Source organism: Halichoerus grypus, chromosome 7, assembly GCF_964656455.1.
Source record: "Halichoerus grypus chromosome 7, mHalGry1.hap1.1, whole genome shotgun sequence".
Classification (NCBI taxonomy): Eukaryota; Metazoa; Chordata; class Mammalia; order Carnivora; family Phocidae; genus Halichoerus; species Halichoerus grypus.
Window position 1 is genome coordinate 130215949 of NC_135718.1, and position 142471 is coordinate 130358419.

At 51.1% G+C, this 142471-nt stretch overlaps 1 protein-coding gene and 1 pseudogene across 2 annotated transcripts; both read right to left on the reverse strand.

Moving 5' to 3' along the window:
- Positions 1 to 15678: 15678 nt before the first annotated feature.
- Positions 15679 to 77589, reverse strand: LRRN2 (leucine rich repeat neuronal 2). Of its 2 annotated transcripts, none has more exons than XM_036075899.2 (2): positions 77241 to 77589; positions 15679 to 18747 (listed from the first exon to the last, which is right to left on the reverse strand). In XM_036075899.2, exon 2 carries the CDS (start codon positions 18508 to 18510, stop codon positions 16348 to 16350), a length of 2163 nt encoding a protein of 720 aa, XP_035931792.2. In that variant the 5' UTR covers positions 18511 to 18747; positions 77241 to 77589; the 3' UTR covers positions 15679 to 16347. The 2 variants fall into 2 exon arrangements, with proteins under 2 accessions (XP_035931792.2, XP_077934420.1); XM_078078294.1 differs by lacking the exon at positions 77241 to 77589 and adding an exon at positions 27923 to 27939.
- A 5472-nt stretch (positions 77590 to 83061) lies between these two features.
- Positions 83062 to 84503, reverse strand: LOC118525258 (protein S100-A10 pseudogene; annotated as a pseudogene).
- Positions 84504 to 142471: the final 57968 nt, after the last annotated feature.

Consider the following 142471-nt stretch of genomic DNA (forward strand, 5'->3'; position numbering starts at 1 on the left):
CCGACCTCCCCCAGCTGGCAGCCCCCTGGTGTCTGCTGGTTGATTGTTCTAGCTACAACTGATCTAGTGCTTTCTTACCCTTGGGAGGGACTCGCATAGACATTAACCTCATAGAAGCCTCATAACCTGAGGAGGTAATTATGCTTACGTACCAGCGAAGAAACCGTTTCAAGTAGCTTCATCAGAGTCACCCAATTAGTCAGTGAGCGAGTCAGGAATTGAAGCCAGACGGATCTGACTTGGTGGCTTGCGGTCGTAAACCCTCTGCCGTCCCGTTGGAATATGCACAGTGACAGAGGTCTCACCACCTCCCACGGTAACTCCTGCTCTGGCTACAGCTGCGGATACGAGCGATCTCTTACGTGCGGCATATATACATCACTTAGCCAGCTTTGGCTGTTGGAAAACTTCCTCACGTGGGGCTGAAGCCTCCCTCCCTGTGACTCGCGTGACCTGTTCTGAGTGTCCTCTGTGGACTCCTGAGAACGGCGCTCCTCCCGCCTGCACCTGACCGTCCTACTGCGGTCTGAAGCTGCCTCTCGCAGGCTGCAGCGTGCGAGGGTCGCAGCTGACCCCACTTCCGGTGCGCTCGCTGACCGGGGAGGGCGGGGGGGCCCAGGTCGTGGATGCTATTAGCATGGGGCGCTCAGGAAAGTGAGGTGAGGTCTGCCCGGTGTGGAGACTTTCCAGACCATTGCCTCCTGTCTAGACACTGTGCTGTTATTAATGCCATTCCACCTTGCGTTAGCTTTTTTGGCAAGAGAAATTCTTCCCCTGCTCTGGCCTGCCTGGCTGAATGACTATGGAACTTAGCTCAAAGCAGGAAATAATATGAGAGGGCAGGAACGACAAGCTCCCCTGGTCCTGGTCTGAGTCACCTGTGATTCTGGCCTCTGGGTCTAAGTGCTGGGCAGGGAGAGGGGGAGGGGAGCTTGCACGTGAGTTTGTGGGGGTGATGCTTGGCAGCAGTCTCTTCAGGAGCAGAGCTGCACTCTGTGTGTGTGCATGTGTGTACACACGCATGTGTGTGCATGTGATGTAGTGGAGTAATCTAGAAAACGGCTGTTGAGCATTTGTCTCAGCCTTGTCGACCTGGGCCTTTCCATTCTTACCTTGGATGTGACTGAATCTCATTTCACTGGAAAAAGCATCTTCCAGACTGAGCTGAGCTCTGCACATGAGATAACCTTGGACCTTCCCCCTCCCCGTGCCTCCAGCCCTCAGTGCAAAGAGATAAGTTAGGAGGCTACACTGGGGTGGGAGCCAGGAGGTCCAGAAGCCCAGTTCTGGCCACCCGTCTAAGGCTGCAAGGAGTGAGCACGCTGCCCTTCCACCTGAGCCCAGGCAGAGTCCTCTGGGGTCTGTGCATGTGGGTGATGGTTGTTTTCCGTAGATGTGTTCCTTGCATGCAACCCCGTGCTAAATGCCTTGGATTTCCTCCTCATTAAGGTGTAACGTGGCTCCTGATGCACAGAAGGGAATGAGCACAAGAGCTCCTGGACACTATCGGACTCTCCCAATTCCTGAGATGGGTAAGAGCCAAATGCACCCAGGGGTGAAGAGGATGGCGCGTGGGGCTCTGCTCTCCCCTGCCCGCCACAGCATGGCTGTTGAGAGAGTTCAGGCGTCTTGGGCTTCCGTCCCAACATCGCCCTTGGCTAGCTGTGTGACAAAGGGCCACGTCTCACCCACCTGCCACATGAGAGGATGGCTTGGGGAGCAGACGGGCTCTGGTTTGAATCCTGGACCTGATCTTGGGTAAGTCACATAAACTTTCTGGACTTTTGTCTATAAAATGAGGTTAATACTCTTCACCTCCTGGGATTTCTGGGAGGATCAGAGAGAATGTGTGCAAAACACCTGTCTCACAAGGACGCTTGATGTGTGCACATTCTCACAGGGACGCTTGATGAAGAATAGTAGCGATCACTGTGAGGAGCCCTTGCTGCCGCTCCCACCCTCTTAGCGATGGCATGGAAGTAACAGGGCTAATGGAAATGAAAGCTCTTTGGGGTCCTGCATGCTGGATTAGTTAGCATGATAACAACAACCGTATTTACATAAAAGTCCCTAGTCCTCTGTGTTCCCAGAATGTACAGCTCTGGGGGCCCTGGGGAGAGTACCAGCACTTTGGGATGGACCCTCCTCTGCACACCTCTCCCCCAGATCATTGCTCTTCCCTTCCAAATGTTCCCAGTTTGGGGACTTGCCATTTATCAGTTGCTGTAGGGGAGATTTTTGTCGTGCTAAGTCTCTCCACTCTGCAGGGAATGGCCAATTACTGCCGGGCTTGGAGAGATGCATCACCTCACACCTGGTTCCTAGGGCCCCTCGGCCAGGTTGGCTCCCTGGGCAACAGGCCATAGATCACAGCTGTTTTTCCAGCCATGGGCAGGAGGGCCAAAGGGAGAAGGACATGATCACTGGGCAGAAACTGGGAGGCCAGGGAGGCCTTGAAGAAACCATAAACTCTTCATTCCTCAGTGTCACAGGACAGGGGACAGCTAGATAAATTCAAATACATCAGTAATCCAGAGCTTTGGATCAGATTCCAAAGGAACTCCAGTGTTCGTGTTTCATTGCTTGGTCCCCGCCCTTTTTTGCCTACCCTCATTTCCTATAACTTTGGGAAGGCACTGAAGGCCAGAAGACAAGAAAGAAGTCAAAAGAGCTGGCTAATTTTAAACTTGACATTAGTGGTTGCACGTTAGAACACTTTACGTGGGTGGAAGGAGGATGGAAGTTGGCCAGCCCACCCCCCACCCCACTCCTCCCGTGTTTCATCAGCCTCATGATTCAGGACTTCATACATTTACTCATACATTCATTCACTCATCAAAAACTTATAATGAACACCTACACTGAACCGGGCTGTTTTCTAGGTGTCAGGAATAACAAGTGAACAAGACTCTGCTCTGTTCCCAGAACCTAGTGTTTTTGGAATACAAGCAAGTCACCAGGGAATACACCCAGTGTGCAAATCCTCTCACGATCCCCACGGTAATGCCGAGAAGAGGCTCTGACTCAGAATTGTGGAGGCCATGGAAGGCTTCCTGGAGGAAGTGACATCTAAGCTAAGACCCTAAGGATGAATAGAACCAGCTAGATGAAGAGAGGAAGGACGGTGTTGTGGGGAGAATGTTCCAAGTCAATAGAACACTGTAAGCCATGTCCCAAGATAGATAGCAATTGCTGGATCTCAGACAAGGAGGGAGTGACATGGCACATGTACTGAGAGGTAGGCAGGGCTGGGTGGTGAAGTGCCGTGGTGATGTGTCCAGGAGTTTCGTCTGAGGGCTGTGGGGAGCCATGATGCATTTTAAGAAGGGAAGTAATAGGATTGGATTTGAATTTTGGAAGGAGCCTCTTGGCTGCTGATTCCCTGCCACACCCCAGAAGGGAGGCGGGGAGGCCAGGTTGGAGACTGTCACAGTGGTGCAGGGGAGAGCTGATGGTGGCCTGGCCTTCCACACCGGTGTCCTTGGCCAGCCTCCCCCGTGGTCAGCCCCTTGCCCTGGGCTCTGACCACCGGCCCCGTCCCCTGTTCCTACCCCAGGCCTTTCTCACTGCGGAGCGCTCCTGCAGCGGAGCGATTATAGGAGCACCATTGCTCTTGGGCGTTTGCTTGACTCACTGCCTTGGACGTTCTTGTTTCCTTTGTTCCTCTCAGGCCTGCCGGAGCACAGGGCTGGGTCATGGCCATGGGACTGCCCCGGATGTGGACGTGGGGGTTTGGAGGAGAAGGCAGGGGAGGACAGGACCCCACTCATTGGAAGTGAGGTTCTTATTTCAAGTCCAGAGGTGCTAGGGACCCCTTGTACTCAGTGACCTCTGAAAAACAAAGCAGGTGGAGACACTGGGGCCCTTGTGCTCTGTGGGTGGGAGTGGAAAATGGTGCGGGAATGGAAAATGCCATGGCGGTTCTTCAAAACATTAAAAATAGATTTACCATATGATCCTGCAATTCCACTTCTGGGTCTATACCCCAAAGAAGAGAAAGCAGGGTCTCAAAGAGATGCTTGCACACCCATGTTCCCAGCAGCATTACGCACAAGAGCTAAAAGCTGGAAGCACGTCAGGTGCCCATCAGTGGAGAAATGTATAAGCAAACTGTGGTCTCTACATCCAAGGAAATATTCAGCATTAAAAAGGAAAGAAATCCTGAGACCTGCTACAGCATGGATGAACCTTGAGGACTTTATGCTCAGTGAAATAAGCCAGTCACAAAAAGACTGTATGATTCCACTTATTTGAAGTCAAAGTCCCAGAAACAGAAAGTAGCAGGGTGGTTACCAGGGGCTGGGGGAGGGGACAGTGGGGACTTGTTAATGGATAACAGTTTCAGGTTTGGGAGATGAGAAAATTCTGGATCCTGATTGCACAACCATGTGAATACCCTTAACACTTCTGAACTGCATGATTAGAAATGGTTATGCTAGTAAATTTTATGTTATGTGTTTTTTAACCACAATTAAAAATTAAAAAGAAGAAATCATATTATTTACGTAAATTTTTTTTTTTTTTAAAGCCAAGCAGGGGCAAGGGTGGGCGGTGGGGGTATTAATAGCTTCCCCTTTCTGAGGTCAGCAGGGAATGAGAGAAGGTCAACCCAGATTCTGACTCCCCGCGCCTGGGCTGCCCCAGGTAAGGACGTTACCTCCCCAGACATCCCCTTGTCCTCACTGGGGTTGGCGAGGACTGAGAGGCACCTGGAGGAGGCGTAGAAGCAGCTGAGCCTTTAGCTGGGACCCACACGGCCAAGGGTCACAGCTGCCAAGTCCTCGACTGCATCCCTTCTACACGTACACTCTCTCTCTCTCCCCTCAAATACATATTTACCGCTTCCTTCCCCCTCTGTATTAATCTCAGCCTGTTTCTTCTCTGCAAAAATAGTGGGCAGGCTGGGAGAAGGGAAACGCCATATTGCTTTTGGTCTCACACTCCCCCAGGGGTGTCTCTCCCTCCCTATTTCTCTCACCTGGTTTCTCTCCAGAAAACTAGCTGAGGCCCAGCTGGAGGCAGGGGATGGCTGGGATGATAGACTGGCAGCCCCTTTGATCCATCTGGGGTAGAGTAAGCACGGAGGGAAGGCTGCTGCGGATTTCCCTTTTGCTCAAGTGCCACATCACCCTTCCTCATGCCGCCTCTGGCTACAGCAGCCGGACCCACTGGGGGTCCCGGCCTGGGCCTGCTGGCAGCACACCCTGATGGGCTGGGCCTCAGGCACCCAGGGGCTTGCGTGGTTTCTCAGATGCACCCTTCTCTGCCACCTCAGGGGTTTCTCCAGCTCCAAGCCCCGCTCTGCCATTTGGCCGGACCCATTGTATGTCTGTCTTGCGGGTCTTGACCATACACACACTGTGGTTGAGTTCCTCTATGTGCCGGGTACTCAGTTTTCCTAAGTTTTGGGGCTTCTCTCCACCAGGATGCGGTGGGTGTCCATCGAGGGGTCGGCAAGGAGGAAGAGTCAGTGCTGAGGGTGTCTTTCTTAAAAACAGGGCAAAGCCCCCCTGGCCTCCCCAGTCTTGGTTGGTTCTCCTCTTCCGAGCTCTTCATCTGTGTTCCCCTCCACCTACCTCTGGATCGTCGCCGTCTTGCATTACCGGCCTAGTATAGAAATGCTTTCACTGGGCAAGACTTGACTCCCTAATCACACAGTAGACTCCCGGGGGGAAAGGCTCTTCACTTCTTCTTGGACTTTGCAGAGGGATCTTAACACAGGTTTTATTTCGTAAAAATATCATAGCGCTTCATCCGTTTCCCATGGGCCTCTCTCAATTTTTTCTATCCAGCTCATTGACTTCTGACGGAGCTGTTGTGTCGTGATCCTTGTTGATTTTCCCGTCTCCAGTTATTTATTGATCCCCCGCCCCGCCATCCCCCAGCCTTATTTTTCTCAGTGGCTCTGAGGGTGATTGAAACACTGCTCTCCCGTTGGGGGTCGAGATGTGCAATTTCACTTTGCAGTGGTCTTGTATTGCCTTCGTTTGTGTGGTGACCACCACCCACCATCAGCAGGGACTGACGAAGACCTCTGACGCCTGGCCTGGGGCTGTGGATAAACGGGAAAGAACAGTGGAGTGGGGGTTAAGGCCAGAGTGTGGTCGGTTCCTCGGTGAGTATTTTGTGTCATGCTGACTCTCGTGTCCCCGCACAACCTGTGAGAGCCAGAGAGTTAGCACTCAGGTCACAAGGACCTCCGTCTCACCCTTCTGACGCTCTGACGACGATGTCAGATGCACCCCCGATTTTTTAAGTTCCTCCCACCACCGAAGGAGCCCCCTGTCTCACGTGGGAGGGGAAGCCTGGGCTGAGCTGATCCCAAAGTTCAGAGCTAATGAGTAGGAATCACAGGGCCGGGCTTTTGGTTCAGTCCAAGGAAGAACTTTTTTTTTTTTTTTAAAGATTTTATTTATTTATTTGACAGAGAGAGACACAGTGAGAGAGGGAACACAAGCAGGGGGAGTGGGAGAGGGAGAAGCAGGCTTCCTGCTGAGCAGGGAGCCTGATGCAGGGCTCGATCCCAGGACCCCGGGATCATGACCTGAGCCGAAGGCAGACGCTTAACGACTGAGCCACCCAGGTGCCCCCCAAGGAAGAACTTTTCAACAAACTAAACCGGATGGGCTGCCCTATGAGGTCATGAGCTCTCTGTCACTTACAGTATTTAAGCTGGGATGAGACGATGTGGTGGCTGTAGAGAGAACTTCTTTGGTGGGTGAGGAGGGGTGGGGCTGGAGGACTCTTCCAGATCCGAGAGTCGACTAGTCTCTATCTTTTGTATCATGGTGCGAACTCCTGAGGACACGGCTGGCTTTATTCATGCCCGCATCCCCCAGACACAGCGTAAATACAGCCCTAGCCCCTTGGCTGATGACTGAGTGAATGCCTGACTAGGTTCACTGGATGCAGGAACCAGGGCCCATCCTCCCAGTGAGCCTTAGCACCTGGCCACTCTAGAAGCCAGAGGCAACGTTGCTTCCCCACAGTCCTTCCCGTGGAAGCCGGAGTGGGCGACTGGGGCCCTGGGGAAAGAGGAGAGGTCCTGAAAAGAGGGGTTGCTGGCTCAGTCATAAACGTGGTTTTGAATGTATCGAGCTCCTACTACAGTGACTTGCAAACTTGACTGTACATTTGAGTCACCTGGGGAGCTTTTAAAAAAAGTATTAATGGCTGTGTCTCACCCCTAGAGACTCTGATTTAATTGGTCCGTGGAGTTGGGTCTCAGTGTTTAAAGCTCCCGGGGTGATTCTAATGCAGCCAAGGCTGAGAACCACTACGTTACCAAGTGCCAGGTGCTTTACCTGTGTTTTCTCATGAATCCTCACAACACCTCATGAGGCAGGGCGCAGCGTCTTAGCCCATGGTTTCCCGAATCCTGGGCCCCACCGTGGGAGCCTGTGTTAGAAATGCAGATTTCCCAGCCGCACTCCAGCCTCGCTCTGGGGTGGAGCCAGGCAATCTGGGTTTTGAGCATCCTCCAGCTGGTTGAGCTGTGTGTTCCAGTTCTCCGTGAGGACCAGAGGGAGGCCCCAGCAGCCCTCCCTCCCTCACAGGTGAGGCAGACAGATACAGCCACGAGGAAGGATCACAGCAGGGATTTGAATCCAGGTGTATGCCTCTGTCCAGACCCGAACGTCCTCCCTTTTACGGATGGTCCTCTATGGTCAAAGTCAAGACACACCACGCTGCTTGTGGGGAAGGGACTGGGGTCTCCTGTGAGCTCCGGGTCGATTCTTTCTCCTCTTCGCTTGGCGCCAAAGTGTAGCTCCATCTGGAGCCCAGTTGCTCTTGCCCCTAGGGAAGCAAAGGGCAGAATACCCCAGGATTCATTCTAAAACAGTTTTATTAGGTCCCTAAAATAGCTTCTAGCAGATGGTGTGTAGAATGGGGGACTGGAGCAGAGCTGCAAATGACATTTGCAAAGTTGTGTGTGTTGGTGCAAGCACACTCATGGGCACGTGTGCACACAGCTGATGCGTGTACGTGCAGGGTTGGGGGGGTTTGTCAGAGATGTTGAAGAACTGTGGAAGGGGACATGAAGGAGAAGTAGAACAGGATGGATGACTCTGATCTACCTAAGATTAAAGAGGAGAAAGTCTTGAGACTGGTTTTCCCAAGGCACTTGTGTGAATCCTGTGCCAGCCCTCTGCACACGGTAGCCAGAAAGATGTCGTTGACTGGCCGAGGGATCTCTACTGTGGCTCTTGGGGTTGGGGAACCCATGGAGTTGACATGGGGGTGCAGCAGAGTCCAGGAGCCTTGTAGATTTTGATGAGTTGAAACCCCGAAGTTGATTGAAGGTTAGGGGGCAGACACAGGAGCCCTTGCTTTGCAAATGAAAACACTGGGAATTCATTTTCCTCATTTTAAAGGAAATGTCTACATGAGTAAATCCGAATCCCACTTAGGGGCAGAGATGGTGGATGTTCCTCACTCGGATCCTCCCTGACAGACTCTCAAACTGTTGGGGCTGTCTCTGTTTCCCTTGGCAACTCCCAACTGTACTCTTAAGGCTTTGTACTTGTGAGTGTGACTCTTGGATCTTCTAATGCGGTAGTTCTTGATTTTTCTGAGTGTTGGACCTATTTCAGAGTCTTATTAAATACAAAGTGCCCTCTCTCAAGAAAATTTCACAATCATATACCCAGAAAAATCTGTCAGCAATTCATAGAGGCCCACGGACTCTCCAAGTCCGTCTTTGAGCCGCTGGCTCTGGTGGAGGGCCCCGAGGAGGCGGGCTCAGTCCAGTCCTGCCCTGAGCCAGGACACTAGAGTGCTCGTTCCCTTGCACCCCTCACTGTGGATAACGACATTGAAGCCATTAGAAGGCAGGGGCCTGAGTTAGAGGACCCTGTGTCTGGTTTCAACTGCGAGAATTGGGACTTCAGCAAGCGGTGGCCGGTGGCCATTGAGCTCTGAAACTAGGACCTGCCACTGAGGCTCCTCAGCTCGGTCAGCTGCACTCCCACGCGTCCTGGGGCTCTTACTCCCGCCCACCACACATCCATCCCTCTAATCCTTGCCTGTACGAGTGATAGCACCTCCTCTTTATCCTCTGGAGTTAGTGCCCGATTATTGCCCTCTCGTGTCCCAGACCCCCGAGAGGAGAGTACTCCACTCGCTCCCTTGTTTTCGATGTAGAAGATAGTGTGGGTAGGTGGGTAGAGCAGGAGAATTTGGAATTAGAAGACCTGCATTCAAATTCCAGCTCTATCCTTGTTGGTTGTGTGACCTTGGGTCAGTTATTTAAATTTCCCAAGCCTCAGTCTCCTTACCTGTAAAATGGGGATAATAATCCTATCTGTTCTGCCTAACTTCTTGAGTTATTACTAGGAGCAGATGAGAAAGTAGACATCCAGGAGCTTAGTAATGGGCTACAATGGGCTGCACGTTATTCTTGTCATGAAGTTGAGCCTGGGTTCCTTCTTCCCTCCTTATAGGCTGACAGCCTGGCCCTTTTTGATTCCTGACGACAGCAATGAGGGGATGAAGTAGAGCTCCTTACCACAACGTCCACCTACTCATGTCCTTTTGTGTCAAAGGGAGCTGCCATTTTTCAATGATGGCTCTTTCAGAGCTCTAAGACATCCACCAGCAAGACCACCTCTGTCTGTAGAGTGGTGCTGAAGGTGGGAGTGGGGGACTGTGGGGATTGGAAATTTCTTTTTTTTTTTTATTATGTTATGTTAATCACCATACATTACATCATTAGTTTTTGATGTAGTGTTCCATGATTCATTGTTTGTGTATAACACCCAGTGCTCCATGCAGAATGTGCCCTCTTTAATACCCATCACCAGGTTAACCCATCCCCCACCTCCCTCCCCTCTAGAACCCTCAGTTTGTTTCTCAGAGTCCATCGTCTCTCATGGTTCATCTCCCCCTCCAATTTCCCCCCCTTCATTCTTTCCTTCCTGCTATGTTCTTCTTCTTCTTTTTTTTTATTATGTTATGTTAATCACCATACATTACATCATTAGTTTTTGATGTAGTTCCATGATTCATTGTTTGCATATAACACCCAGTGCTCCATGCAGAACGTGCCCTCTTTAATACCCATCACCAGGCTAACCCATTCTCCCACGCCCCTCCCCTCTAGAACTATGGACTCTGAAAAACAAACTGAAGGTTCTAGAGGGGATTGGAAATTTCTACAAACAAGGCAAGGGGGAACTCTGGGGTCCTTGGTTGGGGACTACAGGAAAGAGAACCTGGAGGGGCACAAAGACGCTGAGGGTGTGCTCGGGACAGAGTGGGGGTGCTGATTCATGACTGTAGCCGGGCCGTGGAAGGTCACAAGCAGCAGAACCAGCTTTTGGATGAAGATAACAGGAGAATAGCTCAGGCGAGTATTGTGCTAGGGCAGTGATCTGGGCCACTTGGCCGGAAGGAGGCCACGGGGACCGCATTTTCTAATCAATGCTATAACATGGGTGTGAAGTCCAGATGAAGTGGCGGCGGGTCCTCCTGCCATCTAGATACTTGCTTGGTGCATTGCTGGGCTCGGTGTCGAGTCTCTGAGGAGCTCCTGACTTGCCCAGCTGCCGTCTGGCTCAGAAACAATGGAAATTCACTGGCAAAGCTGCTCCGGACGTAATTCTGACCAACAACAAAGAACTGGTTGGTGAGGGGAGAGACCAGACCCCTGGAGGAAGCCACTACGCAGTTCTAGAGTTCACGGTATCTAAGGACGGGAAAGATGAGGGGGCAAAAATCAGACACACACCCCCAGACTTCTACAAAGCATGTTTCAAAGATTCAGAGAAAGGAATCAAAACTGTGATTCTCAAGAGAATCGAGTTCAAGAGGTTTTAAAACTGAAGTCCTGACAATGAAGTCACAAATTATCCTGAGTGTAAAAAAAAAAAAAGAAAGAAAAGAGGGCATCATCTAAAAATAAAGGTGGCTGCACAGGGGAGCTCTCCAGTGCACGAAAATTTTAGAAGTTCTTGTGTTCTCGAAAAACTAATGACATACGTTTAAAGAATTTGAATATAGCTGAGCGGGGTGGTTAAAACTGAGCCCTTGGAATCCCTGTTTGAATCTCAACTCTGCCACCTACTAGCTCTGTGACCTTGGATAAGTCATTTGACTTTTTTGAGCTCTGATATCTAAATCTGTAAAATGGGGTAGTGGTATCCCGTCTATAAGGGAATGAAATGAAATGGGGCATGTGAGGGCCAAACAGAGGGGCTGGCACGTAGGAAATGCTCAGTAGCCACCATTATTAGCATTCTATTAAAAATACAGGAGATGCTCTTAATCAGAGGGCAACTGCAAAAGGATCACGCCAAAGGGTTGGAATTGTATGGGGAAGGTGAAAGACAGGTTGATGTGACACTTGGGGAAACCTCTGCGGAACACACCAGGGCTCTCCTGGGAAAATCAAGAAGGAAGGCGGACGTCGGGCCTGGAATAGCCACTGAGTTGTCAGCGGCCGACAGAGGAAGGACAGGGCAGGGACTCCTGCTGTCCCTGCAGCCTCTCCCTCAGAGGGACGTGCTTGATGACAAACACGGGATGCAACTGAAGGCCAGTCAAGGTCATTCCTCACTCCCTTGAATGAGTCTCACTCGCTGTTGCGGGGCAGGACACTGATAGAACCTGCAAACGTGATGGTAGGAGCTACCTTGAAGAATCACCGGGAAGGCTGAGCGGTCAGGAGTCTGCAACAGAGCCAGCAGGATTTGATTTTAAACACGGGGAGGAGGATAGATTTAGAAGATACAGAGGTGCACTTAGTGCCCATGCCTGGCAGAGTTCTAGAAGTGGTGACTACATGGAGAGAATTATTGGAGAGGCCCACCTGGCCCACCTGCTTCTGCCCTCTGCCACCGCACACCCCATGCTCTTCTCAGTGTGGCAGCCAGAGGGATCCCCTCAAGTCCGAGCATGCCACGTCTGCCCAGGAGACTGCTGTGGCTCCCTTCTACCTGGAGGAAGAGTCCAAGCCCTTCCAGTGGCCCAACCCCCACCTGACATCCCCCCGCCCCGGCCCCCGCCACCTTGTCTGAGCTCAAGTCTCACAGTTGCCCTTCCCTTTCCTCTCTTGCTGTGGCCACACTAACCTTCTTGCTCTTGGCTTTCACCCCTGCTGTTCTCACTGCCTGGATCACTCTTCCCCCAGACAACTACTTGGTTCCCTCCCCCAAGGCTTTGCTCAAATGTCAGCTTCTCCATGAGGCCTTCCCAGAGCACCCCATGCAAGGCCCCACCCTCCCACCCATCCTCTTCCCTGACTTAGGTTTTTCTCCATAGTCCTCATTACCATCCTACATACTACAGATTCTTACTGTGTGTCCTGTCTATCAACTTTCTCTGCGCATGAAAATGCAAGGTCCACGGGCTCAGAGATTTGTACCTGCATCCCCGTTTCCTACCACTGTGCCACCCACACAGTCATGTTCATTAACTATCTGTTGCTTGGGAGGGAGGGACAGAAAAGAAAGGAGGGAGGAAGGGAGAGAAGGAAGGAAGGAAGGAAGGAAGGAAGGAAGGAAGGAAGGAAGGAAGAGGGCACAGTTAGAAAGAGGCTGCTAGACTAGGGTGACCAACCATACCAGTTTGTCCAGGACTGGGAGAGTTCCTGAAACAAAGGATTTTCAGTGCTGAGACCAGTAAAATTCTAACTGGTCACCTACACTCACTTAGCCAACTGTGTTTACTTCTCTGACGCGGGGACTAGGCTGCTAGCTCCCAGAAATGTCTCCAGCTCACTATCTCCACATTTCACAGCCTTCCACAAAGTCTATCTGTGGGAGGATGCAGAAATGTGGGCTGCAAGATAGTGTGTTTGAGCAGCGTGTAGTTGGCTGAGTGGCCGCACTAGACATGTTGATTGATGGAGCCAGTCAGGATGGTGGGAAGGCTGCGCGGTGAGCCACGGAACCGTGTCCCGGGTCCACAGTCTGAGCTGTGGATGAGCACGTGGAAGGCAGGGGAATCTTGAAGTGGCATGTACCAGGGATGGAAAGCTAATATGCTCAACAATTGGGCCCGGTTTTGAAATCGTCTCGATCGATGGAAATGACAGACCCTATGTAACAACTTAAAATGTAAAGGGAAATAAATATTGCTTTCTATTTAGGGTTAAAGAAAAAAAAGCCATCTTAAATGTACTGAAGAGACCAGGCTTAATAGCTGTTTTGTTTTGTGTTAGTTGCCCACACGCTCGGTCCAGTGTGAAAGCAGAGACTCTCCCCCCAGAGACGGTGTCTAAACCGTCTAAATAGACCTCGAGGGGTGTGGGGGTGCTGTCCTCCTGCCGGGCCCCACACACCCGAGCCAAGTACCCGGCTCGGTACCAGGGGAGAGGCTGCTCACTCTCATTTGCTGGCTTTCTAGCTATTCTAGGACACAGCATCCGCAAAGCGCCTCTTACCCCTTCCCCCAGCTGGCTGTGGCCTTGAGGTGGTGTCTCTGCGACAGAGAAGAGACCCCTCCCTCCCTCCTCTTCCACCTAAGTTCTCTGGGATAGCGTTTAGGACTGGGGATTCAGCTGAGAGAGAGGTTCATCTAACCACAACTGTTTCTCCCCCCAAGAAGGAGGGATTCATTGTCAAGGGCGCAAGCAGTGTAAGCCCCACGGCAGCTGGGAGGCGGCAGTGCGGTGAGTCCCAGGAGCCAGGGCCACATCCCCTTTCCCGGGGGGCTCACGGCTCCCACCATTCCCCAAGGGCTTCCTGCCTGCAACTGAGAAGGCTGTGCGAAAGGAGGGTAGCAAAGGGGACTCAGAACAGGTGTTCTGAGCTAGCAGGTCGAAGGCCCTGGGCCCCCGGCTGGGCAGGCGGCCACTCTTTGGGTTGCTAGGACCGGGCCCAGGGCTGGTAGGAAAGCTCTTGGTGGCAGTGGAGGTGGCTGACGGGAGGGGGCTGCAGGGCTCCCCAGGCTTCCCGGGGCTCTGGGGGCTGATTTAGGGGGAACGGCACTTTGATTCTTCATGCCACGTGGGCCGGACAACAGCCAGCGCCCGTTGTCCTAGAGGAAAGGAGAGGCATCGATTTCCGACTCCTGTCTTTCGTGCTCAGCAACAGGCCCTGCCCCACGTCTTCCCCACAGGGCTCTGGATCGGGGTATGGCCCCAACCCTCACCTATGGAGAACAAGCTAGATCCCAGAGGCCAGTTCCAGTCGGTGGGCGGGGCTGCCCGGAGTAACTGACAGGATCCCAAAGCTCATCAGGAAGGAACATGGGGAAGATTAGGAATGTCGGCCCTGGGTGCCCAAAGGCGAGGGGGAGCCCGTCTCTGCTTTCCCAGCCCCCTCCCCTAAAGAGCACATGCCTGGCCCATGGGAAAAAGCTGGCATGAATGGGGCCTGCTGACCTCAGGGCAGAGGGTGGTCATTTCCTAATGGGGCCTGAGCAGCCCACCCGTGGAGGGGGAGGGGCGGATAGACAGTCCTCCAGCCCCTTTCCTGACTCTCCTGGGAACGTACACCGACCGGTACCCCTATACACGCTGGGGCCTGCAGCGGAGGGAGTGAAACATTCTAGCCCCCACAGGCCAGACTCCGGGGTTCTCAGAGTGTGGTCCCACGACCAAGAGCAGCAGCGTCATCTGAACACTTCCTAGAAATCCAAATTCCCAGGTCCTCCCAGATCTAGAGCCCAAACTGGCGGTGGGCCCAGCCCCCCGTGTTCCGCAAGCCCTCGGGTGCTTGTGATGCGGGCGGATGTGGGCGCCCCCTGCCTGACAGAAAGAAGGCCTCTAGACCAGCTGCCACCAAGGGCTGCAGAGGGGAGCCCTGCCGGCGGGCTTGGGGCGAGTGTCCTCTTTCTAGGTTCCGTGGGGCCGACGCTCCGTGTCCACCTGCGCGTGCATTTGCCATCTCCGTGGCCCAGTGGCTTGGGGCTGCCCTCTGTGTCTGGAGCGCAGGGGTGCTCAGCCTCACGAGTTGCTTCTTCGGTCTCAGGAGACCCGTGGCTTTCCTAGCCCCTTCCAGAAACAAGAGCTGTGGCCCAGTGGCCTCTGCTCTGGAGCTGCGGCCCCCTTGACCGGCCACAGCAGCCCCCCTCCTTCCCCCCCCTGCCCCGGGGTCTATGGCCTTTCGGACAGATGCTCCTCTTCACATTTGGTCCTAAGAAGTCAATCTGTCTTAGCAAACCAGGCTCATTGCAAATGATACCGAAATGGACCGGAAAGATCAATGCAGCAATTTCTTTCTCCCACAGTCCTCGCCTCCCCAAATCCTCTATCACCCCACACCCCCTCCTGCCCCAGTGAGCCAAAGTTCTCGCTGTCTTGATGATTTGCAATTCTCTGCATGACTCTGCCTCTTGGGTTTGTTTAATTAGAAATAGGCCGGGAAGTGCTTCCCAGGCGCTGGCATGTTAATTGCTTATCAGGGAAAGAGAAGGGGTGACAATGTTTGGTGATGGAAATTTCCACTCTCTCCATCTCTCTGAGCTTTTCTCCCTTTTCTTCTCGCACCTTCTCCTCCCTTTCCCGTCAGCTTCTCCTGCTCTCTGCCCTTCTGTCCCCAGCTCTCCCGTTCACAGTCACAGGGGCTCTGGGGAGCAGGCCCGGACTCAGCCCTCCAGGGAACACCTGTGCCCTCTGTCACCATCTCCCTCTCCCCTCCTGTCCCAGCCCCTCCCCCCGCCAGCCCCTGGGCTCGCAGAGATTCCAGAGCAGAGGGCTTTACAGGTACGCTTAGTAGTCAAAGATGAGCTTCCTTTTGTTTCCTTTCCCCCCTTATTATTGTTATTCTTATTTATTTTTATTTTTTACAAAACAGGAGAAAAGAGTGAACTGGGTTGGGGGGAGGTGACACATTTCTCCACAAAGGTACAAAATTGCCTATAGAAAGTCAACCTCGCAGTGCCAACCCGGGCTTGCCAAGATGAGGCGTTCCTGGGCATCCCCCTCCCCAAATGTCTTTCAGATCCGGCCGGGGACCCACTGTGGGAGCGGTCCCCCAAGGTGGGGAGGAGAGGCCTCCCTCAGCCCTTGCCCAGGAGGGGAAAGAGCAAGCAACTGAGACTGTACAAAGAAAGAGAAGAGGAGGGGGTGCATCCTGTGGGCCAAGGGCCTGGGGACACAGGCAGGGGACATCCAAGCAGAGGCCCAGGAGCCTCTGGGCACACAGACAACTAGGGAGATGGGAGGCTCTAGCCAGAGTCCTTCCTGTTCCTCGGAGATGCTCCTCAGAATGTCAGCAGACAGGCCCCCAGAAGGTAACGGCGACTTCGTGGAGGCGGCGGGAGCCGCCCCTGGCGCTGCAAAGCCCCGTCTGTCTTGGTCCGGCTGCCAGGCCTCAAGCACACGGGTCCCTGTCACTTTCTGGGCAGGGCATCTGGCCCAGACTGCCTCCCTTTTGGTCAAAAGGAGTCCTAGTTACGTGTCTACTGCGGAGAGCAGGCTGAGCTTCGAGAATTTTGCAGCAATGGTGGGGACAGTGTTTCTGCTTCTGAAGACCTGGACAGCTTCCTTCCTGGATTCCAGGCCAGGATGAGGGGCGCGGACACCACTCGGACCGTGGGGGCACTCCAGCCCCAGAAAGCCCAGGCTGGAAGGAGAGGCCGCCCACCCACGCCCTGCCTGGGCTGAGCAGTGCCAAGGTGGGCGGCTAGCCCGGCTGCCAGCAAGAGGACAGCGAGGGCCAGCATGGCTATGAGCCCGGGCCGGTCCCCTAAGGCTCTGTGGCAAGGAGTGGCCTCCTTAGTCCTGGTCCATACGCATGCCAACTGGGTGTGGGCATCAGCAAAGGCCACTTGCAGGCAGGCCCAGTACTCCGTGGCCTGAAGGAGGCGGGTGATGTTGTAGCTGTGGGTGCCCCTCGGCAGGCGGGCCAGAGCAGGGGCGCCCTGGCCCCGGAGGGAAGAGGCGCTGGACCAGGTGAGGTTGGTAGAGACTGTGTTGGGTGGGGGGACCCAAGACAGTAGGATGTGATAAGGGTGGGTCTCCTGCACCCGGAGCTCCAGCCCCCGTCCCTTGTCCCGGCCCGGCTGCAGGGGAGCCCGGCCAACCACCACGCTGACCGTCTTACTGTCAGCCCCCACCAGGTTCTGGGCCACACAGGTGTACAGCCCCGCCTCTTCCGCCGTCACCCTCCGCAGCTCGAGGGTCCCCTCGGGGTACACCCGGTACTTCCTGCCAGCGCGGGCAGCCGTTAGTCGAACCCCGGCTGGAGTGACCCAGTAGATCTCGGCTTCCGGTTCGGCCAGCGCCCGGCAGTGTAGCACCAGGCTCTCTCCACTGGCCACCTGGAGGCTGGGGGGGAAGCTGCGGGGGGAGATGAGGGGCAGGCAGTGGTCCGTCATCTCCCGGAAGGGCACCTCGCGGACTGGGCGGCGCTGGAGGTCTGGCGGCTCGGCACACAGGGTGGACTGTGGCTCGATGAAGCGGACACGGGTGCCCGTGGCATTGGCCCAGCGGATGACGCAATCACAGCGGATGGGGTTGCCGTGGAGACCCACCTCCTGCAGGTTGGGCAGGGACTCCACCGTCTGCTGGTGCAAGGCACTGAGAGCATTGTTGTTGAGCATGAGGGTCTCCATCTGGGGCAGGTGGTGGAAGGCGTGGGGGTGGATGAAGGACAGCCGGGGGTTGTTGGTGATGTCCAGCTTGGTCAGCTCGGGGAGGTTGACCAGGGCGAACTTGTCGATGGAAACCAGCTCCTCCATGTTGTTTAGCCCCAGCTCCTTGAGGTGCAGCATGTTGGCAAAGTCCCCGGGCCCCACCCGCTGGAGCGGGTTCTTGTTCAGGTCTAGGAACTTGAGCCCGGGCACCTGCTCCAGGGCCCGCCTGGGCACCCGGGCCAGCTGGTTGTCATAGAAGGAGAGGCTCTCCAGGCTTTGCAAGCCCTCCAGGGAGTAGTCGGAGATCTCCCGAAGGTTCATGCCTGCTAGCACCAGGCTGCGCAAATTGGCCAGAGGCCGGAAGTTCATGTCCAGGATGGCATCTACCTTGTTGCCACCGATCATGAGGATCTCTAGGTTGGGCAGCATCTCAAACCAGCGGCTGTCGATGGCCCGCAGCAGGTTGGAGTTGAGGTGCAGCCGCAGCAGGTTGCCGAGGCCAGCGAAGGCCCCAGGGGCGATGCGGTAGAGCCGGTTGTGGTTGAGATAGAGTTCCTGCAGGCTGGTCAGCCCTGCAAAGCTGTGGTCCTCCAGCCGGGTCAGCTGGTTCTCCTCCAGGTGCAGGCTCAGCAGCTGGGGCAGGGCACGGAAGTCACAGTCTCGAGCGTCCGAAAATCTGTTCTGGGACAGGTCCAGCTCTGTGAGATTGGCCAGGTGGTTGAGCTCACTCCGGTCCACACGGACAATGCCGTTGCTCTGAAGGAGCAGGGTCTGTGTGCCCGCGGGCAGCCCGGGGGGCACGGCTGTCAGGAGCAGGTCGTTGCAGTCCACGGTGGTGGCCTCCCGGTAGGACGATCGCGGTGTATACCAGGGCCGGATCTGGCAGGCACACTGAGGGGGGCAGGGCACGCGCCAGGGTACCACGGGCACGGCGGCGGTGGCACCAGCCACCCAGGCCAGTAAGAGGGGGGCCACAAGGAGCCTCATGATGGAGCAGCAGGGTAGGGGACCATCCACAAGAAGAGTCTGGAGTCCTTCCACTCTTAGCAGTTTGCAGGCTGAGGGTCAGCAGCCCTGCCAGGGCCTGGGGATCCACCCTCCCAGGACAGTCATTCTACGTGGGGATGGGTGGGCATCGCTTCTTACCCTTCTGGGTGTGGCTCTCCATCCTTGTCCGCTGGGGCTGGGCCAGCTCATTCATTACCACACCCCATCAGGGCAGCCCTGGAAGAAGAGGATGCAGAGTAAGGAGGTGGCAGAGAAGCAGAATCCATTCCCTCCGCCCGTGTCACCCCTGTTTGCAGAGGGCAGAGGAGCTGAGAGAGATAGACTGGGCCACAGCCAGGGCTCCTGGGTTCTGTCCTACAGCCCTCAGGCTTTATTTTATTTTTTTAAATTTATTTATTTGTCAGAGAGAGAGAGAGAGAAGAGAGAAGAGAGAGAGGACAAGCAGGTGCAGCAGCAGGCAGAGGGAGCCCGATGCGGGGCTCCATCCCAGGACCCTGAGATCATGACCTGAGCCGAAGGCAGACACTTAACGACTGAGCCACCCAGGTGCCCCAAGGCGTCCCACTCTTAAGCTTCAGTGTCCTTTTCTATTACCTGCTGGGGGAGTGAGTCTTCATGGAAGGAGGGAAAGATTGAACCAAGAAGCTTCCAGGATAACTCAGGAAGGGGTGTGTGTGTGTGCGTGTCTGCAGAGGAGAGGGGATGCTGGAGTTCCTGTCATCTCCACAGTCCTTCTGAGCCGAGACATGTGGAATGGATTCTTCTACCTTTCTCACATCTCCCTGCCTCCCTCCTTGGCTCACTGGGTAAATGGAAAATAAAGTGAGAGCTTCCAGGCATCCCCCTGAGCAGTGTGGGTAGGGGGTGGTGGAAACAGTACAGATTTTAAATTCCAGGGTGGGCTCTCAGGACTCTGGAAGTGGAAAGGCAGTGGTCCCTGAGCCCACACCCAGACTGGCTGGGGAAGTGGCTGGTCCTGCCTGGGGTCTGCTTGGGCTCTCCTCATGTATGGCTTTGGTTTTCCCCACTCTCCCTGCCCAACAGCCTGGCTGAGCTCCCTGGAAGGAGGCGGTGGGGTTAAGAAGCCTGGGTCTGGGCTCTCCCGCTTACCCACTGTGCACAACACTCTTGAGCTGAAGTTACCTTGACACGCCCCCCCTTCCCATGTCTCCTCACTGTCTCCTAGACAAGGCCTACTTGTTCTTTGAGCCTCAACTCAAGGTCAGTCACCTCCTACAGAAGCTTCTCCCAAACCTCCCCACCCCGGGCTGGCCTAAGGGGCCCGCCTTATGCTCTTAGAGTGCCCCATGCTCCCCTCTGTCCTAACCTGGACCACATCTCATGGAAATGGCTCCCCAGCTGGGAACCTGTCTTGGTCATCACTGTGTCTGGAGCACACAGCAGGTGCCCAGTGAATGTTTACTGTATGAATCAATCTCTGTGGCTCCAGGGCCCCATCCCCTCAGGAGGGTGTCCCCACCCCCAGTGTAGAATCAAAGCCACTGCTCTTTCCCACCTCCCAGGTATGGCTAATCCAGGCTCTCCCACAGATCCCAAGGCCAGGCTGCGTCATCCTGGAGGCAAGTCCAGCCTTGGCCTACAACCAACATGGGAGAAAAACCAGGGGGCCTTGCTGGGCCCGGTCCCCTCCTGAGCAGAGGTCCCATTCGGGTAGTCTTCCAAATGCGGGTATCAGGGAAGCACCCCAGCACTTACTGGGCACCTGAGATCTGCCTGGACCCTTCCAAGACTCTGAATATCTTATTTCATTTAACTGTTATAACGTCATAACGAGTCGACCAGATAAGCATTAATACCCCTAGTTTGCAGATAAAGAAATTGAGGTTCATTAGAGGTTAAAGAACTTGGCTCAAGACACATAGCCGGTAAGCGGCAGGAGACGGGAATCCACCCAAGTCCAGAGGTTGGGCCACTTACACCATCCTTCTTTGTCCCCAGGCCTGGGTGTGGCTGCAGGAGGCTGAGTGCCCATTCTTGTCCCCTGGGGTGACGTCTACTACCACCCTCTAGGCAGGGTCCTCTCAGCTGCCCAGAGGGGCTCCGTGCCCATCTCACTCCACTTCCCGGATGCTGGGGCTGGGGAGGGGAGCAGTCGGAGGAGGGATACCTTCCCTTGAGCAGGAGAGCGGTACGCCTGTTTACATTTGACTACTTCCCACCTTCCTCTGCAGCTATTTCTGAAGGTGGGAAAACAACCGTGACTTAAAATGCACAGAGGTTTTGCGTGGGGGTGTGTGTGCCCTGACACGTACAGCTCAGAGCAAACAAACACACGTGTACGCACGGACGCATGCCCGCATACGCGTGCGGAGGGGAGCCCAGGGAACTTGGCCACCCAAGCCAGGGAGTGGCGGGCAGGAAGAGGGTGGGGGATTCTGTAGTCTACTGTGTGGATGGAGAGGCAGCAGGAACCAGCTGAGCCCCAGGATGCCCCTGTCATGGGGCTGGACCTAGGCCGGCGCTTACATACCAGAGGCCCCTGCCTCCTGCCTAGACCTGGCATGAGGGAGCAGAACCCACCTGCAAAAAGATCTTACTATTACTTACCCCTTCCTACCAGAGCACACTGGGAAAAGGTACTGACTTCTCAGAGCATCTGCTCCTTATGTCTAAAGTGAGGTTGTCATTAGGATTAAGGGAGCTGAGTGTGGCACACAAAGAAAGAGCTCAATAAATGTGAGTTCTCGTCCAGCTCCGGTCATCCTCAGGGTTGGGAGACTGCAGCTACAGGACTTCTCAGGGGCAACAGATCCTGTTGCTCAATAAGCCCCTACGGAGCTTGCCCACTGTGGCCCAGCATGGCCGCCAGGTGGCATGGGGAAACAATGAGCAGAGATAAATAAAACGTCACACCTTTATGGAGTGACCCTCTGGCTGGGCAGGTGGGTGAGGCAGAGTGCCTGCTCCTCAGCCAGGAGCCCAGGGCTGGGGTTTGGCACCCAGGGAGAGGTAGGGTCTGGATGACACGTTTGGCTGCACCCCTGATCCCAATGCTTGGCAAAGGCCCAGACAAGTCCTCCCCCTCACTGCTGAGCACACAGCCCCCTCCAGGGAGGAGCACTGAGCTGCCCACTCACCTGCCAACACGGGTTCAGGCCGTCTTGCACATGCCCACTCATGCCCACTCATGCAGGCTGATTAGCGATCTCTGCCGGGAGCTGCAGAGAAAGCTGATTGTCTTGTATCTATAATCTCCGGGGTGAGCAGGAGTTCAGATGATTGTGTGGACATTTTCCCCAACTGAATTTCAAGCTCCTTGAGGCAGGGGCCATGTCTTACACGCTTTTTGTGCACCCAAAGCTCGGAGTGCAGGGCTGGGCACGCGGAGGGTACTGGTAAAGGACACCAGCGGTGAAACGGATGACCCTCCCATCAACCCCGTGTGTAGGCAGAGAAGGGATTATTCAGTCTGGTCCTGCAGCGGAAGCACCTGAGGCTTGGAGGGCTTACGTGACTTTTCAGAGGTTACACAGCTTCCATGTGGCGGGGTCAGAATTCGAACCTAGGTCTTGGACTCCAGAACCTGAGCCACCAGTCCAGCCAAGGCTTACTGCCTGGTGGATCCAAGTCTGCCTTAAAGGAGCGCAGCACCAGGCCGACCTGGAGTGCCTGCCGAAGAGCTGGCCTGGGTCCTCAGCTCCTCTTCCCCCACAGCCACCTGATGGGCCCCCACAGACACCCCTCCTTGATTTCGGGCTAGAGTGACACCACACCCCCCCCCCAACTTGGACAGCACAGGGAAGACACTGTCCCTGTGTGAGTGTGGCTGGCCCTGGCACCATAGGGACAAACAGCCAGCAGGATGCACACGGACCTCAGCCTGCCTTCTGATTGGGGGCTGGGGGCTCTTGGCCAGCCTTGGCCTTCAGTGATGGGGACTGAAATGATGGAGCCACAGTCAGGGAAGCAGGGCTGTCCACTCCAGGCGCAAAGTTTCTTTTGCAAGAGCTGGCTCTGCAAGCTACGTGGGACCCACCTCTTCCAGGCAGCTGCTCTGGATTTAGCATTAAGTGTGGAATGGTCCCTTACACTCCCTATTAAATTCAGACCCTTGGCAAAGCTCTGAATGAAGTGTTTGGGAGAAGCTGTTGACAAAGGCGGCTCCTTCTCCCGCCCCGCCCCCCCGGCCCCCTCCCTCGGCCCTCTCCCTCGGCCCCCTCCCCCGGCTGAGTCCCGCCCCGCCCCGCCCCTGGCTGAGTCCCGCCCCGCCCCGCCCCTGGCTGAGTCCCGCCCCGCCCCCGGCTCAGTCCCGGCGCTCCTGCGGGTCGTGACAGTGCGCTCCTCTAGGTGGTTTGGTGGCTGCGGAGTCTCTCCCTCCCCTCCCTTCTCTCCCCTTCCAGGCAGCCTCCACCCAGCCTCCCAGAGCCAGAGCCAAGGGTCCGGAGGGAGGAGCGGTGGTGGTGGTCGATGGCCTGGCCTTCGCCGCTTCAGTGCCAGGTCCCCCTGAGCTGCGGAGACAGATGGGCAGCATGATTGAGTGTAGCGTTGATAAACTCCGGCCTCCTCACCAGCAGATAAGCGGTGGGAGGGGCGCAGGGGGAGGGAGGCCAGCCCTCCATCTGCGCACCTGGCCTCCTGCTCGTCCTGGGAGGTGAGCCGGGCTCCTCACTCCCACCTCTCACCGAATCACAGACAAGCAGGACCTCAGAGCCGAGGAGGACTGAGCGTTTATCTAGCCTTGCAGAGTCTGAGTTCCATACTTATGCAAAGGAGGAGCGGTGGAGCGGAAGGGGCCTGGCTCTGCCGCTTACAGTGTGACCTTGGGCCAAGCAGGCAACCTTCTGAGCCTCAGATGCCTGAGCTGGAAAGGGGGTATTACCCTCCTCCCAGAACCACCGCTGGGGGGCGTGCAGGAGGTCAGGTGTACGAAGTGCTGTTCGTTCCCTTCATTCGCCCCCCTCACAGCTGCCTCTCATTCCATCTTACCACCTACTTCTCAGCTCTCACCTTTTGTGATAAACTTAAAAAAATATTTTGAACTGTAACATATGTACAGGAGAGCGCTTCCATGGCACTTGTCCTAAGTGGGCGGCTCCATGAATTTCCCCATTAGTAGGTACCCGGACAGCCACCAATCAGAACAAGATGTAAAGATTTCCAGCACTCCAGAAGGATCCCAGGGGGCCCTCCCAGTCAATATCCAGCCCCCACCTGCACTTAACCATTGTCCTGACTTCCATCACCATCCATCAGTTTCATCTCTTAAACCCAGAATTCCCCTTCATTTTCCATCACAACCTGGGACCGGGGTCTTTGGAAATGGTAGACTCTGGCTTTAGGGAACTCCAGAACTTCAGACTTGAAATTCCCTTACATCATCTTCCTGCTTCAAAGTGGGCTACACTTCTCAGGGTCTCACACTATTCTTTTTCTTTTTTTAAGAGAGAGAGCACGTAGAGTGTGCATGCGAACGAGCAGGGGAGGGGCAGAGGGAGAGGGAGAGAGAGAATCCCAAGTAGGCTCCATGTCCAGCGCAGAGCCCGATGCGGGGACAGGGTCTTACACTTAATCAGCCATCTCCAGGAGGGCAGGGAGGCTGTTTCCTCTTATTCCCCTTTCCTGTTCTACAATTCCCAAACCTGGAAATTGCTCTACACCTTAGGCCCCTGCTCTGGTTGAGTCCTCATGGCCGGGCCTGTGAGTGCCATGTGCCCGGGGCAGGAAGATGGCAGAATGGCCTCCTGCCCCACGCACCCCTGGCCGCCCTGTGTCTCTCCTCCAGTCTCCCTTCCCCAAATCCCTGCGGGGTCCTGGCCACCTCCTGGGGTGGCACTGATGCTTCCTTTCCACCGCCAACCCCCTAGGTCTTCTCATTACAGAGAATGGGGCACCAGGCACAAGGACAAATGTGGGGGTGGCCAGGGAGGAGCGGCCCAGACTCGCTGCTAACTGTCCCCGGCCCTCTCCACCTGGCTGTGTCAGAGGCTCTTCCACTCGACTTGTCCCACATCCAACATCCCACATCTCCCACCACACCTGCTCTTGCTCCTGCCCTCCCACGTCTGTCCATCAGCAGCACTGCTGTCCAGCAGTCTCCAAGACCCGACATCTCCACCACCTTGACCTGTCCCTCTCCCACCTCCCCACACCCACCACAGTGCTTGCACTTACTTTCCCCTCTCATTTCTTGTCGTGACCCTTACATCAGCCTCTTCGGGGGCCTCCCGCTCACCTCTCTGCGGTCATCCCGTTCCCAGACACCCCATGCTCCCGCGAAACTGGACTTGCTATTTCCTTCCACACCTGGGGCCCCTCACTCCGCGAAGCCCTTCTCCAACTCCAACTGTCAGGTCCTCTTCAGCCATAAAAGCCCATCCCCTATGCCACCTCCTCTCGTGACACTTTCTACAGGTTTGACTCCCTCCGAGAAGGGTGGTCTCTCCCACCGCATCGCAGTCTCCAAGACTCTTGGAACAGACCTCCTCCCGAATAGCACCTTCCTCGTGGTCAGTCCGTGAGTCTGTCTTCCCAACCAGGCTGTGAGCTCGTGGAGGAAAGGGTGCTTTGTTTTTGCTTCATGTGTCCTCAGAGCCCCATGCAGGGCACACTTTCCCTGTAGGGGTTGGAGGCGTTCTACTGTGTGCACTGTTATCTCAACCCACGTAGTGGGTCATGAAAACAATTTAAAGTGAGTCACAATCTGCATTTAAAAAAAAATGAAATACTATAGAAAATATCATTGAATGCAGCTACACTAAAGCACTGTTTTGAGAAGTTTTAGCTCTCTATTTTACATGCACACATACACACTTGTGCACAGTCAGGAACATGATGCAAAACCATGCATTTTTTTTGCCCTTGGGTCACCGTGATAAAAGCTTGAAAACCATTATTCTACCGAGCATCTCTCTTGGGTGAGGTGAGTCCCTTCCGCTCTGGTTGATGCTACTGGAAGGATGACATAAAGCAGAGGCTCAGAAGAAAGCTATGACATTCCTGAGCGCCTGCTCTGTGCCAGGATTTCTAGTTGCTCCCAACCACCTGAGAGGTGGGTCCTTGACAGAGCGGGAAGCTCAAGCTCAGTGGAGCTGTGGGGTCAGACCAAGGCCCACAGCTGGCATGTGGGAAGCCCAGACTGGAATCCAGAGTGTCATTGCCAGCCCTTTCTATTTCCATGGCTCTGGTGCCAGAAGCTGATTTCTGAGAGTGGGTATGGGAGGGTGGCTGGAGGAGAATAGGGAGGGAAGCGGGAGGGCATCCCCTGGGGAAAGGATGCCGGGCTCCCTCCTCCACCCCTGCCCCCTTTCCTCTGCAGTGGGAGGAGTCAGCGTTCCAGGAAAAACCCCTCCCTGGCCCTGGAGGACAGGGCCTTGTCCTGAGCCCAACGAAGTCTCTCCATTCCCTGTCTCCTGGCTGGCCTGGGCAGAGGATGCTAGAATTCTGGTGTCTGGAAGGGAGCCTGACTCTTTCTTTCTTAATGAGCAGTGGAGGGTGCCAGGAGGGAGCGCAGGGCCATTGCCCTCTGGCTGCACTGCTCTGCACAAGGCTGCAGGGGAGCAGGGAGCCGTGCAGGCTGAGTCTGCCGTCGCCCTGTCCTGCCAGGTTCTGCTGATCATCTGCCCACCTGCAGGACGCCTGCCCTGACCCCTTGACCCCTCTCCCGGCTCCCACAACGCCCCAGCATCCCTCCATCATGAACCGCCGGTTCCTTTCAGTCTGTCTCTCCCACTAGACTGTGAGGCCCTGCTCCCAAGTCTGGCACACAGTAGGAGCTCGGGGACCATCTGCAGGACAGCAAGAGGGAGGGCAGCTGAGGCAGAGCAGGGAGAGAGGGGGGCTGCTTGCGCCAGTGCTCCTGGAGACCAGGCCGGTCAGAGTCTGCGCTCAGGCCCTTCTGCGTCCTTTCTTGGCACCTGGAAGGAGACACACACTGCTCCTGGGGTCTGTATCCTTAGGCATGCACCTGGCTCCCCTGGCCCGGGCTTGCGCCTTCCCTCCGGTGGAGAAGGCACTTCTCTCTGACTCAGGCTTCTCTGCCTCTGGATTCGACATGATCCTACGATGATCCTCGCCCTTCTAGAGCTCTCCCAGGCTCCCCCTCCGGAAATCCTGTGGACTCCACCAAGCCCTCTGAGAGCGTAGGTTAGTGGTTCAGGGGTGGGCTCTAGAAGCAGCTCTGCGCCTGAATCCTGGTGTGGCTGTGTGACCTTGAGCATCCTCACTTGGGTTCTTCCTCTGGGCACGGGGAGAGAGCCTACCTCATGGGGGAGCCTGAGAGAGATGATGTCTGTAAAGTGCCTGGTGTTCAGTAGCACCCTCTTCTTGTTTTATCCACCTCAGTTTGTCTGAGGCCCGGCCCCTGCCTTCTAGACCATCTCTGCAGCAAGCCAGCACCAGACTGGCCCGTCCATGGTCGTGTGCCTCTAAGGCAGGCACCCTCTCCTAGGGACTCTTCCACCGCAGGCTGCCACTCCTTCCCTGTGCAGCTGGCTGCCCTCCCTGGGACCTCCAAGTGGGGTCCTGTTTCTAGTCTCCAGGACAGCTCTGGGACCCAGCTCATTTATAGGTCACTGATGTCCGACACAAATCTCACCCAATAAACAACGAGGCTCCTCCTGGCTTAGGTGAGCAGTGGCTCTGTTCCCCCCAGATGCTCTCTGGCAGCTGGGAGAGGGCCCCTCCTAGTAGCCGAGTTCTAGATGTCCCAGCCTGCCAATGGCCCATGGTCATTCCACACTGGCTGTGGATCCTCCCAAGCCCAGCTGCTGACCGTGAGCCTCTCCAGCCTCCCTCCCTGTCACTCTCCGTGGCCCTCCTACAATCAAGTGGGGGTGCTGGGCAGTTCCTGCATCGTCTGGAAAGGCTCCCCTCCCCCGCAGCCAGGGCCCCAGAATATCTCTTCAAACACAGTAGATTCCTGGAAGCTAGGTGCAAGGGCAGGGGGAAGGGGTGTGTTTGGGGGTAGATTTCGGAGAGATGCAAGCCATGCTCTCTCCTGCCCCTGAGCCTTTGCACAAGCAGGGTCCTTGCCCAGAAGGCCCCTTCCTCACCTGTGTATCTCAGGACTTCCTTCCCATCCCTGAAGTCTTCCCTGACCGTGGCCTCTCCTACAAATTCATCAATCCCTTGCTCCTTCCCCCCTCCTCTGAGAGCCCACACCTCCTCTCTCAGACTGTGAGCTGTCCCGGCACAGCTCTGTGGCCCCAGAAAGAACAGAGGGAATCAGCGCTGTCCGAGGTGAATGGGGAGCTAGACGAGGAGGTTTCTCTCTCCACAGTGTTGGGGGTGGAGAGAGGGACGCCGGGGCACACTGGGGGTCAGGGGAGATGCCCGGGGTGGGGGGGCAGGGTTTGGGGCCTGGAGAAAGGGAGGAGAAAGGGAGGCAGAATGAATGGGGAGCAGACCAATTAAACAAGGAGAAAGGCCAAACCTCTTCTAACGGAAAAGGAAGATGAAATCAGAATGAAAATTGATGAGGCGGAGAGACAAAGAGACTCGTCTCATCAGCAGGTTTGCCAAATGAAGCTCGGAGATCAATCATGCGGCGGAAGGAGCCTCGGTCCGGGCGCGGGGCAGCCTGCGGGATAAATGGCTGCGGCTGAGGCCCCGGCAGTGACGATGGCCTGTCTGTCCTCAGCACCTCCTCAGGGTCCCCTTCCCGGTGCTGCTGGCCTCTCCCCATGCAGCCCGGGTCAGGCCTGGGAAGAGCATTTCTCAGAAGCTCTATCCAGCCTTCTCCGCCCCTGGCCCATCTTCCCTGAGGCCCGGAGCAGGAAGCAGAGGTCAGGACATGGGAACCAGTGGTAGAGGACACAGGACAGGACTGGGCTGCGTTCTAGTCTCAGCTTGGGGACAGACCCTGGAACGTGTCCTCTCACTTCTCCGGGCCCTGGGCTCCTCATCTGTGAAACGAGGTGGTTGGGCTGGAGCAGCGGCTCTCAAACTGTGGTCCCCGGACCAGCCATGGCAGCGTCACCTGGGAACCTGCTAGAAAGGCAGGTTATTGAGCCCAGCCCAAGGATGGCTGCAGAATCAGGAGCTCAGAGGGTGGGCCCTGGGCTGAACAAGCCCTCCGCTGGGTGATTCTGGCAGATGCTCCTGCTCGAGAATTGCCGGGCCAGATCATCTCTAAGGCCCCTCCAGCTGAGATCAGAACTCCGTCAATAGGAACGGTGTCAGCTGGGAGCACTCAGTGACAGCCACGTGGATGATGAGCTTCTCATCACCATGCTGACAGTGAAGGCTCGAGTATCCCAGACCCCCTCACCCTTTCTGTCCCGGCTGCAAGGAAACGCTTTACCCAATGAGCATTAATAGAGCCCCGACTGCATCCTGGCCCTGTGAGGGGGTAGGGATGCAAGGTGATGGGAAGGGCAGGCAGAGAGTCACAGATTAAAAAAAAAAAACCTTGATCTACTAACATTTGATAAAAGCGGGCACAGAAGTATATACTGAGGGCAGCAGGGGCACAGCCTAGAGGAGAGAACACGATTCTGCTGCATGTGGGAAGCTGGGCAAATTTACTAAAAGTCAATGAATTGTACAAGAGAAGTGAGTGGAGTTGATGGTATGCAAGTTGTATTTCGATAAAGTTCTTTAAAGCAAATTCACAGAGGAAGTGTTGCCTACATCAGTAGGTCAGTAGATGCACAGATGGTGGGAGGCATTCTACGCATGTCGGGGACACCAGGAGCAAAGGTCCTGGAATGAAAGCAGATGAAGTGAATTCCAAGAACTGCGTGGTCCCCCGTAGGGCCCGAAAATGTGGGTGATGTGGCAAAGAGACTGGAGCAGCCGGTTGGAGCCAGAATGGTCTGGACATGATACTGCATGCAGAGTGTGGCCGAAGGGGCATCCAGGCAGCAGCTACCACTGTCATCAATCATAGTCTATCAGGACAGGATGCACCTTGCAACTTCAGTTCTTCCGTGTTTGTGATCCTATGTGATTCTCACGAAAGCTCTGGGAGGTCATAGGTGTCATTACCCCATTTAAAAAAAATATTTTATTTATTTACTTGAAAGAGAGAGAGTGCACGCGCGCGCGCCAGAACAGCGGAGGGGCCGAAGGAGAGGGAGAGAGAATCCCAAGCAGACTCCCCGCTGAGCGTGGAGCCCAACGCCAGGCTCAATCCCACAACCCCGAGATCATGACCTGAGCCGAAATCAAGAGTCGGCTGCCTAACCGACTGAGGCACCCAGGCGCCCCGAGTCATTACCCTGTTTTACTGGAAAGGATATTAAATGACTTGCCCAAGGTCCTACAGCAAACAAGTCCTGGAGCCAGGGCTAGAAGATACACTGTGCTTCCAAGGCTGGCCCTTATTTTCCCGGTGGGACAGCAATGCTGCTAATGGCAGCTGTTGATTGAAAACTGATTATGAGCCTGGCCTCCGGCCAGAAGCCTGACATGAGCCTGCGCTGAGTGCTCAGAGGCATGCTATGAGAGGGGGTTAGAGCCCTATTTCACAGATGTGAGAGGGTAGGGACCTTGCTCAAGAACATCCAGCTGGTAGAGACAGGACTCAGCCGAGGTTCTGGCTGGTGCCAAAGCCTAAACCCTGCTCTAAAACCTGTGCTCTAGACCCTGACCCCACATCCTCCTCCTCCATCCCCCACTGCCCAGTTCTCCTAGGACTCAGAATGCAATGGGGGAGATTTCCAGTGACTTCTTATTCAACTTCCCTTGGCGTGGGCCAACACAAGAGAAAGAAACTGGCCCCTGGCCTGGGCTGAGTTGGAAAGGGAAGGCCCTTTCCAACCTGGCAGAGGCACCCTCCCCTCCAAGCCTGTCCATGCCTTCTGAGCCCAGTGCACCTGCTGGGGGCTGGAGGGCCCCCGGGGGCCGCAGAGCCCAGTGGATGGAAATGCCTCCGTCTGTGATCAATAACAGGCATAATTCAGTGACTGCGGCAAGTACAAAGGAGTGTAGGTTAAATCAATATTTAGAAGCTTCAAAATTACACTAATTAAGAACAAGTCTTAATGATTTTTACTGTTGGGGAATAAAAAAGATAAAAAGCCCACCTATATTTCACGATTCTACCTTAGTAGCTTGTAATACTTTGGGAAGAGCAGAAGACGAAGCGTGCCCCCAGCCAGCCCCCCTTTCTGCATTGCAGGAGAGGGGAGAACCTTCTCCGTGGTGGCATGGGGAAGAGAGAGGGGGAGTGGGATGGGGCACAGCATGCAAGCAGCATGTTGTAAAAGGCCACTGGCTTGGGGTAGGGACCATTATGGGTTGAACTGTGAGCCCCAAAAGATATATTTAAGTCCTAACTGCCAGTACCCGTGGATGTGGCCTTAATCTGGAAATCGGGCCTTTGCAGGTGTAATCAAGTTAAGATGAGTTCATACTGCATTAGGGTGGGCCTTCCTCCAGGGACTGTTGTCCTTATAAGAAGAGGGAAGTTTGGACGCAAAGAGGCACAGGGAGAATTCCATGTGATGGTGCAGACAGAGATGTAAGTCTGACAGCTGTGAGCCGAGGACCGCCAAGGGCCGACTGCCAGCCCCAGGAGCCAGGAGGAGGTGAGCAAGGAGTCTCCCCTGGGGTTTCAGAGGGGGCGTGACCCTGCCACACCTTGACTCCAGACTTCTGGCCTCCAGAACTGAGATGATAAATGTCTATTATTTTTTTAAAATTTTTTATTGTTATGTTAATCACCGTTACATTACATCATTAGTTTTTGATGATAAATGTCTATTATTTTTAAGCGCCCCCAGTTTGTGGAGCTTTGAGAGGGCAGCCCCAGCACACGGCTACAGGGCACTTGGATTCCAGTTCCGTTTACTAACTGTACAAGCTTGGCAAGATGCTTCCCCTCCAGGAGCCTCGGTTTTCTCCTCTGAAAAACAGGGATAAGACTAGCACCTTCTGTCTTTTGTGCAGAGATATGGTACAGAGGAGATGAATACATGAGTGTGAAAGGTGCACCCTGAGCTGTCAGTGCTACACAAATGTCAGGAGGGCTCATCGCTGGTGGCAAGAATCTGGGAAGGGGCCCAAGAACCGTCTGTCAGATGGTGCCAGCTCGTTGGCCGGGTCTAAAAACCCAGTCAGATCCCACGTGTGAGATGTCTGCATCGTTAGAGATATTATATCCACGAAGGGGATTTTATTGTTGTTTTCAACACTATTTTTTTTTTAAAGATTTTATTTATTTATTTGAGAGAGCGACAGAGAGAGAGAGTGAGAGAAAGTGAGAGAGAGAGAGAGAACACGAGCAGGGTGAGGAGCAGAGGGAGAAGAAGACTCCCCGCTGAACAGGGAGCCAGATGCGGGGCTCGATCCCAGGACCCTGGGATCATGACCTGAGCCGAAGGCAGACAATCAACCGACTGAGCCACCCAGGTGCCTCTCAATACTATTTTATTTGCTGCCCATTTAGCCCTGGTTTTCTCATCTGTAAAATGAAAGGGTTGGACAACATTATTTTATAGGTATTTTCCGGCATCATTCTCTGGGCTTATTTATGTATGTATTTTAAAAGGATAGTATGTCTTAACAGCCCAACCTTGGTAGCCCGGGACAGTTCAGAGGGACGCCAGCTAAGAGCCGTAACAAGAGATCAGGAGTGTTCTGGGGCTTTGCACCCCTCCTGCTGGGTTAACGGAGGGGGACCCAGAGCACTTTTCCTCTGTCTTCCCTCGAACGTACCAGGCATGAAAGGAACAGGAAACCACGTAGGCAGCAAATAAAATCTCTATTGATCATGAGATGGCTGGCATCCCACTCCGGCTGGCTCCCAGGACTGTTCGTCTTAAATACACATTTCTAAAGATCCACTCGTATGTAATACGGGAGCTGTGTCTTGTTAAAGTGCGGTGGGACGGGGCGGCTGAGCGTGGAGTTGCTGCCCCTCTGTTGGGCCCTCTTCCAGGTGTCTGGGGGCAGATAAGGTTCTCAGGTAACTTCTCAGAATCTTGGAAGGAGCTGCACCTTGCTGCAGTGGGGTTCTCAAATAGGGTGGCCAACCTTCCGGCCCTGTGACAACCAACATTCTTCCCAGATGGTATTAGTGTGGAGAAGGAGCATCTGTTTGCACATGGCCCTCACAGGACGGGTGACACCAGCAGCATCACCGTGATAATGATTGCCACATGCCATGCCCTGAGATTCACCGCCATGATGCCGCACCATCATGGTGGCTGCCGCACCTGCCTCCTACCATCTCCACCAGTAGCCCCAGCCCCATCGCGCTGCCCTGGCTGCCATCACCACACCCCATCACCTACTCCATCTATTGCCACGTCATAAGTACCCTATTCACCATATGAAAATGTGTATGGTTTTATCACTGTGACAGGTATGGAATCTGAAACAGATACGGATTTTGCCACTGGAAATACACGTTAGATGGTAAGACCTCTATAATGCTAACACGAGACTGAGTGGATTCACATGGACCCAGAGGCCCCCCACAAACGAAGCATGGGCATGGTTGTATGATGCACACGTGGAGAGCACCAGGGGAAGGGAAGCAGGCAGGGGACCTCCACATTCTGCTTGGGGGAAATAAAAATGACCGTCCTTTGCTTCTTATTATTTCTGTATTTCTGAACTCTGGCTGTACCATCGAATCATAGAGGGATCTTTTATTTTTTATTTTTTGTTTTTTTTAAAGTAACTCCTCACTGGGAAGTTCTCCAAAGTGGGGGACTCACAACCCTGAGATCAAGACCTGAGCTGAGACTAAGAGTCACAGGCTTAACTAACTGAGCCGCCCAGGCGCCCCCATATAGGGATCTTTTAAAATATTCTAATGCCTACATCTCACTCCAGTCCAGTGAAATCAATCTCTGGGGGTATGATGCAGGCATGGTATTAAAAACAAAAAAACCCCACAAAAACAAAACAAAACAACTCTCCAGGATTTCTTTGTATGTAAATCTTACATCAAAAGAGAAAACCCTGTAAACCGAAATTGAACTCCATTGTCGTTCATGCTGGAGTATTTAGGGAAAAGTGTACTGATGTCTGCAATTTCCTTTGAAATGCACCAAAAATAAGATGGATTGATGGATAGATGGGAGAGGGAGGTGAGAACAAGTCTAGGAAAAGGTTAAGGGTAGAATCTAGATGGTGGGTATACGGTTGTTCGCTGCAAAATCCCTTCAACTTTGCCATATATATCAAATGTTTCATAATAAAATATTGGGGGAAAAAAATCCCCAAGAGGTTTAATAGGAAGCCAGGACTGAGAACCACTGCATCTGATGGAAAAATCCATACCCATGTGTGTTTCTCTTTCCTTCACCCTCCCTTTGTGAAAGAACATCATCCCCACCTCCCAACCCCGCCTGCCCCTCCGTTCTCATCATTTGCATCAGAATCTGGCCCAGTACTCCCCAACCCTTCTTTGGTCGGGGCACACACAGGAAAGTGTATTTGTACAGTGCCCCTGGGGAAGCAGAGGTGGCTGCCCGCAGCAGGAGGAAGCGGCCGGGGAGGGGCCAGGCTGCCCCCCGGTCTCATGGGGTGGCCCTGAGCGCCCAGGGCTGTGCCTGGGACCCACTGTGGCCCTGCTGGTCGGCTGGCTCTGCTCTGCTCAAATACCCCCGAGTGTCCCCTTTCTAAAGCTCTGGCTCAGCATTCTTAGCAGGGATTCAATGCTATCCCAGAAAAATCAGAGCAGAGGCTATTGCAGTGCGTGCGTGCGTGCGTGCGTGAGTGTGTGCACACGCGGGTGGTGGGGAGGACACTGCAGGCAGGGCCGACCCCACGCCTCATGCCTCATCTGCATGCTCCTCCACAGCCTGCCTGCCCTGCCGGGGGGAGCGCCATGGCAACACCGTGCCCTTTAAACACGCGAGTCTCTGCTACCCGCGCAAAGCTGCATTAGGCAATTTAATTAAGGAGCTGGCAGCAGACAAACTTTGTGAGTTAAAGGCATTTTATTAAATCCCATTGTATTATGCAGCTCAGATCCCCCAGGAGCTGCAGAGCTGGGGGAGGACAGAGAATTTGCTGGGGTTTTCTTTTCTCTTCTTTGCTTTTCCTGGCCTCCCTTCTGCTTCATGAAAGCATTCACTGAGCGTAGGGGGCCCAGCTGTGACTGCCCCCCCGCCTGCCCCCCCCCCCCCCAGCTTTGGGCCTTGGCCTAGGTCTGCAGGCAGCAGTCTGGGGACCATGATCAGCAGCACGGACCTCGAGTGTCGCCGTTCACAGAGCGTCTTCACACTCGGTACCTCTGGGGCCAGGCCTCCGACCCTGCTGCAGGATCCAGCACACACGCCTCCCAATGCCCGCACCAAGCCCTGTGCTTCCCAGGCATTATCTCACTGAGTCCTCCCACACCCTTGGAGTACGCCCTGCTGGCATTCCCCTTTTATAGCAGGAGAAACTGAGGCTTACAGACGCTAAGTAGCTTGCCCAAGATCTTGTAAGTACAATGCGTGGAGGAGAAGCAAGCCCAGACAGGCCTAGCGCAGAGGCCATGGTTCAAAGCAGGACCCCCTGCTGCCTCCCAAGGTTGGGGGTCTTCTCCTCTTTCACCCTGCAGAATGGGTTCCACTCCAGCCACCCAGCCAGGAAAACAATTCCAGGGTGAAGCTGGGTGGGAGTGGGGGTTCCAGGACCCTGACCTCCTAACCCATCAGGCCTAGAATGTGTGAAGTTGTCTCATGAAAGTTACACCCAGGCCCCGGGAACTTGCCGACAGGCTCAGAGGGTCCAACCCCTCTTCCTGGCCACCCATCTCCATCTAGGACCCAAGGTCAGGAAACCAGATGAAGAACACTAGGATGCAGGTAAGAGAGAAAGTGTGACTTGCCAAGAAACTGCAGCAACACCCAATCTGCCCTCAGTGGAGAGGGCTTTGGGCCTGTCTATGGGGGCCTGCCACCAGGTTCCTGCCCCTGGGCTGGGGAAGGGTCTCTGGGGCTCTGTGAGCCCACCAAAGGACCCCGTCCTGACAACACCTTCCTCTGGTGGGCCTCCTCAGCTCCTCAACTTTGGGAGTCCCTCCTGTGTGGGGAGCCCAAGCATGGGGAGTCCAGCATGACCCCCGGGCAGCTCAGGAGAGGCCCACTGTCCACTTGGGCTCCGGTAGGCCCTTGGGCCTCCAGGGCCTCCAGGGCCTCCAGGGCCTCCTTAGCCTGCCCAGTTGGTCAGCCAGGCCTGAGGGGAGAGCCCAGGCTTAGGAGCTGTGCTGGGGGTGGGAGGGGAAGCCTCTCCCCGTGCAGACATTCCCTGCACCCCGCCCTGGGCACGGCACCGCAGAGATGAGCGAGACACGGTGCCTGCTCTCCAGATCTGTCCTGGGGGACAGTCCTCTTGGGCTCAGTGTCCTCAGTTCTAAAATGGGGACAATGACATATGCCCTGCAGGCTAAAACAGATGCAAAAAACCTAGTTAATTTCATTAAGGCCGCCAGGGACTTGGCCCTTGTCTCTTACTCCTCATAGTAACTCTATCATCCCCATTATGCAGATGGCAAGGATGAGGCTAAAAGAAATGAAGCCTCTTTCCCAAGGTCATACAGCTAGTCAAGGGCAAGAACCAGTGCTCTTAACAATGCATATCTATATAAAACATGCACATGATATGCATATGGGCATCTACATGTATATATTACATGATTATATATTTTAATAACAGCGTTGAGATAATAATTCATGTACCATAAACTCACAATCACATTATATCTGAAAAGGAAATTTAATAGCCGGATTTGCCACCAGGCTTAAAGATATGTTCTTGTCTGATAGGAGGACACAGGTTTTGTGAATGTGGGCTGCACCGTCTTGGAACAGGCCCTTGGGAGCTGTAGCGAACCCCACTGCTCCCGGAGGCCTGTGTCCTTTGCCCCTCCCCCACCCTTGCTCTTTATCCATCACCACCCTCTCCCTGCCCCTGCCAGACCCTCAGGTTTCCACCTGGCTCCGGGGTCTCCCGTATCTGTCCCCACTGTCTCACTCCACTTAGCAGAAACTGAGACACAGCTATGGGTGCTAGCCCCAGTGACCCCCCCCGGGAAGTCCCTGGAGGGGTGGCTGTGTGTGCGGTGGGGGGGGTGCGCATCAGGGAAGGCAGGGCTGGCTGCTGGGGGGGCCAAAGGGCCCATTCAAGGGACCTCAGTTCCACACTACCACCAAGTCTCCCAGGGAAAAATCCGCCTCTGAAGGGTTTGGCAGTAAGAGATCTTGTCTGGGTGGAAATTCAGAGGTTTTGATCCCAGCTCCACCACTTACCAACTTTGGGACAATCTCACTGAGCCCTGTTTCTTCTCATCTGTCAAATGGTGACAAGAATGTCTGTCTTGAATTTCAATAGGTACCATTTATTGAATGCTTACCATGTGCTGGGCCTTTTACAAAGCTTATTTCTTACTTAGTCCGCACAACCTGCCCCCCACCCCCTGCTGCCATGAGAGTGACAGGGAAGTGACAGCACAGAGAAGTTAAGCAACTTGCCCAAGATCACACAGCTAGGACACAGAGAAGCCGTGACTCAAGTCAGGCACTGTGTGATGCTGAAGTCCTCAACTGCCAGGCTGGGAGGGAGCCTACGGAATGACGTGTGCGAAAGTGCTTGTGAACAGAAATCTCCAGAACAACGAAAGCAGGGGGTCTTCCCGCGGACCCTCACATGGCTCTGCTATATAGAGCTTCACCAGCTTTCTTCCAGTAAGAATGCATGTTCCAGGGGCGAGTCACCCTTCGCTCTGCTGGAGCAGCATGGGCAGTAGACATGTGTATGTGTGCATGTGTGAGCGCGTGCGTGTCAGGGGAGGCAGCGGGCAGAGAGGTGTGTGCCCAGCTCGGTGCACCAGCTTGGAGCGGAGTGGATCTTGGAGGGGAGTGGATCTGGAGGCTGTACTTTGCCAGTGCTTGCTCTCCTGGGCACAAGGCCTGGGTGGTGCCAACTTGTTTTCATAGCCATTTTCCCAGGGAATTAACAGGGGAACATTCTCCTCTGTAATAAGGATAAAAATAATAATAATTAACACAGCTCTAGCTTATATTTCTCCAGCGCCTCTCTCCCCAGACCTCAAAACTCTGGGCCTACAGCAAATCTGCTGGCGTTATAGCCCCGCCCTGGGACCCGGGAAGCCTCAGCATCACCACGCTTTCCGACTCCTCCAGCTCGGAGGCCAGCGCAGGTGCACACGAGACTGACCTGTCCCTCTAGCTGCCACGGCAGGGCTGGGAAATGACCCCGGGCCTCCCCGCTCCATCCCCCTCGCGTTCTGGGATGGCCTCGCGCCCAGGAGTAGGAGAGAGGGTCAGGGAGGGAGCGAGGTGTCAGCTGTCTTTGCCCAACCTCCAAAAGTGCCCTCATCACCACCCCTGGACTCCCGCACACAGCCAGTTCCGCCTCGGGGAGGACTGCCGCCCTGCTCCTACAGCCCGCGGGGACCCAGCCGGCGGGTCTGGTCCCTGCAGAGGATGGCTGATGGCTTTCTCTGGTCCCAGACAGGAGTTGTTACGCACCAAATGTCTACTGTAAACAGGTGATAAGGCAGCTTTACTCAGGGCGCACATGCTTCCAGCCAGGGAGGGACAGGAGCTTCCAGGGGTGGCCGGGGGGGGGGGGGGGGCCTTGCCGCAATGGGCTCTTCTCCTCCAAAGCAATTTCCAGGGAATTCAGTGCAAGGTGGCGCTCCCAGGGTCCCGAGTGGTGGGGAGCCAGACAGAGTTTCAGACAGAGAGCCCAGGACAGATTGCCCAGGCAGCCTACCCACTCCCTGACGGACACCAAGAACAGCAAGCAATTTAAATACGCAGAGAAGACAAGGCACTCATGCGGCCGGCGGCTTCAACCTCGCCATACACACTCTTGAAAGAAATTGCTAGACCTCAGTCCCATTTCCTTTGCTTTCTCCAAACACTGCAGGGCAAAGAAGGGGCCAGTAGGGCAGACACGGTCAGGAACTATGTTTATCGTGAATGTATTTCCCCAGCATCTCCAGAGAGAAAGCCTACTGAATCTCGAGTCCACAGATGGACTGAAGAGTGTGGAAGTATGTACAACCGTGTGCAAACATGTGTGTGTGTGTGTGTGTGTGTGTGTGCGTGTTTCTTCCTGGAGGGAAGGGCCAACACTTGCCTCAGATTCTCAGGGGGGTCTATGACCCCAAAATGTTAAGAAGTGCGGCTCTCTTCCTTGGTCAGTTCTGACGGTGATGGGCGCCTAACTTTTCCATAAAGGTCCCTTCGTCTTTCGGAATGCAGAGGTGGATTCCACCTGCTTGAAGAGGGGGGCTGGGACGAGTGTGGGGATGCAGCGAATGCAGACCGATGACAGAGTCCTTTGCCAGGCAGAGTCGTGGCTGCCTCTAAGCCAGAGGCAATGATGAAGTGATTTCCCCCTCACCTCATTTTTCTCATTGTGACAGCTCCGTATCTACCATTCCCTGTCACTCTCATGACAGCCTTCTGATGATGAAGGCAGCATCAATGTCATATAAATTCCTCCAGAGCCCCACGGCTAAGAGGAGATCAGGTTCAGGAAGCTGGGAACCAAACGCTCTGCACAGCAGTGTGGAAAGAACAAAGCCTGTAGCGTAGGAAAGACCTGAGTTCATATCCTACTTCTGTGTCTTACTAGCTGTGTGACCTTGAACAAGTTACTTGGCCTCTCTGTCAGTTTCCATATCTGTAGAATGGGAATAGTACCTCACGGGGTTATCTTGAGGATTCACTGAGGTCCTGCTGACAATCTGGCATAGTGTGGGCACACGGAAGGAGCTCAGCGAGAGTCCTCTTCCCCGGCAGGCATGGGTAGGGACCTGCGTGCCTCCATCCGTCTGCTGCGTCACTATAATATCCGAGGAAAGGGCACCCCAGGCGCGTGGCTGCTGGTCACATGTGAATGGCAATCAGAGGCCACTTTCCCCACGTTGACCAGAATCTTCCGATCCTTCGTGGCTTGCCTGGGGCCCTTCCTCTTCCATGAAGTGTCCCTTACAGTGCTCTGTCCTGACATTCCACAATTGCCACGTGCACATCCCGTCTCTCCATTCCATCTCTTTCGCTCTGATGAGAGGTCGCTTCTCCCCTCGCCTGAAGGGCAGACCCCTTGGCTCCTCCAGCCGTAGCTGCTCCCCCCCTAGTCCCATCCCTGCCCACCTCTCCAGACCCTCCCCTCCTCTTCTCTTTCCCCAAATGCTACAGGGACTGGCTGCTCTCTTTTGGGCTTTCAGGTCTTTGAACTTGTTCTGGAATATCCTTCCATTCTCTGCTTGGAGAGCTCTTAATTATCCTCCAAGTACCAGCTCAATTGTCATCTCCTCTGTGACACATTCTCTCCCTCCTCTTGCTCCCACAGCACCTTCCCTGGCTTAGCAGGTGCCATGGAGTGGCCACCTGCCTCCCTAGGCTGAGCTTCTGCAGAGCACAGGCTGGGCCTGCTCCATCCTGGCCTCCCCTTCCTCTTGCACAGAGTCTGGCAAGCGGTCCGCGGTCAATAAATGTGGGCTGGGGTAAAATAACAAATGGTGTGCTGGTCCACGGCTGGCAGTGGGGTCCGCCTTAACAGAAGGCTTCCTGTGAAGGAGGCAGTCCCCCCTCAAGGGTGGCTAGCTTGGGTCCTGCTGACGTAGGGCCCAACCCTGTGTCCCGGCTAGACACGTAGGCAGGTGACAGAGGGTGACGTGTGCATCCCATTTGGATTCCGCAGTTGGCTACTCCAAGCCACGAGGCAAGGGCAGAGGACGGCTGGAACCTTCTCCACTTCACACCTGCATGGGAGAGGGAGAGGCTGGGGAGGGGATGAGGAAGGGGGCTGACAATCGTGAGCACTGGCAGTGTTAGGTCTAGCTCTACCAGACTGGCATCCTTGACCCATCTCACAGATGAGGACACTGAGGCTGAGAGGCTGGCTTCCTTGCAGAGAGCCATGCACGAAGGGGCAAAATCAAAGCCAGGTTTGTTCAGCTCTAGAGTGAGCATTCTTTTCTTTACAAGATGCTGTCTTCTGCAGAAACCATCACAAAGCACCCAGAAGAAACAGGGATGGGGGAAAGGCTCACACTGAAACACTGTGTCTGTGTGCATGTGCACGTGTGTGTGTGTGTGCACAGACACGCATGTGGTGTTTCTTCTTCACCGATGACGAAGACAAAGAGAATAGTTGGAGGATGGTTTCAATCAGTTGCCGATATGGTTTTGGACAGACATCCAACATGTCTGTTTGTGGGTCAGAGGATTTCACACCAGGGTTTATGTCTACAAGGTAAAGCTCTAAACAAGTATTGCCATCTCCATGAGGTATGGCTATTTTAGCATAGTGATTTCTTTTCTTTTCTTTTAAAGATATATTTATTTATTTTGGAGAGAGAGAGAGCACAAGCAGGGGTAGGGGCAGAGGAAGAGGGAGAGAGAGAATCTCTAGCAGACTCCCCACTGAGTGCGGAGCCCCACACAGGGTTCGATCTCATGACCTGAGATCATGACCCCAGCTGAAACCAAGAGTCCAGCCCTTAACCGACTGAGCCACCCAGGTGCCCAGCACAGCGATCTCGTCCTCTAACTCAGTGACAACTCGGGAGCCTTGGTCCTGCCTGTTTCTAACCCACCATGTTTGGTTACTTGCACTATTTGGCCAAAGCCTTAACCCCCAAAGGGTGGGGAGAAAGTGCGGAGAGGGTGGGGGAGAAAGCCCTTCAGAGTGAGAAAACGGAGGGGAACTCCAGACACAAGGGTGAAACGGGGGAAAGAGCCAGGAGCAGCCTCCTTGGACTGAACTAGCCCATCCCACCAGGGACTTGAGCTGCCTTTACTTTTGATTGGAAATATGTGATCTGAAAAAACTTGGGACTGATTTCTATGCTTTTTGAGTTTTTTTCCCCAAGTGTGTTATTGTTTTTCTTTAGTTTTTAGTGAACGTTCCTTTCCAAAAACCTACACCTGTTCCCGTTGAAATGCGAGAAAGTAGGGACCCTAGGTGCTTGGGTTAGCGCACAGCTGGGGAGCAGTAGAGCCCCTGGGGAGAGCAGGGCTGCAGGAGCCAGGGCAGGGTGGGAAGGAGAGGGGGAAGGGAAAAGGGACCAGCAATTGCATCCAGGAAGATGGTGGGTGCCTGAGAAGGGGGCCCCATCTCCTCCCTGCTTCAGGACCCAGGTGAGATTCACGGACAACTCCAAGCACCTGGATTCCTAGCCAGGGCCCTGCAGAGGGCCAGCAGCTCTGACAGCTTCCTGGAGGGGTGGCACGAGGGTGGCTGGCTTGAGTCCTGCGGGAGTGGGAGAGGAGGTGCCCAAGAGCGTGGCCTACAGTAACTGGAAGATTCTACCTCCAGGTGGGAAAGGAGGCCGGAAAGCAAAGGCAAAAGAAGCCCTTGAGGAGCCTGGCGTGGCAAGGTTAACAGTTTCTTTCCTTCAAGAGAGATTTCGTGCCACGCCGAATAAATAAAATACGACGCAACTGCACAAGACGCATTCGACAGTGTATTAGATGCCACCACACCGTTACCCGTCTGTCAGCCGCCATCAGGGTGACTGATGACTTATCAAAGGCCACTCCAACGCTTCCAAATGAGACGTTTTGATAGAGGTGCCATTCAACAGGGCCAAAAATGCCAGAGAGAACCTCAATGTAAATGAGGGACATTTGTCACCTTTGTCTCACCTATTTAAAGGTTTCTTGTCTGACAACAAGACCTTCTCCAGGAGAGAGCTAAGGAGGGAGAGGGGATGAGAGGGACAGAAGGCGTACTGGAAGACGGGTGGAAGAGAGGGGAGAGAAGAAGAACACAATCTGGAGAGAACCCAGGGGAAGGGGGGGCTGCTCCCCCAGGACAGCAGGAAGTCAGGGGCAGCAGACGCCTGGGAAGATGGCTCCGAATTTTATGCCGAGTCACCCTGTTCAATATGGTAGCCCCCATATGTGGTCATCCGGCTTTGGGAATGTGGCCAAAGTGACATGTGCTCTACACGCAAATGCACACCAGCTTGAGAAGATTTAATGTGGACAAAGAATGCAAAACAGCTCATTAATAAGTTATGGCGATAAAATTTTGAAATGAGCATTTTGGGGATATAGTGGGTTAAATAACGGTATTAATTTCACCTGTTATTACTTTTTTTAAAAGATTTTATTTATTTATTTGAGAGAGAAAGAATGAGACAGAGAGAGCATGAGAGGGGGGAGAGTCAGAGGGAGAAGCAGACTCCCCACCAAGTGGGGAGTCCGATGCGGGACTCGATCCCAGGACTCCAGGATCATGACCTGAGCTGAAGGCAGTCGCTTAACCAACTGAGTCACCCAGGCGCCCTACTTATTACTTTTTAATGTGGCTACGGGAATATTAAAATCACACATGTGGTTTGCATTATAGTTCACTCAACAGCGCTAGCACGGACTGGGTCAGAAAGACTTCGGTTCAAATCCCACCTCCACCCCTTACTCAAGGATCCTTGGTTGAGTCGTTTGACCTCTCCAAGTCCCAACTTCCTCATCTCGTCAAACGTGAAACTGTGGTAGAGTGTTCTTGGGAGCTTGGTGTGGGGACTGAATCATGTGATGTGTGGAAAACTTGTGACCTGACACCAGCTACACGGGTGCCCCGCTTCCCCATCCCCGTTCCTGGGGGCCAGGACTGAATGCTCTTCTGGCCTCATCACTGATTAGCTGCACGCTTAGCTCTTCTACCGCTCTCTGTGAGAATCTGGGAAACCACTACCCCTTTGTAGACCTCGATTTTCTCAACTGTAGAACGAAAGGATTGGGGCATGTGCCTTGAGTCCTCCCAAAAGTTAGACCCTTAATATGAATTACCTAACCTCCGGGAGCCTGTTTCCTCACCTGCATCATTTTGAAGGGCAAGCAGCCGTGGTGGCCCGGGGACGGGGGAGGGAGTGCAGCACTGGTGTTCCTGTGTGTCCTAGGGTGACATGATGTGCTGGTGCCTTCTGGCAAAAACACCACTACCCCCTGGGTTGGGGTCTGAAACCAGCCAGGGGCTGTAGCTAAAGCTTCCATAGCATCTGTATTTGACGCCTGGGGCTGTGACCAGCCGACTGAGCCCACGTGAAGAATTCAAAGTGCTTTGGTCACAAGGTATGTCTACAGAAGGTGAGAGGGGCCTTCAAACCTTTAGCCAGGGACACGACAGCATTGCCTTATCCCTGGGGAAAGAAATATCCTTCCCACAGAGATTATCCCTGCTCCCAGCTGCCGCCCCCAACCAGCCCCTCTCCTCCCCTGTTGCTCCCACTCCTCAGCCAGTGCATTGGGGATGCAGGTCAGGATTACCAGGGCCGAGCAAGGCAGGATGAGGAAAACCTAGGGTCAGCCAGTCCTCAAGGCCTCTGACAAGGCCAGAGCGGGGAGCTGATGGTTTCTCTCTCTGATCCTAAGTTCCAAGGTCTTACAGAGTAAGAGACAAGAGCTCTTCTCGATGGATCCAGACAAATGTTTCACAGAAGGTGGTCCATGGTCCCCCTGAGCCATAAACACCCAGCCAGAGTGCCCGTTAATCATGAAGATTCCTGGAATCCACCCCAGACTCCCAGCATTGGATCCTCTGAGGTCAGACCCAGGAACCTCCGTGCTTAACGTACTCTGGAGGTGTTCTTGGATAGCCACAGCTGGAGATCCCAGGTCTAGTGATTCTGAGGACAGAACCCTCACCTCCCGTGCCCCGCGCGTCACCCACTTCTCCAGGGAGCAGGCTTCCTTTCCGTCAGCCCCCTCAGCAGCTGGGCGTGAGATGTTTGAGCAGAAGCGGAAGACCAGATATGCATTATGAGGGCAGGGAAAGCTGGGGGGGGGGTGACCACACACCTGGACACTTGGGGGTCACAGCTCATGCTGCAGCAACAGGGGTCACTGTAAGAACGCCCGCCATGAGGAGGCAGCCGCACTGGAGTGGCTGGTTCTTCTTTAGTGACAAGAGACAGGTGTATGATGATGGGTGCTAAGCTCCCTCTGAGCGGACTGGGTATCGAGGCTGTAGAGCTGACCTCCCAACACCCTGCCCTCGGGCCAGGCCAAGGAGGGGCAGGAGGGAGGTGCGCTCCTGCAGCAGAGGTGGGGCAGTGTGGGGAGGAGGAGTTCGAGGCGCTGAAGTCACCGAAGGCCCGACAAGCCTGGGGGAGACAAAGGGGCTAGAACTGAAGGGCTCGAGGCCTGGGAGTAGAGGGGGAAGACAATGGAGAAAATGCGAAGAGGAGGAGAATGTTGGAGAAGCGCAGCTTTCCCCCAGGGGAGAGCAAGAGGGGCCCAGAGGAAGCTGCAAGCTCTCACAGGCTGCCCCCCACCCCGTCAGAGGAGTCTGCACTGCGGGATTGGGGGCGTCAGGGTCAGCAGCCTGAGACATGACCCAGTCCAGTGGCCCCAGGAAGCTGAGGCTCAGAGACAGGAAAGCCCTTCCTCTCCCAGTTCCCAATTCCGTGTGCCTCCCACCTCTCCACCTGCCTCCACTGGGCTGAAGGGTGGCGCCCGAGGGGCAGTAGGGACCACCAGGGCACGCCAACACCACCCTCCTATGTGTGACGGCAGGGTTTCCTCACCGGCTCATGTGGGTAATTGGGGCTCGTTCTCGACTTTGTATAAACACTTTCACTTGCACGGGGTTGTCACCACGCAACACACTTTTGTCACCACCTTCCCCACTTAGCAGATGAGGAACAGGGATTTCAGGCTACATGGTGGTGGCTGCAGGCCTGGACTGGACCTCCACTAGCAGGTGAGGCTGGGGAGAAGCTTCTGCCAGAGTCACAGGATCCAGAGGGGAAAGCTGCAGAGCCCAGGGCCCTGGCTTCGGGATGGGGGAGCCCAGGGAAGGGGCATGTGTGAGGCCACAGAGCAAAATTGAGAAAGCTGATACAAGACCTCAGGATTCCCGATTCCAAACTTATAAGCAGCAGCTCCTTGAAGATGTGGGCGAGCTGAGGGTTGCCCCCCAGCCAGCGGCCGAAGCCAGGAGCTAGGGTTGATTCCCTGACCAGCTGCTGCTCAGGACCTGGGGTCAGTTCTCCCTGAAGAGCGATCTGCTGAGGGTTTGGGGGCCCAGGGCTGAACCGCTAGACTGTGAGGTCCTTGAGGGCAGGCTGGGTCTTACTGGTCTCTGGATCCCAGCACCTGGTATGGCCCCCAGCACACTGCTACCGCAGGGAGCAAAGAATGAATGATGTGTGAATGAGTGAATCGAATCAGCCTAACCAGAGTGGAGGCAAAGTGCGGGGACAGGTGTAGTAGGAGGACACGGACTAGGACTCGGGACTTTGCATTCTTCCTCCTTTCCTGCACCTGCAGCACGCCAGGCATTGTGCTGGGTGTCAAGCCCGGGACATGAGAGGAAAGAAGAGTCTGGGGAGGGAGGACGGAATTCAGCAATAATAACAAAGCATGACAGACCTCTGCGTGACCTAGAGCAAGTCCCTTCCCTCTCGAGGCCTGCGAGGCCTGCGTCTGCTCAGTGGGAGTCGGCATTAGACCACCCACCCGACCCCCAGGACTAGCGGATGGCGGGCCTGCGAGCCCTCTCCGGCTGCAGAGAATCACAGCCTCGCTGCGCCAGAGCTGTGGGCAGGGTGGGGAAGAGCAAGGCCAGGCAGAGGCGCCCCGGCCCAAGGGAGGCAGCCGGACGCTCCTGGAAGCGGGTCCCTGGAGACTGCGCAGTCAGAGTTAACTGGCTGTGACAGAGGACGAGCCAGTAGTCAATTCTGTTCAATAAAACTTTGATTGCCTAGAAGCCTTGTAAACAGGCAGCTCCCCTGTGGGCCGGAGGCACTCTCTTCTTCCCCTCCTCCTGCCAGGACCTGCTTTCTCGTGCTCAGCCCAGCCCCAGCCCCGTGCCAGCCCCAGAATGTCCCTCAGCCACTGGTGCAAGGCGGGCAGCTAAGGGTTAAGTGCCCCTCCTCCTCCTCGCAGGTGAGGACCCAGGGCCACAGGACAGTGTGTGGGGGGGGAGGGGGGAGGAAGCCAGAATCACTTAGCCCTCATTAGTCCAAATTAAAATCAGGAGTGAGATGACAATTACAATTTGCAGTGGGCTAATTGTTTTCCCTCTGAAGCTGATCGTTTTGCAGATTGGGGAAATTAATTGTCTGAAGTCCCAGGTGGATTGGCTTTGAACCCAGCTGAGGCATGGCAATCTCTGCCGCCTCCTGGACTGGTCCTCCACCTCGTCACCATCCTCAGGGTAGCCACCCAGCCTCGGGTTTCTGCCCTCTGGGATCCTCACGCAGGGAGAGACTGAGGGTCTGGGGGTCCCGGGTGGGAGGAGGGGAGAACATGTCAGAAAGGCGGGGCTGGGGAAGCAGTTGGTCAGAAGATTCAGGGGCTCAGAAGCCCCAGAGCTCAGGGCTTCCAGCTACCAGGAGGGGGCGCTCTAGCCTTTGGGTGTCTCCCTACCTAAGGTGTGCAATCTGACCAGCTGAGCGGTGGGCTCTGGGAAGTCTCCTTCCATTTCCCAGAAGTTCTCATTTCTACTGGGCATTCAACAGCCCTTGCAACATTTCATTCAACAAACACCAATGGCCTCCCGTGTGCCAGGTACTGTTTAAGGAGGGTTAGGGACACAGCAGTGAACAACAGAGACACAATCCCTTCTCTCATGGAGCTTATGATAGTGAAGAAGGATGGACAATGAATGGTGACTCAACATGTAAGTAAATATGACATCAGATAGTGCCAAGGGCTCTGAAGGAACACGGGAAGCAGGATGGCCCTCCAAAGATGTCCACTCCCTCATCCCTGGAACCTGTCGGATTTGTTAGCCTTAACCCAGAAAATGGAATAGTGCAGATGCAATTAAGGTCAAGGACCTCGAGATTAGGGAGAGTGTCCTGAATTATCTGGATGGGAGAAACCCAATCACACGAGCCCTGAAAAGTAGAGACCTTTCTCCAGGGGGAAGCAGAAGAGGGGTTCCGAGCATTCAAGCATTTCATGTCCTATTGCTTGTTCTGAGACACACAGGGACCAAAGAGAGGCCTCTAGGAGCTGACAGCCAGCAAGGAAACAGGGACCTCAGTCTTATAACCTCAGGGAACACGATTCCACCAGCCACCTGAGTCAACTCGGAAGCAGATTCTCTCCAGAGTGGACACTGGATTTTGGCCTTCTGAAACCTGGAGCAGAGAAACGAGCCGAGCGAATCCGGACGGACTTCCGCCCTACACCACTGTGAGACACCACGTTGGTGCTGTTTCGAAGCTGCTAATTTTTTTTTTTTTTAATTCGACAGAGAGAGACACAGCAAGAGAGGGAACACAAGCAGGGGGAGTGGGAGAGGGAGAAGCAGGCTTCCCACTGAACAGGGAGCCTGATGCAGGACCCCGGGATCATCACCTGAGCCAAAGGCAGACGCTTAACGGCTGAGCCACCCAGGCGCCCCTAAGCTGCTAAATTTATGGTAAATATATGGCAACAATAGAAAACGAGTTCAGGAAGTAAACACGGAGTTAGGGTAGAGTGACTTGGTGCCATTTTCCTCTGAGGGGCCAGGGAAGCCCTCTTTGAAGAGGGGACGTGTGGATAGAGACCTGAATGAGGAGGCAGGGTCAGCTGACTCATTCATCCCCATTTCCTGGTGTTAGCACTTAAATCCTGAAAACGCCCCAAACCCCCTCCGTCCTGGGCAAGCCAAAGGGTTGGTCACGGTGAGGCAGAGAGAACAACCAGCAGAGGCTGAGGGGGGCGCCTCTCAGGGGAGCCGCCACAGAGTGGAATACGGGAGCAGGTGACAGGGCTGATGGGGAATCTCACTCAGAAAACTCTTTAGAAGGGGGACTGGGCAGTTCTGGCTAAGGTGTGGGGGGCGGGTGAGAACTCCTGGCACCCCCCTCGTCCCCAATGCGGGGCTCCCCTGCTCCGCCCACCTTCGGCGGCTGGCCTCTGCCGGCGCCCAGGTGTCTCCCGGAGTTAGGGTACCAGGTGCCGCCTTCCCCAGCGGGCTGCGCGCGCACTGCCAGCCCCACACAGCAGGGGAAGGAATCTGCGCGTCTTTAATTAGGGAGACAATAGGAGGCTGGGAAGGAGGGAAGCCGGAGGTTGTGGACGCCTCACGCCCTGTCAGAACAGCACCTAGGAGCCTGAGGAATGCCCAAGAGGTAGAGGGACAGGGAAAAGCAGAGATGGGCAGTGGGCCTCCTGGACACTCCGCTCCTCCTCAGCTCGGCGGCTCCGCCTTCGCGTGAACCCCACCTCCTCCCCCAGTTCAGCGGGGCACCTCCAAACACTGGAGGCAGGCAAGAAGCAGCTGGTTAAGCGTGAAGCAAGGAGCCAGGGTTGCGTTGAGGAACAAAGAAGGACCGGAGTTAAAATTTTTGACTCTTTGGTTAGCTGCGTGATGTCTGGCAAGTTAATTGCTCTGGGTCTCAGTTTTCTCTTCTGTACAATTACAGTAATAATACCTACTTTACAGGGTGGTTGTTGTAAAGATTAGAGATGTCAAAAAGTGCCCCATATGGAGCAGGTACTGGATAAATGGTAGTTATTTCGATTATGAGCACTGAACCTCCTCTCCCAAATCCCAGCCCCCTTAATCCAACATTTCTCAAATCAACATGCCCCAGGATCACCTGGAGCGCTTGTGAACATGCAAATACCCATCCCACCCCTCTGGTCCCTGAGCCCAGAAAGCTGCAGGTTGAACTCGTTCCCAAGCAGGTGAACGTGACACAGGCACCTGGGTACACACTCGCCGTTCCAGGCCGGTGTCTGCCTCCTGGGGGGAAACGGCCTCAGGCTGTCCTGCTCCTATATCCATTTCAGAAGCTGCTGGAAAGAGCTGGCTGGGAGGCGGAGCCTTCCCCCCACCTTCTACCCTCATCCGGGGGTCTGTGCCTTGAGCGGCTTCCCCACCTAAGCCGGGTGAGGTGGTCCTCCATTTCCTGGGATGTTGTAGAGCCTGGGAAGGTCAGAGCTGGAGAGCACCCGCACATCCACCTTGTTCTACAAGGGAAGAAACTGAGGCCCAGAGCAGGGAAGTGACTTGTACAAGGTCACACACTGGAACTCTGGGCTTCTGGTTTTGATACGCAAGGTGAAAGGACTCGGCCACGTGAAAACTAGCCCCTCTCAACTCTCAAGTTCTATGTTGGGGGGATGATCGACTGCAGGAGTTGGCTCCTCTGGCCCCAGGCTGGGGAGCCCTGAGGGAAGCCCAAGGCTGGTCACTTTCCTTGATCACTAGCCACCCTGACTTCCCAGCCAGGGGGTCTATAAAAACTTTACGGCATCCCGACCCTGGGGGTGTCATTCAGTTTATGGTCTACTTTTGGTGGCGGTTTTCTCTTTCCTATTTTTTTTTTCCTCCTTCTTCCCTCCCTCTCTCCATTCATTGAAGCACAGATTCTGTACCTGCTCTCTGCCACGCGCCGGGGATAAATGAGACGAACAAGACCCAGCTCTGTCCTGGGGCCGCTCTCAGCGCAGCAGAGCTGATAGACACTCAGATCTGACTCGGCCCGGGAGCTGGGAGGGGCGCCAACAGGGCAGGGTAGCGGTAGTGAGAGCTGGCCCTCAGAGCAGCACGTCTTTCCCCTGCACCGCTCCCGGCTCGGGCTCTCTGTATCCTTATCTGCCAACAAATAGACAGTAATTTGGGTACCATACAGCACTATTATTGAAAAATTAGGAAATATGGAAAAACATGTGGAGAAGTAAACCATATCTTTTTTTTTTTTTGAGAGACAGAGACAGAGTACGGGGGTGGGTGGAGGGGATGGGATGGGGCAGAGGGAGAGGGAGAGAATATCAAGCAGACTCCCTGCTCAGTGCGGAGCCCGATGCAGGACTGGATATCACGACCCTGAGATCACAACCTGAGCCGAAATCAAGAGTGGGGACGTTCAACCTATTGAGCCACCCAGGCTCCCCTCCAACAACCTACTTTTCCACCTCCTCATGCTAAACACTGCTATATTGGTGCATATCCTTTCATGCTTTTTCCTATGGTGGTAAATATTGTTTGTCTCTCTCCCTGGGTTTCAGGTCATCTTTCTTATTTTGGTGCAGCACACCCTTTAGTTACTTTTGAAAAAGAAGTAAGTTTCTTGAAAATCTGCATGTTTGAAAATGTCTTTAATTGTTCTCCATAATTAATTGACAGGTTGACTAGAAATATAATTTTAGACTAAAAATAACTTCCCCTGGCAGGTTGGAAGGCATTTTTCCACTATCTACTTGCTTCCAGGGTACTGGGGAGAAGTCTGCCGCTACCCTAAGGCCTGTCTCTTTCTTCCTAGATAGCTGTAGAATCTTTATCCCCGATGTTCTGAAATTTCAAAATGTGTCCTCGTGAGGGTCTGTTTTCACTAATTGTCCTGGGCACCTAGTGGATCCTTGCAATTTGGAAATAATCATTTTCATTTAAGGAAGCAGAATATATATGTTCAATTTATAAGAGCTCATTCTTGTTCTCTGCATTTTCCTTAAAAAACAAAAATCACCCAAATGTCCATCAAGTGATAAATGGATGAATAACATGTGAAATAGTCCTACAGTGCAGTGTCATTCAGCCATAAAGGGAATGAAGTGCTGATCCATGCCATACCACAAATGCCACTTGAAAACATGGTGCCGAGTGAAAGAAGCTAGTCACAAAGGCCACGTGTTGTATGCTTCCACTTATGAAATGTCTAGAATAGGCAAATGTCCAGAGATAGAGGGTAGATTAGGGGTTGCCACGGCCTGGGGGAGGAAAGAACGGGGAGTGACTGTTTATGGGTATGAGGTTTCTTTTGGGGATGATGAAAATGTTCTGGAATTTGGTAGTGGTGATGGGTGCACAGCCTTGTAAAGAGAGGGAAAACCACTAAACCGTATATTTTAAAAGGGTGAATTTTATGGTTTGTAAGTTATTTCTCAAATTTTTAAAAAGGCCCCTGGGATGTTCTGTGGGCATTAAATCCTCTCCTCTTCCTGAGGATGTCCAGGGTGCTGGTCGTGGTGGTGGTGGTGGTGTTTATGTTTTCTTTGGCTCCTTGCATAGGACTTGCTTCTTCAAGTTGTTTTCTGTTTACTTTGGCTTTATGCTTTTTTTTTTTTTTTTAATATTTGATGCTTTCCTCAAAAATCTAGTAATCCTTAGCCGCCAGTTCATATTCATGAGTGAGGCATTTCGAAGGTGCCCGGAACTCTGAGTGCATGGACAGAGCCTATTAACTGCTGGTTTCACCAAGTGTGGGGGGGGGTTCGGGGGAGCCCCCAGATGTGGCCATTTGTCTGGCCGCCAGCATTCCCTAAGCCAGCAGGAGGAAATGGGCAAGGGGCTCCCAATTGTCTTGCAAACTTGAGCAAATGCCCAGTTTTCAATATATTGTCTCATCTCCACCCATGCTTGTCCCCATGTCCCCAAGCCAGCACTTGTTGGGGTCAGTGTCCCTGATGTTCTTCCCAGGAGGCTGTTAGGTTAAAGCAGGGATAGTTCTGCGGTGAAATGGGGTGAGGAATCACTCTGGGGGATCACTCTCCTGTTTTGGGCCCTACTCTATACCCTGTTTTCAGAGGTCACCAATTTCTGAGCCTTTCTGTGGTTCGAGGGCAAGAATCTGCCCATTTCTCACTGGTTCCTCCATCGGGGTCTCCAGGTGTTTCTCTATCAACCCAAGTCAGTTAGTTTCCCAACTCCCAAAATGGTATAGGCGTTGCTGAGTGGCTGTGTTCTCCTCTCCCGTGCCCTTGCAGGCTTGCATCTTTTTTACTCCTTTGCTCTTATGTGGGTGTGGTAGCAGACGGAAACATGGACGCGTTCTGTCTACCGTGTTTAATCGAAGTCCCTCTTTGCTTTGTCATTTGAAAAGCAGCAGACGGTTGGCATGGTCAGGTTTCTCATAGAGTGACTTCTCCTGTAACAGGCAAACCCTACCTGACATGAAGGAGTGCGCAGTGCCGAGCTGCACGGGCCGGGAGCCTCATCCCGAGGAATGTCCCGGCGAGCTGAGTTCGATGACTTTGCCCTCACTAACCATCCTCACTGCAGCGCTCAGTCCTACTTGGCTGCATTTTATGGGGAAAATTACATGACAGTGTCTACTCCATGGATCCATGAAGGGCTGTGATGGATCCCTCAAGATGTCAAGGGTCTAGTGTACCTCTGTTGCTATGGAAACTAGGTCCCTGGTGACAGTGGGGCTTAGTGATATCCACAATGGTGTGATGCATTGGATTCTGGCTCTGGTAATGGGCAGAGAGCAGTCCTTAGAGAGAGGGCCATGCTCACCGTCATGACCAGCCATCGCCTTCAGGACGTCTCCTGGTCCCTCTCTCCCTGAGCACCTAGCGTGGGGCCTCGCTTGGAGCACCTCAGCTCAGGGGATGAGGATGAGGACAGGGAGGGAGAAGGTGACCCTCTGGCCCAAGATCTGGAATCATTCGAGTGCTCCTGGAGCTACTTCCAAATCTAGCCCCCCCAGGACTTCTGCTTCATGGTCACCCAAGCGAGGGAGAGTGGGCTTAAAGCTCTTTCAGTGGTCAGCTTTCATCTGTGCTGACTTCGTGGGGTGGGGAGGAAATAGATAGTTCAAAAGTCACCGTGTTTGGCTTTGAAATGTATTCTTATTCCTCCTCCCCCCACATATTTACGATGCAAATGAATTAATACAAGTTAAGGAATTAGAACAGCCTGGATCATGGTAAGTGCTTTATAAGTGTTTTCTATTATTATTATTATTACAAAAATTGTATTTAGCTTGGATCCCCATGAAAACAAATTTGCATGCCCTGCCTCTCTGCAACTCCCTGGACTCAGAAAATGCATGAGACCCAGGGATTGAGAATTCCTGGGTTTTTGACTCCTCTTTACATAATACGGAATACATCCCCGTCCAAATATTTTGCTTATTGGTTCGTCCCCTTCACTAGATCAGTGAGCTCACTCCTTGCCACTTTACCAAGAACCAATGAGCTGTTTGTGAGGTCTCTCTCTCCAGGCTGCCCTCAAGGTTGTCCCTCCCTGGTGCAGGGGTGAGAGGCAGGCCCAGCTGCTCCTCCTTCCAGTTCCTTCCTCCCTGCTTTGTACCTACTGCTCCAGAATATCCCTGGTCCTGAAATGGCCTTGGCTTGCCTGGGGGGTGGGGGGCATGCTCTGCTCCTCCTTTCCAGCTGTGTGCGCCCACTGCCCTCCATCTCTCCTGCCTTCTCTGTCCTCCTCACGCCTTCTTTTCTCTCTCTCTCCTTCCCCTGGGCTGGGAGCCCCTTAGGGGCGAGCTTTGTCAGTCTTTGTAGTCTGAACACCCAGCTCAGGGCCTGGCACATGGTAGATGCTCAAAATATTTATTTCCCTTCTTTTTGGGATGACAGAACCCTCTTTCTGTATTGTTCTGTTTTTGCTTTGTGTCCTCTGCCCCCCCACTTGCCCCCCACTCCCCCCACCAGCTGCCCCCCAAAGCCTCTTGGGTTGCTGCTCTGCCTGGCCGGGTGCCAAGGGGATGGGGCTCCCACGGCCGGGAAGCCTGTCTGACCTCGGCTGCAGGAAAGGCCCGAAGAGGGGGCTCCACTCAGCATGTCAGGACTGATACCTCCTGATGAGGAGTAGGCTTGTTCTGTGCAATTTCCATCTCATTTGTCTTTTCATTTGTACCTTAAATTGGCCAATTTCATCTGGAATGTGCTTGGACTCTCTGGCAGTCCGCACACAACAAATGAGGGACCCCAGCAGCCAACAGAGAGCCTGGCAGGGGAACGGGCCCCGGTCTTCCATGGCCACAGGGCGATGGGTGCTCAGCCTCCCAGAGCACTAATGCTTGAGGGCCGGTGACCAAACGTGATCTCCACAAGGCTGGAGGAGGGGAAGGGGGAAGCTGCAACAAGAGGGGTTTAAGGTGAGGACCTGGAAAGAGCGGGTTTCTTTCTTTTTTCATTTGTTCCTATCTATCTGCTGGCCTACCTACCTACCGACCTATCGGGGGAAGGGTAAGTGCAGGGAATGGAGGAAAAGTTGTTTGGGCTTTTAGGAGTAGGTAGTATGAAATAACACTGAGTGAAAGAAGCCAAGGACTCCAGTCATATGAAATTCAGAAACAGCAAAGATAACCTATGTCACTGGAACTGTGAATAGTGGCCACCTCTGCAGGTGTTAACTGAGTGTAAGGGTGCGTGCGGGAGCCCCTGGGGGGGTTCTGCATCCTCCTCTGGGCTGGGGTCACATGGGGGGTTATTACAAACCCCGTGTACGAACGCATCAAGCTGCACACTTAAGGATCTGTGGGCTTCGCTGTATGAGTCCCACCTCAATAAAAATGAGGGGAAAAAAAGACACCAGTAGTTTTCAAATTTTACTGTGCATAAGAATCACACGGGTACTTATTTAAAATGCAGAGTGCTAGATGCCCTGGAATCTATTATTTGGTCTGGAGTGCTGCCTGGGAATGTGCATTGTTAACATCCCCATCGTCCCCAAGGGTGATTTTTGAGACAGCTGGTCCACAGATGAGACAACACAGGGGCTTGGGCATCTGCCCAAATGGCCTAAGTGCCATCCTGCTGGGAGCCATGAGGGGTGGCTGGTGTTAAGGACTCCCAGATGCCCTTGGCAGGGAGGGTAAGGGAGGGTTGGCCACACTGCCGCATAGAGGAAGCAGGTCATGGAAAGGTGGGGCAGCTCTCCGGGCTAAGAAGCATCAGGACAGGGGCGCCTGGGTGGCTCAGTCGGTGAAGCGTCTGCCTTCGGCTCAGGTCATGATTCCAGGGTCCTGGGATCGAGCCCTGCATCGGGCTCCCTGCTCAGTGGGGAGCCTGCTTCTCCCTCTCCCCTTGCTCGTTCTCTCTCTCTCTCTCTCTCGCTTGCTCACTCTCTCTCAAATAAATAAAATCTTTAAAAAAAGGATTAGATCAGGGAGTGCACCCCCTCATCAGGGAAAAGCATTATTCTGAGCAAGGAGCCCTCTCGAGCACTCCTGCGCCCTGGGCACCGTCGGAGCTGCAGTGGCTGGGGAAGCAGAGGTCAAGGACATTGGAATGGCCCACTGACTACAGGGACTGGGCACTGGGTATGGTCCATCGTGCATTCCTCAGCAAGCACCTGCTGCTGGACAGGAGGAAGGAACCCAAGCCTGAAGGCACGTGGCTAAAGAGAAGACCCTGGGGAGGGTGCAGACGGGCTGGGAGGCCTGAGGTACAGGGAGGGAGCCATGTTTGGGGAGCATTTACCATGTACCTGATCCTTTATAAACACCATGTCACTTGACCCTCACAATAATTCCCTGACCTGGCTTACTTATGTCCACCTTACAGAAGATGAAACCAAGATGAAGACACATTCACCAACTCATCCAAGCCACAGATTCCCAAACAGCTGCACTGTGAACTCTGGTCTGTAGGACTCGAGCCCCTCGATCTTTCCCTGTCCCCTGCTATCCCTCCCTTTCAACCTCTAAGAGTGACAGCACATGTAAGAATTTGCAAAAATGCTTTCTCACACATTATCTTATTAGATTTTCACAAACATCTTATGTTAGACGGGTATGAGTCTTATGGATGAAAAATTGACCTTCAGGTAAAGGTTAACCTGCTCAAGGTCAAACAACTGATCAATAGTGGGAACAAGGCCTTCAACACAGGTCAGATGGCTCCAAATGTGCCACCGTCCCTCGTCTGGACGCTGAGAAACACAGCCCAGCGCTGTCAGAAGTCATCTGGGGGGATCTGGGGACGCCGCTGCCTAGGGCACAGCTTGGTTTCATGATGACTGGAAACTGGTTTTCTTAACCTCCCCCATCCAGGGACCGAGACGGAAAGCTGGCCTTAGCAGGGACATGGAGACCCTGGAAGCTTCGGTGAGCTGCTCAAGATTATACAGGACGCCGAGGCCAGACTGGTAACCAGAACCCATGTTGCTCAACCAGTTCATTTCCAGAAGCCTTTTGGGATATCCCTTCGATCTCATGTGCTTTGCTTCAGAGGCCCTCCCCTTCCTCCTTCATTTGGACCATGAACTAGCTGATGCCAAAAGTGCAAAGGAAGCATCAGCCGATGTTGGGGGTAGAGGGGAGGGCAGGGCAGTAGCCCCTGGGAGTCTTCACAGTCCCTCCGGCAAAGAGCACCCAGAGGCAGGAGCCCGTGGACCTGGGGCATCTGAGCAAGGTACAGGTAGGGACCGGGATGTCACACTGGTTCGCTGCCCTGACCCCACCCCTAAGGGATTTCTCCAGGCACTCTCCCCCGTTAACGTGGCCACGAAGGGGTCGACACACAACATGCGAGGAACACGCTGCTTAGGGCGCTGTGTTCTGGGGTGACCTGCCAGCATCTGGACTGCTCCAGGGTGTCAAGTCTTACAGTGGTGGCCGTCACGGACCCTCCATTCTGCTCATGTGTGCACTAGAGGAGTATTCGCTTGGTGGCTTCTGTCCAGCAAACGTTCTTTGCCCATCCTGGTTTCTTCTCACGGCCTACTCTGCCCTGGGAAATGAAACCAGCGTTCTCGAAGTCAGACCTAGTTAGACCAGCAAATCGGTGGCCTGGAGCTCACCACAGCACACACCAAGCACGCGTGGCAACACTGTTTGGATTATCCTGCAAGCTGCTCCTTGTGCCTATTTGTCTCCTTGGATTATCCATTCTCTGTTTCCCGCCTTCCATCACCTCCCTAATGGAGACGCAGGATGCAGTCCCCCACAGGATGGCATTCATCTTCCCAGTCTGACCCTCTTGCAGCCTATTAAGCTGCGGCTGCAAGATCGAGGAGGGGAGAAAAATGAGAACAGCGCAGAGAGAGCCGTGGAGGGCAAATGGGACTCTTTTAAAACCGGGCCCATTGATAAGTCAGGCCAAGAAGAAATGGCTTCAAGCTCTGAGAAGTGGAGAGCTCCCCAGACGGCAAGGGCAAGGCCAGGCAAATAGACCGTGTTGCTGGGTTGTGCACAGCAGGAGGCCAGGCTGGGTCTCTCTGCAGAAGGCTGGGCAGCGTGGGAAACAGTCCACAGCTGCCCTGCCTCAGTGAGGAACCTAGCAATTCTCCCCACTCGCCTCTGGTCCTCTCCTCCCCAAGCACTGCAGGAGTATGTACGGAAGCCGACAGCCCAGCCCTATTATAGATTCAGGATTCTCGCTTCACCCGCACTCTGCTGCAATCTGTTCATTCCTCTCCCGCTGCTGCCCTGGCACTCTGCAGAGCCCTCTTCTACATCTGCTGCTCACCGTGCTCCATCCACACCCTGTCCTCTGCAAACATCACCTGGCCCGCCTCATGGGGCCGGTGCGCCGGGCAGGTGTGACCTCCTTTGCCCACCTCCTCGCTGCCCACTCCCTCTTGCTTCCCTCTGACTTGGGAGAGAGGTTTCCTCCCTGGAAACACTTCCCTTCCCCCGTCCTTGGGAAACCTACTCTTTCTCTTACTGGCTCCCCACCTTTGAAAACCACCATCAAATTGCCCCTTCTGTCTGTTACTCCCTCTAAACACAGAGCCTCTTGCAGATACTCCCGCGAGCTGCTTCTCAATCTCCCAGCTATGCTCCATCCAGCAGCATTTCTCAGCGGTGGGCTCTGGAGCTCTGGCGAGAATCACCCCACGTGGCTAAATCCCTTCCTTCTGGGGCGCCTCTAGGACCAGCCTCTCCCCACTCTTCCGTGGCACCTCTCCTTATGGCCTCATGTAGCCTCCTGGACCCCTGGCATGTCAGGGGTAACGTCGCCCCCTTCAGCTCCCTGCAGTAGCAAACCTCCGCCTGCGTCCTTAGAACACGGGTCCTGAATCACACGCACCTTGGCCCCACTTCTCCACTTGCCCTTTACCCAGCAGACCCTCTACCGCCCCAACTACCCCCAACCATGGGTCCACTCTTCTTTGGCTCTTCCTCCGAAGTGCCTCTGACAACAGTGAGTGGTCATGCATTCCCAGGGGTCTGAGGACACAATCCCAGGTGGCCTGCCGAGAGGTCAAAATTACTCTGAAGTCTGGTTTTATGCCTCTTTGTGAACGTCCTCCTAGTTCCGTATTTGCAGTTCCTCCCTGAATCTGAGTCACGGGGGTGGCACGGCTGAGAAGCTGTTCCCTGGCTTATTCTGCACTCAGGCCTGTGTCTCACGTCCTCCAGGACACCTTCTCCAATTAACCTGGTCTGTCCTTTCCACCAACTACCACTGGCTTTAGGGCCGGTACCATTTAGTTTGGTGTTTAATGATTTCTTAATTGCTTTGAGGGTAGGTCAACCCATTAGCAGTTCCTTGAGGGCAGGACCTACCCTTCTTTATGTGTCCCTCTAACGCATGGCCCTTGGTAAGGCCCTGATTGGAATAAAACCGAGGGTTCCCTTGGAGGCCCTGCGACATGTTTCCCCAACACCCTCTGTGAGAGTCCCAGCCCGGATGCTCCACTTATGTACAATGTGTCGCTGGAGGCTGGGGCGGGCTCCCTGTGACCTCACCTCTCCCAAAGGGGGGACGGCTGGGGTGCTTAAGCAAGCCCATCTCCTGGGCGCTGTGCCCACGAGCGAGACTAGTCCGACTTGTGGTTCCTTTCCAATCACTTAATCGCATTTGGCTCTCCACACCTGAGCTTGAGGACTTCCAACAGCTCCACAAATCCTCCTTAATTAAGCCTCCGGAGGCCCCTGCCGAGTGGCAATAACGCAGCTCCTCTTCCATAGGTGAAAACAGCCTGGCGGGCTTTCCAGCTTCAGGTGGGCACGTTCAGGACCCGACCCGCTGTGTCTGCGGGCTGTCCCACCACAGCCTGCCCCAGGAGCAGCACGCCTGACCCGGAGACGGCTGAGAGGCCAGCGGCGACAAGAAGCATGAGCCCAGAGGGGTTCTCGGCGTTGTGCTAAAATGAGCAACCTGCAAATCAGATGCAAAATACCACGCAAGTATGGCATATATTAATTTGGAACCAACAGCTTTGGGCATTTTAGGCAATTAAGTGCCAGCCCTGTATATGATCATGTTTACTTCCCCAGTTTTCCTTTTCTGATATTCCAAGAAACCGTGGAAGGGCGCTTCTGTAAGACCTTGGGAGGGTCCTACACCCTCTCTCTCGAATGCCTAGGCACAGGGATACGTTAGACGTGGCTGATACCTGTGCAAATGTAAGACGCCATCTCCTCCCCATGCTCACTGGCAACCCTCTGTGGAGCACCTCCTCGGTGCAAACCACCAGAGAAGAGCAGGAAGTGTCCTCAATGAGTTGAGCTTGGTACAATAAACAACTACTGGGTGCCTGTTACTAAATGTATATTAAGTGCCACTTACTAGCTGTGCGACCTGGGGCAAGTCGGTTTCCTCCCTTGAAATGGGGTAACGCCAACGTGCTGCGGTGCATGAGTAGTTAAACTGCAGGAGCTCCCTATCGCAGGATACTGCTCAGCAACAGAGAGGAGCAAACTACTAAAACAGGCAACAACCTGGATGAACCTCCAGGAAATTATGCTGATGGAAAAAAAAAAAGAAGCCAATAATAAAAGATTATAGACTGTGTGATTCCATTTATGTAACATTTGTGAATTAACGTAATTGTAGACACGGAGGGCGGATGAGGGGCTGCCGGGGGTTAGGGATGAGGGTGTTTTGCTCTAAACGTTGGCACAGGGAGCCTGGTGATGGTCCAGGTAAGTAACCTTGATTGTGGTGGTGGGTACACAAAGCTACACACACACACACACACACGAATGCATGTATGACCGGGGAAATCTGGATGAGCTCTATGATCTACATCAATGTCAGTGTCCTGGTTTTGATATTGCACTGTAGTTATGTACGGTGCGGTGTTAATACCAGAAGGGCTGGATGAAAGGTACTCAGCACTTCCTTGGACATTTCTTTGCAGTTCCAGTGAACCTATGCATATTTTAAAATAAAAAGTTTTTTAAAAAATAGGATATAGTACCTAGAACATAAGGCTTTTTTGAGGTCCGACGAGTTAATATCAAGCACGTCACACAGCGTCTAGCACATCATAAGCCTTCGTTATCTATCGTTGTTGTGACCACAACATGCCAGGCACTGGAGTGCTGAAAGTCACAGTCTGTGTCCTTGAGGAGTTTCCTATCCAGCAGAAGAGGAAGACACAGCAAAGAGAGATTTTTTAATAGGATATGTTGAGTGTGCCCAGTACCTGGGAGGAGTTCTGTGGGTCTGGGGGAAGGTTTCCTGGAAAAGATGTCATTAGTGCCAAGTATTGAAGCATGGCAAGAGTCAGCCAGGAGAATACGAAGGGCACCCAGACAGAAGGAATGGTCCGAGCCAAACTGAGAGGTATGAGCAGCATGGGATGGTGGAGAAACCAGGGGCAGCTGGTTTTACTTGGGCCTTTGGGGGCAAAGAGTGGCAGGGAAATAGGCTGGCAAGGTAGGCATAAGTCAAGCCAGGGAGGCCGTGTATGTCTCAAGAGCTCAGACTTTGTCCTTCAGGAGGCAGGGGGTGAGGAGTCACTGTCCTCCATCAGCCTCAGCCACCCTTGCTCTTGACTCTGTGGATTCCCAGGGCGCTCCTGCTGCTGGGACCCCAGAGAGGGCTGGATCAGTGACTCTGTCCCAGCCTTGAATGAGGGGTTGTAAGTAGCTGAGAAAGTGAGAGGCCTGGCAGGTTCTGCAAAGCCAACTTGGACTGGCCTTAATTACATAGGACATAAGCCTGCTGCAAACCGAACTGCACGTCACCTTCCAGACGCACTCTCTCCTCCCCACCCCACGTGGATTTTTGTCTTTTGTGGACTTTTTTGGGACCACTCCTCCTTCCACTACTGTGGAATCCAGCCGCTCTTTTCTACAAGCCTGTGTATGGAGCGGTGCCCCACGGAAGTGGGGCCACAAACACCAGGTTCAAGTGACGGACTCCGAATGACTGACCCCGACTGTGGGAAAGCCACCAAACCGTCCCGAGCTGTAGGTTCCCCCACCGTGAAACAAGGGTTCCTAAGGCACCAGAAGCTGGGGTGTGGCTCCAGGGACACAGATAAATCAAACACCATAATGTATGTGAAAGAGCTTTGCAGGTTGTAAGGAACTGTTCAGATATGAATGATTATTGTTATTGCTCCTGAAATTGGTTCTTTCAACCTGCACCTCTGGTTGGAAAATCAGAGTAAGTCCCCTTTGAATCTGGGCAGAGTCTTTAGTGAGGGAAGGACAGAGAAAGGAAAGGAAAAGAGAGAGGAGCAGGGGCCAGGCAGCGGCTATCTGGTCTACCAATGCCACACTCAGAGGGTAGCTTTTCTCTCCAGCTTTTCCCATGAGATCCTTTTTGTATCTAAAGGTCTTTCACTAATGAAGTCACTCCCCAAATATTTTTTGAACACCTAATAGGTGCCAGGCACCAGTGCCACAATGGTGAACTCAATAGCTAGGGCCTTTCCTCTCATGGAGTCACAGTCTACTGGCAAAGACAGACATTTATCTAATAAACACCCAATTATCTAATTAGATATCATGATGCACGTTATGGGAAGGAAGCATCCAGGACATTGTGAGAGTGTCTACGGGGCCTGAAAAGATTCTGGAGGTAGCCTAGCGAAGCTTGTCGAAGCAGGGCTATTTGGGTGGAGATCTAAAAGATCACAAGAGTTTAGGGAGGACCAGTATGGGTGGAAAGAGGGACTAAGGGCCAGGGAACAGCATGAGTAAAGGCCATGAGGGCAAAAAGAGCCTAGCAGTCAAAGAACTGAAGAAGCCAGTGTGCAGAGTGCAGAGCAAGGGAGGGTACTGGGAACCACTGAAGTGTTTTGAGAGTATGAGAGATGGTGACCAGATCTAGAGACTCGTGTCTCTAGAAGGTCATTCTGGCGGCTATTTGGAGACAGGACTTGAAGTGCAAGGGGAGATGCTCGCATGCCAGTCACAAGGTGACCCCAGTGGTGCAGGCTGGGCTAAAGTGGAGACAGGGAGGAGTGGCCGGTCTCCATGCTGTCCGGGGATCAGACAGGCACTGGTGAGGGACTGGACGCAGAGGGGTGAGGGGAAAGCCTGGACACTGACTCCCAGGGTACCCAACTGGCTGGAGGAGGGGCCATTCACAAACACAGGTTAGGCTGGAGGGGGACCCAGCAGGGGGCGGAGAAGGCAGTGAAGGGTTTAGGAGGAGAATCATGACTCTGTCTTTAGATATGCTAAGTCTGAGGTTTTTGGAGACGTCCAACTGAGTCAACTAGGTGGGTGGATGTAAGGATATGAACTGAGATGAAAAGATGCAGGGTAGAGCCGTACTTCTCGGTGTCACTTGCATGGGGCTGATCACAGAAGCCTTTCATGAGATGGCCTAGGGACAAGTGTCTAGTCGGAAGAGAATGCCTTGAACCAGACCAGACAGAACGCCAACGTTTAGAGTTGGAGAAGGGAAGGATGAGTCAGCAAGATGACTTGGGAGTGAGCAGGGAAGCCAGGAATATGGGACCAGAGAAGCCAAGGGAAAGGAAAGTGTCAGAAAAGGAGTGAAAAATGCTTCTGAGAACTAAAATATGCTCCCTGGTGTAGCAATACGGAGAGCTGTTTCGGAAGAGCAATGGGGGAGGAAGCCAGGCTGAAGTGGGGCAGAGGAAGAAGCCGGAGGTGCGGATGTGAGGAGCGCTAGGGTAGTCAACTCTTCCAAGAGACCTGGCTCAGAAGGAGAAAGGACCCAAGGTGTGAGCAGGGAGTGGAGCTGGGCTTGAGGAAGGCTTTTGCTTTTGTTTTTGAAGATGGGAGAAGCTTGAGCACGGTGGGAAGGATGTTCCCGAGGAGACCAGATGGCGGGACCAAGACCAGAGGTTGAGGGAGAAGTGGACTGGGACCGGGAACCTGGCCTCCTCTGCTGGAACAGGAAGGGGTGCGGAGCGAGGACTGGCGCAGAGGCAGGTGTGTGTTGGGTGGGGGAGTTGGTGCGATGAGTTGAGGGGTCCTGCCCAATGACTTGTATTTCTCTGGCAAGTGGGAGGTGAGGTCCTCCACAGAGAGTGAGGGCGTAGGTTGAGGTCTGGGGAAGAAGGTAGGAAACAGGCATTGTGGAGAGTCATGAGAGAGACAGCTAGGGGAATGTGGTGGGAACACCAGGCACTCCTGAAGAATAAGGTGGGTTAGTGATGGTGAATTTCTGGAGGTACCTATCTGCCTTCTTTTGTGCCTTTTTCTAAGCGGGTTGAGTTATCTGGATGCAGGTGGAAGGCAGCAGATAGTGATTCATCCAGAACTGGGGCTTTGCCAGACGGGGGCAGTAACAAGACAGGGGGTCCAGAGAGTCTGGGACACTGGAGGGGGCGGTTCTTAAAATGATGGGACATGGAACGTATCTGGACTTGGAGAAGAAAAGGCAGAGGAAGGTGATAGGTGGCAAGAGAGGAGAGGGGCTGAGGGGGCCAGTGGATGGAAGATCCCCATGAGGCCACAGAATGGTTGTTCGGGAGTCACTGGACAAGCAAGCTTGGTGACCAACAGGGGGTGACCAGAAAGCAGGGTGCTCCACCAGGTGATCTTCAGGTGATGGCAGATTTTCAGGTGACTGGCTGAGGCGGGAAGGGCTGATGGTCTAGGGTAGTAAGAGCAGCCCATGGAGTCGCTGGTCTCAACCAGGACAATGGATGGACTGGGAAAGGAGAGGGTGCCTATGGGCAGATGCCGAAGGCTTCACTGCATGAGGAGAGTGGCTGGTGATGATGGGGGGAGGGGTGTAGCCTGAATTTATGAGATTTGGGAATAATAGTCTCTTAGAGAAATTATATTCTCTTTCACTCTGAAGTACATTCTCCAGAGTGAAAGTTCAGGAAAGAAAATGGGAGGAGTCGTAAGAAGAGGTAATAGATACAGCACAGGGTCAGAAGTTAGGAGATTCACAGGTAGTCCTGACGAGACCAACATGCTGTGTGACCTTGGGCAAGTCTTTTCCCCTCCTGGAGTCTCAGATTTCTCATCAATAAAAACAGGTTGGGGGGGACTGGCTAAACTAGACCTTCCCAAATGATGTCAGGGAGCCACAAATGGGTTCAGGCGTGCTGAGATATTGATCCCCACCCCCCACCCCAGCCCTTGGGTCAGAGTCCCTGAGCCATCATCACTGTGTATGTGTGCTCTAACGTGAATGAGAAGGTGGGGAAGCATGGGCCAGACACTCCTCAGGGCCGCCGCCGTGTCTGACGTTCTGTTGTGCGCATCTCTGCTGCTCGGTCTTGGAGGGGGCTGTGGGGAGGCTGATGGAAGAACAGACAGACTCCTGCTGCAGGCAGAAGTCCATCTGCTGGCAGAGATGGAAGCCAAGTCTCCCAGCTCCCCCCTGCTCCTCTCGCCTCCCACCCAGCACCAGCCGAGGGAGCTGTGATCTGCTCAGGTGCCCAGGTGAGGGTAGGTGCGTCTGCCCCTCTTCTGTCTGGTGGCTGGGTGGTCCCTGGCGGCCCCCTCAAGCCTCAGCAGTGGCTTATGAAAGTGGAGGAACAGCCACCCACTGGCTCCTTCACCCACTTTCCAGTTCCAAAAACAGACTCACTGTTTCTGAGGAGTCAGGCAGCAGGTCTGTCTGCACAGGACCCGGACAGAGCCTTCACAATGCACACCTTTCTCTTGGGGCTAGCCACTTCTCAGAAATCCACGGATGATCCACTTCTGTGTTTGACCTTGGACCACCCTCCCGAGACTACTGGCCCTCCTTGGCCTCCCTCTCCCTCCGTCTCCCATCGGATGTGATATGCTTAGAGAATGTACACGCAGCCTAATTCCACCCTAATCACAAAATATCAGGAAAGACCCAGCACTTGACCCAGTATTTTGTACACAGTAGATACTCAATAAATATTTACTGAATAAATGAAGACTACTTTCAAATACTTAAAAAAGAAAACCCTACCAAGCCCACTGGAATTTTTAAAATTACTGATCACATTGCTCCTATGTATTTGTGTAGATAAAAGATGACTTTTAATATTCTTTAGTATTTATTGGTGCTTACTAGGTGCAAGCATTTTACGAGTATGAGCTGGTTTCCTTTCCACAACATGTGAGATGGGTACGTCAACCCCATTTTACAGATCAGCACATCAAGGCTCAAAGACAGGTAGAGAAACATGTCCAAGGTCATAGAGCTGGTAAGCAGTGGCCACAGGATCCTAACCCAGAGGTATCCAACTTTAAAGACAGTGATCTTTGTGGCACATGGGGCCACCTCTTATGGTGCACAAACAGAACAGAATGGAGAGAGTCGGACGCAAAGTGGAGGCAGAGAAGTGCGCAGGAAGGCTCTAGCAACCCAGTCAGAGACTCCCTACTGCCTTAACCTGGGGAGCTGCTTTTGAGGTTGGGTAAGTTTTGCTGAAGAAAAGTGCAGAGGGTCAGGCGCTCGCTCGTCTTGCCCCCTTTGATTGTTTGGCTGCTTCACCCACTACCTATGCAGTCTGGCATTTCATTCAGTGCTGCCGGGCTTGGTTCTCTGAGCCTGCGAAGGCCAGGGAGCTGCAAGGACTCGTCCTGGCGACAGACCTTCCCTGCTTCCCTCCGCATGAGGCAGAGCGACTAGTGAGCCCAGGGAGCAGGCAGGAGAACGTCAGGAAACACAAGCGCTCTGACCTGCCGGGGATGAACACGGCTGTTGGCCGCCCCCCCCACGCTTGCCCGCCTCTGCTTGACAGGTGAGCAGCTGTACTCTACATCTGTCTGTCCATCTGTCTCCCTCTCGGGGCCGGGAGAAAGCTGATGCTCCTGAGAGAGGAGGCCCTGGACCGGAAGCAGCTCCCTTACTCCAGAGATTAATCAGCAGGGACTAGAAAGGGTGGGGCGGGATGAAGAGCATGCCTCTCTCATCCCAAACCCCAACCCCCTCCCCACCGTGGCCCTCTCGCTGCCCCCCCCACCTCCTCACTAGCTCCCCCAGCTCTGCCTGCCAAGCTCTGCAAATTACCACACATGCCAATAAGTCATTAGAAACCAGAACGGCAAATGCGGGGTTGCCATGGAGACCAATACCAGGACCAATACCGGAAGCCCTGGGGCCGGCCCCGTGGCTCAGGTGTGCTGTGGGGAGAGCTGGGAGGGTCCACATGCCTGGCAGAGGGGAGAGAAGGTGCTCTACTCTCAGGGTGCTGATTCCGGGCCTTGGCCCCCCTCCCTAGGCCCGTCCGGCACCCCTGCGGCCCTGCAGTCAGGTGCTGCGGGAGGGCAGGTGCGAGGCGGCCAGGGGGCCGAGCCCCGCCCTTCATGGAGCTGTGCCTGCACCCTGAGCAGGTGGCTGTGATAAGGCCCAGCTGGGGGTTGGCCCTGGGGCCCTAAGCAGCCTGTGCTGACTGTCCGGGTTTGGAGGAAACTGAGTCAGGGAGGGGCTGCAGGCAGGACCAGCATTCAGGCAACGCTCTCCCATCTTCCCCTGGAAACTCACTTTTGCTTCTGCCCCGTGCTTATTGCAAGAACACACATGTAACACTTGTTGAAAACGGATGAGTGGACGAGCGAATGCGTGTAAGCCCCCGAGATTTCTGACAAGACAGGAGCAGCCCCCGCCCTTCTGCTAGCCCAGTGTGGCCTCTGACACAGGCCCTTCTCTCTGCGGCCTCAGTTTCATTATCTGGAAAACAACTGGATCGTGCTTCACACACACACAGTGTATCTCCAACCGAGCTCCCCAGAGCTTCCGTTTGGAGGGGTTCGTCTGCGATTATGGGCCAGGAGGAGGCCGAGGCCGTGGGGTTCCGGTCCCCCAGCTTTCCTCCACTGGCAGCAGCCTTATATTAACCTCCTGCTGCTGCCACGTAGAGCCACAGAATTAGCGGCTTAAAACAACCCATTTGTTGACTTATAGTTCAGACGGCCAGAAGTCCCAAATGGGTCTCACTGGGCTAAAGCCAGAGCGTCAGGCAGGTCTGTGCTCCTCCTGGGGGCTCGGAGGGGAGAATCTGCTTCCTTGCCTTTTCCAGCTTCTAGAGCTGCCCACATTCCTTGGCTCATGGCCCCTTCCGTCTTCTCAAGATGGAAGTCTTTTGGCAAGTCTTTTCTCACCTCTCATTGCTCTAACGACTTCTGCCTCCCTTTTCCACATTTAAAGGACGCCTGCGATTGATTACATTGGCCCTACCTAGATAATAATTCAGGATAATCTCTTTGTTTGAAGGGCAGCTAATTAGCAACCTTAATTCCACCTGCAACCTTAATACCCTCTTGCCGTATAACGTAACATATTCACAGGTTCTGGGGATTCGTAGGCGAACGTCTTTGGGAGGCCAGGAATCTGCCTGTTACTGACCTTCCAGAAGCCCTTCTGCTAACATAAACCACTGACCAACACATATTTTGCATGTTATATGTATTATACACTGTATTACAATAAAGTAAACTAGAGAAAAGATGTTGTTAAGAATGTCAAAAGACTAAGCTTGGGCGGCTCAGTCAGTTAAGGGTCCAACTCTTGATCTCAGCTCAGGTCTTGATCTCACAGTCGTGAGTTCAAGCCCTGTGTTGGGCTCCATGCTGGGTGTGGAGTCTACTTAAAAAAAAAAAAAAATCAAATAAAATTCAAAAGGAAGAGAGAATATATTTACAGCGCTGGGCTGTATTTATTGATACCGTAAGTTTATGTCATTTGTTTATAAGATGAATCATCTGTCAGTACCTATTTCGATACTGTCTTACAGGATACAAAGCACCGGAGGTCTTAAACGTGTTACTAACGCTGGACATCAAAAATGAGAACGATATGACAAAGAAATTCATATTTATTTACAAAACAGTTTTTCCGATATATTTTTGAAAAACCTCCACGTGTAAGCGGACCTGCACGGTTCAAATCTGTGCTGTTCGAGGGTCAGCTGTATACTTTGTTTTGAAAACAAAAACAAAAACGGATCCATTTCTAGAAATGTCTGAAAGCCACATGACCAGAGGACTCTCGGTTGCCACAGGTTTTAAGGTACCATGACCTGGACGCCTTCTTTCCTCCCTGGGGGATCCTTGCGAGGAAATCCGGAGGAACCCTGCGGACTGCCCCTGGAGTGTGAATGTCGGCAGGCTTGGGCTGTCCCAATGGGGTGTGCAGAGAGATGGGTCTCTATGTCCACCAGGAAAGGGGGACCCAGGGAGGAGAGCAGGAGGGATGTTTTGGGGAACCCACCTGTCTCGGCTCTCTCCTCAGCATTCCGTAAGCACCCCTATATTCAGACTCCTCTGCCATCATCTGTTCTTATTTTTATTTCCAGGGAAGGTCAGATGGAACTGTGTATGCAGTGTACAATCTCTCCCATCAGACTGAAAGTTCCCTGAGGCCATGACCTTGTTCTTTGTTGCCCATTACTCACCCACATCGCTCGGCACTGCACCTGGTGCAGAAGGGATGCTGATTTCATAGTCATAAAGTGGAGAGAGCATCCTTCCTTCCCATACTCTGACCTCTAATACTGTCTGTCCTCTTCCTGGATTTATCCAGAGGAGTCCTCAGATTATTTATAACAAACTCGGGAAACCAGTACCCAAGTTCAGAAAGCACAGGTCTTAGAATCTTCCTGCTAGCACCTTTTGAGGCCTGTAATGATCAACTCTAGCATTGCAGGCGGGGCAGGCCCTGACTTGCCCCTGGGGGGCACGGTGGGCTCTGTTCCTCCTCCCATTCGGCATGGCCTCTGTTCTTACCTCTGCAAGACACCCCCTGCTGACCTCCGAGGGCCCAGTACAGCGAAACAAAACTCTTACAAGAAAGGTGCCCCGGGTATTAATCACAGCCCTGGTGTTTTAAGATTTTATGCAAATTCCTCGCCCTCTCTCAGCCTTATTTTTACCCTTGGTATAAGCCGACAGCTCATTCTCATCGCTCCCTCTGTCAAATGTCTCAGGGGATGCTGGAAAAGAAATGTGATGTGGTGGGGAAAGCTGTTCTTTGGAGGAGCGGCCCTGGGGACATGGAGGAGAAAAGGAACTCACATTTATTGAGCTTCTACTTTGTAGCAGGCACTTTACACAGATTAGCTCCTTTAATGTGGTGCCTGAGAACCAGGGTTCTGGCGTCGGAAAGGTTTGGGGCTGAATCCCGGCTCTGCCACTAGCTGGCTGTGTGGCCTCTGGCAAGTTACTTAATGCTTCCCAGCGTGGTTTCCTCAACTGAAAAATGGGGGGAAATCGTATCTACTTCACAGTGTTCTGTGGATTAAATGAGATAAATGAGGTAAAGCTTTCAGTACATCCCGAGCACTCACCGATGTTAGCTCTTGGTATTAACCACCCCATGAAGTGGGCACTATTAACCCAGATGTATAGATGAGGAAACGGAGGCTCAGAGAGGTTAGGTCAAATGCCCAAGGGCCTGTGGTTAGGGAAGCGGCTCTAACCCAGCTCTGATTCTGGTCCCTCTGTCTGTGAGCCATGAGGACAGCTTCGGGCTTAGGCCTGTGTCTTCCAAAGATTGCGCCAGGAGCCTCTGGGGTAGAGCTGCTGGGCTCTCCTTTCTCAGGCTGCCCACGGCCCAGAGGAGGGGGAGAAGGCTGTTGAGCAGACGGCTTGGTCCCGCGGCCGGGGCAGGGAGGGTCCGCCTGTGGCCCTGGTGGGCCAGGGCACTATCAAGGGGTCCCACTCCATTCCAGAGCGATCTCTCTCCACGTAACTGGAGTGAGCCCAAACCGCCAAGCCCCAGGCAGCCTCTCTCCAGGGTGAGGACAGACTCACACCGCGCCCCGCCACCCCCATAGGGGAATGTTTGCTCCTTTCGGCACAATTTTATTTCCAGTTCACTCTAAGTGAAACTAACTGGAATGGCCTAGGAGTAACCTACCCAACAGGAGCTTAGGCGGTGAGGGGAAGGGCGACAAGAAGCTGGCTGCAGACAGGGTGGAAAAATGGAGCTCATGGGAATTAGAGAGAACCAGCTGGGGGGGATTCGCCAGGGGGGGAGGGGGAAGGGGGGAGGCTGGTGGACGGCAGCAGACCAGGAGAGTGCAGATATAGGAAAACAACTGGAGAGCTGGAAACAGGGCCTTCTCAAAGCAAGAGGGCTTCACAGGACAGAGATGGCTGGCTCTCCAGAGGAGAGGGCAAGAGCACAGGAGCGTGGTTTTCATTCTCTGAAGGGCTGCTCTCCCGTCCCAGGATGCTGGGGTAAGGACTGTACCAGCGACTGAGGGCCTGCCCTTGGGCCTTCCTCCCATGCATGCCCCCGCCTCGGTCACCCTTCTCCCCCTCCCACTCCCCAAGCTGGAAGTTGCCCACGGGAGAGCCCTCCCCTCTGCAGAGCCACACTGCACCCCCTTTCCCAGGCCCAAGTCAGACGCACCTCCTCGAGGAAGCGTTCCTATATACTCCCACACAGAGCTCGCAGTTCTGATAACATTTATAGTCTAAATCACACAGTTTAGCACTTGGTTTTAAATAACTGTCTGGTATTATTCCCTCGTTATTGCTTGTGAGTGTAAGTTTTGCCTCCCCAACTGACTGGTGGGTTTCCTTACCAGTAAAGATCGTGTCTTATGCTTCTTTACATTCTCCCCCATCCCAGAGCCCACCCTGCCTGGGAGACAGTCCCCGTGGAAAGGGGACTGAGTGGGTAAGGACTGATGGACCCCATTGGCTTCGATGGCTAGAGAAGGTCCTGACTAGCCACCCAGGGAAATACTGAAATGGACAGAGGAAACCTCAAGTTTTAAAGGGTCGGGTCCTGTCACCCTTGCCCTAATCCCTGCAATGCCTCCCCATCTGGCTCTGAGGAAAACTCTTCACTCCAACTCCAGGGCTCTCCAAGCTCTGGCCTCCTCATGTCCCTCAAACCCACCAGGCACAGCCCCGCCTCTGAGCCCCTGCACCTGCTGCTCCCTCCGCCTGGCGCACCCTTCCCATCTCTCTGCCACTTCATCTTTACTCACGAGTCACCTTCTCAGCAAGGTCTCCCCAGGCCATCCTGTGCAGAATTACAAACTCTCCTCTTCCTAACACAGACTGTCCCACTGCCCCCGCCTTGCTTTATTTTTTTTCCAGCACTTGCCATTCTCAAACGTACTATTCATTTCACTGTATTCCCCAGACCATAAAGTCTAAACTCCTCAAGAGCGGAGATCTCTGGGTGCTCACTGTTTTCTGTGCCCCCAGTGCCTGGCACAGATGCTTAATAAATACTTGCTGAATGAAGAGATCCCAGGCCCACGCTTTGTCTGAGATGGCTCAGAGATGGGTCATGGACAGGAACATTCTGGAAGTCCCTTCTAGAAGTGGGATTCCAGGATTCCACTCCTGGACCAACTCCGGGGAAGCACCTTCTGAAGTTCAGAGGCCTGGAGCTGTGTGAGCCCCAGCTACCTTCATCCCACTGGGAGGTCTGTCCAAAAGTAGAAGGGGGGGCACTTTCAGGCAAGGGCAAGTGTCAAGTCCCCCCCCCCATACACAGCTTTTTAATTTCTAGCTTGCACAGCAGCTGCCCCTCTGTGCTCGCTCCCTCCCCTGGATGTCGCACCTTTGCCCTCCCAGGCCAAAGACAGACACTTCATCCCCTGCCTTTGAATGTTCATTTTGAGAACACTTTATAGAGGAACATAACCTTTTCTGCCTTTCTTCTCTCCTCCTCCTTTGTCTCTAAAAAGACAGGGTCAGGTAAGACAGACCCACTTTTCCTGGGGACCCATGCTGGCTGTCTAACTCTGCTGCCTCTTCTTGCATATGTTTTTTTCCTGGATGATCCACCTTGTGACATGTTTGTAAATGTGAAGGATTGTACTTGTTCCTCCCAAGACACACAAGCCTTCCCACTGACGGCACTAATTCCAAACCATCCCCACCTAATCTGCCTAATCTGGGCTCCGTGCCCCATCCTCATGTCTCCTAGCAGTCACCTTCATATTGGTTCCCACTACTGTGGCTGTGGGGACTGGCTCTCAGGTCCCCCTTCTCCAAGGCCCCTGGCTCCCTGCGGCCCCAGAGGCACCGAGCTGAAACAGAAGGAAGCAATGTTGGCTCTCGAAGAACTGTGACCTACAGGGGCAAGAAGAGGGGAAACCCTCTCTGAAGGTCCCCCAAAGGGGACAGGCAGTTCCCAGCTTGGACGGGACTTGGGAACTTTTCAGCCTACGGAGGGAGGGGAATGGGCAGGATGCTCCCAGAGAATGTTCCAGGAGGTCCAAGGGGCACTGGATTCTGGGAGTGGTGCAGGAGCCTTCGGGTCAGAGAGAATATTAACTCCTCTGTTTTTTTTTTTTCTAGCTGCACTCCTTGAGCAAGTTACTGAACGTGAGTCTTGGTTTCCTTGTGTTTAAATTCGAGATAATAAAAGTACCTACCCAATAGGGGTGTTTTGGAGGATTTAATGGGCTAACGTACGTAAAGCACTTGGCATAGCGCCTGGCACGTAGTAAGTGCTCAGTAGACGCCCGCGGCTATCGTGAGTGCCATTTCAGTGTGAGAGGTGGAGGCTGAGACACAGCTGTTGCCCCAGGAACCCCCTGCCTCCTCTTCAACGCGGGACCCACTTCAAGTCCATCAAATGCTGATCAGCAGGGAAGGAGTGGGGGGAAGAAATGTACAAAGAGAAACTGAGTTCTAAACCAAACCTGGTTCTGCTCACCTCCTAAAAGGCAGCTCCCTCAGCCCATGTGAACATCTGAGAGGCCATGGTCATGAGACCAGGCCCAGCAGGGATGCACCAGATCCCTTGCCCAAAGGCCAACAGTGTTAGGCTGAAAAGTGTGGGGATGTTCTGGGCAACCTGCCAGCCCCACTGGAAGCTCAGCTCTGAGCGCTGGAGACAAAGAGGCCAAGGTGGGACATGTCCCAGGTGTTCCTGAGATCCACAGATGGCGACACGCATACAGCGCAGCATCCACGACTCTGGGGCCCCAGACCCCCCTCGGCACCACGGTCCCCAGACCCACCATCTGTGCCCGGCTGACTCCTTTTCAAGCCTTGCCCCAAATGTCACGTCCTTTGAGAACCATTTCCTAACCTGCAGACGGAGCCAGTCACCTCTCTATCAGCGCATCCCTGTACCCTGTATTATGGTACTTGCTTCACTGTTGTAAGACTGACCCCCCACTTAATGATAATGGTAGTCACACGGCATTTACTATGCCAGCCACTGTTCCGAGCTCGCTACATGTATTCACTCATTTAATCATCATAACGACTCTCTGAAGTAGGTACTACGATTATCCCGTTTAGATACAAGGAAACCGAGGCACAGAGAGGTTAGGTGACATATCCAATGTCACTCAGCTAGAAGTGGAGCTCCACGCAGGTGGAGCCTGGATTTGAACCCTCGCGGTGTGGCTCCAGACTCTACGCTCTTACCGTGAACTCCTGGAAGGCAGGGGCAACATCTGATGAGTCTCTGTCCCTAGCACCTAGCACGGGGCTGGGCGCACAGTACATGCTTAGAAAAGATGGGCTGACTGCAGAAGCCAGTGCCCGTTTAAGGCTAACTTGGTGACTATTCCAGCGTCTGAGCAGCAGGACGGAGAAACCAAGCTTCTCAGGGAAGTAGAAGATAAAAGCGCCCTTCTAACTCGCTCTCTTAGCGATCCCACCGCACACCTTGTCTGCCCTGTCTGCTTGTCTTGTCCCTTGCCTTCTGTTTTTGTTGTTTCCCAGTTTATCTTCTGCCTTTGTGCTCCTCCCCTTTTGTTCCTTGATCACTCTCCCCCTTTCCTGCTCCATCCAGCCCCCGCCCATTGTCCTTCCCGGTAGCTCTTGCGTGCTTCAAAGCCTCCCTCCTACCCCCACTCTTGGCCTTGGAGCTTTTATAGCGTCCAGGCTTGCCCAAGGAGGCTGAGAACACCAATATTTACTGGCCATGGACCAAGCTCCTACAGCCTGACCCTGAATGAAAACAGCAATTTCCCATCAATTCTACCTGGATGCAGAGTGGGGGTGTTGGTGGGGGGTGGTTGCCTGCCTACGGCTTGTCACCCATCTGTGTGGGATGAGGAAGATCCGCTGCCCTTCCCGCCTCCCCTCTCAGGGTCCCAACTCCTCCAAGAAGCCCTCCCCGAGCACTTGAGAAAACTTACTCATGCCATGAATCTGAATGCAGCAGATCCTTATATATTCTAATACTCTGAGGAGAAGAGGCACGCTTCTGAAAAAGGCGGTTACAGTGTAACTTGGGACAGCTGTGCGAGAAAGGAACTGCAGACAATTAGTGATTTCAAAACAGAGACCTATGTGACCTAGGACAAGTAGTTTATGCTCTGTGGTCCTCAGTATCCTAGCTATGAAGAAGGGGATGATAATCTGGACCTTAGATTGTCAGGAGCATCGAATAGGATAATTTTTGTAAAGCTCCTGACAGACTGGTGCTTAGTAGGTGCTAAATAACACATTTGTTTCTTTCTCCGTTCTCTGTCTAAAACACTGGCTGTCTGCTCCACCTCTCAGATAAGTGGAGAGATATGAACAGTCCAGCCTTTCAGATCAGAAATGTCTTAAGGACAGGATGACCCTGGGTCTGTAAGCTCTGTGGTAAGTGGTATGCTGTAAGGAGCTAAGCCTGTCCTGCTAGAGGTCACTCGCTGTGATGATGATGACGACAATTCACTAGGATTGTTCACACTACCCTCCCCCGCCCCCAAGCAGCGGGTCTTTGAAAGAGCCTGGTGGGCGCAGAAATAATCAGCTGGGAAGTCCAGATACAAGTTCAGTTCTGCCCTGAGACATGGAGGTTTGTTTAATTGCTATATCCTCAGCTCTTAAAATAGTACCAGGCACATAGTAGGTGCTCAATAAATTGCGAATGGTTTTTTTTATTTTTAAAGCAATGGACTTTCTTTCAAATAAAAAGATGGATAGGGGTGGGCTAGGAGGGGTAAATGGCAGGGGACAGGGGCATGCCAGGGAAATGTCGCTGCCAGGCCCACCCGCCCAGGCTCCTCCTCTGCAAAGGGGATACAGCAAAGCCAACAGTGTGTGTGTCCCCACCTTCAGGATGTTCGGGAACCGATCGCACCTGCCTGGCTTGTGGTTTATGCTGCAGTTTTCAGAAGAGAAGGGGGGCAAAGATGGAGACAGAGATCAGGAAGGGAGGGAGGGAGAGGTCTTGGAGAGCAGTGTGAGGGAAAGGGAAACAAGGAGATGCCTGTGGAAGAAAGAGAGTGAGGGGAGGAGAGAAAGAGGAAGAAGGAGGGAGGCATAGGGAGAAAAGAACGGAAGTGGGGAGCAATCGTGGACAGTTACAGAGGAAAGCTGCTGTCTCAGCTTGCTGGGGGAATTCATCTCAGTAGACCCCTGAGTTCCCACTGCCTCTGCTGCCTCCTTGGGGTTAGTCAGGCTGTGCCAGGGGGACGGTGTGCATCTGGGGGTGCTCCTGGATACCAGGTGTCCACCAGGCCCCGGGCAGGTCTCAATCCCTGAAGTACTGTGCCCTTAATTCCATCCCTGCCAGAGAATGAGGCCCCATCCAGGTCCAGAGGGACCCCCTAGGCAGGAAGGAGGACACTCAGGGTGAACCAGCCCAGGGGGAGAGAGAAGGGCCTGGAAGGCTCAGACCCCCAGCTGTGCCCTTCTCTTTCCTCCCTCTCCACACAAGGGCACCTGGCCAGCCGGGAAAGTGGGTCAGGCCACCTACATCTGACTTTTTTTCTGATAACAACAGGCAAGGGGGGGTTGTCTCAATGCCCTAATCACAGCCCTTGCCCATCCCATGCCCAGTGATCTGTGTTGGTGGGACCTTTAAGAAGCAGTGGGCAGTGGGAACCAATCCTGGCCTTCTCACTCAGGAAGAAGACACCCGGCCAGAGCCCATCCCAGGCTGGCGGGGAGGAGGGAGTCTGCTGTTGGCCTGGGTGCGTGGAAAGACACAAATCTCAATGATGGTGACCAAGCTGGGGGGGAGCTGTCTCTACTACCCTGACCCCGGGAGGCTGTTTTCTCTACCACCCCACCACCTGGGGTGTTCAAACTGCGCACTGACCCGTCCATCTCTGGCAACTGAATGCTGTGCCCAGCCCACCCCTTCCCGACCCTGCCTTCGCCCAATTAGAAGCTGCGTTGGCTCCAACAGATGGGAGCTGCGGCAGCCTGAGGAACAGAGCACAAAGCCCAGCTGACATTTTCCTTCCTGTTCTTTCCGCGGGGGAGGAAGAACAGGGACGGGGGGGGGGGGGGGGGGGTGTGTGTGTGCACAGCAACACCCCTAGGGCCCACCCCCAGTGCCCAGGTCTCCTGCACCTCTTTAGCTTCTCAGCTCAGCCCTAAATGGAGGTCAGTTCGCCCTCACACCCGGCGGTTCCTCGCTGGCTGGGCAGTCAGAGCCTGCGCCGCCCTTCGCCTGCAGGACAGACGGACCACCTGTGGCTGGCCAACCCCTCCTGTCTCCTGGGTGCCGCGGTGGGCCCAGACCTGTCCTTCCGAAGCCGCTTGCCACTCCCAGGGCCCCCAGGCTGGGCCCAAGGCCGGCCCATCCCCCACCCCAAATGTCCCATCTCGGGCTGCGGACAGACCCCTGCCGGCCCGGGAGAAGCCTGGTTCCTGGTTCCAGATACTTCGGACAGACACCAAGGCCACCTTGTCCCTCCGCACGGACACCTGAGCTCCAAGCAAGGGGAGGTCCCCGCGGCCCCGGAGAGCTTCCACCCCGCCAGTCCGCCCCTGTCCCGCCTTCCCTATCCCCTCGGCCACCTCTCGGCTCCCCGACATCTCCGGGCGCCGCTCTACCCAGCAACAGTTTGGGGCGGCTCGGGCCTCCCCGGCGGGATTAAGGCCCAGCCGCCCCCTCCCCTGCCGCCTCCGGTGCTGCCCGCGCGGTCGGCCGCCTTCTTTACCTTCTCCCGCCCTGCCTCCGTCAGCGCCGGCGGCCGCCTCCCTCCCGGAGTCCCCGGCTCCCGGGGCCGGCGTCCCCGCGGCCGCCCGCGGCCCGCCCCTCCCCCAGCCCCCGGCCGGCCCGGCGGGGGGGAGGGGAAGGGGGAGGGGGGGAAACCCGGCGGCGGGGACCCCGAGCCCAGCCGCTCCCGCCGCGTCCCCCCGCCGCCACGCCGACGGCCCCCCGCGCCGCCCGGGGCTCAGCCCGGGGCCGCACACTCACCCGCGGGCGCCGTCCGGGCTCCCGGGGCCGCCGTCCGCCGCTCGGCTCCGGCTTCGGCCCGGGGCTGGGCTGGGGGAGGCCGGGGCGCACCCTCCCTCCGCGCCGCCGCCGCCCGCGCAGGCCGGGCAGGGTCGCGGGCGCCTTCCCCGCCGCCGAGTTGTCCGGGGAGCGGTCCTGGGCCCCGGCCGGGCGAGCGCGGCCGCAGAATCGCCGTCCTCGCCGCCCCCGCCCGCGCCGTCCGCGCCCCGGGCTCCGCGCCGCCCTGCGCGTCGTGGCCGGAGGCCGGCGGGCGACAGCCGGGCGCTCCCTCCGCGCGGCGCGGCCGCAAGTGCACCGAGCAGGCCCTCGCGCGCCCCGCGCCCCGCCGCGCGCCCCTCCTCCCGGCTTCGCGCCCAACCTGCCCGCCCGCTTCGCCGCCGCTCTCCCAACCTCCGCGCCCCGCTCCGGTCGCCTCCTCCCCGCCTGCATGCCACGCCACCGCCCCCCCCCTCCGGTCCCGCTGCCAGTTTAACTCCTGAGTGGCCGGAGGCCCCCCTCTCCCTGACGCGCACACGCACCCCGGAGGGAGGAGTTGGGTGCGGCCGATGCTAAGGCTGGAGTCGCTGGGGCCGGGGGTGGTCCTGTGCCTTTGGACGCCAGGCTTGGCTGAGAGAAGGGGGCACGGAGCCCAGATCTGAGGGGAAAGGGGATGGCCCTTCTGATACTGCCTCAGCCTCCTGCAAAGGCCAGGAGGACAGAGGGGGAAATTCAGCAGCTTTTAGAGGACAGGTGCGTCTGGCAGGCATAGCGTGCTCGGAAGACCACATTTTTGCCACCCTCCCAAGTTAACAGCGGACTGAGGAATACAATGAATGGGTTAGAACTTGTTCCCGGGCACAGGCACCTCTCATCCTCAAGAATGAAGTGGAATACCCACCCCGCCCCCCACCAGTTCTCATGCCCTTCCAGCATTGCCCCCTGAGCTGGCAGCTCTGGCATTCTGGAAGATCCCATCATGACCCTAAGTGAAGGATGGCAACCTACACAGGTGTTAGGCAGGAACTGGCAAGTCCGCTCAGGAGCTTGGCTTTGGGGGATGCCTGTTCTGCTGGCTGTGCTATGAACATGGGGAAAGGAGAGCAGGAGCTGATCGGTGCTGGGGCGGGGGGGGGGGGGGGGGGGGGTGCCGGGCTGCTGCCCGGTGCCTTAGCAAAGCTGGGTCACTATTACTGACTGGGGCTTCGTAGAGTGAGTCTTCTGCGGGAAGCAACTGCTTGAGGCCCTTGCCTTGGGGGTGGGGGGCCTTCAGGCTGGATCACTCAGAATGCACACAAGCTCAGCTCCATGATAGGCCACACCCCGCGGCTGGGTTTTGAGCAGCCTGCAGAACCAACCACAGGGGAGTGGGCGAGGGGGAGCCCAAGGTACTGGGAGTCCTGCCGGGAGTGGCATCCATCCAGCCTGTCTTCCTTCTCTCGGGGTTGGAGCTCAATGCCTCCGGTGAGCTGAGCTCGGGACGGAACACCGACGGAGCTTTCTGGTTCTGTCTTTTCCAAGGGCACAGCCAGTGGTAACGCCATGCCTGGAGGCTTTTATAAAGTCAGCTTGAAATTCTGTGTGTTCTGTGTGCACAGAGGGGGTTCTCACTTTCGTCTAGCCAATAAGCAGGTATTAAGTTCCCATTGTACCTCCTAAACCCCCACCCCACCCTCCCACCCTCCACCCCTGCCGTGGGGCATAATGGTCTCAAGGAGCTTAGGAGGATGAGTTGGAGGTATATGAAACAAATTTTAACATTTCGAGGGAATGGAAGTGCCATAGAAATACAGAATGAAAAAGCCATTATTGGCTAGGGTTTATTCATGGAAGGTTTTATGGAGGAGTTGAGATTCAAGCTGAGTCCAGATGGTAGGATAGGATTTGAAGTGACAGAGAAAACAGGGACCAGCAAAGGCAGGAAAGTGGAGACAAGCAGAGTAGAATGGCTTGTGTGGAGGCTAGGGGGCAGGAGGAAATGTATAGAGCTAGTAATAGATGCCAGGCCTTTTCACATATTTCTCTTATTTTCCCTTCTGAGTTGGTTCTCACCCCATTTCACAGACAGGAGCATGGAGGCTCAGAGAGTTTAAGATCTTCAGGCAGAATTTGAACCCTCTTCTAGAAACACACGGTGCCCCTGCTATAACACTATATTGGAGATATGCATGCAGAGTGAGGGCAGCTGGTGAGCCTGAATTGCCAGGCTGAGCAGTTCAGCTATGGCCCAGAGCACAAGAGATTTGGGGTAAAAGAGGCAGGAAGGTGGGAGACCAGAGAAGAGGCTGTGGTAGGAGTGATGGGGAGCGAGCATGGACAGTAAATGCCGTGGGCCTTTGTCAGGAAGACCCGGCAGAGCTCTAACACCGACTAATTGAATGAAAGAGGTCAAAACTTGCCTCCAGGCTTTTGAGCATGAGTGTTTGGGTCCTGTGTCAATTCAGTGGAGCCGCCTCGTCCTCCTAAGGTCAGTGTATTCACAGACTGATCCTGAGAAGGAGGAGAGGTTACCAGTCCTTTATCTCTCAATGACCTGAGCGTTCAATCCAGTGCCCGCCCCCCGCAATATCTCTGCATGCCGCCATGCGTGTCTCAGCTCCTGACCAGACGGTGCGCCTCGGGCGGACTGAGACCGTTCTGCACAGCATCAGGTCAAGACTAGTACCTTACAGCAGATGCTCAATAACCAATTGCTGAAGAATAGATGGGGCAAAAGCACGTGAAGTTTGCCAAGTGGCTGGGTCCTAAGTCACAGATCCTGCAAGACACACAGTGGGTAAGGGATAAGGGAATCATTCCCTGTGGGGAGAGAAGGAGGCAATGTTCTCTTGAGCTGACTCTAAATTTCACATAACCCAATGGGACGGAGCAAAGAGCGTAGGTTTTCGAGCCAGAGGTTTGAAACTATTTATCACTATTTATCAACTTTGTGTGGCTTCAGGAAAAATGCTTAACTTCTCTGAGCTCTAATTCTTTCCTATGTAAAAATATTAATTCAAGGGGTAGCAGTTAATACTTGGTGAGTACCAACATGGAAGGCATGATGCTAAGCACATTTATGCATCAGCTCATTGACAAGTCCACCAACCCTAGGACTCTGGAGGTAGGGGGAGAAACGTTTCACATTTACATAACTTGTAATAATAGAGCTGAGATCTAAACCCAGGGCTATCTGATGGCCGAGTCTAAGCCCTAACTGCCACCTAGCAACACTTCTTCAAGATGAGGGTAGTAACAAGGGTATTCATTCATACTCACAGGACTGTTGCAGGATGTAATGGGTTGTGCACGTCTGGCAGCGAGCATCGTGTCTGGCACATAGCACACCTCAATAAATAAATGGGAGTCTCTCTCTCTCTCTCTCAACCTGGCTCTCATGGTGGCCACTCCGAGCCAGGTACTTTGCTGGGAAAAGATGGGGACTCAGTTCAGTCTTTTGGAAGCTCTTAGATAATTACCAGAGGACTTAATGGCCCTGTTACTGACCTTTTGCACCGTAAGTTTAATCTCTAGGCTTAGCCATGCCTAACTCCCTGCCAGGAAGGCGGGGACGCTGTGACACCCAGAGTGTCTGTGGAGAGAGATGCTGAGTACACGCCCCTACGAGTGATCCCCCTCAGTGCACTTAAAGCAGGGGTCAAACACCAAGCTAGTAGGTATGTAGGCATGCTGTTTGTGCGGTGGGGCAGTGAGGAGAGGGGGGCTCCTCCTGGAACCTGGCAGATGAGCCGAATCAGGGAAGGAAGGCTGGGGGTGTGGTGGCGCCTCCTTCTGTGGGCGTTCCACTGCTGAAGACAGCCTTTGCCCAGCCCCCACCTCCAGAGGCCCTGGATGGGGCCTTTGGAGTCCCCGGGGACTGTTGCACCATCAGCGCTCTAGGTAGGTAGAGAGTGCGGCTCAGAGCGGCGGTCCCTAGGCTTAAGCTTCACCTAGAGCACGTGTACAAATTCCGGCCCCGCTGGTCTTCCTGAGAGCCAGATTCTGCAGTTCTCGGAATCTGCATTTTGGCACACTCTCCAGGTGATTCTGATTCAGGTCAGTAGAGGAACCCTGTTTTGAGACACGCTGACCCAAGGTGCCCATCGCTCTCTGACCGCTCCCTGCTTGGGCTCAGCGAGTACAGAGCCCTGTTCTGACTACTGGGAAACAGTGAAAGGTGAACGCAGGGTCCCTACCGGAAGTGGGTTCGTGGGAAAGTTGATGAAGCTTAAACTTTAGGGTTGCTCACTTGTGGGATGAGGGGAGAAAGCTGGAAAGTTGTAGAGTGTTCTAGGTGGGGAGGAGAGGCCATTTTGCAAATAGGAAGCATTTTTATGTAAGCATTTCTGGTCAGCTGAACGAAGAGACATTAGAAGAAAGGGATCTGAGTTTCTAAACCTTGCGTACATTGCTGTGATCTCTCTAGTTCTAAAGAAATATCACCATTGGATTGAATTTTGTATTGGTTCTTTTTCTTGAGAGACCCCCATGAAACCTGGCTCTTCCCTGGCCCCTGCCTTCAGGGAGCTCCCAGGATCCACAGATACCCTTGGAACACAGAGAACCAGAAGGGCAGGAGGACATTGCAGATGGCAGAGCTGTGTGGAGCTGTGTGGGGTCCTCAGATTCCTGGAAAAGGCACTGCAGGTAAAAATGACGGAGGTTGAATCTGTTTTTGCCCAGAAACAATGTGATAATGGAAATTACACTCCTCACCAAGGTCCTGGTGCCCAACTTTTTATAGGAATAAGTATACATACCATAAACACCATATTTAATCAACTGTAAATGATACACTTGTGCTCTGTTAAATTGAATCTGAGTATACAAAACAGCTAAATCGGGCAATATGGTGACCAAATCCCATTCTGTTTAATTTAATGTATTCAAAAGATTCCCAGGAGAACTGCCATTTTGGGGGGTGCAAGAGGGAGTGGTGGAGAGGATCAGAGAGACTCCCCCTTCCCTCCATATGAAACCTATATAGGCAAGAGGGAGACTCTCAGAGGTCCGAAGCTAGGGGACAAGGTTTCGTACCCCATGGCACATCTGAAAAGAAACCAACCAGGCAGCATCATTTGTGAGTACACCTGGCTGATTCTGATGTGCACGTCTGTAAGTCGAGCGCTGCCTACACACACACCAGGAATGGGGGACATTTAAGAGGGCTTGGGGTGCTTGACATTGGATGAGGCTGATCTGGAATGATCTTCCTGGAGGAATACATTTTTGAGAAGACACTTGAAGGCAGGCGTGCAAAATGGTTAGGTTTCCTGAGAGATTAGCATGAAGGATGTGCAGGACATATTCATTTGATTTTTGACCCACCTCATTGTAACCCACAGTCTGTCAAAAAGACTTTGTCCCTAAGTGTTCATTTCCCACCTCGCATCTACTTCAATATTTTTCAAATTGCAGGTGGAGACCCAGGAGCAGGTTACAATAAGAACTTGTTTTTAAAAATGAAATAGAATAGGAAACAACATACTTCATTAGTACTTTCGTTCAGTGTCATGTAAACATATGTGTGTACTGAGTCACGGTGTTCAGTGTGTTTCTTACCATGGGTCTTTTTTTTTTTTTTGAGGAACTAAAAAAGGAATTTGTTTATTGAGGGCAAGAGGATGCAAGCAATATAAAAATCAAAAGCTTATCTGACTTTTCTTTCTCTGCTTCTCAAATGGGGGTTGGATTTATTTGTACATTTTCTGAGGGTCCCGATCTGCTCATGGAATACTTTATACAGGGGGAAGCTGTGGGACAGATTCCTTAAGAGACCCTTTGGGAGAACTCTCATTGGGCGGGCAGGGGTGTTGCTCAATGTTGCCTATTTCTTTCCCTTCTGCTTCATGTGTATTACAAAACAGTCATTGCATGCGATGGTGAGCCCAGCGATTAGCGAGAAGAAGCTCTGGAAGCCCACTTTGCCATCTCGACACTGGTCTAGGTCCTTCATTATTTTGTCCATGACCCCCAGAGGGTCCTTTTGATTTTCCAAAAATCCAGGGAACCCCTTTTCCATGACTACTCTCAGGTCCTCCTTTGTTAAGTAGCCTTTATCCCCAGCAAACTTGTGAAACGTGAACATCGTGGTTTCCATGGTGTGTTCCATTTGAGATGCATTTTGGTGAGGTCTGTTGAAGCCTTGGCCCAAGGCACGGCGGAGATGATTGGCTGGCTGGGACACACCTTACCATGGGCCTTTATCAAACTTTGGTTATTTATTCCCAAAGCCTGCAAATAAGATACACATGGGGTATCTCACATGTTAAGAATAAAGTATTTACTCAAATCCAGCCTTTTTACTTGGCATTACTTTTGTTGCTTGTCTTCTTTTCCAATCAGACTCTATTCATTTCTGAACATTGCATTTCAGAAGTGGTTCACAGGGCAAAGAAACTGGGACTCCATGTATCCGGATCCTGTCCTTTTCTCTTTGTACTGTCTCTGACCCCTCTATTTTCCTTCTTATTTTCTTTCAGAGAAGGAAGTCTTTATGATCTTACTTCCAATATTTGGATTAATTCCAACATAGCTCTTAGAGCTCACAGGGCTCTCCAAAAAATCATTCCTAAGGTCTGTCCTAGTAGCCACCACCCGGGTCTATTTTTGCTTCCTAAACTCATGCTTCTGAAGCTGGGTGTGCAAAAGAACTAGCTGGGGAACTGATTAAAATGTAGTTTTCTGGATCCCACCTAGTAGCACTAAACTGGGGCTCCTGAACTGCATTTTTGACTAGCTTCCCCAAGTGGTTCTGAGGACCACACTTTAATGACCACTATTAATAAACCATGGAGAAAATTCCACTCTTTCCAGGATTCCCTCATCCCCCCATTCTTCACCCATTCCCTCCTGATTCTGATCACTCTACTCTGTTTCCCTTCTGCAGGAATAGTCTCAGTGTATGCCACTCTATGTTTATTTGCAATCATTTGCACTTTGTCCAAGAAGTTACCTTATCTGGGTATCCCGCCTTCCTACTTAACTTATAAACTCCCCCCAACAAACTGTATCATTCATTACAATTTCCCCAGAGCGCCCGGCAGAAGACCTTGCTCCTGGCAGACTTCCCATAAGCTCTCTGTGCACAGGACAGAATCCTCCCATATAACTCCCTGCCCCTCCGGGCCCCTATCCTCTGGGTGGGGGTTCCCATCCAGGAGTTTTTAGGGCAGGGATAAGTGACTGAGTTGTTCTCCGTATCAAACAGCAATATCGACTGGGTGATTTTGGCTCAGTCTGACTTTGTCCTTTCCATCTCACCTCCATGGGTTTAGGGAAAAGTCAATCGGTAAAAACTAATGAGTCCAGATGACCCCCCTGGGATTGTAGCTTCATCGAGGGCTGTTATATTCTTCAGTTCTAGAAACACATCGAACAGCGAAGGCAGAGGGCTGAACAGCAAGGCTAAAGCAAGAAAGAGGCAAGCTAGTGCCTTTACGGAAGTAGTCGCTCTCAGGAGCTGACCCTGCACTTGCAGGACCCTGAGAGAGAATGCCTTAATACATTTTGGCTCTAGGTGCTTCCCTGCCTCACCTTAGTCCCAGCCCAGTCCCAGCCTAGTTGCAGGCTAAAGCAAGCACCCTGGGCCCTAAGTCCTGACCATCAGGCCTTATAATGGACCAAGGGAGAGAAGGCTGAGGATTGATGGTTCTTCAGGCAGAGGTCAGCCTGGTCCATTTTCCTGCCCTGAGCAGCTGTCCTGCATGATGAGCAGCTTGAGTAAAATTGACACCGAGCCCCTGATTCTGTGCCAGGAGCATTCTGGTCCTTATGAGGCTCACGGAGCCTGGGCTCCCAGCTAGGAGGGCGCCCCAGGTTTTCTGGTGGAAGTCCACTGGATTTGTTTGTTCATTTGTTTGTTTTTTCCTTTCTTCTCCCTCCATAACTCCCCTGCCTCTTGTGGAAAAGAGATCCCACAATCCCGGAGAGCCACTTGTCAAAGGGACTAAACTGTTCACCTTTGGGAATCTCATCTTTAGGTTTTATCCCTATTGCTCCTTCTGCCACAAATCATGTTTCTGCCCATTTTACCCCCAGGGGAGGTGATGAACAGCCTGTCACTGGGTACCAACTTCTCTATGTAGGGACCCTGGGGCCTTTTAGTTCATAAAGTCTTTTTTGTGCTCTTTTTCTTCAGACACTCTAAACTCATCTCCTTTGCTGGGGGTTTTCTTTTCTTTTCTGGAAGAAGAAAAATTATAAGGAGAGGAAAAAGAAAAGCAGGGGGAAGAAGTGAGCTAAGACATAAATTCGTGCCATGTCTCCCTGAGCTGAGGGGGACCAATCTGCCTGAAGGCAGGACATGGGGAGATGGCCCCCCAGATGCTGTGCTCCTTACAGACCAGGACCCTTATCAGAGAATCCAGGAGCTTGGGCCACTTTTGTGTATTTCTGCACAAATAGTTCATGGTCCAATTCCCTTCACGGACCCCAGGCCCCTGCCACTGTTGGGTGGGTCTCGCCCTGGATGCCTGGGTCACAGAGAAGCAGAATTTTCAGCCTCCACATGCGAGGACAGAAAGCTGAGGACCGGGGTCAGGCACTCAGCCCCTCTCCTTCCCTGCCCCCCTGCAATCTCAGGGATGGCTTCCCCACACACTGACTTGGGTGGCTGGAGTGGATGACTAATGCATGTCATTTTCAAGATGCTCTCTCTGCACAGGAAAGTACATTCAGATCCAGGTTTTAATTGTGTGTGATTTTAGCTGAGATGGTGTTAATTTATTTCCTTTGCTACTTCAGCGGTTCTTCATCACGGTGAAATTATCTGGAATGTATCTTTTTTTTTTTTCTTTCTTAAGGACAAAGAGAAGAAGCTGATCTTGCTCTTTTCCCATTGACTGAGGTTTAGAACATTCTAGGGGCTGCCAGATGCTGTTCAGGGAGAGCTTCAGGTTAGAGACCCTATCATCTCCCACTATCTAGTCTCCCTGCCTTCCAACGGCCAGATTTCCCAAAGGGAGTGCTTGATGCGAAGGATCTTTACCACCCAGACAGACTCTTGGGCAAATTGACCAATACAGTGAATTTTTCAGGCAGAGCTGGCCCCAGTTTCCAGAATGAGAGATGCTTTCTTTCTTGGACAACTTGAGAAAAGGGGAACAACCTGACATCTACAAAGGGCTTCTTGGAGGAAAGGGACAGTGTCAATCAAAGAAAGATGGTGCAGGAGGCACCTAAGGCCCCCGACTGGTGCTCTGAAGCTCATGTTACCGGACTTTGGTTGCGAGAGAGGGTCTGTCATGTGGGTAGGGCCAGCATGAATATGATACCCCCTAGAACAACATTGTGTGGTGGTTTTTTCTTCACTCAAACTCTTCCTGTGATGAGCATAAAAATAGCACACATGCCTTCAGAGATTCTGCTGCGTCTTGCCCCAGAATTTTGCCCTCTTCAAGAATGATCCTGCGCTAGCTAAGACCATTTTATCAAGCCTGACTTACTCTAGTTTTTACTATAAAAGTAAAAGAATGTTTATTTTTCAAATGCAGAATTATAGTATCATTTCAAATGTGCTCTTCAATCTCTACTTAAGTTCTAAACTGGAGGTTAAACTTCCCCACCCCTCCCCACTGGAGAATCACTGAATCATTGCTTAGATATCCAGCACAGGAAATCAGAAGAGCATTAACTATGCCAGGCTGGGACTATCCTAGGACACTTTTGTGTCTTGTCATTCTCCCCATCCCGTGAAATCTGCATCTTCTTCGGTCACTCTGGCACATAGTAGGAAATTCAGGAGGTACCTGTTGCATGACTCTTACAGTATTAAATTGTTATCAAGTTCTTGGCACAGGCCTGGTGCTTGACAAGGTGTTCCGTGAGTGTTAGCCATTGTTCCTAAGACCCCCGTCCCCGTGTCCTGGAGTCCACCGTTCTTAAGAAGCTCCAGCTGGTGGAGATGCTTATATTCTTGTTTTTTTTTTTTTAAGAGAAAGATGCTTTATTTATTTTTTAATTTTTTAAAAAAATTTTTTAGGGAAAGAGAGAGAGCATGAGTGGGGGGGGTGGGCAGAAGGAGAGGGAGAGAGAGAATCTTAGGCAGGCTCCACACACAGCGCGGAGCCCAATGTGGGGCTCCGTCCCATGACCCTGAGATCATGACCTGAGCTGAAATCAAGAGTCAGACACCCAGCAGACTGAGCCACCCAGGCACCCCAAAGAGATGCTTATATTCTTTTTTTTTTTTTAAGATTTTATTTATTTATTTGACACAGAGAGAGAGAGAGAGGAATCACAAGCAGGCAGAGTGGCAGGGAGCGGCAGAGGGAGAAGCAGGCTTCCCGCGGAGCAGGGAGCCCGATGTGGGACTCGATCCCAGGACCCTGGGATCGTGACCTGAGCCGAAGGCAGACGCTTAACGACTGAGCCACCCAGGTGCCCCAAAGAGATGCTTATATTCTTAAGGTGCCCTGGGACAGCCCTCAACATCCTCTCATTCTGCAGAACTTAGGTGTGATCTCTAAATGGTTGCCGCTTGTCCAGATACCAGCTTCTTTTGGTGTAGACAGAAGCCCAACACAGTGCTATGCTCAGAGAAGGGCCTCAGCTCATGTCTGTGGAGGGAGAGAGTGAAGGGTCTGGGGCCCTCCCCTGGCAGCCCCTTTGGTCAGGGGAGGCTGGGGCTGGACCACACAGCTCCTTGGTAAATAATTAAGCCTCCCTGGTTGTGTTTTTTGTGTATAGGGCCCTGACTTACCAGCACATGATCATGGCTTGAAAATCATTCTGGTCAGCCCATCTTTCTAGCATGGTTAGGGGTTTATGGGAGGCTAGTATCACTCTGCTGTTCACAATTTGTTTCTGACTTCTCCCTAGATTGCTTTGAATAGCTTTGGAGCTCAGATAGCTCTTCCTTCCAGTTGCCTTTGGTCATTTCCCGGCCATGTCTCCTGCAGCCTCAGTCTTTATAGGGCAATAAGTGTACATTCCTTTCCCAGCCTGCTGTTCCCAGACATGTCTATCTGTCCATTCATCCCCCACCCCCTAACTGCTGTTTCTTAAACACTAAGCATATACTTACTATGTGATCCTGCACTCCCCTTCCTAGGCATGTGTCCCGGCAAAATGAAGACTTGTGTCCACATAAAATCTTGTATGTAAATGCTCGTAGTAGTTTTATGTGTAATAGCCCCAAATGGGAAACAGCCCGAATGTCCTTCAGTGGATGAATGGTTAGAAAAACTGTGGTACATCCATGCCACATGTGGTACATCCATGCCACGAGCCAGCAACAAAAAAAAGGAATGAACTATTGATACATGCAACGGTCTGGTTGGATCTCCAGGGCATTATGCTGAGTGAAAAAAGCCAATTTCAAAAGGTCACATATTTCGTGGTCCCATTTATGTGACATTCTCACAGTGACAAAATTATACAGATGGAGACCAGATTGGTGGTTGCCAGGGTTTGGGGAGGAGGGGTGGTTCAAAATGAGAAGCGGGCTATGGCGTTACTATAAAGGGATAGCACGAGGGATCTTTGTTCTGTTTCTCGATTATAGTGGCGGTTACACGACTTCTACATGTGTGATAGGATTGCATAGAGCCACACGCACGTGCGCACATACAAGTGCACGTGAAACTTGCGTAATCTGCATAAGGTCCGTGGCTTGTCCCAATACCCATCTCCTGGTTTTGGTGTTGGTTTTACAAAAAAAGAACCTTCAGCTTTTGTAAGGGCTAGATTCTCCAATATTAGGAATATAACTAAAATACTTTAGTTCTTCTAACCTACAATGAATCCATTTTCCCAGAATCATTATAATTTCATCGGGGAGCTCTGTGTGTTTCCAGCCTATGCCTCCTCTTGGGGTATTGTATTCTAAGTGGATTATCTACCCTGTGAAGTAAGACTACAAACTTATTTTGTTTATTTGATTAGCCTAAGCCTAATCAGCTTCACCTTCAAGTTTAAGGAAGATTCTGAATTCAATTACCGTAGGACTTGGTTGTGCTGCTGCTTTATTTTGGTGCCAAGTCTCTGAGCCCATGGCGGGCTCCTGGTGATCTGAGGCCCCACCCTGTGGTTGTCGTGGGGTACCTAGTGCTGCCTGCCCTTGGGGGTATCCAGGGGAGGGGGGGGCTGAATGAACCATTCTAAGACTTGATTCATTTAACCTCCCTCACTCCTTCCCCAAGTGAACAATCGCAAGAGCTCTGCTCTCTTACCCCTCCTAAACTTCTGGAGGGGAAAGACAGGGCCTTATTCTGCTCTGGTTACTCTTCATCTCCCTGTGGCTCGTCTAGGCCCATCCCCACCTTTTGCATCCTGATCTGGGGCTCCCAGGATGGTAGACAATCAGCTGGGAGTGAATCTCACCCCCTTTCCTATCTCCTTAGAAACAGACTAGGTTTGCCTGGACAGAGCCCCTCATTTTGTGGGTGAAGACCCTGAGACCCTGCAGTGATTAATGGCAGAGCTGATCTGCAGCCCACCGTAGTCAGCCTCTCTTGGAGAACGAGTTCTGTTCATTTATTTCTGGTTGGCAGCCCTGGTTTGTTAACTGGGGGAGTTTGGGTGACAAGAGATATAGGACTTCATTGGAGCTGACCTGGCAGTAACTTAGAGCCAGCCTTGCTCTGGGCCCCCGCCCACTATTTCCCCTGGGACCAGATCTTCAAAAGGGGCTGATGGGGTGGGGAAAGATCAGGAGGAGGAGAAGCTTCTGGCTCTTCTGGGGGCTCCTTTGCTTTTTGTTGTTCTGGCTTTTTGGAGCACCAGGTTTATACTCTGAAGGATCAGCCCCTTCCACGTCGGGAAGGCTGAGCATTGGACAGTGTGGGCAGGTGGAGTGATGCTGGGGAGTACTGTGGGCAGACTGGACAGCAGTCATCAGTTGGTTAAACAAGCACCCTCCCACCGCCCCAAACCATGCACACATGTACGCATGCACATAGCAGGGGGTTTAAGCATACTTCTTCCTGACTTCCAGGATGGTGAATGATTGAGGACACAAAGGTTAAGACCCATACGACCTGGTGTGAATCTGGACTCTGCCACTTTCTGGCTATGTGACGCAGGTGAGCCTTGTAGATACTCTTAGACTCCATTTCTTCATCTCTAAATAGGGGTAATGAATAGCACCTCTTTCATAGGAATGTCGTAAGTATTAGAAGAGAATATATGTAAAGTACCCAATCTAATCCCTGGTACTTAGTGAGGGTTCAATAAATGTAAGTTATTTTGACAATGCTGATCATGATGATAGTGAATATGAATGTTTTTTCAAAATTCCGTATTTGTGTCCCTCATGTTTCGGCTTAGACACTACTTCCTATAGAAAACCTTGCCTGGCCCCACAAGAATGGATGAAGGGCCCCTCCTCTGGCTCCTCTAGCACCCTAGACTTGTCTACGTTAATATTTTCACCTTGTCTAGTCAGTCTTGCCAGCCAGACTGAGTGTGAGAACAGTGTCCACACCTTGCCCATCTCTCTATCCCCAGGGTTTAGCACAATGCTGGGCAAATAGCAGGTGCTCAAGAAAGATGTGTTGGATGAATGGATGAATGAAAAGATGAATGAGTGAATGCAAAGATGTTACAAGAAGGTGGGACTCAATGTGCCCTCTCCATACTGAGACTAGTCCTACCTCTGGGGCTTTGGGCATTCCATTTCTACCTTCTGGAACGTCTATCCCTACCTTTCCATTTTTCTTGAACGTTCCCATCCTTCAAGGTCCAGTTGGACTTCCTCGCCTCCTCTGTGAAGTCTTCCCTGATTATTCCAACCCGCTGTGACCCCTCCTGGGTTGGAACTCACATGGGATTATTTGGCGTTGATTTGACTGTCGGTTACCTTGTTATATTTATGTCCTCTCTGCCCAAACTCTACGTTCCTAGATGGCAAGGATTTCACCTTCTTCTCTCTATAGCCTCCGTGTAACTTTGTAAGCCTCAGGGGCTCAAGAAATGTGTATGGCTGAGAGTCAGAGGGCTGCGTATGAGGCAGCGGGGCCAGGAGAGCACAGGCAGGACTGGGGGGTGGGCGCCCGCTGGTGCTTCTCCCGCCCCCGTTCTCCAGGCAACCTGGGGCAAGTGACTCATTTTCTTCACCTGTCCTCAAAAGCCAAAGTGCTTACTCAGAGGGTGGATGGGAGGAAGTGCAAGTGGAGTCCTTGCAACGGTCACGTTAAGCCGCCATTACTGCCCTTCCTTCTTCTGGACTCACCCCCCCCCACACACACACACATACTACCATCAACTGAATTCATTCTGTGGGCCTGTGCTTTACATCGTCTTACTCTGACCTTTATGAGAACCCTGTAAGCAACGCATTGGTCCCCTTGTTTGAAACACGAATAAACTAAGATTCAGACATATTAGGTAACTTTTCAAAGGTCACACAGCTAAGAAATGGCAGAACCAGAACTCGAGCCCTGGTCCGATGCCAAATCTGTACATATTACAACATAATTCCAGAAAAAGCATGAAAGTCTAGCCCTGTCCTGCCACTGGCTTGCTCTGTGACCTTTCCCAGCTTCCTTCCCGTGAGGTGCTTGGGCTGGGTGGCCTTTGCCATCACTCCTGACTCTCAAGCTAGAATTTCCTACTCGACTGTGAGCTCCTCGAGGGCAGAGTCAAGAACTCAGTCCAGGCTCCCTCCCCAGCATCTCCCATCCTCCCTGCATTGAGGTGGCCCACATGCTTGTGGAATGACAGACTAGCTGAGTGTGGGGGTGAGTGGGAAGGGGTGCTGGTTGAGAGTGAGGGGGTGTGATGCGTTTGCACCAGTGGAGGGCGGCCTGGCCTGGGCAGGAGAGACAAAGAGCAGGGCTTCTGTGGTCTGTCTCTGTCTGGGTTGAAGAACGTGGACGGGGTGTCGCTTAGGCTGGCAGTTCTACCAGAATCCCAGGTGGGTCTAGGTGAGCTTGTGGTTTGGGTGGCTGTGGAGAGAGGGTGGTCTCGACTCAGAGCTAGAGCTGCCGCTGGTTATCTGCGCTGAACCAGAGCAAACAGGATTCAGCAGTTGAGTTACCGTGACCTATCCTGCTCTCCACAGCTGTCTCTTCTCCAGCCAGGAAGCTCAGCCTCGGGACTCAGCTCTGTGACACGCTCCCGGATGCCCCGGGAGAAGCAATCTCTCTTGCCTGCACTCCTGTGTGTGATTAATGAGAGGCCTTGCCTTGACATTTCTCACCGCAGAAGAGGCCATTTGAGGCCCTCGACATCTAACCAAACACTTGATGTGTTTGAGGCCCACCGGAGAGGAGTGGCTGTCAGAAATAGCCAGCTCCCCTTGCCCCCTTCCCCGGAGCCCAGTGGGAGGGTCCAGAGTGGTTACCAACTGCTCCCTTGGGGTCCCTTACATCTACCACTCAGCCACCTCCTTCATGGGCTTTTGCCCCCTTTCCCTCCCCGAATCATGCTGTTTCGTCCCTCACATACGTATCCATCACCTGCCTGCCATGGGCCCTGCCCAGGAATGACAAGAAGGGGGCCCCAAAGCTCTCTAGGGTATCATTTTATAGAAGACACTATTTCCCACGAGGGAACAGCACAGTCCACTCAAGGGCTAGTCTGGAGGCCATCCGTTATGGACCCTGAGGGCTGTGAGCTGGCAGAGTGATGGCTGGGCTGTCCCTGGGGGGTGAGGGGGGTGGCATGGAGCCCTGGGGTGATGACATTATCACCACCTTCTTCCTGCCAAACATCCTCCTTGGCCCTGGTCCGCTCAGCACCACGGGGAAGCTGGCGAGGGAGCCACACACAGGGCCGAGAGCGGGTCCCAGGTACACTCAGCCAGGAGGCAGCGGGTGGGGGCAGGTCCTCGGTTCCCTCCGGAGGGGGCTGGGGAGCTCTCCACTGAGGTGTTCCAATATGGTTGGTCTCCCCACCAACCTCCTCCAGTGGGCCTCCCGCCCTAACCGGGCCCGGAGGGAGTCACTGTGGAGGGTCTGTAACCGAGGACGTTGGCTCCCCAGCCCCTGAGACAGAGGCCCTGACACAGCAGACAGGCTGGGAGGGCCCAGGCAGAGGGGAGACATTGTTCCTTTGGCTACTTTATTTCTTTGGTTTGTGGCTGTTTGACAACAGCAGTAAAAACAGCTTATAAATTAGGTGCCCGGCTGTAAACTGCAGACACAGCCGTGGTGCAGGGAGCCGAAGGGCCCTCCTCCGCGTCTCCCTGGGCGCTCCGCTAGCCGGCGAGCACCCCATCCACGGCCGGCGGCGTCCCCAGACCGCGGGGCCGGCAGGGCGGGCAGGGTGGCGCCTCTGATCGCCGCCCGGCCGGGGATCCGCTGCTGTCGGCTCCTCAGGGGGCTCTTCAGACAGAGATGTTTATATCTTTCGGTGCCGTCCAAATTGCAAGCAGGAAACTGGAGGCTAGGGAGCATAAGCCAGGGGGCTACGAGGTAGGGATTTCTTTTTTTTTTAAAGCTCGATTTAAACCAACCTCCAGAAGATCTCAGATGAGGCCAGAGGGAGCTGCAAGAAGGCAAGGGGGCCTGGTGGTGGGTCGAGTGTGACCTGATGTGCGTGTCCTCTAGGTCTCCTCCTTTGTGCGGTGGCTTCTCCCTCCCAGCCTGTTCAGAAGGCCGGTTATTGTCAGGGAGGACCCACGGGACGGAGGAGGGGTGCTGGCACAGCTCTGTGGCTGGGCTGGGCCACGCCTGGCTTTCTGGTCGCCTTCTCTGGCCCCAGGAGGTGGCTGGCCAAGCCCTCGATGACAGAAGCACCTCCTGTCTACCCCTCGCCGGGGACAACATCTGGCCTCTTGCCACTTCACCTTCCTGCTCCAGACCCAAAGGGAGCCTCAGGACCTGGGTCAGGGCCTGTGGTGTCTAAGCAACCCCTCCCCCCTACCCCTCCCCCCGCCGGATGTGGGTATGTGGAGGGGACTCTGGACTTACATACCGACCAGATCTTAGCCTGAGAGTGAGTTCCCAAACCCAGAACCCAGGTGTTTGGCCCCAGCACCCCCCAGTGATGTTTCTCTGCTCCTTCATCCACCCCCTGGCGTGGCTGTGCAAAGCTCCTGTGGCTGGCTGGCTGTGGCCTCTGCATTTGTTTGTTTTCTTTGTCTGTGTCAAGTCATTGTGTGTGTGTGTGTCCTGCCCACGTGAGCAGAGCTTGGAGAGCAGGAAGGAGGGCTGCTCCCCCTTCTAGACCGGGGATTCTGCTCTGGGAGCAGGCCTGGCCACAAGGATGCCAAGAGGCAGGGAGAGGACATCCGGGGCACCCAGGGAGAGGACACCCAGGTGATGTGTATGTGTGCAGATAAATTGATATTGAGGTGCAGGTCACGAGTCTTGTGGGGTCTGCCTTTTTTCCAAGAATTTTGGTCTTTTACTTATTGTCTCATCTTTTCGGGCGGCTGCCCACACATCCCACCCTGGCCCAAGCCCAGAAGGTCTTACAGGGGCAAGTTCCTGGGCTGTATTAGACCAGTGTTAGACCTGATATATATTAGGCCAATGAGCCACAAAGCAATGTGCTGTCTCTTTTTGAAAAAGAAGACATTTCTGGCCCACTGGAAACATCAAACGTTAAATCTAATAAGCTGTGTGATCTTAGGCAAGTCACTTAACCTCTCTGAGTTCAGAGCTTTTTATCCTGGCAGTTAGGAAAGTGATCCTTGTGAAATTGCTCTGAGGATCAAGGGAGATATTAGATGAGAAAGCTCTGAAAAGTCAAAGTGTTCTAGAATGTCACAACAACCGCTATGATCAGAAGGTATAAACTGGTGAATACTGGGAGAAGCGGAGTACTCCACAGGCCCTACTGAGTCTGTGTGCTTACCACCTGTGCTTGCTGGCCGGGTCCTGTCTCTTCTCTCTCTGCGCGGTGTGTGTTTCAGTCATTTCACACACACACACACACACACACACACACACACACACACACGTGCAGCTCTATGTGCTGCTGATTGATCATTGACACCCCAACCCCAGGCACTTTGGGGGCCCAGAATCCATGTTTCCCCACAGCATGGGGCCCTGGACCAGGAGTAAAGGCTCTTGGGGTGACAGCCCCGCTCCTCACCACCCACAGCCCAAACTCTAGGGTCCAGGAGACGCTTGGGTGACTCTGGATATAAATCTGGATCCATTTGGGGGATCTCCGGGGCCGACAGTTCCCTTGGGGGGCCCAGGGTGACATCCTGGGACATTCTTTGGCTAGCCTGCACCTAGTATAGCTATTTCCAGGTGGGGAAGGCTCCTCAGTGGGTAGTTGCCACTCCCCCCTCCCCCCCGAAGATAAGAGTCTGTGAGCCTCAGGAAATGTGTTTACGGGCCATTAGTAACAGCTCCTATCTCATTGGGTGGGTTTACAGCTAAAAAGCATTTCTAGTTTAGCAGAATGGGAATCAAAGGACCTTCTTTATTATTGAACTTTAGTTTCAGTCTGGAGAAAGTCTTCCCAACCGATGTGTCCACACCAGACATTCAGGCCAACCTATGTCCCCCCTCCCAGCCCCAGGTCTTGGGCCATCCAGCACACAGCCCTGGCATAGCTGTTCCAGCAACTCTGGGAGCTCCCCAGAGCAGGGACCCAGCCCCCTTTTCCCCCCACCTCCCCGCTTCCTTGGTACATCAGTATATGACTCTGTATGCAGGGGCTTTGGGGTGGCTTCAACAAATGCAGAATACCTAAGATTTCTATGGGGCTGAGCCCAAGATGAACCACACTTAAGTTCCAGTTTCCCCATGAGTCTAGAACCACAGTGAGCTGCAGTGTGGTGTGGCAGTGTGGGGCCCCTCTCTCCTTCCTTGTCTCCTGCCATCAGGGAGGGACAGTGTTGGGCTGGGGTGCAGGCTGTGAGTGCCAGGGTGCGTGGGTGACCTGCATCCCCATGGTAATGCCTCTTGGGATCTCTGCTCTGGTTCTACTGAGGCAGGAAGCAAAAAGCCTACCGTTAAAGCCTTCCTCCCTGCTGTCCCCAGCGCCGTATTTTTCCACCTACTCCTCTGGCTTTGGTATCGATTTAAATAGAGAAGGCAGGTGGGAGGGGTCGAGTGGGGAGAGGACCTGGGGAACAAGAGGCAGCCTGAAGGAGAGAAGAGAAGAGGAAAAGGAGAGAAAAGCAGGGTGGGTGGGCAGAGAGGCAGGGCGGGGAGGAAAGAAGGGAAGAGCTGCAAAGGAAGTTGAGCAGAGGATAGGGGAGCCAGGGACTAAAAAGGGAGGGAGCCAAGGGTGGGGGTGGGTGGGTAACACAGCTTCCCTGGTGGTCTCGGAAACTCCTCCCAGGCCACCCCTCCCCCAGCCAACTGGAGGGATCCGCCTTCCTGGGATTCATCTGGAGCCCAGCACCCCATCCCAGGGAGAATGCGGCAGGGACCTGGTCCTGGGGATGAGCCCCTGTGGCTTTGTGGGATATGTGTGCGCAGAGCTGTGTGGGCAGACCTGGCCCACCTGACGGGAAACCTTTCCCCTTCCCCCTACAGCCCCACCAGTCCTAGTGGGTAAACCCTGTGCGTAATCATCAGGTCCCTTTCTATTAGATGAAGGCCCTTGGCATTCGGGGCTTTCCTCTGTCTGCTCCAAGGGGAGAGGTGACCTCTGAAAGGAGCCCCCCATTCCTGCCCCTGTTGCGGGGGGTCCCTGGGCCTCTGTGCGGGGCCCAACCATGCTAGGTGCAAGCTCTTTGGGGGTGATCCCCATATCCTGGGCTCTGTTGTCCCCCTTCCTTTCTGTCCTGGGGCTTTGGCTTAGAAAAAGACTCACACACAGTGGTGTTTACGGGCACAGTTGGATTTGTCTGTGTTGCCATGACAACAGTGAGGGAGTGAGGGCTGCCCCTGTTCTCTCTCCACCCCGTACTCTGCTCCTTTCACAGGCTAAAAACCTCTCTCTGTCTCTGTCTCTCCATCTTTCTCAATTTCCCTTCCCCCTACCATTATTCCTAATTTCCATGGGACTTAAATCTCCCTCCCCTGTCTCTCCCTCTGGAAAGAGTAAGGATGTGCATATTTCTCCTCAGTCCTAAGACTGTGGGTTCCTAAGAACTGGTCCCAACCACTGATGGGGGTAGTGTCCCCATGTTGTAACTGGGAGCAGAGGGGGAAGGGCCCTGGGCCAGGTTTGTGGGAATGGTAGAGCCTTAGGTCTCTGAGTATCCCTGCAATGCACCCCATCCTGTCCCCGGGGCATCTGAAAGGAGCCCTCAGTCTCCTCTGTGCCCCCAGGACCTGCTGCCCTCTGATTTCCAACTCCTGGTCGAGATTCACCACCCCTATATGTGTTCCCTGTTTCACTCCACCTGACCTCAAGTGCCAGGATCCTCCTAGCATTTAAGTGGTCTCTGGGGTATTGATCTGCACTTGCTTCTGTCCTATGTGCCCACAGCTACGTTCTGGGCCGGATGGATGAGTCCAGCCTCCTCGGCAGCCTGGGGCAGTATCTTCGTGTGTCCAGCACAACATGCCACCCTCCCCCCACCCCCATGCCAGAACTCTTTCCTATGGCAAACCCACTCTGTGCAGACTGGTCCAGCCAACCGGCCCGCCCCTCCTTCGCCCTGCTCCATCGGCCCAAGGTGGGGGGCACCTGGCCAGGCCACATAGTACCTTCTCTGAGATCTGATATTAGGACGTGGACTCTTCCTCTGGACTGTGAACTTGGGGCACTTTAGCTATGGGCTTCCAGGAGCACCTTTGCCACCACACGCAAAGGGACCAGTAAACAGCAGGAAACAGTGTCATGACTAATAGATTTATCCATCATCCTGGGAACTTCTCGAGGGCAAGGGATGTGTCACCTCTACCAGATTAGAGCTCCCCGGGGGCAGGAGCTGGGTTCCCCCGTCGAATTGGGAGCTTCTCAGAGCAGGAGTGTTTCTTAAGCAGATGAGGTACTCAAGTCTTAGTCGTTTAATTGGTAAAATATCAGGCATTTAGGGCTCGTCATCAGGGTTTAATTCCTTTTCTGGATCTTTATAAAAATTGCATCTGAGTATAAACTCCACCTGGGTAGCAGCTGTCTTGTTCACCAAACAAGATGCTGAGTCTAAAGAGAGAGCAAGGCAGGGCGACCTCTGCCTTTGGGGATTTGGCAGAACTTGTGTGGGTTCTGACAGATGCACATAGGGCATCCAGCAGGGGGCATTGCGAGAAATGGTCCTACTGTGTGAGGGCAGGGCTGGCGTGGGTGTTTGGCATCGGGGCTGGTGGAGAAGACATTGCAGACCGAGATAACAGCTTTGGCAGAGCCACGAGGTGGGAACCAGCCTTCGGGCTCGGGGGCTGCAGGTGGATGCAAGGCGTGGCAGAGAGGACGAGGCTGGACTTGCCCTGGTGCTCAGGGGCATCATCCCTATCCCCCCTCTCCTCGACCCTCCCGGGCAGCAGGCCTTCAGGGAAGCCTCTTCAGCTGCTGGCCTGTGCGGGCCTTCAGGACAGGGCAGGGTAGACGTGCTGGGCTCCACGCTGTGCTGCCAGGGATGACCTTCCTTAGCCCTTGCCCTCAGGTTACCATGCATCAGAACTCATCGACATATGTCTCAGCAACCAACTCTATCAGAAGCATAAATAAAATATGAAATTATCAAAAGATAATCGGGGTGATGTGCTTTATCAGCTCAGGGTAACAAATCAGGTAGCAGATGTTTTTGATACTTACATTAATCCTTTAAGCATCCATCGGCAGGATTTAGCGAGAAGCCCAGGATGTCTTTCTCAATGTTCCTGTCTTCCTCCCCATCTCTTGCCCCTCATACTTGTTAGGAAAGTCCTTGGGCTTGGGCAGTGGGAAGGGACCTGTAAGCAGGTCATTGGAGGGCCTGAGCAGCCCATGCTTCTGTCCCTGCTAATGAAACAATGGTCCACATTGGGCTCACACGGTCCCCTGGGCTTTCTGTTGCTGATTGGATTCCTGCACAGCCCCACACAGGAGTGTTCCAGGCTTGGGCCCCTGACATACCACAAATGAGTGTCTACTCACGGGTTCAGCCACTGTCCCCAAAGATGGCCAGCTAAGTAGTTGGGTCGGGGAGAGTTTCCAGCCATAGAACCAGCCAGTCTGCCACCAAGATATTCTAGACTCCAGTAGGAAGGCCAGATAGTCTAGATCAGTGTGTCCCGGATCGTATTGCGTACTACAATCTCCTGTGTAGAGCTTGCTGGAGCACAGATTCGGGGCCACACCTCCAGAGATTCTGGCTGAGCAGGTTTGCGATGGGGGGAGCCTAAAAAGGTGAATTTCTAACAAGCCCCCATACAGTGCTGATGATGCAGTCCAGGGACCACAATGCAGAGCCTTGTCTAAATTCTCCTTGGTGTCCATTCCCGCCAGTGATGTTCAAGGTCACCGTCTCGGTCCGTCAGGACTTAGTGCATCTGAGTAAATAAGAGATCGACGTCTTGGCCCTTCTCCTTTCAAGAGGCTCCTTGGGCCCTGTGCAAATGTGTCTATTCCTCTCTGGCTACTTTGGAGACACCTTTACCAATAGTTCTCAGAGTGGGTTTCCTGGACCGGCAGCGTAAGCATCACCTGGGAACTTGTTAGAAATTCAAATTCTTGGGCCTCACCCCACACCTACTATACTGTGTCCTTCTATGTGATGGTCGGTGAGAGGCAGCCACAAGAAGAGATGCAGGAGAAGCTCAGGAAAACAAAGTTTATTATACTCACAGATTCTGGAAACAGAAGCACACTGCGCAGGGCCATGTGGGGCCACACCAGTGTTGTCAGGAGGCGGAGGACCTGAAGCAAAGGAGGGAGCCTGGCCCACAGCCGTTATTGGGGTTTCTGAGGGAAAGGCAAAGCAGAGCAAAGAGGTTATGATTGGCTAGTTCGAATAATTTCGGTGGGCTCTAAGTGGTAGGGGTGGTCCCAGGTATCTGGCCCTGGGATGGTTAAGGCAGAGGAGTATTGCCTCCCAGAGTGTATGGGGCCAGGCAGAGGACATGTGGCTCGGGGTGAGTTTCCATATCAAAGGCATGCTCCCCTGAACTCTTTGCCATCTCTAAGAACTGGTTAGTCCTAGAAGGGGCAGTCTCTCTCCCCGACTAGAAAGGTTTTTTGTTTGTTTGTTCTTAAAGATTTTATTTATTTATTTGAGAGCGAGAGAGAGAAGAAGAGAGAAAGTGTGTGTCTGCTAGTGAGCAGGGGAAGGAGCAGAGGGAGAAAGACAAGCAGACTCTGTGCTGAGTGCATAGGCCAGACACTGGGCTCCATCCCACAGCCCTGAGATCATGACTTGAGCTGAAATCAAGAGTTGGACGCTTAACCAACTGAGCCACCCGGGGGCCTCCAGAAAGGTTTTAAAGATGTCAAAGCATTATATACAGAAAATAAAAAATATAAACAAAACACCCGCTGATTCAGAAAGTCCAGGGAGGGGCTCAGCACTCTATTTTAACACCTCTCCAGGCGGTTCTGGCGTCTGGGGAAGTGCGAGAACCATTGCTCTATAGAGACCAAGAAGTATTAGAAAGGCAGCCATAGAATAGCTCCCGGAGGTGTTTCCACGAGGGAGCCCCTTCCCCCAGCGTCAGCTAAGCAGGGCCGCTCACCGGACTCTGCTCCGCAGTCTGCCACGCAGCTGGGGCGTGGGGGCAGGGGCTGCCTGGCCGCTGGGAGCTGTCAGCCGCTTCCAGCCTGCCCTGTCACTCCCCGCTGTGTGTCTCTGGGCTTGTCACCCCCTTCTTTGTGTCTCCTCAGCAGAATGTGGAGACCGAACCTGATGCTCTGGAAAGCTGCTTCCAGGCCTGCCTATGCTTGCTTCTCCTTATCACTCCTCTGAGTCCTCATCTCAACCTTGAGATAATGCCCACCCCTGGGATCACAGAGACGGGGAAACGGGGTGATATGGGGGGAAAGTGCCCAACATGTGGTCGGGGCCTGATAAATGTTTGCTGAGTCTTAAACCACTCTCTTGTCCTCCCAGTTTTGCCAAAACCTCTTCTTACTCCTTATTTCTGCCGTAGTCTGTGCTTTGGTCAGGCCTCGGGGGACCTCCCTTCTCTTTATAGAATTAGCCGCTTTATACCCCATCAGTAGTGGGCGGGGAGAGGAGCCCCCTGTGTACTGCCTCAAGAATCGGGTGATGGAGAGAAGAATGGGGTCACTCAGTATCACCAGGCACCCAACAGACAGAGGGCCTCGGGCGCACGATGGAGCCGGCCTGCTCCAGTCCTCTGCTCTGTGGCTTCCTGCTAAACCCAAATTCCCCTTCCTCTTTTGGGCCTCAACTAACACCCCTGAGCAGCAGCTCAGAGTATCTGAGCCCCGAGCCCCGAGCCTGAAGGATACCCCTGAGTTTCTTCCCTGCCCGTCACCACTCCACTCTGTCTCCTCCCCCCACCCCCCGCCCCCGCCCTTCTCTGCCAGGGTGCCTCTGCCAACGGCTGGTTATTTATATCCCTGAGCAGCTGCTGACAGACAGCTGGGAGCTGGGAGGCGGCTGACAGGGATGAGCTAGGCAGAGATGACAGGGTGGTAGGCGGAGCTGTCACTCTTTGCAGGACGGCTGGGCAGAGCCTCCTCCCCTGCACCCAGGAGGTGAGCCTTAGGCAGGCCTGGCGGGGGCATCTGGGGAGGGGCACCTCAAAGGCAGCAAGGACTACGAACCTTGGCGGCGGGGCAACTGGGATTGGGGGATTGAAGATCTTTGTCCCTGTTGACCTTTTTCAGAGGGGAGGGATCAGCTCGGGCTTCGTTATCTGGGCACGTGCCCTGGCACCTGCTGCTCACAAGCTGGATGACCTTGGGCGAGTCACTTCCTTACGCCGGGTAAAGTGAGATGGTTGGAGAAGATGTTCTCTCAGTTCTCTTGAGCCATGTTAGCGTAGGGGTTGCAGACATAGACCCTGGAGCCTGAATCTTGGCTCTGCTACTTGCTTGCCATGTGACCTTGGACAATTTCCTTACCCACTATTTCCCTTTCTGTGAAATGGGGGCTTTTAATCGCATCTACATCAAAGGCTTTCTGTAGGGATGAAATGAGTTAATTAATACCTGTGCTAGCATGAGAGCAGTATCTGGAACACAGTCATCTAGTCTAAACAGAACCTCAAGTCTGATTCTTTGGATCTGTCCCCTTGCTCTAAGGTAACTATATTGGAAAATATTAAGAGAAAAGGGTGAGGCCCTTTATATACTAGGGCAGGGGGGAGGGGCGGTGTGGGTTCTTATGCTTTGTGCCGTCAAGTGGTAACCTGCACGCTGGCGAATGTTTGGGCTAAGGCTACATTGGCTCTGAGCCTGACCTCGTCTTCTGTTACTCCACCTGTGACCTCTGGGGACTGTTGTTTGCTCAAAATAGCGAAAGGTCAAAAGGTCATTGTGCTCTTTTTCCAGCTCTGTCTGTCTGTCATTCTTCCTAGATGTCTTTGCCTCTCCCGAGCTCCTGTCTTCCTTCCAATCCCTTGCCGCCCCTATTTTAAAAACTAATACCTGGTCTTGGAGAGAACAGAATCCCAAGTATGTAATCAAGTCCCTGGGCACAGCTGTGCCCACAGCACCAGCCTGACTGTCAGGGTGGGACGGGGGCTGAACAGGAAAGGGGGCGGGTGACCTTGGAGCAGGGAGCCCTGCAGTCCATGTACCAGCCTGAGCCCGGCGGGCAGGCAGACAGGCACACGGGGTTTACAGCAACACCTCTTCAGCTGGGGTGTCTGGGAGCAGTTGAGGCTGGCGTGGACAATGGCCCCTTCTCTCTCACTAATCTTGGCCCTCCCGGTTAGAAAGGAAGCTTCTCTGTAACTGAGGAGGGGGACAGAGCGAAGCAAAGGAAGCTGATGGGTTACCACGGCAACCAGCTGAACACAAACTCTTAGCCTCAGCTAATACTTGACTTGCAGAACTACTTCCATAACCACAACTTAAAAGAGAACACACACACATATAACCCTTTGAAAGGCGAGCAATTGTTGACGCATTCTTCTGTGATCATAGCAATTAGTTTCTAATGTTGAGGTCCAGATGCATCGTGAGGACGAGATGAATTTGTTCCCTTTTAGAGAAGCCCCGTGCCATGCACTCTCTTCTTGGAAACCCGAGGCATTGGTTCCAACATCCTAACATTGCCCAGGAGTCACGTATGGAGGATTACGTCGCCCAAATCCCTTAATCCTTTGCTGAGTCATGCTGGTTGTAGACCTAAGTTAAGATTTCTGGTTTCAGAGAGTCTCCTGCCTTTGGCCCAATGCCACAGCAGAGGGGAAGAAGGGACAGTCAAAAATGGCTAGTCATTCATTAAGCAGTTCCTGATCGCCCACTGTGTGCCAAATGCCAGGAATTAGAAGTGATAATAAACATAATAAAAATCTGGTCCCTGTCACCAAGGAGCTCAGAACCCAGGCAGTCGGAGGTATATAACACAAATGACCTGTTACTACCGATAAGGGATCCACATTTGCAAATGAGTTTTATATATACACAAATGTGCTTTCAAGGTGACCCCCATGATGCACGCTTTCTTTAAGGGAGAAAGTGGGAACTGGGAGGGAAAGGGTGAGAGCTGGATCTAAGACCATGGTCCCTAACACCCCTAGGCCTTCTACTTCCTCCATCTTTGCTCACACTGCCTCTCAGCTATTTGGGTCAGCTGCGGCTGCCAAGCTCCTTCCCTCTCGGGGGCAAGCCTCCTTCTCAACTACATCAAAGCTACCTCCTCGTGCAGGGAGTCAAGCTTGTGTCCTACCGGTAGCAACCTAGTGGCTGGAAGGGCCACACTGGGAAGACGTCTTTCAAATGAGCATACTGCCCACACATTTAACTTGCACGCGCTCGTGCATGGCGTCTCATGTGATCACCGGCTAGCCCTCCAGATCCCACTTCACGGGTGCGTTGCGGGACCTCGGAGAGGTCTGTTGTGCACAAGGTTTAGGGTAGATCCTGAGACTGCAGTATAAACACTTTCAGCCCTGGGTCCGGACGAGCAGAAGGGCTGGGTGGCTGGTGGAGCCAGGCCTGGGCGGCCAGGTCCCTTTTTGGAGACCTCTGCTCAAATGTCCCTTCTTCCCTGCCTACCTTCTCCAACTGCTTCGTCCGCACCGCTCTCTATCCCCTTCATCCTGGGTTTTCTTCTCGATGCCCCTCGCCACCTGTATCTGATCCGTCTGTGCGCGTCACGTCCTCATTAGATCAGAAGCTCGTGGCTAATTTGCTCACTGCTGTCCTCGCTGTACCTAGAATACTGCCTGGCACAGCAGGCATTCAATCTGTTTGTTGAATGAGTGAATGAATGAAAAGAATGGAAGCTCAAAACAGATCTCCCTGCCTCCTGCTCTGCCCACTTGGGGGAAGATGCCACAGGCGATGGCGTCTGAGGAAGCAGCCTGGGACCATCCCCGGGGCAGTGAGCTTGCCCCCTCCCGGGGACCCGGGAAGCAGACACGGCTAAGGCTGCGCGACAGGGACGGGGGTTTCCCAACAGCCCCTGCTCAGAGACAAGATAACAAATGCAACGGTTTGGGGTTTGGGGTTTGGCACTGCTTCCCACTTCCCCCCCTCTACCCCGTACCCCGCATCACATCGGGCGCAGGCCCTCCGGCTGCACAGGGCCCTGTTCTCCCGCAGTCTCCGCTCCCATTCCCAGAGCCAACTCCCTCCAGCCCCACACTGACACTCCCAGAGCTCATCTGGACCTTCTGATTTGCATCTCCAAAGAAATAAAATAAATTCCACTAAATGCTGTTTATTTTTCCTTCTGTTTGCCCCGAGGCGGGCCTATTGTGGCTCGTGGGATCTGGAGTGGGTAATCAAGGTGATTTCCGTGGTTCGGGGAGCCGGGGACCTCAGGGGCCTTCACGGAAAAAAAGAAAAGATGGGAACTGCAAACTTCAGTTTGAAGTGGTGGGGGGGGCTCGGGCGGAGGAAAGATAAAACGGCAACAAAACCTGCCTGACACAATTACAGCCACATTTGCATAACAGAGACCGAGAGCTCTCTTAGAAGGAGTGGTAATTAGATTCTCCGGTGATTAGGGACACTTTCCAGAAGTGGGGAGAGGAGATGGAAATGCAACCTTGAAAGTGGAAAAAGAATGAACAGAGGAGGATGGCCAGCAAGCAGGTGGCGGCACAGGAGGGACTCCAGACCAGGGACTAACGGGCTCCAGGCCTCCCCCTGCCCGCAGGTAAAGACTTCCCACCCAGATCTTCTGTCTGCCCAGATCCAGGGTGGGGGAGGTGTTCAAGACTCAAAAACCTGTAATCTGGGAAAATTTCCCGAAGGGAAGGATCGAAGCACAGGGTCTGGGGGAACATTTCTGCGTGGTCAGGAATGGCGAGGAGTCCTGTGGCGGGAGCTGGGGGAGCAAGGGGAGGGTGGGAGGAGAGATCAGAGCTCACGGAGGCCTTGAGCATCATCTATGGGTGTTGGATTTTACTCCAAGTGAGAGAGAGGCCACTGGAGGGCTGGAGAAGAGCAGTGACATGGTACGATTTTTCATAAAGACAATTCCCCTGCTGTTTGGCAGACTGGCCGGCGCAAGGCTAGAAGCAGGAAACCCAGCACAGGGGGCAGACAGGCAGACGCGGTAGTCAGAGGGTCTAGGTGGTAGTAGCAACGGACATGGTAGGACGTGTCTTGGAGCCAACAGAATCGGTTGCTGGATTGGATGTGGATATAAGATGAAGGATTCAGGGATTGTGGCCAAGGTTTGAGCCTGAGCAATTGGAGCTACTCTTAACTCAGATGGGAAAGAATGCAGGTAAAAATCAAGATAAAGATAAAAGTTCTGTTTTGGAGATGTTAGGTTTGAGATGCCTATTACGTCTCTAGGTGGAGAAGTCGATAAGAAAGCTGGAAATTGGAGGCTGGAGTTCAGAAGAGGTCTGGCCTGGAGCTACAAATCTGCAGATAGACCGCCCTTAAGAGTCATGAGAACCATGTAGGAGATGCCACGGGAGTGCTTGTCCGTGGTGAGGAAAGGTCTGAGAATGAGCCCCGAGGCAGAGCGGTGTAGAGGGTCTTTCTGGCAGATTGGTGGAATAGGAGAGGTAAACTGGGTAAACTGAGGCCTAGGTTTCAAGCATCCTATCCCCTCCACCCCCACTCCTGAAAAATTCTCAAGGCTACTGGTCCGGGAGATGTGAGCGGAGGCAGCCCAGTTGTCACTGCGGGAAAGAGAGACAGGAAAGAGCTAATCGTGACCTGGACGAGTCCCTTCCCCTCCCCAGGCCTCAGTTTGCTCCCCTGTAAAAGGAGGGGTCAATGCTTGGGCTCTAAGGGCCCTTCCAGCCACCTCCAGAGAGTGTAGGGCACTCAGGGAATAGAACTGACCTCAGGGAACAGTTGGGCTAATAGATACCTCGTTCCCCTCATCTGACTCTTGTTATCTACAGTAGAGTTGATCCTTGTTATCTGTGGATTCTGTATTTGCAAATTCATCTATTCATTAAAATTTGCTTATAATACTAAAATCAACACTCGGGGCGCTTGGGTGGTCATTCACAGAAATGTGAAGAACGGTGAAAAGTTTGAATTGCCCAAGACCCATGTTCCCGAATGAGGTCAAAGGAGGAGCCCTCTGCGTTCTTGTCTCGGCTCTCAGACTGTAAATAAGTGCCCGTTTCATGGTCTATTTAGTGCCACATTTTCTACACCTTTGTGCTTTTTGGTGGTGATTTCACAGTTTAAAATGGCCCCCAAGCATAGTGCTAAAGTGCTGTCTGGTGTTTCTAACCTCAAGAAGGCTGTGATGTGTCTTATGGAGAAAATATGTGTTTAGATAAGCCTCGTTCAGGCATGAGTTATAGGGCTGTTGGCTGTGAGTTCAGTGTTAATGAATCAACAATATGTATTAAATTAGGTGTCTTTACGCAGAAACACATAAAACAAGGTTCTGGATTGATTGATGAAAACACTGTGACAGGGGCTCACAGGAACCTCACCCTGTATTTCCCTTAGGAGCAATGGTTCAGTATTTGCTAATTCAGTGTTTGCAGAGATTTATAGACCATAACTACTGTGACTAAGGAGAGTCGACTGTATTTAGTTGTTTGTTAAACCCTAGTATGCACACACACAACATTGTTTCAGGACTGCTAACCCATACCCCTGTGAGAAGTGAATTTATTAACTAGAGTACAGAACCTGAGGACAGTTCTTTTTGTCTTTAGAGTGTCCAGTCAAAACTGTTCTCCAAAGTTTCCTTGTTCTTTTCTTTCCCATCCTCTTCAGTGTGGGTAATATGATTACTGTATAATGTAGTTTGGTTTACCTCTTAGTTTCTATTCCATGGTGGGTTCCCCTGACATTCTGGTTATTTTTTAAAATTTGCATACAGTGAAATTCACTCTTGGTGGTATACAAGGTAACAGGTCTTGACAAATGCAAAGTCATGTATCCATCACCACAGACATGATACAGAACAATTCCATTACTCCCCAAATTCCCTTGTCCTGCTCCTTTGCAGTTGGCCCCTCTCCCCATCTCTAACCCTGGCAACTATGAGTCTTGTTGTCCTTACAGCTCTGCCTCTTCCAGAAGATCTTGCAAGTGGAATCGTGCAATGATAGCCATCTAGATCTGACTTCCTTCACTTTGTAAGATGCATTTAAGACTCATCCACATTGTGTGTCAATCCATAGTTTGTTCCTGTCTACTGTTGAGGAGTATTCTGCTCTGTGGAGGTTCCACACTGGGTTTTATCCATTTGCTGGTTAAAGAACATGTGGGTTGCTCCAGCTCTTGAAGGTTTTGAATAAAGCTTCTGTAAACACTCATGAACAGGTTTTTGTGTGAGCATGAGTTCTGTTTCTCTTAAGCAAAGAAAAGTGGGACTATAGGGCCGTATAGTAGATGCACGTTTAACTTTATATGGAGCTGCCACACTGTTTCCCAAAGTGGCCGTTCCATCAGTAGTCTCTCTGGCAGGGTGGGAGAGCTTCTATTGTTCTACAAGCTTCCCTGCACTTGGTTTTGTCAGGGTTTTTAAAAATTTTTAGCCATTCTAAGAGGTTCGTAGTGGTATCTCATTGTGGTTTTAAGGTAACAGTTCCCTAATGACTAGTGGTTTGGAACCTTTTCCCACATGCTCTTTGCCACCTCTGTATCTTCTCTCGAGAACTGCCTGTTCTAATTTTTTGTCCCTTTTCTTAGTGGGGGTTTGCTTCCTTATTATTGAATTTTGAGGGTTTTTTATATAGCGTGGATACAAGTCCTTCTTCAAAAATGTGATGCGCAAATACTTTCTCCCCATCTGTGGCTTGTATTTCTATTCTCTTAATGGTGTCATCTGCAGAACAAAAGTTTTGAATTTTGAGAGTATCTAATTTTTCATTTTTTCTTTAAGGAATCATGCTTTTGGCGTTATATTGAAAAACTCCTTACTTAGTCAAGGTCACAAAGATTTTCTCCTACGCTTTCTTCTAGAAGTTTTACAGTTTTATGTTTTATGCACCACCCATATGTAAAATGACCCATATGATCCATTTTAAACTAATTTTGAGTTAATTTTTTTATGAGGTATGAAGTATAGGTTGCAATTCATTTTTTTGGATATGTTTGTCCCATTGTTCTAGCTCTATTGTTGAAAAGACTAACCTTTGAGTAGTCTTTTTTAGTCAGTTGAGGAAAGAACTGACTTTCCCGATGGGTTGAAACTGTCCAATTCTGACACCAGTTCCAATGTTTGTTTGTTTGTTTTTTCCAACACCACCAAGTAATTAACTCAATAATGACACTGCCCCCCTGGACATAGCATCAGATCCCACAGATGAAGGGCTCAGTCTGACAAGACAGCCCTACCCTCGCTCCCTGCAGGTGCCAATCACAAGTACAGATTGTTACCCGTGCCTCTGACTGACTGACTGGTTATGAATCAGAGGTTCCATTCATTTGTTAGGGCAGTTCATACAACTGGAAGTTATAGAACGTCACCCAGGAAATTATGGAAAGGCTTTGGACTTTGCACAAGTCATTGCTGTGGGGAAGGGTTGTTGAGCCAACCTCAGGCAGCCCTTTTGGGGAAGGGTGAGAACCTTGTTGAGTCCAAGTGCCCCCAGCAGAGACATGTATTTCTCTCCCACATTCTGGCTCCCCAGCCCGGCGTGGATGGGTGAGGTAGATGCTGCAGCCTGGGCTGGAAGCCAGGTTGACTCACTGGCCCAGGCTGAGCGTCTAGGGGAAAGCTTGTTTTGTCTGCCCTCGCAGTGAGTCCCGTTGCAATAACAGCACCAAGGTGTCCCTGTGCTTTGACTGCTCCCTCCCTGGACTCCTAATGGAGATTGACAGAATCTAGCATCCCAGGTAGTTCTATTGTCAGTTTCAGCAGCCTCCTATACCTCATTAGACAAAAGCGGAGAGAAATGAGCAAAGAAGGAACAGCCCCAGAGCAGAGGGGGCCTGTTAGAGCAAGCAGCTTTCAAGAGATGACAAGGTAGTGAGGAAATTACCTGGGCCTTCCAACCAGCCCCTCTAGGCTCTGGGTGGGAAACTGGGACATTTGCGACAACGATCTGCAAAGCTGTTCGGTTGCAGCCACAGGCCCTGCTCATTGAGCAACAGTTGAGAGGAGGCTAAGAAAGACTGCCTTCTGGATAGCCCAGCCCTTGGGTCAGTGGCTCCTCTGGGTAGTGGGACCCCTCAGGGAGGTGTCCCTGGGTGGCTTGGGTGTGAGCAGCGAGTGGATGCAGTTGGGGGTCAAAGCCTTATTTGATATATTTAGACCTTTAGGGTTTCACTCAAGCTGGATAAATGGTAACAGGCCATGAGAGAGAGAATCCTAGGCCTATAGGAAAATAGGAATCCCGTGACTGTCCCCAGCCCTGGCCAGAGGCACAGCCAGACTTGCACAGATGCACACATACCAGGCCAGCACTCACACAGAACCTCGTGTACAGACGTGTACGACACTCCCCCGTGTACTCGGACACACTTTGAAGCACACAGACCATTAGACCGGACCAAATGTCGATGGCAAGTCCAGACCACACCCACAGGTTCCTGCTGAAAGCACTCATCTGCGAAGTTGTTGTCTGTGGCTTATGGCATCAGCCTCTCTGCCATCTATTTACGTCTTGGATGTGTACAGCTCACACACACATTCACACCCACCCACCCTTCTCACAACACACAGCACGCACTCCCAGCCAATGCCACAAACACATTCACATGCACACAAACATACGTGCGTCTTCCATTTCCCCCGTGCAGGAGAGCTCCTGCCCAGACCCGGGCGCTCCGATGCCTGCTCACGCCCCACGTGGGTACACCTAGGTACTCTCACTCTCTCTCCTGCAGGCTCTCGCTAGGCCGGGCCAGTGCACACGCGGACCGGCAGAGCAGGGAACATTCTCCACCTCCCTGCTGCCATTGACATGCACCACCTGTCCTGTCTGTACTTCTCGGCTCTCGGCTTCGACTGGGTTGAATGCCAGAGTCTGTTGGCACAGAGCCCAGAGCAGCAACCTGGCAGCAATTGTCCTGAGGGAATGAGCCTCCCTGAGCCCGGGATGGGTGCGGGCCAACTCTGGAAGGGCCATCAAGGGAAGAGGCCCCCGTAGGGGACCCCCACTCCTCACTGGTGCTGCGGCGAGCCACGCGGTGAGTCAGCACATGGCAGCCTCTTCATCCCTCCTTTTTCCTCCTCAGAATCAGGCACATTTCAGGTATTCCGGGCCTTTCCTAGAAGCAGGAGTGAGACCTGGAAGAGATGCCAGCCTAGAGAAACCAGAGTCAGAGTCTGGAGTGATTGCATTTTCCACGAATCTTTGCTTGTGCAACCCAATAGCCCCCTAATCTAGAACGTGCCTGGAACTACAAATCTTAACTGAAAAACTACGACTGTCTGTTAGCCTGTGAAATAGGACCCACAGCGCTTTGTCTCTCAGGCTCTCTGTGTATTACGAGGAGAAAGGCAAAGATGAGGCATTTTTGCGGTTACTGCGACCGACAGCAGAGAGCAAATCATTTTCTTCCCCAGCTCACGTGTTCCTGGCTCTACCCACTGGGGGCACCTTGTGCTCTCTGTAACGCACTAAGTAATAATACTAGTCGCCACTATTTGAACATCTGGTATGCTCCAGGTACTATACTAAGTCCTTTATAAACGTCTCATTTGATCCTCATAACATCCTTGTTAAATGTTATTACAGTCAGGGAATCTGAGGTTTTGAGAGGCTGAGTAGCTCGCCCAAGATCACAGAGCTAATGAACAGCCAAGATAGGATTTCAACTCAGGTAGGTCTGTTTCTCACGCCCATGCCTTCCCTACAGCAAGCTTACACTTATGGTCACCAGTCAGAGAAGGCAAATTCTCTTCATACACCATTGCCTAAGCCCAAATCCCCTTTCTGTGTCCATATCCCAGTCTTTTTTTTTTTTTTTTAAGATTTATTTATTTATTTGAGAGAGAGAGAGTGTGTATGAGCAGAGTGAAGACCAGAGGGAGAGAGAGAATCCCAAGCAGACTCCCCTCTGAGAGTGGAGCCTGATGCAGGGCTTGATCTCATGACCCTGAGATCATGACCTGAGCCGAAACCAAGAGGCAGACGCTTAACCGACTGAGCCACCCAGGCACCACCCCCATCTCTCAGTCTTGAAGTGTAAGCCAGACTACACACTGCAGGAACTGCATTTATTGAATTCATTTCATAGTACCCAACATACTTCCAGGAAAATATAGTAAAGATTACCTTAAAAAAAAAAAAGATTTTATTTATTTATTTGACAGAGAGAGAGAGAGAGCACAAGCAGGCAGAGCGGCAGGTAGAGGGAGAGGGAGAAGCAGGCTTCCCGTTGAGCAGGGAGCCCAACTCAGCATTCGATCCCAGGACCCTGGGATCATGACCTGAGCCTAAGGCAGACGACTGAGCCACCCAGCCGCCCCTTTGTAATTTCCTTTTTAATGATAACTGTGTTTAGATAAGAACAGAGAGGGAAGCAAACCGTAAGAAACTCTTAACTCTAGGGAACAAACTAAGGGTTGCTAGAGGGGAGGTGGATGGGAGGATGGGGTAACTGAGTGATGGGCATTAAAGGCACTTGGTGTAATGAGTACTGGGTGTTATATGCAACTGATGAATCACTAAATTCTACCCCTGGAACTAATAATACACTGTATGTTAACTAAATTGAATTTAAATACAAAATTGAAAAAAAAAATAATGGCTGTGTTTTAACAACTGTCTCACAGAATTCCTGAAAAATGCATGGTCCTCCCCATTCAGTCCTTCTCAGACAGGACTGTACATGCTGGAATTTGCCGAGGTACATAGTTGAGGCCCCTGCTGTGGGAGCCTTGTGGATAAAGTAGGGGCACTGATTTCTGCATGCCTGTTTTGTCTCCCTTTTTGTTTATTTATTATTATTATTATTATTTTAATTTTTTAAAGTAGGCTCCATGCTGGGCGTGGAGCCCAGTGCAGGGCTTGAACTCACAACCCTGAGATCAAGACCTGAACCGAGATCAAGAGTCAGACGCTTAACTGACTGAGCCACCCAGGCACCCCTTGTGTCCCTTTTTAAACCTCAGTTTTGCCCTCTATCATAGAAGACATTCCACCCAGAGTCTCCCTCCATTGCAGAGATGGTATTGAGAGAAATAAGATCAGGGCAGTAGTAACACCTTGCATCTTATGGAACCTTACAGTTTACGAAGCCTAAATTCTCATAGCAGCTCTGTGAAGTGAGGTCGATGGAGCAGTAAAGTTAGTGGATGGGCCATTTCACACCTGGTCAGCACACTTTTTCTGTAAAGAGCTAGAGAGGAAAGAGTTAGGGCTTTGCAGGCCATGTGGTCTCTTCGACAACTACCCAACTCTGTGGTTGCAGGTTGAAAGCAGCCGTAGACAATGCGTAAGAAACCAAAAGCAGCTATGCTCCAATAAACTTGACTCAGGGACAATGAAATTTGAATTTCATATAATTTTCATGTGTCACAAAATATTATTCTTCTTGTGATTTTTTTTAACTGTTTCCAAATGTAAAAATCATTCTCAACTTGCACAACATAAAAACAAGCCACAGACAGAATTTGACTGTAGGCAATAGTTTAGGGACTTTTTTTTTTTAAAGATTTTTATTTATTTATTTGACAGAGAGAGAGACGGAACACAAGCAGGGGGAGTGGGAGAGAGAAGCAGGCTTCCCACGGAGCAGGGAGCCCGATGCGGGGCTCGATCCCAGGACCCTGGGATCATGACCTGAGCCGAAGGCAGACGCTTAACGACTGAGCCACCCAGGCACCCCGGGACTTTTTTTTCTAGAGAGAAAGAGAGCATATGTGCCTGTGCACGGGGTTTGGGGGGGAGGGGCAGAGGGAGAGAGAAAGAATCTTAAGCAGGCTCCACGCCCAGAGTGGAGCCCAATGCGGGGCTTGATCCACAACCCTGAGATCATGACCTGAGCCAAAATCAAGAGTCCAACACTTAACCAAATGAGCACCCAGGTACCTCAATAGTTTAGCGATCTTAACAGAAGACAAGAACGATGACTTGGTCAGGCTGATATAAGTGGGTGGTATTAGGACTGGCTTGATTCCTAGTCCACTGAACCTTCCACTAAATCAATCTGTCACTGAAAGGAGCCCCTCCTGCTCCTGAATACACCTCAAGGGGCTCAAAGGTAAATTCTCCACTGTGGGATCCTCTGTATTCCCCACGGGCTGGTGGGTCCCCTTCCCCTCCTGCCATTTTTTGGTCTTTAACTATAGAGGGCCTTCCTGTGTGGCCAAGTCAAACAGGAGGGGTGTTTTGACAATGTGTAGTTACAAGCAATTTGTAACCCTGCTCCCCTTCTGTTAGGGCAGAAAATAAAGAGCCCCCTGTCTTTACGACTTGATTTTATGACTCTGTCCTATTTTTTCCCAGGTATCCTAAATTTTCACATAGCGGGGACTGCCTCTCTGTTTATTATCCTGTATTCCCAAGTGCTAGTCCAGGACTCTTCCCTAGGAAGAATGCAGTGACTAATGTCTGAGCTCCCTCGAACCATGGTGGTGTGCAATGGGAAGTGGGTGTGACTCACCTGTGTGGTTTATTTTCCCTCCATTATTATGAAAAGTTTAAACATCCAGAAGAGTTTAAAGAATTGCATGGCAAACACCCTATGTTCACCAGCTGGATTTCCATCACTAACATTTTGCTATATTTTTTATCACATATCTGTCCATCTATCCATCCATCAGTCCATTCTCCAGTTTTCCACACATTTCAGCATAAGTTGTGGACAGCAGTATGATTAACCTCTAAACCGTTGTCATTCACTAGAGCCCAGTATTTGTTCATGCCTCTTATTTATTTATTTTTTGACCTGGCATACATTTGAGAATGGAATACATTGAGAATGGAAGCTGCCTCCAGAAAATAGCTCCCCATGATCCTGACCCCTAAAGACTTCGCGTGGGCATTTCTTCCTTTGGTCTTTCCTCAGCTTTGATAATGCAAATTCCTTTGGTGGAGAGAACTCAGCTCCACCGGGTGGTGGCTGACACAGTGGACGCAGCTTCTGGTCAGGCCTGGGTTTAAGTCCCTGCTCCATCACTTCATAGCTGTGTGTCTTTAGACAATTTTTTTTTTTTAAGATTTTATTTTTATTCATTTTGTTGCAGAGAGAGAGAGAGAGAGAGAGAGAAAGACAGAGAGCATGCATGAGCAGAGGGGCAAAGGGAGAGAGAATCTCAAGCAGCCCTACATGGGGCTTGATCTCACAACCCTGAGATCATGACCTGAGCTGAAATCAAGAGTTGGGTGTTAACTGGCTGAGTCACCCAGGCGCCCCGACAAATTTTTGTTTTTAATTTCTTTGAGCCTCCTCACATATCAAATGTGGTTAATAATAACTGTCTTGAGATAATGGTAGTGAGGATCTCAAATTGTGCGGGTGAATTACCTCGTGAATGACAGTGTGGTAGGATAACCAGACTGAGAAATTAACTGTCTGTTGTCCTGACTATAGCAATGTCACAGAAGCCTAGAGCTATTTCCAACTTCACCCCAGCTCTACTCTGGGAAGGCCATCTAAGCACTGAGCACCAAGGTTTAGGCTCTTCTCACTCCTGGAAGGCGTTAACACAGCTTGTGTTTCCACTCTAATTAAAAAATAAATAAATAAATAAATGAAAGGGGGCGCCTGGGTGGCTCAGTCGTTGAGTCTGTCTTCATCACGATCCCCGGGTCTTGGGATCAAGCCCCGCGTTGGGCTCCCTGCTCGGCGGGAAGCCTGTTTCTCCCTCTCCCACTCCCCCTGCTTGTATTCCCTCTCTCGCTGTATCTCTCTGTGTCAAATAAATAAAATCTTAAGAAAGAAAGAAAGAGAGAGAGAAAGAGAGAAAGAAAGAAGAAAGAAAGAAAGAAAGAAAGAAAGAAAGAAAGAAAGAAAGAAAAGAAAGAAAGAAGAAAGAAAGAAAGAAAGAAAGAAAGAAAGAGAAAGAAAGAAAGAAAGAAAGAAAGAAAGAAAGAAAAAACCAACCTTTCCAAAGCCTTTGCTGAGGAAGAGTTGGGTCCATGGGAAGGCTACTGCTTTGGTGGGAACTGGGGGTGGTTTGAGCCCAGGAGAGAATGAGGATTGAGGGAAGGGGCAGGTTTTCCTTGTGGTGGGGACTAGCCCTCCACACCCACACAGCTACCCAGGACAAGAGTGGGTGTCTTACGGGGTCTCAGGGCCTATGGCCAAGTCGGTATGGAAGGACTGGACTCTGTGAGCAGCTTCCAGCTCCCTGAAGGGACCCTACAGGTTCTCACAAAGGGCAGAAGCCTTTCTCCAAGCTTTCTGAATCGACTAACTATCCCGAACACTCAAACAGCCTCAGAGAGGAGAAGGGGTTACTCCCAGCATAGAGTGGCATCCTGCCAGCTAGGTAGGTGGCATCTCAGTCACATTTAATTTAAAAAATTAACAATCCATCCTTGCAGTGTTCCCTCCTTTCCCCCACCCCCACCCCAGAAGTCAGTGTCTTGCGAGATGTGCCAGTGGGAGCCGGCTACACAGCAGACAGCGGGTCAGGGGCTCTGGACCGGTTCTTTCTCTTCTGGCAGGTTTCTCATCAGAGACAGACCTGAGAGCCATTGAGGAGGGAGACGTGGCTCAAGGGTTTCCACCTCCCACTTGTGGGGAGGGAGAGAGCTGGGGAAAGAGCCAAGGGGAGGGGAGGCGGAGCAAGCCCGAAAACCCTTCCATCCCATAATCACAAGCAGGTTCCCCTGCTCCCACTTACCTCCCAGCCTGCCTTTTCCTGTAGTGTGTCTGCTGAAGAGTAAAAAAACAAATGGAGCGTGAAAAAAATTCCGCAAAAATAATTACAGGTTACAACGAATCAATTGGAGCTGTGTAAATAGCCTCAGGCAGGTAGCCGAGTCAGGGTTCCTTAGCTTAACACCTGCCTTCCGGTGGCAGCTCCGGTGTGAGTCTCGGCCCCCGGGACTGGTTGTGAGGGCTGAGGACCGGACGTGAGTCCCAAGCCTGTCCTAGCCGGCTGTGCACACTTGGGTGATGGACACCGCCCTTCCCAACCTCCGTTCCATCCCCTACACTGCCATTTTATCTACTCAGTATCTGTCATGGTTGTTGAGGGAGATAAATCTCAAAGGACGTAGTAGATGCAAATTGCTTTGGAGACAGTATGGTGCTAGACACGCGGGTCATCCTATGACCTGCTGACTGTCTCTTATATTCACCCTCTTTTGTCCATCTCTGTCAGCTGCCACCACCCCTCCTCCTGGCTGCTGCAATAGCCCCTGGACTGCCTCTGCTCTGGCCCCATTTCTCATCTCCTCAGTGGGCTTGCTACCAGCACGATCTTCCAAAATCCAAAGTCTGATCCTATACCCTGGGTTGTCTAATCCCTGAGGACTGGAGGGAAAAGCTAAAAGAAGGGTGGAAACAGGTTTATACAATTCAATAAGCACTCATTGATGTGCTTGCTTGGCATTCGCAGGGGGTGTAAAGGGGTCTATTGTGGTGTCCTGCCCTTGTGTTGCTTAACAACGGGGGAAGACAGTTTGCAAACATGAAACAAACAGTGCAATTACATGCAAAGTTGTGTGCTTCTAGTTGTAAAATAGTTCTGTCTGCTGCAGAAGCCCAGGGAAGCTCATGACAAAGACTAGGTTTAAGACAGGACCATGAAGAGCAGGCTGGATTGCAATGAAGAGAGAAGGGTGGGCTTCTGGACAGGGGATCAGACTGGGCTAAGACTTCGGGGGCAGGGGGCAGTGGCGTGGGGAATACATCGTGGGGGGAGAAGGCGTCCAGCACAGGGATGAGCTGGCTGGACTCTACCGGACACCCGGTGGGGTAGTGGAGTCAGGTAAAGCAAGACTTCAAAGTCCAGCCTGAGGCAATGAGATCTAATTTAGACTAAATGTGGATAATCTGATGAATTATTGATTTGCTCAACGGATAATATCATAGCTCAGAAGTGGAGGAAGCAAGGAAGAAATGCACTGCTCTGGACTTAACTCGCACCAGCCCCAGGGAACACTTGTTGGCAGTGGAGTGACTGGGACCCTTGGAGAAAGTGACCGTGTTGGCCAGGAGTGGCCCCAGCAAGCAAGCCACCAGGCATGGCAGGCATCGGTGCTAAGCTGGAGGAAAGGGCATCTGAAAAGCTCCACTTGGGAGATCCGAGAGGCCAGTCCCCTGGGCGGAGACTCAGGAATGGTGGTGGTGGTGCAGAGAGGTGCTGGCAGGTGGAGGCTTGGAAAGCGGAAACGTGCGATACCGTAGGGATGCTAGGGAGAGAAGGACTGCTGCTTCCCACCATCACACACACACATGCTCACACACGCACACACAGGCTCTCTGCACCCCATGTCTGTCATTAAGCATTCAGGCAGTTAATTCTCCCAGATGCACTGCTGAGAGCACCAGGAGCCTTGTAGAGTTGACAGTGGGATAGGTTGCAAGGCTCATTACAGAATCTGGAGAGACTCCATAGAGACGGGGCTTCCCCTCCCTGGGCCTCTGCAGGGGGTTCCGTGCCTTTCTGCCTCAACTCCTGCCCACCCTGGCAGGCCCAGTCCCTCTGCCGGCCCCTGGCCCTGGGCTCCCAGCCCTCCTCTGACTCTGCCCCAGGTCTCCGGCCAGGCCCACCTCTCTGGGTCCCGAGTCAGGTTGCTGATCTGAGCAAGGTCCCACGCCATGCGCCCTGGGGGAGAAGAGGGCCGGAGGGGGCGGCAGGGAAGTGGAGCCTAGAGAGAAGGCACGCACTTTGTCCCCAGCAGGCTTAAACAGACACAGCCCCCAGGACGTAGGGTGTGTTTCCCGCACCGCACCCCATTATGAAGGGTCTTGTTGCCCATAACGTGCAGCACCCGGCACAGGGTGGGCATTCCAGCGTTGAATGAACGGGGGGATGCTTGAAGGACTTACTGCACCCTTGCCTGGTACCAGCCGGGGTTCCAGGGGCCTGGGGTACGTCAGTGAACCAAAGCCATAGGAGCTCCTGCATTGGAGCAGCTTCCGCTCGAGGGAGGGTAGGAGGGCAATAAGCAACCAACATAACAAACAAGTAAATTATGTCTGCTAGAGGGGCTGAGCGCTGCAGGGAAAACAGAGCAGAGCAAAGCGGGGGGCTAAGCACTGCAGGGAAAACAGAGCAGAGCAAAGGGGAAACAGAGCAGAGCAAAGGGGATGGGGAGGGGAGAGTGCAGCAATTTCAACAGGGAGCTCAGGGCAGGCCTCCCTGGGAAGGCAACATTGAAGCAAAAACTTGAAGAGGTGAAGGAGAGGCATTCACAGGCCATGGAAAGGACTAGAGCAAAGGCCCTGAGGTGGGAGGGTCTGGCCTGTGGGAGAAGCAGCACGCAGCAGAGGGGGGCAGGAGGCGTGGGCAGCTCCTGTTGACTTCCACATGAGTGAATGACTGAATCAGCCTCAGGTCAGATGGTGCCTCCCATGGAGACCTTTCTCAATGATCACTGCACTCAACATGGCGCTCTGGCCCCAACACTCTGTCCCTTACCCCCACCGCCATCCAGCATATTATGTCTTTGAATGGCCTGCCTCCCTAAAAAGGACATAAGCTTCATGAGGCAGGATATTTAACTATGTGTTCACTGCTCTACCTCCAGGGCCTGGTGCCTAGTAGGTGACCCATCGGTATGTGTCAAATGTCAGAACTGTTAGCAAGTGTGAAAAGGATATGTTGCCTTCCACACAAGAGACTCCTGAGGAGCTTTGCAAAGCAGCTCTGAATTCCCTAAATTGATGGGAATCTTTCTGACCCATGTTGATTGTTGTCATCCTGGGGGAAGTCCATAGTGGTATGCCACAGGGCTCTTTCACTGGCTTTGATTGGTTGAAGGCAGGGATGAACAGTGCAAAGTTCCCCTAAAAGGGTGTCCTAAGATCTTCCTCAGAGGCAGGCAGATATTTTACCTTTATTTGTTCAACAAATATTTATTGGGCACCTACTATATGCCAATCACTGAGCTTACTGACTTGGGTTGAGTGGAGAAGAAGGGAGGGGAGGTTGGAATGATGCCACCTAGCCCTATCCAGGACCCTCCAGGGCCAGCCTTCATTGTGCAAATGGGTAGAGTATGCCAGGTGCATGCTGGGCCCTGGGAATGCAAAGATGAATAGCTGCTGACAACTAGTAGATGTGAGATACATGTAAACAAATATCTACAAACACACTGTGATAAGTACAACAGCAATGTATGTGGGGGACTCACACAGGAGTGGTACCTGTGTTGAACTAGGAGTTGAATGATGTGTCACCTTGTGGTCTGGTTTGAAGTGCTCCCAATATCTGGAATAAGGAATTCAGTCATATGGGTTAAGCATTGTCCTCTTCCTATGGCTTGAACATAATTGGTATTCCTGAAAGAGTAACTAACAAATTACACAGTTCATGAGCTGACCTTCCTACACGGAGGAGACCAGGTACCACATGAGGAGAGCTGACAGAATATGTGAGGAAACCTCCTCCCAGTTCTCTGCCCCCTCTCCACTTTCAGTTGTCTCCATTTGCAGGTGCCAAGGCTTTCTGGATGTCTGCGGGGTTCTCTCTAATCTTAGAGGGGAAGATTTGATAAGCACATTAACAAACACACTATACCAATAGGCTCATGATCTGGGCTGTCCTCACAGCTCTGTTTTCTTCCCTTCTTTGGAGCATCTCTTGGGGAAATTGAAAGTTCCATCTCCATATAGCCTGGTGTGGCTTCCTGAACCCCTTGCTTACCTCTGCCTCTGAGGCCAGCCCTTTCCTGCCATGTCCTAGACATAGATAGGACTGGATGAATGTGGGGTTTCTTGGTTTTGGCAGGAACTGGATAAAGCTCCCGTGACTATCTCTGTGAACAAACTAGAGGAATAAGTTGGATGATAATATATTAGAAGGAGGCCTTGTTGGCATAACAGTCAGAAGGAGAGCTGATTCTTGTTATCACAGAGGTATACAACAGGCTTTTTCATTGACCTTGACTTTTCCAATGTTGTAATCAGTGGCATGGATAAAGACTAAAGGACACAAAGCTTAAAGGAAAAAATAATATAAAAATTGACAAATTCAGACATCGAAAGACTAGATGAGGAGAGACAAACTAGATTGTCTGCTGAATGACAGTGGAGGCTCTCCCTGGGGCAGCCCAGCAAAATGCAGGCTCTGGAGGAGGGCTCCAGGAACTCAGGTTGGAACGGATGAAGACATGTGAAGTCCTCACATGACTTGCATTGGGGAACAGGATATTTCTCATGCCAACAAGGTTGTAACCCAAATTTCAAAGCTCAGGATCTATCTCCTCTTTCAGTGTTCAGTGTTTATGATACTATAGTCATGGAAATGTAATTCACTGCTGATCTAGGGGATACAATAAAACGATTTCATTTTTATTTTTTATTTTACTTCCCCATCTTTATTATTAAGATGTAAGGCGATATGGCCCAAGCATGTCTCTTCATAGGATGGCAAGTGTCTGGGAGGACTGTGTCTGTCTTTCCAGCCATGAGCCTGAGAACCTCTGCTTTGAGTCTGCATTGTTTGTCATCTGTAGTGTTTATCTTTGTCCCTGGCTCCATAGATGAGTTAAAACGACAAGATTAAAGAAACAAAACAGGGTAAAGTGTTATACAGGCAAATAGGCTGCATGCAGGTTAAAAAATGAATTATGTAAGTCCACAAATGGGGGCACTTAGCATCACAGCTTGAGAGACAACCCTGAGTTTAGTGGACTCAGAATGAGTGAGAAGAATGACCTAGTGGCTGATAAACTTGTGTGGTCTATGGCTTTCTTAGCAGATGCAGCAACCAGATTTCAGGAGAGCACACTGTGCCAGACCACTCCTGCCCATCTTGCCAGACCACTCCTGCCCAACTGTGCTTAGTGCTGCCTTCTCTAGGTTCAGGGAGAGCACAGGGACCAACAGCTATGCCAAGTACTTAAAGGCCAAAAGAACCAGACTGGAGCAGACTAATTGGCTGAGGCTGACAGAGTCAAGCTGGCCCATACTCATATCCAAGATTCTAAAGCAGAAGGGAGAGTCAACAGAGATAGGGAATGGACCTGAATGTCTGCAAGAGGACCAGGTGGAAAAGTCAAAGCAAACCATACTGAAGCAAACAGGAGCAGGTGGTCAATTACTGAGGAGGGAAGCTGATGAGGGCTGAAGTAAAGGAAGAGCAGGTTGGAGGGCTGCAGCTCAGGAACTCTTCTAGGAAAGTCTGGTTGCTTTGAGGAAAGTACAGTACCACTACCTACCTTATTTTAAAAACTATCTTTTTTAAAAAAATCAGCTAATGCATGGGTATAGGTTTTATACAATTAAATGGTATCACTAAGTCTACATTGAAAAATTGTGGTCTTTTGCCCTACTTTTTTGAATTCTTGCTTCCTAGAACAAATTGCTTTCTACTCTCTTCTCTGTTTCTTCTGTCTCTCTGCCCCCCCCCCCATTTCTAAATAGCAGGATTATACTGCTGTATTTTGGTTTTTCAGTTTTAGATTTTGGTTCCTATATGGAAGATGAGATCTGTGTTCTCTTATACCAATCTTTCCCACACTCCTATCGCCCAATATATTTATTCAATCCTTCCTTTCCATCCTGCTATTATAGTATTGTCACCTTGTAGGTGAAACCAATGTTCAGTGTTTACTATGTTATGGTCATGGAAATGCAATTCACTTCTTTTTTTTTTTAAGATTTTATTTATTTGAGAGAGAGAATGAGAGAGAGAGAGAGACAGCACAAGATGGGGGAGGGTCAGAGGGAGAAGCAGACTCCCTGCTGAGCAGGGAGCCTGATGCAGGCCTCGGTCCTGGGACTCCAGGATCATGACCTGAGCCGAAGGCAGTCACCTAACCAACAGAGCCACCCAGGCACCCTGCAATTCACTTATGATCTAGGGGATACAATAAAACAATTTTATCTTTTGGACAATTTTATGTTTTACCTGGAGTTAATGGTTGCCTCACTGTTTGCTTGCTTAGTTTTCCATGTATCTATCACAAATTCATTTCAAATTCCTGCTAAAACAATAAAAATTGTCTTAATATGTACAAACATATTAGGAAGTCTGTTTCTTATTTTTCTTTTTCTCCCCCTCAAAAATTCCCTTCCTGGTGCCCTTTGTGTCTCTGTCACATCTAACTGGTAGGTCTCTCAGCTTGTTGCACAATTGTCATAGTGAGCTTTCCTTCATCATAATCTGAGAATTCGTTTTGCCTCTCTCTTACGTTAAATTTCTTGTTGTTTTGGATTCCATGTTTTCCTCTTTCTTAGTTTATCCACTCTTTTTGGCAGAATACACCTGCAGGTAGCTTCTTGTGAAAAGATAAGTGGGAGGTTAATTTTTTGAAGCCTTGCATTATCTGTAAATGTCTTTATATATTTTTTACAGCTTTATTGAGATATAGTTCATAAACCATAAAATTCACCCACTTAAGTGTACAGTTCAATAGCTTTTTAGTATTTTCACAGAATTGTACAAACATCACAATTTAATGCTGAAACATTTTCAACATCCCAAAAAAGAAACCCTGCACACATTAGCAGACATTCACTATTTCTGCTCACCTCTCTTTCCCCAAATCCCTAACCCAATCCTAGGCAGCTACTAATTTACCTTCTGTCCTTATGGTTTTGCCCATTTTGGACACTTCACATAAGTGGAATCATATAATATATAGTCTTTTACGACAAACTTCTTCAACTTAGCATAACCTTTTCAAGGTTAATTCATGTTTTGCCATGTATCAGTACCTCATTTTTTTAAACTGCTGAATAACATTCTGGTGTATGAATATACCACATTTTCTTTCTCCATTCTTCAGTTGATGGATATTTAGGTTATTTCCACTTTTGGCTGTTTTGAATAATGCTGCTGTGAACATTCATGTACAAATTTTTGTGTGGGCATATATTTTATTTCTCTTGGCTAAATACCCAGGAGTAGAATCGTTAGGTCATATGATAACTCTATGCTTAGCATTTTGAACCATTGCCAAACTATTTTCCAAAGTGACTGCACCATTTTACATTCCTTCCAGCAATAGATGAGTGTTCCAATTTCTCTACATCCTCACCAACACTTGTTATTGTCTATCTTTTTTATTTTAGCCATCCTAGTGAGTGTGAAGTAGTATCACATTGTGGTTGAGTATACTTTTTCCTCATGACTAATGATGCTGAGCATTTTTTCATGTATTGATTGACACCTTATTTATTTTTTTTGGAGAAATGTCTATTTTAATCATTTGCCGATTTTTATTTTATTTTATTTTATTTATTTATTTTTTAGAGAGAGAGTGGGGTGGGGAGGGGCAGAGGGAGAGGGAGAGAGAGAATCCCAAGCAGGCTCCACACCCAGCATGAAGCCAGATGTGAGGCTCAATCTTATAATCACAACCCTGAGCTGAAATCAAGAGTCAGATGCTCAACTGACTGAGTCACCCATGTGCCCTTCATTTGCCAATTTTTTAATTGACTTATTTGAGTTTTATTTTTGATTTTTAAGAATTTTTTACATATCCTAAATACATATGATTTGCAAATATTTATCATTCTATCAATTACCTTTTCACTTTCTTGCTAGTATCCTTTGGTACACAAAGGTTTTAAAATTTGATAAAGTCTAATCTAGTTTTCCTTTTGTCACTTAGTTTTAGTGTTGTATCTAAGAATCCATTACATACTCAAAGATCACAAAAGTTTACTCCATTTTTTCTTTTAGGAGATTTATAGTTTTAGCTCTTATATTTGAGTCTATAATCCATTTTGAGTTAATTTTGTATATGGTGTGAGGTAAAAGTCTAACTTCATTCTTTTGCATATATCTAGTTTTCTCTATTTGTTGAAAAAATAGACAAAACTCTATCTTTTCCCTCATTGAATTGTCTTGGCACCGTTGTTGAAAATCAATTGACCATAAATAAGAGGGTTTGTTTTCTGGACTCTCAATTCTATTCCATTGATTTATATGTCAGTCATTTCACCAGTGATACATTGTCTTGATTAATGTAGCTTTGTAGTAGGTTTTGAGTTGGGAAGTATAAGTCCTTCAACTTTGCTCTTTTTCAATATTGTTTTGGCTACTCTGGATCTTTTGCATTTCCACATGAAGTTTAGAATCAGCTTGTCAATTTCTGCAAAAGGAATCTGGAATTTTGATAGTAATTGCATTGAATCTGTAGATCAATTTGGGGATTATTGCCATCTTGACAATGTTAAATCTTCCAATCTATGAACATGGGATTCCTTTCTATTTATTTAGATCTCTAATTTCTTTTAAAAATGTTTTGTAGTTTTTGGTGTTCAAGTCTTGCATTTCTTTAGTTATATTTATTCCTAAGCATTTTCTTATTTTTGCTGTGATTATAAATGGGATTGTTTTCATAATGTCTGTTCATTGTTAGTATATAAAGATTTGTTTTTTTAAACATATTAATAAACTCACTTAATAAACACACTTATTAATACTACTAGTTTTTAGTGGATTCCTTAGAATTTTCTATATACCAGATGATGTCATCTGCCAGCATAGTTTTATTTCTTCCTTTCTAACATATATCACTTCAATCCCTTCTGTTGACTAATTGACCTGGCTAGACCTTTCAGTATAATATTGAATAAAAGTGATGAGAGCAAACTTCCTTGTTTTATTTTTGATCTTGGGGGGAAAGCATTCAGTCTTTCTCCATTGAGTAGGATGTCAGCTGTGGGTTTTTCATAAGTGCTTTTTATCAGATTGAGGAAATCCCCTTCTATTCCTAGGTTGTTGAGTGTTTTTATCATGAAAGAGTGTTGAATTTATCAAATGCTTTTTTTTTTTTTGTCATTTCTTTGACATGATCATGTGGTTTTTATCCTTTATTCTATTAATATGTTGTATTACATTGATTGATTTAGTAGGTTAAATCAACCTTGCATTCCTGGAATAAATTTTATTTGCTCACAGTATATAATCCTTCATATATATTGCTGTATTTGGTTTCTAGTATTTGTTGAGCATTTTTGCATTTATATTCATAGCAGATACTGGTCTTTTTTTTTTTTCTTGTGATGTCTTTGGTTTTGATATCAGGGTAATACTGGTTTCATGGAATGAGTTGGGAAGTGTGCTTTATGTCCTCATATGCTTGTTTAATAGTTCGGTTGGTTGAAAAGAGTTTTTCTCTAGAACAGGAGCTAGCTAGCAAACATGTAAAAGAGCAGATAATAAATATTTTGGGTTTTAGGGGCCACACATAGTCTCTGGCACATATTCTTCTTTGCTTTTATTTTATGTTTTTGTTTCTATAACTCTTTAACATTTCAGAAGCCATTCTTAGTGCAGGGATCATAGAAAAACAGGCTGTAACCTGGATTTGGCCCACAGGCCATAGTTAGCCAACCCTTGTTTTAAAATTTCAAAGGCATTGCTCTATCCTCTTTCAGTCTCTTTCCTCAACCTTTTATGTCATCTTTTTTTGTGGGTTGCTTTCTCCCTGAAAGCATTTATATTCTATTTATCTCTGATTTATAGAAGTTTCTCAAGGATGTATTCTGGTATAGGTCTTTTTTCTTTATTATACTAAGAAAACTGTCAATATGAAAACTATCAACATGGAAATATATATTCCTTTAGTTCTGGAAAAAATTTTTAGTATTATTTCTTTGCTAATTTCTTTCCCATTTTGATGTTTTCTCCTTCCTGAACTCCTGTTATTCATGAATTGATCTTCGAGTTTTTTAAATGTTTCTCTATTGTCCCCTCCCCTCCCCTTAATCAATCTTTTTATTCTGACTCATAGGAGATTTCCTCAACTAAATTTTTCAACCTTTTTTTGAATATTGAAATTTTTTACTCTTTTTTATATATGTTTAAATTTCTGCCTCTTTTTTATATATATTATATATATATTTAATTCCAAGAAATTTTTCTTATTCTCTGAATGTTCTCTTTTATAGAATCCTGTTTTTGCTTCACGAATGTAATATATTCTCTTACATCTCTATTTTAAAAAATGTTTTAAGTGTTCTTTTGCTTTTTTCATTGTGTGCTTCCTTATCTTTTTTCCTCCGTGCTTTTTCTTTGAGAAAAGGTTGACTTGTCTAGATGTTTTCCTCCTGTTTGTGAATCCTTTACTAGCCATTTGAATTTAAGAGTGAGAGACTTAAAATCTGATTAGAAACTCAGCTAGGCTTGTTTACTAGTGTGCTTCACTGGTGACTAGACAGGGAACCTGTCTTTTTGTGAGAAAGGAGGAGAAGATCAAATATAAATTTCTCTTTTTTTCTCTTTTCCACCACAAACAATTCTTTAATCTCCTGCCTGGGGGTGGGAGATAGGTGTGGGATTGTCTGCCAATGTTCTAGGAGCCAAGTGGAGAAGAGGAGAACTAGGCAGGCAGGGGACTCATATTTTGGGATATAAACTTTGATTAAATTCCCCTTTACTCACCCTTGGCTCATCTATGTTGGTATTCCTAGTATAGAGCCCCTCTTGTTCAGTCTCGTAGGAGAATAAACCTCCATCATTTGCTAGGGTGGGATTGAGGTAAGTACATAGTTGGATCTGGGGAATCTAAATACTTCTTATAATGACCTTCAACCAATCCACCCATTTCAGCCCCACCCCACAGCTCCCACTTCAGAGACTTCAGGTGCCTCCAATACTAAAACCTTTACAAGGCTCTGGGGTGCTAATTGGCTTCCTCTTAATGGCCTTCCTAAGGTTCAGTTTTTCTGGTCTGCTAAGTCAGTTATCATTTGCACATCAAATTTTCAAGTTCTAAAAAATTTTTAAACATGTCTTTTTTATTTTTAACTCTTATCCTCTTTGAACTTGAGAGTTTATGACTTTAAACTATTTTGCTCTTATCCTCTTTGAACTTGAGGGTTTATGACTTTAAACTATTTTGCTCTAACTTTAGTCAGGTATTGGAAAGAAGCTCAGGTAAGTGTTTATAATCAATCTGTCGTGTTTTAAAGGAAACTATTACTTCCTTTTTAAAGAAGATGATTCCACATCCTTTGGGAGTCTCCTCACTGAGGTGCAGTCACTATCCCCCATGTCAGTTCTCACAGCCTCTGGACTCCCAGTAAAATAATCGAAGTTCTCACCTCAAAAACTGAGAAAAAGAGAAGTGAAATAAACCCAAAACAAGCAGGAGAAAGGAAATAATAAAGATAACAGTATAAATTAATAAAATTGAAAACAGTAAAACAGTAGAGAAAATCAATGAGCTGGTTCTTTGAAAAGAACGGTAAAACTGACAAACCTCTAGCAAGACTGACAAGAAAAGAGAGGACACAAATTATCAACATCAGGAATGAAGCAGAAGATAACCCTGAAAACTCTGCAGACATCAAAAGGATAAGAAGGGAACAGACCACTTTCTGGAAAACACAAACTACCATCATTCACCCAATATGAAATAGATCATTTGAATAGCTCTGTGTTAAAGAAGTTGAATTCATAATTAAAACATTCTTTCAAAAGAAATCTTCAGGCCCTATATCCTTGCTGATTTTTGTGTAATTGTTCTATCAATTGTTGAGAGAGAAATGTTAACATCTTCAACTATAATTATTTTGTCTATTTCTCCTCAGTTCTATCAGGTTTTGCTTTACATATTTTGCAGCTCTGTTGTTTGGTGTGTGCACATTTAGAATCGCTGTGTCTTCTTGATGAACTGACCTTTTTTGCCATTACATAAAGTCCCTCAATTTTATCTGTTATTAATACAGCCACATCTGCTTTCTTATGATTAATGTTTCCATGATATATCTTTTCCCATCCTTTTACCTTCAACCTGACTATACTGTTAAATTTGCAATGAATTTCTTGTAGATAGCATATAGTTGGTCATGGGTTTTTTTGTAATTTTTTTTTAAATTTCCTTAAGTAATCTCTACACTCCACGTGGGGCTTGAACTCACAACCCCAAGATCAAGAGTTGCATGCTCTACCAACTGAGCCAGCCAGGCACCTCTGGTCATGTTTTTTAATCCACTCTGCCAATCTCTGCCTTTTAATTGGTATATTTAGACCATTTACATTAAATGTAATTATTGATATGGTAGGGCTTAAACCTGACATTTTATTTCCATTTTCTGTTTGGTCTCTCTGTTTTTATTTCTTTGTATTCTTTTTCCTGACTTTCTGTGTACTACTCAAACACTTTTCAGAATGCCATTTTGATTTAGTAATGGTGTTCTTGAGAGTATCCCTTTGCATAGTATTTTCAGTGATTGCTATAGGCATTACATTATATACAATAACTTATCACAGTCTATTGGTATCATCATTTTATCAGAGTATTGTAGAGAAACCTTACTATCTTTTATGTCCCTTACCCTCCCTATTTGCAATATAGTTTTCTTATATATTTCCTCTACAAACATTTAGAAACACATCAGACTATGTCATAATTTTCCCTTCAACTGTCAAATATAATTTAGAAAACTCAAGAAGGAAAGCTTATTATATTTACTCATATTTTTACTCTTTCTATTGTTCTTTTTCCTTCCTGATATTCCAAGATTCCTTCTTTTATAATTTCCTTTCTGTTTCAAAAATGTCCTTTAGCCATTCTTTTAGGGTAGACCCACTAGGGACAAATTCTCTAGTTTTTCTTCATCTGAGAATATCTCAACTTCCCTCCATTCTTGGAGAATATTTTCACTGTCTCTATGATCCTAAGGTTGGCAGTTCTTTTCTTTCACTTCTTGAAAAATATTATGTCACTTTACTCTGGCCTATATAGCTTCTGATGAGGAATCCACTGTCATTCAAATTATTTTTCTCCTATAGGTAGTGCCATTTTTCTCTGAACTGTATCTAGATTTTTTGTCTTTAGTTTTCAGAAGCTTAATTATGATGTGTTTTGCTACGGATATATATGTATATTTTTGGTTTGCCTTGTTTGTGGTTTACTCTGATTCTTGAATCTGTAGGTTTATATCTTTTGTCAAATTTGGGGAGTTTTCAGCCATTAATTCTTCCAGTACTTTTTCAGCCCCACCCTCTTTTTCTTCTTCTTCTGGGACTCTGATGACATGGATACTAGAACTTTTGTTACAGTCCCACAGATTCTTGAGACTCTGTTAACTTGTTTACAGTCTGTTTTCCCTCAGTTATTTAAATTTGGTAATTTCTATTGTTGTATCTTCAAGTACACTGATTCTTTTTTCCGTTTCCTGCATTCTGTTGCTGAACCCATCCACTGAGCTTTTTATTTTGAGTATTGTATTGTTAAGTTATAAAATTTCCACTTGGTTCTCCTTTATACCTTCTATTTCTTTGCTGAGACTTCTCCTCACTTGTTTCAACTGGGTCCATAATTGCTTGTTGAAGCATTTTATCGTGGGTGCTTTAAAATCTTTGTCAGATAATTGTAACATCTTTGTCATCTTGGTTTTGGCATCTATTGATTGTCTTTTTTTTTTTTTTTTTCATTTAGTTTGAGATCTTCCTGTTCTTGATGTGACAAATGATTTATTGAAACCTGGATACTTTTTTATTATGTTATGAGACTCCACATCTTATTTAAACCTTCAATTTTATCTGGCTTTCTCAAAGCTCTGGTAGGGGAATGGGGTGGGCATGGGGTAACCACCTTGTTATTGCCAGGTGAAGGTAGAAGTCTGGTTCCCCACTCAGCCACTGTTGACAGCTAAGGGAGGAAGCTTCCTCATCGCTACAAAGACAAAAGAAATGTAGATAAATTTAATTTCTGTACAACTTGCAGCCCATTGACAAGTACTTGAGACAGGCAGTGACCTTCCTCAAGGAACTCACATCTGCTTTATTGTTAATGCTTTGCTAGAGGCAAAAAGAAACCTTAGCTTGACATTAGCCAGACCTCCAGGATCCTGCAAGTCTTCTTTAATATATAAAATTCCCTTTGGAAACTTCTTGTATCTCTACCCCTGCCAAGATATATGTTAGCAATCATCCTTCAAACATATGGCCCACTGATATACATCTGAAGGGTCTCATGACTAATGTTTTACTAGACAGTAGTAAATAACCTTATCTTAACAGCAACCAGCCCCTCAAGGTCCTGGAAGCCTTGCTTCCAAATGCCTTAGAGACTTACGCTATCCCTAACCCCCACCAACTTAGAAGTATATAATCAATCGCTCCTCACAATCCCAGTGCAGCTCTTTCTGCCCATAGGTCCTGTCCCCATGCTTTAATAAAACCACCTTTTTGCACCAAAAACATCTGAAGAATTCTTTCTTGACCATTTGCTCCTGGACCCCACATTATATCAGTCTCCTCTGGCACAGTGGTGAGATTCTGTTACCACTCATTGATGGCGAAAGTCCTGACTTTCCACTAGGTCTCCAACACCATTCCAGTGTAGAAGGGAAAGGGAGCGTCATTACAACTGGGTGGAGATGAAGTCCAGGCTTCCCATGTGATCTCCACTAACACTATGGGGGTGGTATCTTGTTACCAGCCATTAGGGATGAAAGTCCCATCTCCCTATTTGGCCTTCTCTGACAACATCCTGAACCTCATTATATATAGAAACCTCATTATAGTTTTGTGAGGGTGGAAGGCTCAGCTTCCCATTTAATCTTTGCTGGCATGAGTGGGAATGGGACCATGGTTTTCTCTGTGGGGATTAGCTGGAGTGGAATAGTTATTGTCTTAAAATTTTCTGTCTTGCTAGACTTCCCCTTCCCTGGTCCTTTGACTTAACTAGGCTTTTGCTAAGGCTTTTTTTTTTTTTTTTTTTTTTTAATGTGCCTATTGGTTTTTCCAGGCTGCTGGCTTCTTCTGAGTCTGGGATGAATGAATGAGGCAAAAAGAAAACCCAGGGACCTCACTACCTTGTCATTCCACAGGTCCTGAGGTCCCTAGCTGATCCCTAGCCTTTAGCTCTCCACCTTTCAGAGTTTTCTTAGGTTTGTGTTATATGTAATGTCCAGCATTTTTAGATGTATTTAGCAGGAAGAACAGGGGAAAGTATGTCTATTCCATCATTCCAGAAGCAGAAGTTCCCAATACATTATATTTTCCATTTCATAAGTGAGGAAACAGACTTATTTATGTGTGTCTAAAATCACAAAATTCAGAGCAGGATACAGATTAAAATTACCATGTAGCTTCCCCTCCTACCCCAAATCTGTAAGAGCCAGCAGCGGGGGGCCCCAACCATCCACAGGATCACAAATCCCACAGGAGGTAAATAGCAGAACTGGAATATAATCTCACATTTGTGTCACTCTATAACTGCTACTCTTGTCCTGTGCCACACAAGCCTACGTGGCCTAGGTCCAAATACGAGAAGAGTGGTCGCTTGAGATAAGGATTAGACTTGCAGAGCTGTCCAATCAGAGAGCAGAAAGCATCCATCAGAGATGCTATGAAACAGGGTCTCTGAAAGTATGGTCCATAAGAATGTTAAACATGTCTGTTAGAAATGCAGATACCGAGGTGATTGTCTGTGTGTGTGCCCCTGTAGATTGTTAATCACTGATATAGAGAAAAAAAAGGGGAGAATTCCATGACCTCTTAGAGCTCTTCAAACTGAGACTCTATGATTCTCCTGAGGAAACTGCCCCAGTCATCCTGTATGAGTGACTGCCCATGCTGCTCTTTCAATTTCTGCTAAAACTAGCCTGGTGAGCAAGGCCAACCCAGTCCTTGTTAACAGGAACATGCCATGAGCCTCGGGCATCAGGGAGCTTCCTCCAGGGAAAGGAAGACTGGGGGAAGAGGGAGGGGCCTAGTTGGAAGTAGCTGACAGTAGAAGACTGATGGGATTAATACTTGAGATTCATTAGCCAAGGATTCTGGAACCTTGCCAGCCCTCTCTAGCAAATGGCCCAAACTGCCCCCTTAATAGCATTAAGTGAAATTACAAAGCAGAGATGCTGGCTGATCAATCTCCTTGGGGTTTCTCTGCAGACATTGTGCAGTGAGGGTGAGGACAATCCTTCAGGGGGCTGTCACTGTTTCTCTGCCAGCAACTGCAGAACTTGGTCCACTTGATCAGTTTTCCTCTCTCCTGGTGGGACAGAAAGACCCAAACAAGCAGGTCTGGATCATGGTCAAAGCTTATCCCTATCCCATCCCACCGCACTCCACCCCTTAGCACAAAGCCACCCCTCAAAGGGAGCCAGGTAGAGGCAAAATTCTCTGTCCAAGAAATTTCCATGGCCACAAAATTTAGGTTGGAGTAGTGTCCTGGGCAGAGAGGCCATTGTGGAATGGTGCCAGGAGGGACTTTCTTTATCTCAACATAGCCTGATCTTAGGTTCTTTGAGAATCCCAAAGGCTTCAGATTGAGAAGAGGGGGTCCTCGTCCACTGGGTACCACTTCTTCCAAGGAGGGCAGCTCTGGGGCAGGGAACCTACTCTGAAGCCCATTTGGGGCTTAGAGACTTAGAAGTTTGGAGCATGAGTTACTTCCCAACTGTTTTAGCATGGGCTTCGTCACAGCTCTTAACTCTGCCTGATGGAAAGTTCTTGAAATCTCCAGTAGCAGCCTGCTGCCTTGTCAGACCACCTGCTCACATTCTCCACTGCCTTGGCCTAGCTGATGGGGTTTAATGGTGATCCATCATCTTGCTCTCCTCAAGACAAGCCTTGATCACCCCATCACCTAAATCCCTCTTTTCTTCTAGGAAGAGGGAAGATAACTAAGCCATGTTAGGGAGTGAGAGCAGGCAGTTAAACAGTGGGGGCTCCTGTAGAGTGGCTGAGCCCCCAAGGGGACCAGGGCTGGTGCGCCAGATGGGGAGCACCTCAGCTTTCAGGATACTTCTGTGTTGGCAGCAACCATCAAATCCGCCTGCCTGAATCTCATTGGCCAGGCCTTGTCTCCTGCCAGGAACAGAGTCTTTGCCCCTCACTGAGACCAATCAGCAGCACAGTCAGCAGCAGAGTAAGCCAAAAGCAATTTTTTCATGACATTTCCAAGGGAGGGTGGGATTTAGCACATATTGTGCATTTCTCTGGGCTCCCTAAGGATATGATGGCATCTAAACCTATAGCCAGCCAGCACCATAGGGGTGTGTGTGTGTGTGTGTGTGTGTGTGTGTGTGTGTGTGTAGATCCTGCTGAGGCTGTCCACAAACAGTTTTGCATGTGAGAGTAAGCGCAGGTGTTTCCAGATACCCAGTGAATAATCTTGTCTATGCTATATCAAAATGGGAGATCAATTCTGGTAATTACCCTATTTCCTCGATTCTAATATGCCATTGATTATAAGATGCACCATTGATTTAATAGCTGCTTCAGAAAAGAAAGAAACTTTACAATAAACATGCACATCTATTTTAAGACACATCTCTATTTCAGAAATGTTCAAATGTGTGTAGGGGAAACAGGGAAATAGATGCATACTACAATTAAGAGAAAATGGTAATTGGGAGATAGTCAAACAAATTGCCTGATTGAATTCATCAATAAATGCAGTCAGTATGATTTATTGGTCTGCACTGTGAGAGAGAACCTTGTTGGGTGAGGGATTTTTGTGTGTTGGGGGAGGGAGGGCACCCTAGCCTATGACCCAACAGCCTTGAGTTCAATTATCATGCCCCATCCTTTGCCAGTTCTCAAGGGCCCCTTCCCAAAGAGTAACTCCTCATATTTACTGTCATGACAGGCATCTGATTCTAACTAGGTGATTCCAGAATCAAAGACAAGAAGATAGCCTCATCTCTTTCATCTGGCATTGTCTTCTGAGCTCAGTTCCTCCACTCAGTTCCTCAGGGATTCAGATCTCCTATGGTGTCCCCATCCTCAAAGGCCCACACCTCAGGACTGTATCAGAAAAGGTTGGGCATTCTCCTCCTGCACATCATCCGGGTGAGGACTGAGTGAGACTATTACCATTTGCCTCCAGCCTGTCTCTCCCACCTTCTTTCCTAGTACACTCCAAAACCTACTGCCAAACTGTCACTCTCTCTCTATCACTCCAGGCTTCCTCCTGACGTCAGCTTTTCTAGATGCTGTTCTCCTAACCTGGAGGGTCTTGGATGCTCCTGGTGAACAGAGGCAATAAGGTTGGGCTTTACACACACACTCGATTATGTGGTGGCCCTAACACCAAGCCAGCAGGATATCAGGAAGGTCTGCGGTCTGAGGTTGGAAGTGGGGGGGGGGGGGGGAGCATCTTTGAGACAATGAAAATCAGAAAATTTTGATCCACACTGGAGAGTGGAAGGAACTTGTAAGGGGCTGAGCGAATCAACAAGGGGGATAGAGAGGTCCCGGGAAAAGATAGTCAATAAAAAGACTTAAGAGGGAGGGAGTCTTTACAAAGGTTCTAGAGAAGAATCCTGCTATGAAGAAGGCAGGGACATTTTCAGGGGCCCTTATAAGTCTCCCCTAGATCTGTAAGTCTCCTTTTCCTGGTTTTTCAACCTTTCATTCAATGATTCTCAACCTGGGGATTAGGGTACTGCCCTGCCCAGGGATGCTTGGAAGTGTCTGGGGGAGTTTTGATTGTCACAATAACTGGAACTCTACTGCCATTTAATGGGCAGGGCCAGGAATGCTGAGAATTCTGAAGTTTTTGGAATAGTCTTGCACATGAAAGAATTACCTATTCAAGTAACCAAGATACTCAGATTAAGAAACATTAAGTCCTGCACTATCTCACCTGGCCTCTAGAGGTGCTCTTTCTCCTCATTAAGCTGGCCTGGGTTTGCCCTGATTATCTGTGTTCCCCTATCAGACAGTCTGATTTGGAATTTTCCAATGGAACTTTTTTAAGAAACTAAGAGAAGACAGATGGGAAATTATCAAGGAAAGCAACAAAGCATAAAAACAGATGAGCATCAACAGACTTCTAAATCTAAGGAAGATCAAATCTATTTAGTCCAGTCACAGAAGCACTTTTTAAAAAAAATTCACATTTTTTTCTGATTGAAACAATTTTCAAGGTACAGAGGCCTCATTTCTCTCTTTACTCTAAGGACGCCATAGCCATTCATGGTTCAGGCTGGTCCTGCTGCTGTCGTGTAAGCTTTTCAGAGGCCAGTTCCTGGACCTCTCTCTGGGTATGACCCAGACAAATGGTGGGTCCAAATCTACTCCAGTCTCAAGCTGCCTTGGTCTTCTGGGCTCTTCTTAATCTCTGGTTCCACACACTAGGCCCAAGCATCAGGTCTGTCTGAACAAGTTGTGGTCTTCTCGTTTGCCTTTTAGGGTAAGGATAAGGTAATGCTAACAGCCATAATGGAGTACTCATAAACTCCTGTGACTTAACAGAATAAAAGTTTGTTTTTCACTCACTTCAAGTCTAGAACAAGTGTTCTTGATTGGTGGCAATTCTCCTCCAGGTGGTAATTCTGCACTTAGGCTCCTTCCATCTGGTGGTTCCTCCATCTTTGATATGTGGTTTCTAAGGCTGCCATCTTATCTGCATCAAGCCTGAAGAAGAGCAAAGAGCATGGAGGATTGCATGTGGGTGGTTTTAATGGACCAGAACTGGAATTGCCACACATTGCTTCTGGTCATGTTCTCCTGGCAGGAACACAGACACATGACCTCACCAGCCTCCAAGAGAGACTGGGAACTGTAGTCTAGCTGTATGTCTAGGAAGACAAAGGATTGGATTTGATCATCAACCAAGAGTATCTGCCCCAATCCCCCCATGTGTAAGATTTTAACATCCATTGATAGAATGAATGGATAAACAAATTGTGCTGTATACATACAATGGGGTATTAGCCATAAAAAGAATGAAGTACTTATATATGTTACAGAGTGGATGAACTTCAAAACCTTATGCTAAGTAAAAGAAACCAGACATAAAAGGTCACATACTGCATGATTCCATTTATGTGAAATGTCCCAATAGGAAAGTCCATAGAGATAGAAAGCAGATTAGTGGCTATCAAGGAGCAGAGGGACAGAGTAGAGAGTGACTGCTTATGTGCACAGGGTCTCCTTTGGGAGTCATGAAAATGGTTTGGAAGTAGACAGAGGTGGTGGTTGCACAACATTGTGAGTGTACTAAATGCCACCGAATTGTTGACTTTAAAATGATTAATTTTATGTTATATGAATTTCGTCTCATTAAAAAAAATTCTTGATTCTAAAAAAAAGGAGTAAGTGAGTGGGTTTTTATATTTTTGTTTTTATTGAATCCCATCGTTTACCCATTATTCTTTGTTAATTCTTTTGGTCCATATCACAGAAGATGGTACGTATCATCTTGGCCTGACCTAGCAACCTACGTCATCCCATACACCCTTTTTTTTTTTTTAAAGATTTTATTTATTTATTTGAGAGAGAGAATGAGAGAGAGCACATGAGAGTGGGAGGGTCAGAGGGAGAAGCAGGCTCCTTGCTGAGCAGGGAGCCCGATGCGGGACTCGATCCAGGGACTCCAGGATCATGACCTGAGCCGAAGGCAGTCGCTTAACCAACTGAGCCACCCAGGCGCCCCATCCCATACACCCTTTTAAGACATAGGGAAATTAACTGGCTTATTTTTTCTTAACTGCTTGAGCTCCCCCCCGCCCTTGGGTTTAGTTTCCAATAATACAAAATGAATTTCTAAGGTAAAGAGTGATTCTCTGTCAGAGTTCATTTGCTGACCAATGATGATTGACATACACACCCTGGATTGATTATTTTTACTTAGTTAATATTATCCCTTTCATTCACTTCTGGAACCTTCTCAGCTTCCTTCCCACCATGCCTGTTCTTATCCTTTAGCTGCTTCACCACCCCTGTCCTCTGGTTTCTGTCCAGCAGCTTGAGGCCTAGGCATTTTCAAGGCTTCCTAGAACGCAGTTCCCATCTTTTCTGCATGCATGATCCTAGTCAAATATCCCCTACAATAATAAAAATAATTTAAAAAAATAATCAGATCTTGCTTATGCTTCAAATAAAATAGCACTTGCTATGTTGCTTTGTACTTTCTTTTTATACAGGACTTTTTCTTCCTCTAGACTATAAGCCCTTTGAGGGGAAGAACCATGCCTTAATTGCCTCTCTATTCTTAGCACTTAACATAGAGCCTGGTATATAGTACTGCTCAATAAATATGAGTTAAGTGAATGAACAAAATGTAATAACATACAGATAAGAGAAAGGTTGTTTTCTCATAGGAATAAACAACTTGATTGAAGCCATTCTCTTGTAGAGAGAACAGCTTTTACCTGAAATCAATGGATTGTTCATTCCTGGAGACTAGCACAAAAGAACCATTATCTGGGGCTGGCACAAATTATAAGCAGGCAGGTTCAAGGAAAGAAATAAAATGTGTTATAAATGGTAGCCTAGAACTCAGGAAACAGTAGAAAGGGGCAGACCAGGAGTGGTCAGAATAGAAAAACCAGGGGCGCCTGGGCGACTCATCAGTTGAGAGTCTGATTCATGATTTCATCTCAGGTCATGATCTCATGGGTGGTGGGATCTAGCCCCAGGTCAAGCTCCGTGCTTAGCAGGGAGTCTGCTTGGGAATCTCTCCCTCAGCCCCTCCTCCCACTCTCTCTAATAAATAAATCTTAAAAAAAAAAAAAAAGAATAGAAAAACCAGTCCTACTCACTGGGGGAGGGTGGGAAGGTCCTACTGTAGGCAGTAGGGGAAATCTAGCCAGGCACTGCACTCTGACCATATGTGGATGGGCATAAGTGATGGTGTGGATGGTGGTTTTAGGGAAGCCTTCAAAAGGAAAAAGAGAGAACCGCAGCAGTGTTGGACTATGGTAAGGGGTGGTGAGGTGTTATGAGCAGGAACCATGAGAGAGCTAAATGAGTAGGTAGTCAGCATCGGGGGGAACTGAATAGACTGGGCTCCTGCCAAGATTTTTGGAAGGAATGATGGAATGAAAAAATCCTGGGAAGATGGTTGGGAGGAAGTCTGGGTCTTGGCTTTGGAAGCCCTGGGTCCTTGCCAAAGTTTCTAGGTAGATATTGGGGCCCAGATAAGGCCCAAGAGCTAGGTTAGAGCAGGACTGGGTGATGTATCCTTGAGGTCCTGAACTAGGTAGGGCTCTTTAAACTCGTCATGACTGAGGTCAGAATGAGTCCCCAAGGTTGAGGCAGGGTTGAGCACGCAGATGGGACTCAAGTGCTAGAGTCTAGGGTCTAGAGTCTCTTGCAGTCTCCACTAAAGAGTGGGAAGGGAGGCCTACAGGGAGTATGCAGCCATTAAAAGTTAAACCTGCACAAATCAGACTTATGTGGTTGCCAAGCTGATTCAATGATCAGGCTGGGTACCTATAAATTACTCCACTTGATTTAATGTGTATATGTTTTAAAGATTTTCTTTCCCCATAGCAAAGTAGATTTACAGTCTGAATGACTGAGCTTATTAATTCTAATAACCTTCTCTAGAACAGAGGTATATGAGAACACAAGAAGGAAGGGCTTATGTCCTGAGGTCCAAGAAGCAAGAGGAGCTCTTCCCATTACCCACAACTATGGTGAGTGCAGAATGTCCTCTGGTGACCATGACCTTGATGGTTTCTCATGCCTTACCTATCCAGCTGGCATGCCTCCTTCCCGGAGGACTCCAGATCAATAGAACTGTCCTCTTACACAGTGGTTGGGTTGTTCAACTCTTCCTTAATGTGTTCACCTAGGCTCTCAGTGCAACATCCCCAGGCAAGTACCTGGGAGACCCTTAGTAAATTCTGAATGGAGGGCTGGCTTGGCTGAGGTCTGGTTGCCTTCCTTCCTGCTAGTTTGGAGCATGATTCTCCTTTTTTTTTTTTTTTTTTAAGATTTTATTTCTTTATTTGACAGAGAGAGAGACACACAGCGAGAGAGGGAACACAAGCAGGGGCAGAGGGAGAGGGAGAAGCAGGCTTCCCACGGAGCAGGGAGCCTAATGTGGGGCTCAATCTCAGGACCCTGGGATCATGACCTGAGCCGAAGGCAGACGCTTAATGACTAAGGCACCCAGGAGCCCTGCATGATTCTCCTTTTTTTTTCTCAGCAATTTTTAAAATGAATCATCTAGTGTTTTTTTTCAATAAATCCCCTTTTCAAATTGTATCAGTCTAAGTCAGTCCTGATATTTATAATCAGGAACCCTAACAAATACAGAAATTGGTGTCTTAAGCGGTAGCAGGAAACAGACCTTCAGAGAAACAAGGGGGAGTCAGGATTTGTTATCTGCCTGGTTGGAGCTGAAGGCAGTGGAAATCCAGCCAGGAACTCTAGCGACCTGTGGCTCAAGCGCCAAAACAGCTCCTTAAGTTATCAGCCATGGTCCCTGGAATGAAGCACTCACGGCAGGTAAGGAGATGGAGGTTCCCTCGCAGATGCTCTTGGTGCCTGTGGCCCATCCCTGCCCTGCTGACTTCGGTGCAGCTGTGGGACGGCCACACTCTAGTGTGTGCCAGTTTCTCTCTGTTCTCTCCCTCAAGGTTTTCTGTAACGCCACGGAAGAACTCTCAGCCATCAGTACAGCTAGCCCCCAGTGTGGGGGAAATTCCCCTCCCTGAAGGCAAATCCCAAAGGGGGATGAGAACTGGTGGATAAGCAGTCCCATTCCTTCCTTTCCTTCCGAGGACAATGTGGAGGCGCCTTCAACCATGTGCTTCAGAAGCCCCTGTGAAGAGAGCCCACTACATTTAGCAACTCCGCCACGCCCCCTTAGTTGACTTTTTTTCCTTTCCCATCTCACTCTCCCTGCTTCCTGATGGAAATTCCAGATAAACTACCTGCACCCAAGTCTGAGCCTTGAGCCAGTTTCAGGAGAGCCCAAAGTAACAGACAGGGGACAGTGGGAAGAGGAAAGGAATTAAAGAACCGGAAGTGGGGGTGGGGGTGGGGGAGGTGGAAGCCGGTGGCTGTAAGGTTGCTTCTGCCAGCACTGGGAAGCTTAAGGAGAGAAGGAAAACTCAAATTCACACGTTTCAGCCCAAAGAAACCTAGGGACTTTCAATGACCTTACTGAAAGTCTTTCTCCCGGCTCAGTTGCAAGACCAATCATAGCACTTTATCCTAGAGGTGGTCAAATAATAAATGCAGTTAAAAATCACAGCTTCTCGGGGTGCCTGGGTGGCTCATTTGGTTAAGCGTCTGCCTTCGGCTCAGGTCATGGGATCGAGTCCCGCATCGGGCTCCTTGCTCTGCAGGGAGCCTACTTCTCCCTCTGCCTGCAGCTCCCCCTGCTTGTGCTCCTGCACATGCTCTCTCTCTCTGACAAATAAATAAATAAAATCTTAAAAAAAAAAAAAAAATCACAGCTTCTCTACATTTCTGTTGTGAAAGATAGGGCATAGACCAGAAAAAAGTGGGGCCCCAACAGTGGGAATGAGGATAGCCAGCAAGATTTGGGGAACTCAATGTACCCTGAACCTCTCACCCCCCTGAGTCTTTCTTACCAGAAGAGTAGCTCCTCCCCCTCTGTCTAATGCAGCTGTTCCTGCCTTGTTTGGTAACCCTATGTGGACCCACTTCATGTGGTTACTTTGCAAGGGGAGGAGTCACTCTCCTTGTTACCTCCAGACTGAAAAAAATGATCAAGGGCAGAGTGGCAGCAGTAGTAGTTAATTTCATAGTCAAACTCTGCAGGAGAAAGTGTATGCACCAAAAGTATGGCATGTTTTTATTAATTTGAATCACCAAAAGTCTGGGGCATTCATGTGAATGAATTATGAGAGAATAAGACGAAGGAGAAAGGAACACAGTCTTGAGATTATCTGAATTTGAAGGTTCTCGATTGAATGTCCTAGCCTAAGTCACTGCTTCCAAGTTCTAATTCTGTGTTTGGTTGATGGAGGCATAGACTCCATACTGGTTCTCACCAAATGGAGTTAAGGAGGCAGAAATTCTTGGGACATTGGGAAGGAATGCATAGAATTTGGGGGGGTAGAAATGTGGAAATGGATTTATGTGAGACACAGTCACTTACTCTGAGAGGACTTAGAAGATGTTTCTTTCCCCCACTGTCTCAGGAAGTATATATTTACCAAGAAGTCTAATGGGACATGTCTTGTTGCCCTGGAATTATGGGTAAGGCCAAAGGTTAAAATGGAAAATGCTAAGTATAACATTCTAAATCCCGAGTCATCAGCCCACCTCTATGCAGGACATACTGAGGGGTACCATCACCACCAACACCCTACCTGCTCCCACAGTGTGTGGCGATCCCTGAGAGAGATCTGCTAGCCTTTTGCAGAGGGGGGCAGTGCAATGTTCATGATAAGAAGCTATTCTCTCCCTCATACCCTTATGGGCAAAGTAAGGAGAGGGGGTGCTCAAGAGAATCACTTGTAAAGAAAGAAGTAGAGAAGACTGCCATTTATATCCTGGTTGGATGTCTGTTCAGCTGACCTGAACAAGGCGAAGGAGGCCTGGGCAAAGGGGCGGCAGGGGTGAGGTACGTGTATTGAGGGAGAGGGCAGAGGGTAGCTAGCCTATACTCTTACCATTTCGCATGGTAAAGACCCAGGAGTTTCTGAATAGTTGGTTGGGCATAGCTGAAGGGACCTGGTCTTGAGTTGTCAGTGACTCCACCCAAGGACTGCAGGCCCACCACGGTCATCCCAGCAGCTGGAGGCCCAGTGTTGAGTACATTTGGCAAGAGCTGATGGGTGGTGGGGAAATAAGGTAAACCAGAGTCAATCTCCTGGTCAGGGAAATGTACATTGCAGGTCCCCACAGGGTCCCGTCTCCCCCAGCCCCACACACAGCTCACATATGGCACAGAGCCCAGCATTCAATGCCTGCCCTACAAGGGGCTTGATGACCTGCTGGAGAAGCAGCAACAAACAGGAAGGAATGAAGACTGCAACAGTACCCACGGAAGAAGGGAGATGTTTTCCCTGTTCCTTCGTGTTCCTCTCTGCCTAGTGGTATAACTGCCAAAAACTCTAGGAGAGGCCTGATTTGAGCTATAATGGAGAATGATGACCCCTCCCCTCTTTCTCTTTCCTAAACCAGTTCACAGACATGGAGTCTTGTGAACAAAGACAAGGTCAAGTACTCTTCAGGGATGATCCTGCAGTAATTCCACAAGAATGCATTGTGAATCTTC

Bases quoted from the DNA above. Each gene is read 5' to 3' on its own strand.
- LRRN2 (XM_036075899.2), bottom strand. From the start codon at position 18,510: ATGAGGCTCCTTGTGGCCCCCCTCTTACTGGCCTGGGTGGCTGGTGCC.